At 38.0% G+C, this 143,383-nt stretch overlaps 9 protein-coding genes across 13 annotated transcripts; 2 read left to right on the top strand and 7 right to left on the bottom strand.

Moving 5' to 3' along the window:
* Window positions 1–690: 690 nt before the first annotated feature.
* On the top strand, window positions 691–10,780 carry LOC120419592 (uncharacterized). The gene is made up of 3 exons (XM_039582333.2): window positions 691–1,134; window positions 8,955–9,079; window positions 9,174–10,780. Exons 1-3 carry the CDS (start codon window positions 1,039–1,041, stop codon window positions 9,277–9,279), a joined length of 327 nt encoding a protein of 108 aa, XP_039438267.1. The 5' UTR covers window positions 691–1,038; the 3' UTR covers window positions 9,280–10,780.
* A 16,397-nt stretch (window positions 10,781–27,177) lies between these two features.
* LOC120419602 (zinc finger protein OZF-like) lies at window positions 27,178–30,417 on the bottom strand. Its single transcript, XM_039582341.2, has 3 exons — window positions 29,962–30,417; window positions 27,731–28,977; window positions 27,178–27,666 (listed from the first exon to the last, which is right to left on the bottom strand). Exons 2-3 carry the CDS (start codon window positions 28,926–28,928, stop codon window positions 27,296–27,298), a joined length of 1,569 nt encoding a protein of 522 aa, XP_039438275.1. The 5' UTR covers window positions 28,929–28,977; window positions 29,962–30,417; the 3' UTR covers window positions 27,178–27,295.
* A 3,661-nt stretch (window positions 30,418–34,078) lies between these two features.
* On the bottom strand, window positions 34,079–37,958 carry LOC120419604 (zinc finger protein 883-like). The gene is made up of 3 exons (XM_039582343.2): window positions 37,818–37,958; window positions 34,550–36,308; window positions 34,079–34,485 (listed from the first exon to the last, which is right to left on the bottom strand). Exons 2-3 carry the CDS (start codon window positions 36,276–36,278, stop codon window positions 34,115–34,117), a joined length of 2,100 nt encoding a protein of 699 aa, XP_039438277.1. The 5' UTR covers window positions 36,279–36,308; window positions 37,818–37,958; the 3' UTR covers window positions 34,079–34,114.
* Window positions 37,959–38,288: 330 nt separating this feature from the next.
* LOC120419600 (zinc finger protein 883-like) lies at window positions 38,289–41,144 on the bottom strand. 3 transcript variants are annotated; one of them, XM_052707982.1, is made up of 3 exons: window positions 41,000–41,144; window positions 38,749–40,492; window positions 38,289–38,684 (listed from the first exon to the last, which is right to left on the bottom strand). In XM_052707982.1, exons 2-3 carry the CDS (start codon window positions 40,460–40,462, stop codon window positions 38,332–38,334), a joined length of 2,067 nt encoding a protein of 688 aa, XP_052563942.1. In that variant the 5' UTR covers window positions 40,463–40,492; window positions 41,000–41,144; the 3' UTR covers window positions 38,289–38,331. The 3 variants fall into 3 exon arrangements, with proteins under 3 accessions (XP_052563942.1, XP_039438272.1, XP_039438273.1); XM_039582338.2 differs by lacking the exon at window positions 41,000–41,144 and adding an exon at window positions 40,553–40,732; XM_039582339.2 differs by lacking the exon at window positions 41,000–41,144 and having other exon boundaries at window positions 38,749–40,540.
* Window positions 41,145–41,470: 326 nt separating this feature from the next.
* On the bottom strand, window positions 41,471–43,869 carry LOC120419605 (zinc finger protein ZFP2-like). The gene is made up of 3 exons (XM_039582344.2): window positions 43,727–43,869; window positions 41,939–43,426; window positions 41,471–41,882 (listed from the first exon to the last, which is right to left on the bottom strand). The coding sequence occupies exons 2-3, from the start codon at window positions 43,413–43,415 to the stop codon at window positions 41,509–41,511; spliced, it is 1,851 nt and encodes a 616-aa protein (XP_039438278.1). The 5' UTR covers window positions 43,416–43,426; window positions 43,727–43,869; the 3' UTR covers window positions 41,471–41,508.
* A 323-nt stretch (window positions 43,870–44,192) lies between these two features.
* LOC120419607 (zinc finger protein 91-like) lies at window positions 44,193–74,554 on the bottom strand. The gene is made up of 8 exons (XM_039582347.2): window positions 74,370–74,554; window positions 66,787–68,312; window positions 66,356–66,732; window positions 51,609–51,927; window positions 50,177–50,549; window positions 48,279–48,400; window positions 44,656–46,272; window positions 44,193–44,597 (listed from the first exon to the last, which is right to left on the bottom strand). The coding sequence occupies exons 2-8, from the start codon at window positions 68,291–68,293 to the stop codon at window positions 44,236–44,238; spliced, it is 4,677 nt and encodes a 1,558-aa protein (XP_039438281.1). The 5' UTR covers window positions 68,294–68,312; window positions 74,370–74,554; the 3' UTR covers window positions 44,193–44,235.
* LOC120419610 (zinc finger protein 250-like) lies at window positions 50,100–52,285 on the bottom strand. Its single transcript, XM_039582350.2, has 3 exons — window positions 52,214–52,285; window positions 50,613–51,967; window positions 50,100–50,549 (listed from the first exon to the last, which is right to left on the bottom strand). Exons 2-3 carry the CDS (start codon window positions 51,931–51,933, stop codon window positions 50,173–50,175), a joined length of 1,698 nt encoding a protein of 565 aa, XP_039438284.1. The 5' UTR covers window positions 51,934–51,967; window positions 52,214–52,285; the 3' UTR covers window positions 50,100–50,172.
* A 136-nt stretch (window positions 74,555–74,690) lies between the features above and the next one.
* Window positions 74,691–84,408, top strand: LOC120419609 (protein HID1). Its single transcript, XM_039582349.2, has 6 exons — window positions 74,691–74,890; window positions 75,122–76,192; window positions 82,225–82,315; window positions 82,381–83,351; window positions 83,415–83,740; window positions 83,802–84,408. Exons 1-6 carry the CDS (start codon window positions 74,825–74,827, stop codon window positions 83,863–83,865), a joined length of 2,589 nt encoding a protein of 862 aa, XP_039438283.1. The 5' UTR covers window positions 74,691–74,824; the 3' UTR covers window positions 83,866–84,408.
* Window positions 84,409–93,733: 9,325 nt separating this feature from the next.
* On the bottom strand, window positions 93,734–143,094 carry LOC120419590 (uncharacterized). 3 transcript variants are annotated; one of them, XM_039582332.2, is made up of 6 exons: window positions 142,844–143,090; window positions 142,372–142,762; window positions 120,465–120,989; window positions 112,683–112,904; window positions 111,863–112,087; window positions 93,734–95,270 (listed from the first exon to the last, which is right to left on the bottom strand). In XM_039582332.2, the coding sequence occupies exons 2-6, from the start codon at window positions 142,713–142,715 to the stop codon at window positions 95,078–95,080; spliced, it is 1,509 nt and encodes a 502-aa protein (XP_039438266.1). In that variant the 5' UTR covers window positions 142,716–142,762; window positions 142,844–143,090; the 3' UTR covers window positions 93,734–95,077. The 3 variants fall into 3 exon arrangements, with proteins under 3 accessions (XP_039438266.1, XP_039438263.1, XP_039438265.1); XM_039582329.2 differs by lacking the exon at window positions 112,683–112,904 and having other exon boundaries at window positions 142,844–143,094; XM_039582331.2 differs by lacking the exon at window positions 111,863–112,087 and having other exon boundaries at window positions 142,844–143,035.
* Between the last annotated feature and the right edge of the window lie 289 nt (window positions 143,095–143,383).

The following is a 143,383-nucleotide window of genomic DNA, read 5'->3' as shown; positions in this document are numbered from 1 at the left end:
GATTCTAAACTTTCTCATCTAATCTCCCTTCATCAGTAGTTTCAGTTATGATTAGAGCTCCGTCAGACGTGTTCAACATTCTCCCTCCTCATTTGTAAACTATAACCGCTTTCTTCGTAGAATTCTCCCAGAACAAGCAGGGAAAAAGCGCCTCGTCACGACCTGGCGCTTGTTACTTAATCGTTTCATCTATTACCGGTAAAATCTTACGAAATTTTCTAGTTTCTTGCATATAGGTAGAAGGTGGAAAGCAGAAAAGCAAAAAGCCAAACTATCGGATCACATCGGATGATGTTGAAGATGCATTCTCTCCGCCTGCGTGGAAATCACCTTTTTCGTTCTCTTTTCCCCCGAGCACGTGCGTTTCGGCACGTGTTCCAACACCACTACAAACACACCAGAAGAGAGAAAAACCGGTGAAAAGCTGCGTAGAAATGCCGGGTGCGATGTTCGGAGAGTGATTGTACAGAAAAATTTCGACACTTTCTCGTCTCCGGATGCTGGGTGGGTTCATGAGGGAAGATACGAACCAAACTCGAGATTCACTCGCGAGTTCATTGGTGAGTCTTTCGCTCTTCGTTCCTTTGCTCTCTCTCTCTCTCTCCAAGTTCTGTTCGGTTTCGTGGCCGTTCGTTCGACATCGTGAGGCTCGTCCGCGCGAGAAATAAATTCTACGGCGTCGGAAGTAATAAATTCATTCACAAAACGTTCGTGGCGCAGATCGGACCAGACCAGCTCCCGAAAGTCCCGAAGCAGATCCAGAGTAGTTGTTGGACGACGATAGACGACGACGTGTCTCTTCTCTGTAAAAGCTTTCAATCTGTCCCATCGAAGACAATAATCTATCCATCGTGTAAAGGAGGAACATTTGTGAAATTCAGTGGACTTCCACTAGGAAAATAGAAAGACAACTCAGCCAGTAGTGGTAAAGTGAGGCCAAATTTGGTCCAGCAGAAGCAAACAGAGTGGTGTTCGAAGCAGTGAAGTTCTTGAAGATACTCTAGAAGCTAGAAATTGTGAACACATCTGTGCAAAACAATGGCTCGATTGGTACAATTGTGCAGTGCGGTGCTGATTGCTGTCCTGCTACTCAGCAACACCCAGGTGTCGGAACAAGCCAACATCTTCCTAAAGGTAAGTCCAGCTCAGATCCCCACAAAAAAAAAACAATAAATTTTCCACAATTTGCTCCATATTGATCCGTCTGACTCTCATCTGTTCAAGTGTCAGATTCCTCACATGTCTCCTAACTTCTCGTCACCTTCCACACAAAATGTTCCACCTTATTGTCGTCAAAGCGAACTGTCGTCTTGTTTACGATAAAGTTTAAAAAAAACAAATCCCCAACCCAATCGTTAACCCATCATCATGGTGCACTTTAATTTAATAAATATAAAAAAGATAAATATAATGCGACACTTGCGAAAAGCAGAAATATAAAGCAAAAATCCGTCTGACCTTCAAGGCGCGACCCAAATAAGAAAAAAAGTCCCGTCAAAACAAACAACCGCGGAACAGAAGTCGCCGCCGCCGCCGCCGGATCAAATTATGCAACACCGGCATTATTCAATTTAGAGGAATGCATTTTGTTTGACGGCGTCATAAGAAGATAGTTTTTCTTAACTTATTTGGTCATTATAAAATGTAAATATATTATTTATACATATAACGAATTAAAATCGATAATGTTCAATTTCCATAAATTTTTGAGTTGATTATAATCAAAATAAAATATACTTTCACAGGAATTTTTAACCATGCAATCAAATGTAGTTTTAAGATCCTTTTAAAAAAGTTTATTTAAAAAAAATAAAACTTATGTTTCTCAATTTCAACTCTTTATAACATCAATTCAGCACGGCAAACTTATGGGAAATTGGACGAGCTTTCCGGTAAAAATATTTACGAGACTGAAAAATCAAGTCTGTCATATAGAAATTGCCAAAAACCATCAAAAAACCTATTTTTTAACATTTTTATTTTTAAAACCACTGTATCTTCACAAGGATTGGGCATAGGACAATGGTCAATATGGAGACATTTATGTAAAACAAGCCTTACCCGACAAACTTCGTTCTGCCTTTTTTTTCGTTTGTTGACGTTTTTTTGATTTTTTGCTTATTCAGCCTCCTGTGCTCAAAATATGATTTTACGTAACTTTCTCCATACAATTTGCCGATGCTCCGGAATCGGTTCCAGAGTGGCCAAAGTTGTAACTTTTTGGCGACATTCCGTGTTGAATTGATTCGCGTTCGAACAAAACCGTCGAATTTTGTCTGCGGAATCGATTCCCACTATCGGTTTTGGAAAATTTTTACGTTTAGACCACTTTTCAAAAAAACAGTTTTAGTAAATTATGTTTGTATTTTTTTAAGCGAGACATACCATCCTGCATTTCCGTGAGTCTTTTTGTAACATTTCAGGCTTTTTCCTCAAAAATTTTTAAAGAAAAAAAATCGTGACATCACCTTCAAATTTAACTTTTAAACTTAAAAATTGAACAATCTCGTGGAAGTGGCGTGTATTTTTATTTCTGTGTATTTTTTTCAGAAAGCCCGTTCAATTTCCTACAAGTTTGTCTTTGACCACTTTCTGATACGATGCAACGGCTTTGAGTTACAGTAATTTTTAAATTACAAAATACAAAAATATTTATATAACTTACGCCCTTCTCAAATGTCATTTTCAAGTGCAACTGGCTCCATATACACAAAAATGGCTTATATAGGCCTAGGATAACATGTCTAAAAAGTTTCATTGAAATCGGAGAGGGTCGGGTACAAAAGTACCAGAAAAATTCCTGATTTGAGCTGGAATTGCTCGCGTATTTATTTTTTATTCGCCATAAGGGTGACCTACACCGGGCTAGGGTGGTCCCAAAAATAACAATTTTCGTTGATTTTCGCAAAAACCTCATTTTTCAAAAAATTATAAATCCGCGCCATTTTAGTTGTCTTGGACGCAAATGAAAGGTGATTAGCTGGTCTTTCAAAAAAAAATAGTTTGAAGACCAAAAAATCCAACTAGAGCGTCCAATTTCCCGTCCCGGGAAAAATTTTCCCGGGAATTCCCGGGATTTCCCGGAAAAAAATATTTCCCGTTTCCCGGGAAATTTGTAAATTTTCGCGGGAATTCCCGAAATACAAGCGGCAATATACATTTTCCTACCTTTTTGGCACCAATGTTTTGATATCAAACAAAAAAAATAATTAGAGAACCGTATTTGATTTTATTCATTTCAATCTACTGTTCATATTGAACAGTAGATCGTCTTGTCAAAAAATGCTGCTTGCTGCAAAAATGGTATGTAAATTTCATGACAAGGTATAATTCAGATAATATTTATTTCTGAAGCATTCACAACTAGCAATATTGTTTGCTTATATGTTGGGCAACAAAAACTACGCTATTATGGAATGAATATTACCCGTGATATTACCTATTTTATTTTCGAAAACCTATTTTAACGTTTTTTTTTTGTTTTATCATTTGAAAATAAGATATTCACCTTTTTTGTTTACCTTGACCCAATTGGATGAAAATTGAATTGACATAATAAAATTTTCAAAAAGGGTTGTTCGAGAAAAAATCGTTTAAAAGTATTCGAGAAATAACTGTTTGAAGCTATAAATTTTACATATGAAAAAATATCGTTTAATTTCAACCACTTTTACAATATTTTGGTGTTTTTAATCATTTAGTTTTTGGCAAAAACTAATTGATTATAAACGCCAAAATCAACACGCGGCGATAAACATCTCAAAAACTTTTACACTATGAAAACTATTTTAATCTGATTAATTTATTAGGCCATATAACCATATAACTAAAATCATACCGTTAATGGAACCATGAAAATCATAAAAAAACAACTTGGTTAAAATACTTCTCAACAAAAATAATAATAATATATTTTTTTAAATTGGAACAATTTGAAAGACAGCAAAAAAATATTTGAAAATATATAATATTTTCTCAACGTTGCATGTTTTTTTACAAGCATTCAAGCCATTAATTGATTCTCACACTCATTTTGACCAATAAAGGTGCTGTTCTATACAATTCTGTTGCAAAATATTAATCAGAAACAGGATCAGAATAATTTTCGTCAAATTTCAAATTTCCCGGGAATTCCCGGGATTTCCCGGGAAATTTGTTGAAAATTTCCCGTTTCCCGGGAATTTTGTAACCCCGGGAAATTGGACGCTCTAAATCCAACCTAACGTTTGAAAAGGGCGAATGAAACTTTAAAATGCCGTTCTGACGGTGTCTGGACCAATGAACCTATGTCTGAAAATATTTTTATCGGATTTCTTGGACAATTTCACGTAACATACCCAAAAATGGGAGGTGTTCATTAACAGGATTCCGAGATATGATTTTTTGAAAATAAAAACTGGGATTTTCGGCGCGCCTCGCTTGAATGCAGAGAATCACTAAAACGAGGAAAAATCCATAATAGACCGATTCTTAGCGAAGCTACACCAAAAAGTCACTTTTTTCAATTTTGAATGTGATTTTTTAAATGGAAAATTTCATTTTTATCTTGATTAAATAATTGCAATGTGCTTTAAATGCGTTTTCTTACATTAAAAGCCAACAATATTGACCAAATAAGGTCTGCAAGCCGTTGAATGGGAAAGGAGTTTTTTTCATAAATCTGCTCCTTTTGTTGTCCCGTCACGCAAAGAAATGGCTGTCAAACACTCAAATTTCAACCAATTCGTTTAGTTCGAGGAGCAAAAATTTCGTTTGACAATTTGTGATAATGTGTAGAAGAGCAAAAGTTTAAAAAAATCAAACTGGCAAAACTGTAGCGATTGATTTGGTGTGCCTTTTAAAAGTCCAGTTTTTTGCAACCATTCGTTTCCAAAAATATCCTATTATTAACGGTATTTTTTTTGCGAAAAGGAAACTTTTTGCGGTACTGTACATTGGAATATGAAAAAAATTTAAAATGTTTTAAACAGGTCCAAACATTGTCCAATTTTAAAGTTTGCTGAAAAATATTTTGTTTGCCCTCGGAGTTTGAAGAGAGGGGGGGGGGAGTGGTGGCGACATAAAAAAACGAAGTTGACTTGATAGCTGTCGGCCACCATTGCTAGTACCAACCACTAGTGTCTTCCTTTTATTTACATGGACTTCGCCGCCCTGGGCTCCTAAGTGTAAAGTATGGCACGGAGCGACGGCGCCAAAAACTCATATTTACACAAAGAATTTTAGAGCGCCCGCCGCGGGATTCGAACCGGCGACCTCTGGATTGTGAATCCAGTGCGCGGTCCGATTGATCCACACGGGCGGGCGACATAAACTTTAAAAAATATTTGAAAAAAAAAACAAAAAAAACTGAATTCATAATTAATCTTATTCATCATTACAGTTATGCTACTAACATCAAAATTGCAAAATATCAATATGAAAACAAAACTACCATCTAAAATTCTAAATCTGTTCAAACATATAAAAGTCTCTATTTGATTTAAAATGCATAAAAAGCGATATACAATGTATTCTAAATAATTTAAAATCTATTTTAAATGTTTTTGCAGTGAAAATATCAATCTCAATCTTATCCCAGAAAATTTGTGTGTAAGCAAGTTAAACTCATTTTATTTTTTTTAACAACCTTGAAACTTAACAAGAATCAGCGAAACTTGACCAGAATAACCCATGAAATATTTATATGAAACATTATGTTCTAAATGTGAAAAATATTCTTCCGGGTTATTCCAGATTCGAAAAGTACATAAAACCTCCTATAAAATTACATGTCCAAAAAAATTTACAGTTAAATACTGAAAAATGGCAGAGGGTTTAAAAATATTTTTGTATTTTTTTTTCGATAATAAATACGTTTTTTGAACTTTAAGTCCTCCATAAAATCGGGCATCCAATTTAACATAAATGTCTTTTTTCGAATGTTCAAAAATGAATGGGGTCAATCCGTCACGAGAAATCAATAAATGAACCTTGGATTCGTGATCAGTAGGAAGCCCAGAAAAAATGACCCCCTTCTCCACAAGCGGAAAACGGTTTTTTGGGTTATTTTAAGCATCTGTGCAAATTTTGAGCGAAATTGGATGAGATTAACCCATTGATACCCGAGCCTAAAGTTGATGAAAAAAATGTTTTTCATGCAAAAATGACTAAAAACTTATCAGGATCAAGTTTTACAGCTTTGGTATGTTCTACAAAGTTGTAGAGCATTAAATTTTCAGTAAGAATCTCACTTTTGGGAATATTTGAATGGAAGTAGCGCACCGTGCAGAACAAACCGTAAGAAAATTAGATTTTCCATACATTTTTTCGATTTTCCCATACAAACACCTCCAAGTATCAATGGGTAAATGATGACCGATTTTTCTCATTTGGCCCAGAGTCCTAAAATAGGTCAAGGAACAATATTCAGCTTGTAAAGCGAGGTTTTGAAAAAAGTCCCTTATTCCGGGCACCCTAGTGATCAGGGATCAAAATTACCCCTTAGGACAAAATTTCCCACAAATTGAAGAGGGGTCAGGGCAACTGCTGTGTGAGTTGGCAGTTAATGACCCATTTGCAAAATCCTCATTTGACAAAAAAAAAATAACGAAATATTCTTGCAAATCATATTGAAGAACTACTGTCTATTTGACCGTACTTGACTTTTTTTTGGCAAACTTATCCAAGTTGGCCTAAAAGCAACCAAAAAAAAAAGGAACCATTTAATCGCAGAACTAGATCTGAACCGGCCCGACCAAAACAAGCCAACATGTGTTGTTTACGTTCGCTGTGGAATGTGCGTATAGAGAAAGGCTAACGCACGATATTTTGCGCATTAACTTTTTTGAGTGACTTGGCAAAATATGTGTGAGATTCAGAAACAGACTCGGTCCATATGGAAGGTGTTTACAGGTGTTTTAAAGAGTGATCCACATTAAAAGTGCTTAATATTTTACAGCCGCACTGCATTAGTTATGAAATATTTTTACACATGAATTAACAGCCAACATATCAGGAAGTATGAAGATAACACCTTATCAAACATAATGAGTAAAAAGTTTAAAACCATAAAAGATTTTGACAAGTGATTTTTTAGCCTCATTAATTATTCTTATCTTACAAAGTGAAACAAATTTATCAATGAATCTCGCCCACACCAGATCTCACAATCTTGTTTACTACAAGCCACGAGCTAAATAGTAATAGTTTTTCAAGTGTTCCGAAGCACCTTCAATTCTACAAATCACCCCGCCGGTTGCGATGTCACTTCCAGCGCGTTGATGTAACGTGATGGGGCCCGGTCTACGTGACAGAACATTTGCATAATCTGGACCGCTCCCCATTCAATTTGATTATAAACTAGAGGAATGTATGCTTACAAACTGCTGCTGTCCTGGGTGGTTGGAAACGTGATTTTTGAGAAGAAAATTCTTGACCTACGCCAAGGTGGTCGGTAATAGGTCTCTCAGCAATGAACGGTTACGCTACAGTAGGGCAATTTTCATTGAAGTAGATCACTTGCAGTGACATCAGTCTTGACAGCGTTTCATCAAAGTTGTTATTTGAATAACTGAAAGAAAATGTGATGAGCGAATCATAAAAGTTGAGTAAACCATTTTGCAAACAATGGTTTAATATGGATTGCTTATTTTACATTCCTAATTTGTTTTTTGAGAGGAGATTCTTTTTTCGATTTACACAATTCAATTTAAGTTGTTGTTGTCCCTGATTTTTCAGTCTTGAAAATATTTTCACTAGAAAGCTCGTCCAATTTCCCAAAATTTTGCCTTTGACAGCTTTTTAATTGCACTCGTTTAAATATTTACGTAAGTTTATTTACTATCCATGTTTCTACCACACTGAAAAAATATTCTATTTTGAGTTATGAGCAATGTAAGTAAGCATATATCTGTAAGCTCATACATTCCATTGAAATGCTGTCAAAGGCAATCTTATGGGAAATCGGACGAGCTTTTTTTAAAACATTTCCAAGACTGAAAAATCAAGTCTGTCATATAGAAATTGCCAAAAACCACTGAAAAGGCTATTTTTTCAACATTTTTATTTTTAAACCGCTGTATCTTAACAAGGATTGGAAATAGGTAAATATGTTGACTTTTATGTAAAATTATCTAGAAAATCGATTCCCACTATCAATTTTTGAAAATTTTGACGTTTAGACTTCTTTTCAAAAAAACAGTTCTGGAGTTTTTTTTTCGAATGGGTCCTATAAACATATGAAACACAATAGCTAATAGGACTTAAAAAAAACTCTAGAGTTATAGTAAATGATTTTTGTATTTTTTTAAGAGAGAAGAAGAAAATCGTAACATCACCTTAAAATTTAACTTTTAAACTTAAAAATTTAAAAATCTCATACGGGTGGCGTGTATTTTTCTTTCAGTATATTTTTATCAGAAAGCCCGTCTAATTTCCTACAAGTTTGTCTTTAACAATTTTTGATACGATGGCTTCGGGATACAGCAATATTTAAATTACGAAATACAAAAATATTTAAATAAATAACTCCCTTCTCAAAAGTCATTTTTGAGTACAATTGGCTCCATATACACAAACATGGCTTATATAGGGCTAGGATAACATGTCTACAAAGTTCATTGAAATCTGAGAGGGTCGGGTACAAAAGTACCAGTAAAATTTCTGATTTGAGCTGGAATTGCTTTATTTGCAAAGTTTAGAATCCTTTTAGGCCGATGCAAATATTTTCAAAATTTGTGTCCCTTGGCTCTGGTCGGGGTCGAAGGGGAGGGGCAAAAACATTTAAAAAATATTAAAAATTAAATAACAAGCCATAGTCTCCACATTTGAATTAAAATGCGTTTTACACTAGTTTAGTTGTTTTGAAACCATTAATTAAAAAAAAACATTTAAGAAATCAAATTTTAAAAGTGATTAATTCCTTCCCTAAAAACAAAAAAAAATCAACAAGCCACTTCCTATTCTCTCCTTTCCAGGACTTTTCCCGGGTCGCACGGTCAGCGAACGAGAACAAGACAGAGATTTGCTCGAGCAACACGGTGTGCGGCTGGGCAATCTACAAACCCTTCACCCGACAAATCGAAAGCTTCGTGAAGAACCCGTAAGTATTTAATTATTTAGATGATATTTAGAAGCTAAAGCTAAATTATTCCCTCAATCTGATTAAACATTTTGCAATCATTTCCTTGAAACAGTTGCGAATGTCCGGAAAATACGCAGTGCGTCCGCACGAGCGAGGATCTGTCCATCAGTGCGTACGAGTACAAGTGCAACCGCATCAACGCGCCTCCCGTGCAATAATCCCGGCAAATGGGCACTCCATTGCTTGCTGCAGACACTCGTGAACTGTACACTATTCAATAAGACTACCCCTTCTTTTAAGGTTACTTTTTTTTGCTCTTTTTTCACTTTATTTAATTTATATCCCTTCATTGGCATATTTCCCCTTTCGTCTGAACTCATCATTTAGAAATAATTAAGAAAGCTAGAAAAATTCAAAAACAACCTTATTTGCATTGATTATTTTTTTACACACAATAAGCCGGATAGTTTGTCGGTTTTTTCCAGCCCATGGATAGCATAGCTGAACACAACTTTACTATTATGAACTAGTGAGTAAGGTAATCATTTGCAAGTGCAGGAAGGAGAGAGCAGCTGATCTTTTGCAAAGAAACACATAAAAACTGACAAACAGCGTAAACTCCTAGAATGTCAAACAATTCTTCGAAAAAAGTGGAGTAATAATCAATATTATTTAGCAATTATTTTGTAACAAACGTTTACAAATGGTCTACATAAGACACTAAAATTTCTTTCAAAAAGAATCCGAATAATTTATGTCCATCTATAAAATAGTCAACACACGTGCAGGAGCGACGGATTTGAGGGTGCTCAATCTGTTGCAAACATATTTCTAAAAAAAAATACAGCAACAAAAAAACATGACTTATCCCATCGAACTACATGTTTTATACTCTATATGCTACCTATTTATTCCACTGAAGTAATAATTGGCATTGTCTGGTGACTGTTTATAATGATACTTAACGAACAAGGAATTTGATAAAGCAAAAAAAAAGAATGAAATCCTAAAGCCCTTGGGACAGTACAAATGTGGCACTTTTTCTCCAATTTGCGAAGAAACGTTTCAAAACACAACAACACAAAAACAAGCCGATCGATGCTGATCAGCCTCGAAAAATAAAAAAAAATAAAAATTATCGTAATGTTAGAAACGTACTTAAAATTTGATCCACGAGCTTTTTGAATTGCCTTTTTACCCTCGGACTCGGAAAGCGCGCGTCAATTCGTCTTTTTTTTATTTCGACAACTCTTTTCAACACAATAGAATACAGTATTTTTACACGCAGACAACAGGTTGCCGGACAGATAAATCGTATTTTTTTAAACGCTCAACAACTATAGCTTTATCCGTGGACTCTCACAAACACACACGCATACCACCATTTTGTTCTACACACTCAACCCAATTCACATACACACACACACCCACACGCAAATAACATAAATCAGTATTTGATGAAAAGGAAGGAAAAAGGTTAAACGCACACACACACACACACACACACACACACACACACACACACACAACCACATCATCGTAACTGCTGTTGAAACAATCAACGACAGGAGGTGAAATAATCTTTTTTTTTTGCTGAAATAAATTGAACTAGTTAGGGTTTAAGCTTGATATTTGTAATGACTGTAATGGCAAACACACACAACAAGCATACATGTTTTATCAAAGAAAAAATGAAATAAATGTATTGGATAAAGTATAGCAGTGCGTGTATGCTTTTGATGTAGCGGATAATACCACCAAATGTCCCTGTTTTTGTGAAAGTCCTGCTTTTTCGTTACATTTTAACTTTTTTTCGCGATACCGTAATCACCGAGGTGGCTTTAAAAGAATTTCAATATATTTTTCAAATATTTTTATCCGGTAATCGAGCAATACACTGCCGTTCTACGCATAATTGTCCCATGTCATTTTTTGTCTCTTCTGACTTTTTGTCATTTTTATGTTTGATTTGATGTATACTTTTAGAAAAAAAAAGTCTGTTTGTCCCATCGTTAAACTTCTACGCATAATTGTCCCTCCAAGGTTTTTTTTATCACGAAATCATGAGTTTTACTAAGTATTGTGTCTTGTTTAGGGGAGTGTGGGGTAATTTGGACACCCTAAGGAAATTGCTCTGCCACGGGCTGTATGGATATTTTAAAGGAATGTGGATGACACCAGAGGATAAAAGAGACCATATTTGATGGAAAAATGTCATTTATTTCGATAAATTTTGATGAAAAACCCATTTTTATCGCAAAAATTAAAAGGTGTCCAAATTACCCCCACATTTTTGTGTGGGGGTAATATGAACACCCCTATGGGGTAATTTGGACAGGCCTTGTGGGGTAATTTGGACATACCTTGTGGGGTAATATGAACACCTTTTGAGGGGTAATTTGGACACATGTTGAAGAATAAGTTTAACATTTGATTTTTTGAGCATGTTTTTTATCCTTCAACCTGGTTTTGTAATTGCTTTATATTTTGAAGTGTTGTTTTGCTCACAATATTTCATCAAAGGTTTAAATAATGATTTTGTGATAGAACTTTAATTCAATAGGAAGATAACAAATAGTTCAGTGTAGTATACATAATTTAATCATTAATACTGAAATGATTTAAACATTGATTCTGGATAAGGCACAAGTATAGTTTTTAGTGATTAAGGTATCGTTTATGTTTATATAAATCAATCTTTATATAGAATTTATTAGCCTGAAAATATCATTTTTTTTTTAATTTTACATTCTGTAGCCCTTCAAATTTAAATATTATTGTATTGATCCTTGCACTGTAACTTGGATTTGGCCCGCACTTTTCTCTCTCACTTTTGACAACAAAATTTCCAAAAACTAGGCATCCAGCAGTTGTTTATTTACATTTCCAGTCGCAGTTTCCACCAAACTGGACATTCGCACTTTAAAATTGCGATTGACAGGTGAGCAACATCGGCTCGCTTTTATCATTTTTTGAGAAAAATAAAATTTCCCAAGCCGGTTTGACAAGTCGCAATAGTGCGATCGATAGCAATAATTTAGTGCGAAGTCCAAGTCAGTGAGAATTGCGCAATAAACCAGCATAGAAATTAGAAATGTCAAAGAAATTAATTAAAAGCAATCAACACTAGAGTCTTGTTGAACGCCAAATGTATTAGAGTGTAAACAACGACTGTCCTATCCCTCGACCGTTGTCGCCACTTTGACAGTTGTGCTTCCTTTCTTGCTTGCGAGCAACAACGCCTTCTGCGTTTTGCCACTTCCGTTTCTCACTCTCAAAGTTGATCTCGAACTGTAAACCTCGCGCTTAATCGAAATACACTAAATTCGTTCGTTAAACTCATTTCTCGCGTTTTGTTTCCGTTGAACTGTGCAACCCGAATAGGTTGTGGGCCCACAGTGGTGAAGATTTGAGTTTTCCGCGAGTGAAAGTCGGGAAAAGTCGTTTTTTTCTGATCGGACTTTGTGCGTCGCGTGCATCAGTGAAAAACAAGATGGCGGACGCGAAGGTGCAGGTGGAAAAGTTGAACGACGAGAATTACGTGATGTGGAAGTTCAAGATGGAACTTCTGCTCTTCAAGGAAGGCCTGACCGCAACGGTGACGGAGGACAAACCGGCCACTCCGGATGCAGCCTGGCTCAAAAAGGACGGAGATGCCAAGGTGGCGATCGGGCTGGCCGTGGAGAACGATCAACTCGTCCACATTTGTCGGAAGACGACGTCGAAAGAGATGTGGGACGCGTTGAAGGAAATCCACGGGGAGTCGAACTACAGCAACACACTGCACGTTTTGCGGAAGTTGTGTTCGTTGCGGCTCAGAGAAGGCGGCAACCTCCCGGAGCACCTCAAGGAGATGACGGCGATGGCAAACCATCTGGAGATGAACGGCGAAGGCTTGAAGGAGACAACGTTCGTGGGGCTCATCATCTCGAGCCTGCCGCCGTCGTACGGGAGCTTGATCAACGTGATCGAAAATCTCCCGAAGGCGGAGATCAAGTTGGACAACATCAAGGGCAAGCTCCGGGATGAATGGCGACGCCGTCGGGATTGCTCGGAAGACGAGCAGCTGCACGAGAAGGCGCTCAAGAGCTCGGTTGGTGGCAGTTCCAAGGCGACCGACAAGAAGAAAACGAAGAAGGCCGGTGCGTGCCACAACTGTGGGGCTGTCGGTCACTGGAAACGCGATTGCCCGAAGCTGTCCAAGGCAACGTCGGGTTCACCGAAGGCGAATATGGCAGTGGAGCGACCAGCTGGGATGGAGATGTGTCTGGCCGTAAGTGGAGAGTGTAGCCCAAACCGGTGGTACTTGGACTCCGGTGCTACTTCCCACATGACGTCCAACACATCGCTCTTGAACAACGTGGACGCCTCGAAGCAGCCGGACATTTGTCTGGCGGATGGAACCAGGATCAAATCCAGCGGCGCGGGCACTGGGAAGCTGATCTCCGTGACGGGCAGTGGAATCCGGATGTCGGTCACCCTGGCCGATGTGTACCACGTGCCGTCTCTCGCCGGGAATCTCCTCTCGGTCAGCCGGATGTGTGATTTGGGGTACGCCGTGTGTTTCGACAAAGCTGGCTGTAAAGTGATGCGGGGCGAAGAAGTTGTGCTAGTGGGGGAGAGAAGCGGCGGCTTGTACCGGCTGAAGGAATTCCCCGAGCGCGCCCTGGTCTCGAAGGCGGAGCATCCAGCGTTGTGTGAGCACATGTGGCATCGGCGCCTGGGTCACCGAGATCCCGATGCGGTGTCGAAGATTGTGCGAGAAGATCTGGGCTTCGGCCTGAAGATGGAAAAGTGCGCCGTAAAGTGTGTTTGTGAAGTGTGCCTGAAGGGGAAAATGAGTCGTGACAGTTTTCCGAAGCAGTCGCAGAGCAAATCCAGCGCCGTGGGGGATCTGATTCACACCGATGTGGGTGGCCCCATGGAGGAGGCCACGCCAAGTGGCAACAGGTTCTACGTGATTTTTGTGGACGACTACAGCTGCTACACCGTGCTGTGCCTGTTGAAGAAGAAGTCGGAAGTGGAAGCGAAGATCCGGGAGTACTGCAGCCTGATGAAAAATCAGTTCGGGTACTACCCAAAAGTGATCCGTTCGGACGGCGGAGGGGAATATTCAAGTGCAACGCTGAAGAAGTACCTGGCCGAGAACGGTGTTGTGCTGCAACAGACGGCGCCGTATTCGCCGCAACAGAACGGCAAGGCGGAGCGAAAGAACCGCTACGTGGTGGAGATGGCGCGCTGTCTGCTGGTGGAGTCGAACTTGGGGAAGAAGTACTGGGGCGAGGCGATCAGCACTGCCAACTACCTGCAGAATCGCTTGCCTACTTCGACCGTGGAGAGAACGCCTTACGAGCTGTGGCACGGAAAGAAGCCATCCTACACCCATCTGCGTGTGTTCGGTTCGGAAGCCTACGTCCACGTACCCAAGGAGAAACGCCGTAAACTGGACGCCAAGGCCGTGAAGATGACTTTCGTCGGCTACGCGGAGGGGCGTAAAGCATACCGTTTTCTGCATCCGGATGCCGACTGGATCGTCATTAGCCGCGATGCCAAGTTTCTGGAGAGCACCGGTGAGGAGGCAGTACAAGACAGCGGCGACCTGTTCGCGGACGAGGCAGAGCCTGATGCGGCCAAGAAACCGGAAACGTTTGACGTGCCGATCAGCGGTGGAGAGCAGCGCGATCCCGAGCCCGCGGTTGCTGGCCCGAGTGCAGAAACGACCGAAGACGACGTGGAGCAACTAGAGCCAGACGTGGAGCAGAATGAGCTGGACGGGGACACGACCGACGAAACAGGAAGTTCCGAACTGGAGACGTCCGTGTACGAAAACGCGTCGGAGGGAGATTTGTCTTTCCACGGGTTCCCTCTCGACGAGATTGCGCGGCGCTCGCTGCGGTCGACAAAGGGTGTGCCACCAGTCCGTTTTGACGAAGCTTTCGTGGTTGCTGCGTCCCCCACGAACGACGAAGCGGAACCAACCAGTGTGCGGGAGGCGTTGCGGTGTGACCAAAGTGTTGAGTGGAAAAGTGCCATGGAAGAAGAGCTGCAGTCACACGCCGAAAACGGAACCTGGGAGCTGGTGCCGCTGCCGCCTGGCCGCAAACCCGTCGGCTGTCGCTGGGTGTACAAGGTCAAGAGGAACGCCGCGGGCGAGGCCATCAAGTACAAAGCTCGTCTGGTAGCCCAGGGCTACTGCCAAAAGTTCGGACAGGACTACGATGAAGTGTTTGCGCCAGTTATCAAGCAAACAACGCTGCGGATGCTACTGGCCGTCGCGAGCAAACACAACTTGCAGCTGCGACACTTCGACGTCAAGACGGCGTACTTGAACGGGGTGCTGCAAGAGGAACTGTACATGAAGCAGCCCGCCGGATTCGAAGAGCAAGGCAAGGAGGACCTGGTGTGCCGTTTGAGGAGGAGCATTTACGGGCTCAAACAGTCGGCCCGTTGCTGGAACCAGCGTCTGCACACGGTCCTCGATCAGCTGGAGTTCGAGCAGAGCACCGCAGACCCCTGTCTCTACGTGAAGGTCGTCGAAGGTAAGCGCATCTACCTGTTAGTCTACGTTGACGACATCTTGGTCGGCTGCAAGTCTGGGGGCGAAATCGAGAAGATCTATTCGTTGCTCAAGAAGGAGTTCAAGATGACTGACCTTGGCCCAGCTAACTATTTCCTGGGGCTGGAGGTCAAGTGCAACGACGGGAAGTACGGCATTTCCCTCGAAGGCTATATCGACCGTATAGCTGAACGTTTCGGACTCTCGGATGCCAAAGGTGCCAAATCTCCAATGGACGAAGGATTCACCAAGACCGTAGAAGAAAGTCGTCAACTTGAGAACAGCACGGAGTACCGGAGTCTCGTCGGCGCGCTCCTCTATGTGGCGGTTTGTGCCAGACCGGACATAGCAGTAAGTGCCTCGATACTCGGACGGAGTGTCACGGCGCCCACGCAGGCGGACATGGCGGCGGCCAAACGAGTGGTCCGCTACCTCAAAGCCACGAAATCCTGGCAGCTCCGCTACGACGATCCAGACGGAGAATTGGTCGGCTACTCCGACGCGGATTGGGCCGGCGATTTGAAGACCAGAAAATCTACGACCGGATCCGTCTTCCTCTATTCCGGAGGAGCTGTTTCCTGGGCGAGCCGTCTCCAGCAGTGCGTGACTCTGTCGTCCATGGAATCGGAGTTCGTCGCTCTTTGCGACACATCCCAAGAAGCAGTCTGGCTGCTGACCCTGATGGAAGACTTCGGCGAACCGGAGCAGAAACCGTTGACCATCAAGGAGGACAACCAAAGTTGCATCAAATTTGTTGCAGCAGAAAGAACAACGCGGCGTTCCAAGCACGTAGATACCAAGCACTGCTACGTGAAGGAACTCTGTGAACGGAAGGTGCTACAGCTGGAGTACTGTCCGACCGAGGACATGATTGCGGACGTGCTCACCAAACCCGTAGGAGCCGTGAAGCACCGGAAGCTGTCTTCGCTGCTTGGACTTGCAGCGCACGGCAGTGGTCGTTGAGGAGGAGTATTAGAGTGTAAACAACGACTGTCCTATCCCTCGACCGTTGTCGACACTTTGACAGTTGTGCTTCCTTTCTTGCTTGCGAGCAACAACGCCTTCTGCGTTTTGCCACTTCCGTTTCTCACTCTCAAAGTTGATCTCGAACTGTAAACCTCGCGCTTAATCGAAATACACTAAATTCGTTCGTTAAACTCATTTCTCGCGTTTTGTTTCCGTTGAACTGTGCAACCCGAATAAAATGTACAGTAATCAGATTTTCATAAATTCCAATATTGGAATAAATTTATCTTAATTAAAAAATAGGGGTTTTGTGAAAGTTCTCATTGCTCACATTCCTTTTTGATTGTTTTGACATATTAAATCCCTCTAAATTTATCTAAATCGCTTTAAAAACTCATCCAACCATAAAAGTTACTTTTTTGTTGCCTGACAGGTAGACTTTCAGGTATGTCCAAATTACCCCACAAGCCATGTCCAAATTACCCCCATAGCATATTCTATCATAAATTGCAATTTTTGATGATAAAAATGGATAAAATGCACAATTTTTATACGTACATATCTGAGGCATCGTCCAAGCAACCCCCTTAAACAAATATTGTCCACTTTTTTGCTATATAATCCCTGCAAAACCTTATTTCCTAACCTTCAAATATTAGAATTTAAGGCAGTGCCAACCGGCCTTTGGAAACTTTTACTTATTACACCAAAACTACTTAACCTATTCCAACTTTTTTGATTTGTCCATACTCCTAGGCCATTACTAGTACTAGCCTTATCACTTAAATTGCCGTTTTCACTTTATATCCGAAGAAAACGTGATTTTTATAGGGGTGTCCAAATTACCCCCCCTGTCCATATTACCCCAAACTCCCCTACCTGTTGTTTATCAAGAGGATAACTAATAAGAGCGATACACTGCTAACTGGGATGACTAGGGAGTATAAGGTGAATAGGGACCCACGGGACAATTATGCGTAGAAACACAAAAAACGGTCGAAAAATTTCAATCGCGTTCTTCTCAGTTGCACTTTTTTGAACATGGGACAATTATGCGTAGAACGGCAGTACAGTCGAACCAAATTGTTCGCTCAACAGCATTACCTTGGCGTTCCCAGTTGTGAGATTCCAAACCTCTTTATAAACCTAAGCTCCATTTTTTTCTCCGAGATTCGAACTGACGACCATTGGATTGAGAGTCCAACTGCCGAACAGCGACTGTACCGAGACAGGGTTTGTATTCAGGTACCTAGACGACTCCTACCTCTAGGTTAGACCGGGGCCAACATGATCAGATCAATTTCTTCTCGAAAAATTCCACCTGGTCCGACTGGATGAGAGGCAACCATGCTTACCCCTATACCACCGGTCCAGGTGATGCTGGTTTTGAGAGTTTTATTTTTTAAACAAGTACTGGAGTAGCCCCTCAATGTCCATGTGCTTTTTCTCACGCCAAATATCGGCTCATTTGGTTGAAAACTGGCCTGTCCCCAGCGAAACTTTAAATGTCTATAGAAAATTTTGATTTTTTTTTATTGAAACGCTTCTATATTGCCCCTGATCGCATAAATTTCCCATATGCATTTTCATCTTTTTTGAGTTATTGATGCAGTTTGGTTCAAATGTCGCAATAGAAAACGCCAAGGAGTGCTGTATAGTGAATAATTGGTTTTTTTTTTAAATTATTCGAATTCTGCTTCTGATTAATATTTAGCATCAAAATTTGTAGGACAGCAACTTTAATGGTCCATATGAGTGTGAGGACCTTCAAGAAAAAAGAATATGTAATACAAATCGTGTAATAAATAAAAAAAAATGATAATACATAACGTCATGATTCGAATTCCCGGACGCTTCGAAACCCGGACACCTTGTTTTATCAATTATTTGGAAATCAGTTCGCATTATGAATGTAATACTGTGTTATTTGATGAATTTTCACTTCAACTTTCATTTAAAGTTTGTTTGAACGCTGTAGTTAATGCCAAAACAATTATATAAAGTTAAATTATAAGTTAACCAAAAATGTGAAACATTTCACTGAAATATTTCATAGGCGTCCGATGCACCGGGAAGGCATAGTAGAAATTTATGGTTTTGATTTTCTTAAATTCAAGCAAATTCTTATATAAAATTTAGATTGTTTTGATGTTAACAGCTTGTTTGAGACCTAAAGAATGCCATTCACTAACATTTCAGTCCAAATTTGTGCGGTTCACAAGCAAAATCGAGTGTCCGGAATTCGAATCAGCTTTTATCAGTGTCCGGGATTCGAAGCACAACAAGTCATATTAATTTTAAAATTCTGATGAAAAATTGTTAGAAAAGACATATTTTGCATGCTTTCTCTTAAAACTGACTGTTTATACTACATCCTGATGATATTTATACATTTCCAACTTGTTACATAATTTTTTGCCAGCTATAACAAAAATGATGTCCGGATTTCGAATCATGACGTTAGTTCAATATAAAAGTAGATTGGAATTGAATGAAATCAAATTAAATTCTTTCACTTTATTTTATTTTTCTGTACATTAAAAAAACACGATTGCCAAAAAGTTAAGAAAAGTATACTTCCGCTTAAATTTCGGGAATTCCCGGGACGGGAAATTGGACGCGCTAGTCCAGATACAAATCTTAGAACAATGCAAAACATAGATTATTTATTTAACAAAAAAGCTGTTTGGGTAACGCTCTACCAACTCACACGAAATCGGGAAAAGTTGCCCCGACCCCTCTTCGATTTGCGTGAAACTTTGTCCTAAGTGGTAACTTTTGTCCCTGATCACGAATCCGAAGTCCGTTTTTTGATATCTCGTGACGGAGGGGCGGTACGACCCCTATCATTTTTGAACATTCGAGAAAAGAGGTGTTTTTCAATAATTTGCAGCCTAAAACGGTGATGAGATAGAAATTTGGTGTCAAAGCGACTTTTATGTAAAATTGGACGCCCGATTTGATGGCGTACTCAAAATTCCGAAAAAACGTATTTTTCATCGAAAAAAAACACTAAAAAAGTTTTAAAAACTCTATCATTTTCCGTTACTTAACTGTAAATTTTTTTGGAACATGTCATTTAAAGGAAATTTAATTTACTTTTCGAATCTACATAAACCCAGAAGTGTCATTTTTTTCATTTAGAACAATTATTTTCATTTTAAAATTTTGTGTTTTTTCTAACTTTGCAGGGTTATTTTTTAGAGTATAACAATGTTTAACAAAAATGTAGAGTAGAAAATTTCAAAAATTTTTAATTACAAACATCAGGGGTTTGCTTATAATCATCACGAATTATGGCGATTTTACGAAAAAAAAGTTTTTTTGCAAAAAAAAATTTTTGTGGGACTGTACATTGGTATTTTATGAAAATTTAAAATGTTTTCAAAGGAGTTCAAACATGCTAAAGATGATTATAAACGCGGGAAATAGTAGTTTATGCAACAAGTTGCAAAAAGAGGATTTTTTCAGCACGAGTCGTACATTTATCCAACGAGGTCGTACATTTATTCAACGAGGAACTTTTCAGCATTTATTTTGAAAAGTTTTTGGTACAGAAAAGTAGGCTATTTCGAATGACAGGAAAAGTAAGTAGTTTCACGACGGAATTGCAAAAATGCATTTTAACTGGTTTTCAGTTGACTAAATTTTAATTTTCATAAGTTTTTCGAAAAAATATTTTTTTTCCCCCTGATTATTCAGGCCAACTTTGAAGGGAAGGGGGGGGGGTGGGGCGACATAAACTTTGAAAAATATTTGCAACGGCCTAAATTACATTTTAGAGAACAGTTCTTGAACAAGTTTCCTAAAAAATATAACCACCTCTGCTTTGTTAACACCGGCCCAAGGTTTTGCGATTTTCCTATTTTTCCACTGTTAGAAAACCACTATTTTAGAAGAAAATTAGACGGTGAGTCTGAGTCGAATGGCGTCATCAGATTTTTAATTTTAATTTGACTTAAGGGCATTATGCGTAATCGAAAGCTTTATAATATAATTTTCTCGATAAACATGCGATATAATTTAAAATTTTATCGTCACCATCAAGAATGACCTGCTTTCACTTGTAGAATTTATATAAAGTGCGATGAGCAATAAATCGTTGCAAGTTATATACACAGCAAAAAATCCGATGGTAAAATCGCATGCAAAAGCATGCACATCACCTTCGTCAAAATAAACACTTAATATTACACACTGCATGTACATTTTATGCAAAAACAAAAAAAAGTTGCAACCGACGGGATTCAAACCCAGCACCAACAGACAGGACTGGCGCCTTAGCCCACTCGGCCATCAGACCGATGAAAAGCTGTAAGGATAAACGCATATATGAGCTTGACATTTCGGTCAAGTAGGTTTCCCATACTGATGGGCTACATATTTCAGGGTGTAAAATCACATTAAATTGCATAAAATAATGCAATATTTATTTTACACCCAGACCTTTTACACGCAGCTGGATTACTACTTTTTTAGCTGTGTAGGTACTATCTCATCCTCATGTTAATTAAACAAAATCCCCTTAGTAAGAGTGAATTTCACAATTATTACGCATACTTCATGATTATTTAAAAACCTTATCAAATTGTAACGCTTATACGTCACAGACCGGAAGTTTTTACCAGGCATTCATATAAAACCAATATTTAGTAGGTATGACTGGTTTTATTTTGACATCAAATGCACGGATCTTCATGAACCTTTTTGTTTATTAAATACTATCATGCCGTTATTAGTGCGTCATCTTATAAAATGATTGACAGTAAATTAAACGTTTAATTGCAATACAATTGAATATGTATTGTATTGTATATTCAACTTTATTACTCCTCTAAAGTCGTTTTTGAGCATGTCTGTAGATTTTGGCATTTTTTTTTTTGCGCAATTTAATATTTTTTCATAACTTGGATGAAACATTGACCATTGATTCTTTTAGTATACAAATACGCCTTGGAAGCTGTCCATACAAAAATGCTATGAAAACGTTTGAAAGGGGATTTTCTGATAAATTTTAGGTATGTTCTGAAAAGTTGTAGGTTATAATTGAGACTTTTTACACTGGAGCACACTGAAAAACATCTTAATTTTTATATTATTTTTTTACTCGATTTTTTGAAAAAAAAAATGCCTCCTGCATTTTTTTTTGATTTTAAAGGGTCAAAAATGTCAACTATTAGCTATAGTAAACGACGGACGTTGTGTTTTGAAATCTGCAGATTCTTGAATATTTTTGCATCACAACAAATAACACAAAAATTTCATCATGTTATTGCTCAAGAAATTTCCTCTCACGATTTCGTCAACCAAATTCCGCCCGAGAAACCACAACCATATCAGGACCTCTCCGGTGCCCCCACCAGCACGTCGATAAGCAAATGACCCCATGGTTTATTTACTTTAAATTAATGCTAATGAGGTGTTTGCACTTTTCAGTTTTTATACAGACAATCACAACAGCACTTGTTTACGATTACGGCAAAATTTGTTGACTTGGGCAAAACATCCCAACGGAAGTGCCATTGATTTCCAATAATTATATGAAAACAAAAATGGCGCCACAAATTGCGCGCCAAAAGGCTCTCCCTCCGCTCGCCATGTTGCGTACACTTGCGTGGACTTTTGTCCGTTGATAATGACCATTTTACATTGACCTATGCCTGCCTGCCGGTCTGCGCGATCAAGACAACTTAATCCATGTAAACCACATTCACCACGCCCAGCGAGCGCGCGCGCAAAAGACGGAGAAAAAATCCATGAATGGAAGTGTAAGTCACGCTTTGCTGGTATGATTTATTCGAAAATTATCAGCTCGAGGCAGCAGCGAGCGGTGGCGGCGCGAGTAAAGTAGATCATACACATTAAAATGCGTCATTCATGAGCGCAGAGCCAGATTAGATTAGGCTTAGCCAGCCAGCCCTCCGCCGAGACGCTTGTTTGACAAAATTGTATGTAAATACACATAAATTGTAAGCACGAGTCACGTGATCGGGGAGGAACCTAATCGTTAACTTGTTGTGACGTTTCGATTAATTTAAATATTTCATCACCTTGGAACTTGATGTCTTTGTGAAGAATTTTAATCGTTCTTTCACAATATGCTGCAATCTTTTCGAACGTATTGCGTTTCACGTATTACACACGCCAACATAAATGCAATGAAATATGCCCAAGGAGCGAAGCACATTGGAGGTTCGTAGAACTATGAAATAGTTCTCAATACAAAGTTTTTTTAATTTTGGTATGTTTTTATTCAATGAAGCTATGAAAACCATTATCAATCAATGATCGCCATCTTAAAATTTAAAGATTTTAGGTCACGTTTGTTTTAGAAGAAAAAAATCTTCAGATATCCTGATTCATTTTATGCCAATATTCACACTCTGATTTAAAAAAAAAAATAAAACATATTCAAAAATACTTTTTTCGAAGGAATATGCTAATCAAAGGTAAAACAAATGTAAAACATATTTAATCACTACATGGCTATTTAACAAATGATAACAATTTACATAAGCCATCATGCGCCTCCTCCCATGGTACTTTATATGGGAAAACATTTTTTCTATAAAACTCAATTTTCACCGATAGAATATTTTGAATGAAACAAATTCTTAATCAGGAAGGTGAAACACAACTTTCTACGTATAAATCTCCCATGGGTGTTCTCGATTTATAATATATTGCTTCCTCCACACCGTGCATTATTATTATTTGTTATTGTATCAAATTTTATTTTATTTTTGTATCAAATTTTACCGACATTTGATGTTTTGATTGAAACTTAGTAAGGCCGTTGCAAATATTTTTCAAAGTTTAAGTCGTTTAAGTCAGTAACTAAAAAAATAGTTGGAATTGGCATTTTTGTTGGTTAAATGGCCGAAAAAAAAATTCTAGCTGTCGACGGCTAGCATATTGTTTCAGAAAATTAACTACAATTTTTTTGTTTTCAGCTGAAATATTGTGAAATATTCTGTAAAAAACGGGCTGGACCATATTTTTCAACTATTTTTAAAAAATGTTTTTCGTTGTTTCAACCGAAATACTTTTGCATGCAGCAAACTATTAGTGGTTTATAATAAAACATTTCTTAATTAAACATAATTTATGTAAGTGTCGATATATATTTACTATAATTAATTAACGATATAGGCTGGGTCGAATTTCTAGCTATATTTTTAACTTTAACTGTTTTACTTGAATACAGAAAAATATTCGTACATGTAGTCAATTATTAGCTGTCAGCAATATAGTTTTTGAATTTGCAGTAAATTTTATAATAATGGCTTACAAATTAATGCTGGGTATTTTATATTCTCATTTATTCTGCCTAAAATTTTAACTTTTTCTACTTTTTTTTAAATTACGTTGCATAAATCTAAAAAAATAATAAAAAAGCATATTACAAATTTTGTTAAACATATGGATACAGAATTTACACCAAAGCGAACCTTTTGTTGCAAATAGACATATGGAATTTATTAGTAATTTAATACAAAATTCTTAATTTCAGCTATAAACTGAAAAAAGGAACGTAAATAAATGTAATTATAATGAGGAAAGAAGAAATATCAATAATGCTACTAACTAAGCTTGCATTAATTTAACAACTACTTTTGGCAACACACTTTCATTGCATTTGATTCAATTTGTTCAACGTACTCCGATTCCTGAAAACAATATTTTGAGTTTTACTCACCAGTTTATTGAGCAGTCTTCTTTCAACAGCATTTTTAAAATATTAATGATCTTCTTTTGAATATCTTTTATAAATTTTATTTTTTAGACATTTCCCTTCATCTAATTTTAATTTTGATATTATGTGTACGCATTTCCATGTATTTTATGGTTGATGATTCTGAAAAAAATAATGGTTCATTAAAATTGTATCCATCTTCTGCACGAAGGTTTTTGATGATTCAGTTTTATAATTAAAATCACAATAGATAAATTGTTGTGTAAAAATAAACCCATTATTTACAGATTAACCAACATTTTGTGAAATTTGCCCGTGCAAGTTTTGTCGTGCAAGAGATCGCCCGCCTCATCCTTTCACTGCCCTTCCCTTTCCTTCAAACATTGTCATGAAGTTCCCTCGCATCAGAGGTCATTGCAAATGTCCTAGTCTTGCTCTTCATAATTTATGACCTGCAAAGAAATCATCAACAAACTTACTCACCAATTGCACCTCCACAGTTGCAACCGTGTTCACTTTGATTTGCCACTTTAACATTAGCCAAATTATGTGATTATCACCTTTTACATTCTCTCACTTCACAATTAACAACACAAACCGAATCCTGACTTCAAATGACAGACGTAATCAAACCCAAGTTCAACTTTTAAATATTCAACCAATTGGGTACTAAAGCCCTGTGTCAATTTTTATGTACAACGGTATAAAACACGATTAAAAACCATTTCTGATCACTTTTTTCATTTTAATGCAATTTTTTTTTTTTTGACAAGGCAACATTTTTTCGATGGATCAACTATGGTCCCCTTGGAACGAGCTGTCAAGTAGGAGCTTTTCTGTCAAGAAGGACCGCGAGGTTAATTTTTCAAAATTGATTTAGAAATCCATTTTAAACTCTTTGTGGTCGTACAAAGGGTCATTGTACTCAGAAAAATAAACTTTATCGCTGGAAACAATAATATCAGCAATATAAGCTTCATTTTAGGACCCAATTGTTAATTATATTCAACCAGCATAGTTTACTTACATTTTTCCCAAAATATGGTGGATTTTGATGAACACTACCTTAAATGCCAATAGTTTGAAAATTGACCCAATCTCACCCCTTAGAGGGGGTGACATTGGGTCAAATGAAAATAAAATGATGCTCAAACACAACGATATGGTAAAAACAAGTCATCCAACAGTGTTTCTTGTTCGAGGGAATCGTACACTGAAAGCCCGACCATGGTAATTTTAAGAACATTTGCTAAAAATGCCGCTTATTAAATTAACTGTGGCTCTTTGGTGGAAGTAAACGCAAATATGGTAAAATGTACGATGCTTTCACAAAATTGCATGATAGCAATTACGAAATCGTTATCATTCTTTCCATATTGGAGGGTTAAAATTACCATAACGCTCTCGACATAGTAAAACTGACTGCGTTAATCAGTCAATTCAAGCACGGAATGTTTTTAGCAAAAATACGTCGGTGCGTGTTCTCAATTTAACCCTACAATATGGTAGCAACTACCACACTGAGGAAAAAGAATGTAAGATTTTCATAAGTCTACATCTTATGTGCTGCCTGATTTGAGTATCCACTAGCCTCTCGCGATTTTCATAGACAATCTTATGACCGTCACTATAAATTCATATGGTTATAACTAAACTTTACTTATGTATTTGGTCCACTGTTGATGGACTATGGACTTCATAAGAAATTCTTATGGAATTCATCTGTAATTTTTCAATGGTTTTCGCGTATGATGCTAGTGTGAAATTTTTTGACATTTCAAGATGGCGAAAGGACGGATCGATCAGACAATTTTAAACGCTCGCTACTCCAAATCGCCCCGTAGTTCGTTCCGGTAACTACTTCACAAAGCTGCCGCCGCCGCTATGAGTTTTACCGCGACCTCCAAGACACAGGTAAGTTCTGTGGCGGGTGTTTCGTGGGTTTTAGTTCGAAGTTGAATATTTTGTTGTGGTATTTTAGGTAATATCAATGGCCGTTGGTTCCGCCGGCGGCCCTCCTCAGCATCCTCCATAAGGATCCGGAGAATAGCATCGGTGAGGACAGTTCCGAGCAGCGGTCGAAGGTTTAAGTTTGATTGACGCGGTCATGCCGAAGGGGGTGGCCATCCGGCAGAACATGCCGAATCACCAGCAAAAGACGATTAAATCGGAGGCTGCGGAAACCAACGGGACGACGAGCAGCGGAAGGAAATGAAGTTTTGGTAATATTACGATAATTTAAAAATAAATACGTTTAAAATTTAAATAAATTTTTGTTTTCATTCAATTAAAAATTAAAAAAAATAACAATGTTTATTAATATAATCTCCATGAGCATTGCCATATATTCTATACACAATTCCATCTATGAATGTCATAAGATAACTCAATGGAAATCTTAATTGACGGCTTTGCAAAATTTCCCCTCCCAGCCATAAGAAAATCTTATGACATCCGAATAAAATCCTGATGTCGAAAGGTCATAAGACGTTCTTATGGATTTTGCCAGTACTTTTTTCTGAGTGTACAAATCACTGGAAAATAGAATCGTCCCGATTATTTGAGAACCAGCGAGTTGAAATTACCGTTCCAACTTTTTAGAAGGGGTTGGAGTTGGAATGTTTTAAGAAGTTGATTTTTCGAGCGATTTTATAGCCTTTCCTCAGTGAGGTGAGAAAGGCAAAAAGGAAATGCCGTTTTGTTGGGAAAATGCTAGTGGCCATGGCTGATTTCAGATGTGGATCTCAGAACACTTATTTTGGCGAAAAGGACAATTAAATGTCAGTCAGCATGGTTTTGAATGATGAATGATTTGAAACGTGCCAAATAAAAGATTTGTAGACAAATATCTGTTTGAAATTGTGATTTTATTGAATTTTTCATCAAAACACCTTCAGAGGTTCCACTAATGGATAACATACCCAAGTTCTCACAAACAGGCTTTCAATCTTAATTTCAAATAAATCATGTTTTTTTTATTGATCTCCAAACCAGCAATCAATGCCGTGCAGACTCGCTAATTAAAAGCTTCTTCTCCCTTCGGCTGCTTATCTTTGGCGAATGCCCTCTGCAAAATTGCCACACTGGTGAAGCGCACCTCGTCCATTTGTTCGGCGCCACCTTCCGTCGATTGCACGTGCACCCGGTAGTGCTGGCGCAGATCCGTCAGCAACCGGAACCCCTCATCGCACCGATCGCACTGGTAAGGCTTGTCGAGGCCATGTCCGCGGGCCACGTGCTTGACTAGATCGTTGGTTTGGGCGTACGCTTGCGGACACAGCTGGCACTTGAATGGTTTTTCCCCGGTGTGGGTGTACATGTGGCGCTTGAGGAGACATATTAGGGAAAATTTTAGTCCACACAGCGAGCACTCGTGGGGACGATATCCTGGAAATTGAATGGAAGAATTTAGTATTGGTGGATGAAGTTGTTGTGGTGCAAGGAGCATTACCTTCATGTACACGTTTTACGTGCATCTTTAAAGATTCTTTTCTTGTGAATCGAGAGCCGCAAATTTCACAAACTGTGTTCTTGGTCTTGGTGTGCGTTAGTATGTGTTTTGCCAGCTCTACTCTTGTGTGAAAACGCATTGGACAGTGGTTGCAAGCGAACTGTTTATCGCCCAAGTGTCTCCTCATGTGAAGATCGTGCGTTGATTTCGAGATCGACATTACGTCACAAATATTGCATTTGTAAGTGGTCCTGTGGGTTATCCTATGTTTATACAGAAGAGCTCTTGTGGGAAATACTTCCTTGCATATTGAGCATTGATTAATCTTTCCCGAGCATGATCCTTGTTGTTGGTGGTTCTTCAAATCAAGTTTAGTAACGAATTTCTCACCACAATTTGAACAAGCAGGTCGCTTTCTATGCTTCATGGACTTGTGTTGAACGAACCAGGAAAGAGATCCAAACGTTTCGTGGCATATTTCGCACATGTACAGCTGATGCGTTTGCGTCATGTGATTTCTCAGCAAGGAAGGTTTGTAGAACGTTTCCGAGCATATTTTACAATTTCTCTTGATTGTATAGTCTACGCTGGTAGGTTCCTGATTTTCGGCCGAATCAGAAGCATGTTCGGCATGTTCTTCGTTATCGCTGGTATCAACCAAGTCTAATTCTTCAACTTTAATCGAACCCTCGTGTTCACCATATGGCAGAGAAGCTTCGATATTCTCGGGAATTTGCTCGGACTCCTCAGGTTCCTTTTCTTCATCATGTTTCTCTTCAGGCATTGAAGACTGTGTCTGCACTGTTGGTTCCAAAGCCCCCTCAGCATTACTCTTCAACGGATCGCCACACTCTCCACCAATCTCATCGCCCTCCAACCCTTCCCGAAGTTCCCGCTTAAGCGCCAGCAACTGCCCCAACCGCCGCTCGGTATCGATGCACATCTGGTGCAGTTTAAAGGCCGCAATGGTGGCGTTCCGACAGATGGCGCAAACCTTGGTGGGCATTCCGGGTGGACGGTCTGCTGCGTCGTTGGATTTGTCGAATACCGGTGCGCAAACGGCTCTCAGCATCCCGTGCAGGCTGGGCTGGCCGGACACGAACGAAGCGGCATCGTACAGATCGGTGCGATGACCCTCCTTGGCCGTCATGCACACCCGGCATAGCGTGGTGGTGTCCGCGATCAGATCGAGCGGCATTACTGCACCTTTTTAACTATTTTTCCGGAAGGCAAGGTGAAATTTCAGTCTAGAATTAGAGTTAGTTAAAATTTAAATCGAATCAGATAGGTAGTTGAATGTATCTAAATATCTAATAGTCCGTGTTTAACAACTAAACTCCCCAGTTAGGGAAAAAGGGTAAATTACCATGTAATATTTTCTTTGTTTTATAATCAATGCCTTTAGTATAAATAGTAACTTATTGATCATCGTTAATACAGGCAAATCATTCTCGAAAGAAGAATTGACCTACTTTTCATCGCCAAAAATAAAAGTCCTAAAATAGTAGTTTATGCAACAAGTTGCTACGAGTCGTACATTTACAAACGAGGTTCACCAAGTTGGATAAATACGACGAGTGCTGAAAAAAATCAAGTTTTGCAACGAAGTCCATACAACATTTTTAGCAATTCCGAAAAACACCCATTGATTGAAGTTTTAAGTCAAATTTTCATGTAATTTGTCAATAAATCGTTTAAATAAAAAAAAAATAAAATTGTTACTTTTCGAAACAAGTGCTGAAAAGTTCAAATTTTCAGCACCCATTTCAGTGCTGAAAAGTAGAACTTTTAGCATTAATTTTGAAAAGTGTTGCTATTCGATTCTGTTATTTTTGGTACAGAAAGGTAGGCTATTTCGTTGTTCAAGAATGACAGGAAAAATTAGTAGTTTCACGATGGAATTGCAAAAAGTATCAGCATCAATTTAAGTGCTGAAATGTTCAACTTTTTAGCACTTGTATAAAAAAAAATATTACTTTTCATGCTTGGCACTATCTTTAACATTCAGAAGGGGAAAAAAGTCTCACTGAAAAAAAATCAAAGTGTTTTCCGAAATTGTAAAAAATAAAATGTATGCAACTCGCGTGCAATCTTGATTTTTTAGCACTTGTCGCATTTAGAGCCTTGTTGAATAAATAAACGACTTGTGCTAAATAATAATCAAACTGGTTGCACTATTGTAGTTTGTAAGAATATTGTTTATTTGCGACAAGAGGCTGTTAAAAACTTACTGTAAAATCAATCTTTCCGGATCTTTAAAGAACAGCCAGCAAATCAAATGACAAGTTAATCAGATATTTGTTTATAAACATTGGATCCGACAAATAAAGCAAATAATAAATTCGAGCAGTTTTTGTACACACTTATTCGAAATAACCCTCAAATAGGCCCTTGAAGCCATTTGATACGGTCCGCGGCGGCCTCTGAAAAAGGATCAATAACTGGCCCTTGAGACCCTTTATGAAAATTATTATTTTTATTTATTGATTTTTTATAGATTTTGAGAATCCTCAAGGAGCTATTAAACTCAGGCAAACAAACTCGCACATTCTGACAGTTTGTCTGCGTTGTTTGTTCGCCAACATTTGTTTACAGAAACGTTAGCTTGCATACATTTTGTCTTGTTTGCGAGTTTGGCAAACTGTCAAACGCGAAAATGTGCGAGTTTGTTTGCCATAGTGTAATAGCTCCTTCATACTTTAGTGTTCTTTGCCACTTTTTATGTCGAGAATAAAAATTGAGAATTTATAAAAAATTACTGATGAGGCCTTCTTACTTATTTCAGCATTTTAGCAGTTTTCATGATTTTTTTTAAATTGTCGTCACGAAAAATTAAAATTAAAAAACTAGAGTATTTTTTGAAAGGTCCTATAAACATATCAAAGACAATAGTTTATAGGACCGCGCGCTCGCTTCCGGTAAACCAAATTTGGCCCGCAGGACCAAAAGGTTGGTCCATGAATATCCTGGAAATTTTTGCTGTTTGCAACTGCACTCGACTGCACTGCCGTTCTACGCATAATTGTCCCATGTTCAAAAATGTGCAACTGAGAAAAACGCGATTGAAATTTTCCGACCGATTTCTGTGTTTCTACGCATAATTGTCCCGTGGGTTCCTATTCGCCCTATGTGTCCCTAATCGCCCCAGTTAGCAGTTTATCATCCTTATTTGTGATTCTCTTGCTATACAACAGGTAAACAAGACATAATGCTTCGTAAAACTAATGATTTCGTGATAGAAAATACTTGGTGGGACAATTATGCGTAGAAGTTTAACGATGGGACAAACAGACTTGATGTGGATTTTAATGAGTTTCCGAACAAAGTACCAGATTTTATGTGTTTTTCTTAAAGTACACATCAAACTAAACTTAAAAATGTCATAAAGTCAAAATCGTCCAAAACTGACATGGGACAATTATGCGTAGAACGGCAGTGCAGTAGGTTGAAGACTTTTGAGGGCTCAGAGCGTTAGCTTGACGGTTTTAAGTAAAATTGATATTTCACGAAAACGATACATTTTTTTCAAAAAATCGTCCTGACATATAGTGGCCAAAATTCTTCTTCTTCATTCATAGCTTTAGAAATAACCCAAATTTTCTTAGGTCAAATTTGGGGAATTTTATGGGCTATAAGCCTACGGTACCGTAAACTGGGGTCAATCGGGACACATGGGGCAAGTTGGGACAGCAGTTTTAACCATGTTGGAGCACAATATTTTGATTTTTCTGGTTGGTTTCGGTTAGAAAAGACCCAGCCCAACAAAATGTGTACATCCATTTACAAATTTAAAAGCTTCAAGTGCTCTAAAAACTGCTGTCCCTATTCAGACTGTAGTCCCGATTCACCCCAGATTACGGTATTAAATTTCTGGCCAATCGCAGTTTTTCTCAAATGTTTTATACCGTTAACTTTTTCCCTAACTTATTAAAGACAACGAACTTTTTATTATATACAATCGTCCACCACAAGAGAGAGGGGAAACTTCAGAATTAAAGGAAGATGTCGTTTAGGCCGATGCAAATATTTAAAAAAGTTTTTGTCCCTCGGCCCTGGCCAAGGTCAAGGGGGGGGGGGCAAAAAAATAAAAAAAATAAAAATTTAAATAACAAGCCACAGTCTTCACATTTAAATGAAAAACGTAACTTAATCCACCTTTAGGTGGTTGGTGCCTTCCTCTCATTTATAGAGTGATTACAATCCCCTAAAGTGTCCATATGGTTTATGGATCTCCCCTAACGTGGTCGCAGAACCTAATAGGTCCAAATAAAAATAAGTGACGAGTAAAAATAACAGACTTCCTACAGACTTTTTGTCAAGATTATACAGACACCGCCTTTCAGGAAAATGGCATCCCTCTACAAGGCTTTTTTCGTGGCGATGAGACGGGACCATTTGAGGTTATGTAAATTCAGACCATTTTTTAAACTGCTTGTAATTTTAGATAGGTAAGTCAGATCATGAAAATTCTTAATCCACAAGAAAGGTCTTCTCATATGCTTTCTAAAAATATATAACATGTGAGGGTTTCATGAAAAAAACACCCTTTTTACCATAATATTAATTTAATAAGAAACAGTTTTTTTAGCATAACTGTTTAAATACATGATAAAACTGCATGAATTTAAATAGCAACTTAGGGGACGTTAAGACGGATCGATTAAAACCATTCCGGCCAAAATCGGTTGAGCCTGTGACAAGATATTCCAGTGACATTGATTTGGTACACATGTCTACATACAGCCAAACACACAGACATTTGCTCAGCTGGTGATTCTGAGTCGATATGTACAAATGAAGGTAGGTCTAGGAGGTCTAACTAAAATGTTCGTTTTTCGAGTGATTTTATAGCCTTTCCTCAGTAAAGTGAGGAAGGCAAAAAGTGTTTAAGAATGCATTTTACACTAGTTCAGTTGTTTTGCAATCATTAGTTTTCAAAAAATCTAAGATCTGACAAAAACAAAAATTGTATCGAAAAAAAAAATTTTGCATCGAAAATTTTCAAAAAATCTTAAGATTTTTTAATAAACCCAAACATGCTTAAAATGTTTTTAAACTCAGGAGAGTGTATTTTAATTTGATTTCAGCTGGTTGCACTTGAATTTTCATTGAAATTTTGAAGTTTATTTTTATTTATTTTTTTATTTTTTTTTTTTTTTGGGAGGGTGATCCAGCCGCACATCGTTGATGTCGAAACCTCTAAACTGGGCCCTCGTCCTGTCACGTCCGTCAGTAGTCTTGTCGTACATTACAACTAGAATCAGATCTGCCAATGAATTAGTACACTTCGACCAAATAAACACTGACGCTGTATGGATCTGACTCTAGAATAAATGCACAGTTGTGTGTTATTCATAAGTCCAAAATGTTCAATTATTCATATAAGTCCAAATTTTCACTGCGGATAACTACGCAACTTGAATTGAATACAAGATTTAAAGCAACCTATCCGAAAGCTACTCTTATCTCAAATCCCCGACATTTTAATTAATAGCCAAAAAACGTTTCTTTTAAAACCTGTCTGGCTTCTTAAAAAAAAAAAAAAATGAATAACAGTTCATATTTTACAAGTCGTGAATTGAAAAAGAGACGACCATTTGATCGTCAGAATTCCAGTAGATCCTCGATTCGCAACAATGGTCGATACAATCATAATCCGACAACCGTTAGTTCAACAGATCAACGAATTTAGTCCGATATCATTTCACTATTGATTGATCGAGACTCTATGGAAATTTTGACAAATCAGAATGGTTTTTATGCTACTTGAATGAAAATCACCGATTCTGATAGAATTACTAAATTCACTGTTACTAATTTTGTCCCTAAATAACTAAAGGCAAAGTATAAAAAAATGATATTTATAGTTAAAATCCTAAATTCTTCAAAACCTATTTTTTTAAAAACACGCATCCTAACCTGACACCCACATTAAGATAGGGAAAAATCACATATGTAGCGGTTCATTGTACAAATGTGATATTTCCACTATCTGAGAACCTCCTTGTCTCGATGACAGCTTACCGGCCATCGATTAAGCCCTGAGACTGCGCCAAAGTGGGTTCTCGCAGCATGAAGTGGTGTCCATGTGTAAAAATGGAAGCTTCAGCAATATACTGAACACTTCGATTTTAATTCCACATCGAATCAAATCATACTCTTTGCCAAACAAGCATCAAACCTATGACACTCATTATGACAAAGCCCAGGGAATTGAATTGAAATTTTGAAGTTTATTGTAAAAATATTTTTTTTGCCCCCTGATTTTTCGGGCCAATTTTGAAGGGGGGGGTGACAAAAACTTTAAAAAATATTTGTACCAGCCTTAACAAGAAATACTCTAAAAAATAAGATTCTATATACAAACAAATATTTTAATTATCACTACGAGCCTCTTTCGGCCTCCTCCCGCTGTCTCGCTTTAGCGAACGCCCTCTTCAGAATCGTCACACTGGTGAAGCGCACCTCCTCCATCTGGTCGGCGCCACCTTCCGTCGATTGCACGTGCACCCGATAGTGCTGGCGCAGATCCGTCATAAGCTTGAACCCCTCGTCGCACAGGTCGCAAAGGTACGGATTGCCATCGCCGTGGGCGCGGGCCACGTGCTTGACCAGATCGTTGGTCTGGGCGTACGCCTGCGGGCAAAGTTCACACTTGTTCGGTTTTTCCCCGGTATGGGTGTACATGTGGATCTGCAGTCGATGCGCGGTGGAAAACTTTAAACTGCACTGTGAGCACGGAAAGGGACGAATACCTGTAAGTTGACGGAGAAATGGATTAGAAGTGCTGTTTTAGGACTGGAAAAAGAGGTCACTTACCCTCGTGAACACGCTTGACATGTGCCTTCAACGAATATTTTTTTGTGAACCGAGACCCGCAAAGATCACAAACATGGTCCTGTTGCTTGGTGTGCGTAAGCATGTGAGCTTGAAACTCAATTTTCGTTATAAACCGCATCGGACAAACGTCACAGGCGAACGGTTTGAGGCCTATGTGTCGCTCCATGTGGGTAGTAAGAGTGTGTTTGGATGCAAACTTTTTGTCACAAACTGAGCACGTGATGGGGTCTCTGTGGATTCGTCGGTGCTTCACCAGAGCATCTTTTGAGGGCACGATTTCGTCACAAATTTTACATTGGAACGTCTTGGATTTGTGGTATTGTACGTGCAAATCAAGATATCTTTGAGTTCTAAATTCCATACTGCACATATCACAGCGAAGCATACGGTCCGGATGTGCTCGTATCATGTGACCTTTAACAGCGTAACGGTTTTTCTGTTCTTCGCCACAAATCTTACAGGTTCTGGCAGCTATCACAGATTTTGTCGGAGGTTGCGCTGAGCAGAATCCGATCCGCAAATGCATTCGCATGCTGGCAAGGTTAGCCATCGTCTGGCCACACTCGGGACATACGACGGGCTCGGAATGCACCGCGTTGCGATGCCTGAGCATGACGTCGACCGATTTGTAGACTTTATTACATATGTTACACCTTCTATCGTTATCTCCTGAGCACGTTCCGGACGCGGTATGCGTTTGTAATCTCATGTCATTTTTAAATCTACGTCCACATGAACAGTTAACTGGATTTTCATGCGTTTTTTTGTGGGTCAACAGCTCCGATGCCGTTGCGTACGATTCCGCGCATAATCTGCACGTGAAAGGTTGATCCGGATCTTTTATATTTCGATGGACAGCTGCTTTGTGTCTCTTAAGTTGCATGCCCACTTTGAACGTTTCCTCGCAATATTGACAAGAATACACCTTCCTCGATCCGCTCGAGCCTCTCTCCGGATGCTTCTTCAAGTGTCGCCGCTGATGACGAGTAAAACTTGCGCGGATTCTGAAAGATTTCGGACAAAACTCGCACATGTGCAACTGATGTTTTAGGGTCATGTGTTTTCTCAGCATGACAGCTTCACCAAACGACGTCGAGCAAATGTTACAGGTGATATTGCTCGTGTCTTCTTCGACGGAAGGTTCCATGGTCTCACCAGATTCAGAAATATCACCGTTTTCGTTGTCGTCCACGTCCATCAAATCTAATTCTTCAACCTTTATCGTATCTCCATGCTCACTATCTAAGAGTGAATCTTCCATCTCGTCTTTTGGTTGCTCCTCCTCGAGAAGATGCGTTTCTCGTTCGGTCTTAACATGACCTTCCACTTCAACGCTTAACATTTCTTCCTGCGGCGCTTCTTCACCGGCGGACTTTAGTGGATCTCCGGATTCCTCCTCACTCTTCAGATCTCGAAGCTCCCACTTTAGCGCCAGCAGCTCCATCAGCCGACGCTCACTATCGACGCACGTCTGGTGCAGCTTGAAAGCTGCGAGAATAGCATTCCGGCAGTCGGCACAAACCGTCGTAGGCATCCCGGGTGGATACTCAGCATCGGATTTATCAAATACGGTGGCGCAGATGGCTTTCAGCATTTCGTGCAAGCTAAACTGGTCGGATACTTCGTACATGTCGGTGCGATGTTCATCGCTATCCATCAAGCACACCCGACATAGCTTGGTGGTGTCCCGGACCAGGTCGAACTGCATGGTGATGGTGATAGCAGCAGTATATTAGCACTGTAAATTGGATAAGACTTTCTTTTACACCCTGCGATCACAGAGTAACCCAGAGTGAACAGTCCGAAGAAAAGTAATTTCATTTCTTGGCTGCATAAGGTTTGTTGGTAGCAGGCGTGCGATGTAGGGGCAGGGGGGGCAGAATGGACCATGGGGGCAGTACGGGCCACCCTTGGTTTTGGGCTTTAGAATGGATTTGGACCAATTGTAAGGCAAGGGTCTTATAAAGTACGTCAAATAACTTCACCATACCGAAAACGACGTTTGAATTCATTGTATTCTTCGAATTATGAGCAAAAATGTAAATTTATTAGAAAAACCACGCAATTGTTGTTTTTTTCGAGGTTTTTAAATAAGCTTTCTGAAAAGTTGGATTGTTTGAAAAAGTTTGCTCAATGCTGATAACGATACTAGATGTTACTACCAAGGTATACAAACAACAACGGAACCTTAAAATCATTTAGAGGCTTGGTGGTGGAAGTGTTAAATTAAAATCCACTTGGGGGCAGAATGGACCACCCTTATCCTGCCTTATAAAAACAATCAAAAGTTATATAATTTGGATTGAATGGATTATTTCACTCCTTGTAGCTTCACAAATCACGTTTAATGCAACATTAGTTGATTTTTTACTTGTTTTGATGCTTATTTGTAAAAATAGTGTCTTATTTCAACATTTTAACACTATTTTCAAAAATGTTTGTTTTGTTAAGTGACTATTTTTATAAAAGTTGTCTAACTTCATGGAAACTATGTTAGAAAGGTCCCTTAAGTCATTTCTTATCTCCCTTCAACGTTGTATTAGATGAAATGGCTTGTTTTCTAAGGTGGCCCATTCTGCCCCACAGGGTGGTCCATTCTGCCCCGCACCCTGGAAAAGTAGTCGAAAAAACATTTTTTTTTAAAGTGGCTCAAAAATAGTTCTAAGCTCAAAATTTTCATCAACCAAGTATAGAACATTGAAGGGAACATCCCAAAGCATAAGCCTACTACACTGAATTCATAAATTTTTATGTTTTTCTATGGTTTTTGGTGCATTTCCCTTAGGCGGTCCATTCTGCCCCCCCTGCCACAAAGTTGAACAAAAAATCAAGAGGCAGTCGTACTGGCAAAACGAGATCACTATCCACGAATCAAACTGCCTACGACAAACTGCAGATCACAAAAGGTCCAATGATCATTTCTGTTTCCTCCACGATCAAGTTCAAAGTGATCGACTCCAAACCTTCCGATTAGGTGCAGATCGGTTCTCTAGAACTCGAACCACTAGCGTGCCCAGGTCCTCAAGGAAGGTGGGGCAAAAATATTAGAGTTTTGAAAATTTCGTCGTTTATGGACACCCCCTGCCCAATTTTAGAACAAATTTCCGAGGATGGTGGGGCAACTGCCCCATGTTGCCCCACCCTGGGCACGCTAGTGACTCGAACTATACCTTCGCTACAGTTTAGCCGCAATATTTGACTTTTGAACTGAGAGGCATCGACGTCCCGATCGAGAAGTAATTCTCACCTCTGACTTGAGCTTAAGGTCACTTTTTGAAAACAGAACTATTCAATATTCAGAACAAAACAATCCTGCATTATTATTTGTTTGTTTTTGCAAGAAAGCAAAAACAACTAAAATGACAGCTAACATTTCGAACAGTTTTCTGATCTTAAATAAAGGTGATCAACTTGGCATGAACGTGTAGCAAACTGCTCGACAATAAACCCCATGAAAAAAGCGTCTTGCATTCGGCTTCCCACTCATTAAAATGTCGAGCTTTAATAAATCAGACCAATCCAGGGATGCAAATCAAGCAATAAAATCATTCTGTTGATAGTTTCCAAGGTGTTATTCTTTAATTAATTTCCACAAAAAAAAAGATCTGTTAATATTTTTTTCAACGCGATAGTCTCAGAGTAATCCTCTGAGAACGACTACTAGGCTACTAGAGAGTGGTTCTAGATGAATTTCGTTCAAACAGTAAACAACGGTAAATAACTCATTTTATCATTTTATTTTCAATTCAGGCACTATCGGGTCACATCCGTTGTTTAGCTTTAGCGAAAACCCGCTTCAGTATCGCTACACTGGTGAAGCGTACCTCCTCCATCTTTTCGGTGCCACCTTCAGTCGATTGCACGTGCACCCGATAGTGCTGGCGCAGGTCCGTCATAAGCTTGAACCCCTCGTCGCACAGGTCGCAAAGGTACGGATTGCCATCGCCGTGGGCGCGGGCCACGTGCTTGACCAGATCGTTGGTCTGGGCGTAAGCCTGCGGGCAAAGTTCACACGTGTACGGTTTTTCCCCTGTATGGGTGTACATGTGGCGCTGTAGTCGATCCGCTGTGGTAAACTTTAAACTGCACTGCGAACACGAGAAGGGCCGAACACCTGGAAGTTGGCGGAGAAATGGATTAGATGTGCTGTGTTAGGAATGGAAAAGGTGGTCACTTACCCTCGTGAACTCGCTTGATATGTACTTTCAACGAATATTTTTTTGTGAACCGAGATCCGCAAAGATCACAAACATGGTCCTGTTGCTTGGTGTGCGTTGCCATGTGACCTTGGATCTCTACTTTCGTAATAAACCGCATCGGACAAACGTCACAGGCGAACGGTTTGATGCCTATGTGTCGCTCCATGTGGGTAGTAAGAGTATGTTTGGATGCGAACTTTTTGTCACAAACTGAGCACGTGATGGGGTCTCTGTGGATTCGTCGGTGCTTTACAAGAGCATCTTTTGAGTTCACGGTTTCGTCACAAATTTTACATTTGAACGTTTTGGTTTCGTGGTATTGTATGTGCAAATCAAGATATCTTTGAGTTCTAAATTCCATACTGCACATACCACAGCGAAGCATACGGTCCGGATGTGCTCGTATCATGTGACCTTTTACAGCGTAGCGGTTTTTCTGTTCTTCGCCACAAATCTTACAGGTTCTGGCAGCTATCACAGACTTCGTCGGAGGTTGCGCGGAACAGTATCCAATCCGCAAATGCACTTTCATGCTGGCAAGGTTAGCCATCGTCTGACCACACTCGGGACATACGACGGACTCGGAATGCACCGCGTTGCGATGTCTAAGCATGAAGTCGACTGATTTGAAGACTTTATTACATATGTTACACCTTCTATCGTTATCTCCTGAGCATGTTCCGGACGCGGTATGAGCTTGTAATCTCATGTCATTTTTAAATCTACGTCCACATGAACAGTTAACTGGGTTTTCATGCGTTTTTTTGTGGGTCATCAGCTCCGTTGCTGTTGCGTACGATTCCGCGCATAATCTGCACGTAAAAGGTTGATTCGGATCTTTTACATTTCGATGGACAGCTGCTTTGTGTCTCATAAGTTGCATGCCCACTTTGAACGTTTCTTCGCAATATTGACAAGAATACACCTTCCGCGATCCGCTCGAGCCTCTCTCCGGATGCTTCTTCAAGTGTTGCCTCCGATGACGAGTAAAACTTGCGCGAATTCTGAAAGATTTCGGACAAAACTCGCACATGTGCAACTGATGCTCCAGGGCCATGTGTTTTCTCAGCATGACAACATTACCAAACGATTTCGAGCAGATGATACAGGTGGTCTTGTTCGTATCTTCTCCGGAGGAACGTTCCACGATCTCACCAGTTTCAGGAATATCACCGTTTTCGTTGTCGTCTACGTCCATCAAATCTAATTCTTCAACCTTTATCGTATTTCCATGTTCACCAGCAGAAAGTGAATCTTCCATCTCGTCTTTTGGTTGCTCCTCCTCGAGAAGATGCGTTTCTCCTTCGGTCTTAGCATGATTTTCCACTTCAACGCTCAACAATTCTTTGTTGGTGGATTTCAGTGGATCTCCGAATTCCTCTTCGATCTCCAGATCTTGAAGCTCCCACTTTAGCGCCAGCAGCTCCACCAGCCGACGCTCATTATCGATGCACGTCTGGTGCAGCTTGAAAGCCGCGAGAACAGCATTCCGGCAGTCGGCGCAAACCGTCGTAGGCATCCCGGGTGGATACTCAGCATCGGATTTATCAAATACGGTGGCGCAGATGGCTTTCAGCATTTCGTGCAAGCTAAGCTGGTCGGATACTTCGTACAGGTCGGTGCGATGTCCATCGCTATCCATCAAGCACACCCGACATAGCTTGGTGGTGTCCCGGACCAGGTCGAACTGCATGGTGGTGATGATACCAGCAGTATCTTAGCGCTGTAAGTTGAATGAAAACCGTTATGTATCAGACGAATACCAATAGTATACGGGACATACATTGAACGAAAAGTTCCCGGACAAGAGCAGTGTTGAGTTCTGACAACTGTGATCAGACCAGCGATAGCCGATAAATCAATATCAAACGAATAAAACTGACAAGCATGATCTCGATTCTCGAATTTCCAAGCCCAGCTGTCAATCATCAAGTGTACAATCCTTGATGATTTTAAGACTATAGTAATGACAGCAAATGGGTAAATTTTTTGTAGGATCGCGCAAATTGGCGACTAAACCCTACCATTACCTAAAACTTGTAATCGTTTCTGTTACATCCTGCGATCAACTGATAGTCAGGAAAAACGAGATCACTCTCCACGAATCAAACTGCCTACGACAAACTGCAAATCACAAAAGGTCCGGCTTCCTCCATGATCAGGTTCAAAGAGTTTGACTCGACTGAACTGGGATGCGTCGACCTCCCGATCATCCACATCAAATTCTCACCTCTGACTTGAGTTAAAAGGCCGCTTTTTGAGAACACTATTATTCAAAAATGTTAGGGACAAAACATTCCTGCCGTTTTGCTTGTTTATTATTATTTTGCAAGGAAGCAAAAACAACTAAAATGACAGCTTTCACTTCGAGCAGTTTTTACACATTACTTGATTTTAACAAAGCTGATTGAATCAGCGTGAACGTGTAGCAAACTGCTCGATCATACACCCCATGAAAAAAACACACTGCATTCGGCTTCCCACATAATAAAATGTCGAGCTCATTCGTCGAGTCCATTCGAGCAGTTTTTGCTGTTTTCTACTATGTATTCCTTATGAGAGATCGTTCATTTCTACTATTCGAATTCGGTAGTCCATTGTGTTATTTTTTAATTGAATATGAAAGTCTCAGAGTAATCCTCTACGCAGTCGACTACTAGGTGATTCTAGAAGAATGTCAAACAGTTAAAAAACACATAAGTTCACTATCAGAGAATTTCAAGAAACTTATTTTATTCATCAATTCAGCCCGCTATCGATTCCTAGCCGTTGTTTAGCTTTAGCGAACGCCCTCTTCAGTATCGCTACACTGGTGAAGCGCACTTCCTCCATCTGGTCGGCTCCGCCCTCCGTCGATTGCACGTGCACCCGGTAGTGCTGACGCAGATCCGTCAGCAGCCGGAACCCCTCGTCGCACAGGTCGCAAAGGTACGGATTGCCATCGCCGTGGGCGCGGGCCACGTGCTTGACCAGATCGTTGGTCTGGGCGTACGCCTGCGGGCAAAGTTCACACTTGTGGGGTTTTTCCCCAGTGTGCGTGTACATGTGGCGCTGCAGTTGGTTTGCGTGGGCAAACTTTAAACTGCACAGCGAGCACGGAAAGGGACGCTGACCTGGAAGGTAACTGGTTTTATAGGAATGTTAGGGATATACCAAGAATATCACATACCTTCGTGGACATGTATAACATGCTTCTTCAGTGAATGATTGGTCGTGAATCGGGATCCACAGAGGTCACACACGTGGTCCTGCTTCTTGGTGTGCGTTAGCATGTGACCTCTAATCTCCGCTTTCGTGAAAAATCGCATCGGACAATTGTCACAAGCGAACGGTTTGAGACCTACGTGCCGCTCCATGTGAACGGACAGTGAATAATTGGTTGCAACAACTTTTCCACAAACGTTACACGTGATGGGGGCTTTGTGGGTTCGTCGATGCTTCTTGAGAGCTTCTTTTGTGGGCAAGGTTTCGTTGCAAGTTGGGCAAAGGTACGTTTTAGGACCATGCGATACTTTGTGCAGATCCAGATATCTTTGAAGTTGAAACTCCTTACCGCAAATGTCGCAACGAAACATACGGTCCGGATGCGCAACCTTCATGTGGCCACTTACTGCGAAACGAGTTTTCTGCAATTCACCACAAACCTTGCAAGTCCTGGCAGCAAGCATAGCTTCCGTCGGGGGCTGATCTTTCTGCTTGGAACAGTATCCGACCCGCAAGTGCATCCGCAGGCTGTTGAAGTTCGCCATCGTTTTACCACACTCGGAACATACAACGGGCTCTGAATGCACCGAGTTGCGATGTCTAACCATGACGTCAACCGATTTGAAGATTTTATTACATAATTTACACTTCCTACCAATCTCTCCAGAGCACGTACCGGAAGCGGTGTGTTCATTAAATCTTTTTTCGCTTTTAAAAATTCTTCCACAGGAACATTTCACGGATTTTTTGATTGTTTTCTTGTGCTTTATGCTCATGTGCTTTCTCAGCATGGCAGTTTTATTAAAAGATTTCGAGCAAATCTTACAGGTCGTTTTGCTCGAATCTTCTTCAACGAGAGGTTCTTCGTTCTCATCACAATCAGAGGCATTATCGTTGTCATTGTCATTTTCCTCCATCAAGTTCAGCTCTTCAACTTTTATCGTACCCACATGTTCAGCTTCCGGAAGTGAATCTACCTCCTCCTCTTTTGGTTGCTCCTCCTTAAGAAGTCGCGTTTCTCCGTCCGTCTTAACACAACCCACTTCATCGCTCGTGTTCAACATTCCAACTCGCAGCATTTCCTTGCTGTTGGACCCCAACGGATCTCCAGTTCCATCGTTATGTTCCAGATCTTGAAGTTCCCTCTTGACCGCCAGCAACTCCCCCAACCGGCGATCGGTTTCGATGCACGTTTGATGCAGCTTGAAGGCCGCTAGGATAGCATTCCGACATATCGAGCAAACCTTCGTTGGCATTCCGGGACGGTGGTCTGCTTCGGTTTTCTCAAACACCGGGGCGCAGACGGCTTTAAGCATTCCGTACAGGCTGGGCTGACCGGATACTAACGACGTGGTAACGTAGAGGTCGGTACGATGACCCTCCTTGGCCGTCATACAGACTCGGCATAGTTTAGCGGTGTCTCCAGTTTGGTCGAACTGCATGGTGACTGGGTCTGAAACGATTTACACATTTTATTCTAACCAAGCAGTCATAAATCAACTCTGCAAAGCGATTTCGTTCTTCAACGAAGTGCTTGTGGATGCTGAGTGATCAACCGAAACACGAACGACATCAAACCAAACGTCAATCCGATGTTGGCCTCACCTCAACCAAACACCGGCATTCGAGCAGTTTTTAGTTTTTACTACTTTGTATTTCTTATGGGCAAAATTTCATTTCCACCACTAGAATCCAGTGACATTTTCAAAGTCTTTAACAATAATGCTAAAAATTAGATATTAGAATAACTCACCAGTAACTTGTGCTGGGAAAAATTCTTTCGGTGAGTTTCAAGCACAAAGTTGTACAATAACCGACAGTAAAATCTAAAATTTTTGAACAATCTTATTTTCTGTTTGTGTTTTGGAAAGAAGCAAAAACTCGAATGTGACAGAATACAATTCGAGCAGTTGCTACACGCTTCGCAGGAGTTATGCATGTATCCAAACAAAAAAAAGACATAGTCCTACGTCAAAAAAATAAATATGATTAACTCGACATGATCGTGCAAAATGTGCTCGACTTTGCAACCCCATAGAAAAAATGAGTTTATTGCTTCCCTCATACAAAAATGTCAAACCGACAAGTTATACTGATAAAGTACCGAATTCGAGTGGTAGAAATGACAGTACTCCCATAAGAAATACATTAAAGAAGTCGGTCAGAATATACTTAACATAATTATGATTTTATAATGCTAAATTGTCATCAAATGAATAAGTTTGATCATTTATCCTTCACATTAAACTGTATTTCTAATCATTACGCACCATTGCCTTCTTCAGCCAGCTTCTGTTTATCCCTCGCGAATATTCGCTGCAACGTAGCCATCGCGGTAAACCGCATCTCATCGATCTGTTCGCCAGCTTGAACGTGAACCCGGTAGTGGTGGCGCAGCTCCGTCATCAACCGGAACGACTCATCGCAGCGATCGCAAGGGTACGGTAGGCCGCCCCGGTGTTTGCGAGCCACGTGATTGGCCAGCTCGTCGGTCTTGACGAAGGCTTGTGTGCACAGCTCGCACTTGTAGGGCTTTTCCTTCGAATGGCCAAGCAAGTGGCGCTTCAGCTGCGTCGACGTGAACAGCTTGAAACCACAAATCTGGCACTCAAAGGGGCGAAGGCCTGCGCAAAAGAGGGAAAGGGTTATTTTATTAATTCGAAAAACAGGAAATAATCTTACCTTCATGGACAAGTTTAACGTGTCTCTTCAGCGCACTTTGCTTTGCAAACTTCGACCCACAAATATCGCAAATGTGAGTCCGTTGTTGAACGTGAGATGCCTTGTGATTGTACAAGTCCCCTTTTGTGTAAAACCGCAGCGGACACAAATCACAACAGTGTGCTTTAGTATCAGCGTGTCTCATCATGTGGACCTTGAGTGCCGCGCTGGAATGCAACGTTTTACCACAGACCGAGCAGTTGCTAGGTACGTTGTGTGTCGGTCGATGTTTCGTTAGAGCTGCTTTCGTAGGAAAGGATGCGTTGCAAGTTTTACACTTGTGCAACTTTATTTCTCTAATGGCATTCTGTTGTTTAGCGTGCAGTAACATGTGACTTTTCAGCTCCTGGTTCGTGTAAAACCGTACCGGACACAAATCGCAAGAATGGGGTTTAACATCCGAGTGTCTTATGATGTGGCCCTTGAGAGCTGCTTTAGTGAGCAACTCTTTACCACATATCGAACATTTAAAAGGCGCATTGTGGACCTGTCGATGTTTTGTTAGAGCTGATTTTGTAGGAAACGATTCCTGACATTTACTGCATTGGTTCCGCTTCCTAACAACGACCAAACCCAACTTGTTTCTGCCCGGGTGGTCCTGTTTCATATGCTCAAACAGGCGACGAACAGATTGATGAAATTTACCGCATACTCTGCAGGTTCTGATAGCAACTTCCTTATTCGTTAGCGATAAAGCTTTCAGCTTAGCACATCTCGTCCGTAAATGTTTGCGCAGCCTAGCGGTGTTTTGCAACGTTTGGCCACACTCGGAACAAAACACGGGGTCTGGATATACATTTAGATGATTTCTAGTCCTTGAATGCAGGGTTTCATGTTTCGATAGCCAGAACTGCGATCCAAACGTTTGATGGCATAAATCGCACATGTACAATTGATGCCTATTTGTCATGTGAGTGCATAGGATCGAAGTTTCAATGAATTTTTCAGAGCAAATTTCACATACTTCCATCTCATTGTCAACTTCTTCGGCCATTTCGTCTTGGTCAATACTACTAGAGTCATGACCATCGTTTCCGCTTTCATCCATAAAGTCCAGTTCTTCTACTTTAATCTTTCCTTCATTCTCACTCATTGAGCACGAGACATTGTTTTGATCATTAGGTCCGGGATGAATTACAATTTGAACGGTACCATCCCCTCCCAGTTCAACGCTCTTGTTCGCCATTTCTCCTTTCTCATTAATGGGCCTCAGCGGATCTCCGGATTCTCCACCGCCCCCAAGATCCTGGAGCTCCCACTTTAGCGCCAGCAGCTCGCCCAATCGGCGGTCGGTTTCGATGCACGTCTGGTGCAGCTTGAAGGCCGCGAGGATAGCATTCCGACAGTTGGCGCAGACCTGCGTCGGCAATCCCGTTGGATAGTCAGCATCAGATTTATCAAATACCGCCGCACAAATGGCTTTCAGCATTCCATGTAAACTCGGCTGCCCGGCTACAAGCGAAGTTCCGTCGTACAGGCCGGTGCGATGCCCATCCGTGGCCGTCATGCACACCCGGCACAGCGCCTTCGTGTCCGCGAACAAATCAAATTTCATTTTGATTGTTTGCAAGTGGCGATCTGAAATTTACGTTATTTAATAAGACCGCCAGATGTAGGGCGCTACTGTCGTGCTGGTATCAAGCAAACGCTCACTGTCGTGGAACCGAGTGTCGGTTCGACGTTGGCTAGATGTTTGGGTGATAATTTTGACAGGCAAAGCTTTGCAAGCGATTTTGCTAGATTCGGCTAGAAACTTTTATTAAGAATATACTCACAAGTTCACAAAAAGTTCAAACTGTTTTGCACATAAAATTTGAAAGATTCTTCTGTGGAAACAACCAATCTTACGAAACCGTTACATTTGGATTGAAAAAAAGGAACTACCGAAACTACTCGCAATATTTGTCAACAAAACAACTGAAACGTCAAAATGTTTTTCGAGTAGTTTGTACACGCTTATGGAAGGTATACCCTTTTTTAGATTACCCATTTAAAAAATGATTGATTTATCATGATCGTGTGGCTCACACCTTTTTTCCCACATTGAAAAATGTCGAGCCGACGAGGTTGGGGAATTTCTCATATGTTTGGCAGAAGAACCTTATAGAGCAATAGGGTCCTAAACTGCCCCTGATCGCATAAATGTCCCATATGCATTTTCATCGTTTTTGAGTTATTGATGCAGTTTGGTTCAAAATCGTGAGCTCTGGAGGAAATCCAGTTTTTTCGCAAAAACTTTACACGTAGGCTTATGTATGGGACAAACTTCAAATGCGTTTTTCTCAGCTTGCTGTTTTTGCATATGGGACATTCATGCGAACATGGGCAGTAAAGCCCTATGTAAATTTTTATGTACAGCGAAAAACACGCTTAAAAACCATGTCTGATCACTTTTTTTTATTTTAATGTAAAAAAAAAGTTGACGAGACAACATTTTTTCGATGGATCAACTATGGTCCCCTTGGAAAGAGCTGTCAAGTAGGAGCTTTTCTGTCAAGAAGGACCACGAGGTAAATTTTTCAAAATTGATTTAAAAATCATTTTTAAACTCTTTGTGGTCGTACAAAGAATCATTGTACTCAGAAAAATAAGCTTTATCGCTGTAAACAATAATATCAGCAATCTAAGCTTCATTTTAGGACCCAATTCTCTGAGATTTCGGTCATTCGATTTTTTTTTTGTATTTTTTAATCCGGCTGAAACTTTTTTGGTGCCTTCGGTATGCCCAAAGAAGCCATTTTGCATCATTAGTTTGTCCATATAATTTTCCATACAAATTTGGCAGCTGTCCATACAAAAATGATATGTAAAAATTCAAAAATCTGTATCTTTTGAAGGAATTTTTTGATCGATTTGGTGTCTTGGGCAAAGTTGTAGGTATGGATATGGACTACACTGAAAAAAAATGATACACGGTAAAAAAAAATTTGGTGATTTTTTATTTAACTTTTTGTCACTAAAACTTGATTTGCAAAAAAACACTATTTTTTTTATTTTTTTTATATGTTTTAGAGGACATCAAATGCCAACTTTTCAGAAATTTCCAGAATGGGCAAAAAATCTTTGACCGAGTTATGATTTTTTGAATCAATACAGATTTTTTCAAAAAATCGAAAAAAAATTCAACTTCATTTTTCGATGTAAAATCGAATTTGCAATCAAAAAGTACTTAGGTGAATTTTTGATAAACTGCACCGTTTTCAAGTTATAACCATTTTTAGGTAACTTTTTTGAAAATAGTCACAGTTTTTCATTTTTTTAAATTAGTGCCCATGTTTGCCCACCTTCAGGGATGGTATTTTCGCATTTCCTCGCCGATGGCCGAGGGCTTTTAGATATCGTCCCTCGCTCAAATCATCAAATTTTCGGCGTTCTCCCAAAACTGCATCAAGAGAGCGAAGCGAAAACGACGCCGATGAAATAGCGAGCAACGAACATACCGAAGCATAAGACGGAAAAAAATCTCTCACACAGCCAGTCCCCTCGCTCAAAAAGCAAGAGAAAGAGCAATCGTGAAATTCTCTCGCCCGTAAGCCCTGTAGAAATGAGTTCATTTGTGTGCGTGAGCTCCAGTGTATGTATACAGCAATTTCGTGTGCGTGTCTCTCCGGTTGGAACGATAGTTCCATCGGAGCCAGCGATAGGGTTTTTCTCGTCGATGTGATGGGCTTTCGATATTCGCGATAGCAAGCCGACCATCACTCGGCTGCGAAAGAGAAGAGAAGTTTTAAGAGACGAGGAACGCACCGAAATATGCATCAATGATAGTGCGATGGTGATGGTTTACCTACCCTGCCCACCTTTGAAAAAAATATTTTTGAAAAGCTGAGAAAATTCTCTATATTTTGCTTTTCTGAATTTTGTTGATACGGCCCTTAGTTGCTGAAATGTTGCCATGCAAAGGTTTGAAAACAGGAAAATTCTAGATTAAATTTTCAAAACAACCTATCCCTCATGGGTTTCCTATGCAGATAGGGCCTTTTGAAAATTTAATCGAGAATTCATGTTTTCTAAGTCTCACCCAAACAACCCACCATTTTCTAATGTCGATATCTCAGCAACTATAAATCCGATTCACAACGTTAAAACATGAAACATTTGTGAAATTTTCCGATCTTTCCGAAAAAAGTATTTTCTAAAATTTTAAATCGAGACTAACATTTTAAATGGGCGTAATATTGAATGTTTGGCCCGTTTGAAATGTTAGTCCTGATTTAATGAATGTATTTTTTTCGAAAAGATCGGAAAATTTCACGAATATTTCATATATTAACATTGTAAATCGGATTTATAGTTGCTGAGATATCGACATTAGAAAATGGTGGGTTGTTTGGGTGAGACTTAGAAAACATGAATTTTCCTTTTTTTTTTAACATTTGCATGGCAATATCTCAGCAACTATGGGTCGTATCAACAAAGTTCAATAAAGCAAAATATAGAAAATTTTCTCAGCTTTTCAAAAATATTTTTTTCAAAGGTGGGCAAACATGGGCACTAATTTAAAAAAATGAAAAACTGCGACTATTTTCAAAAAAGTTACCTAAAAATGGTTATAACTTGAAAACGGTGCAGTTTATCAAAAATTCACTAAAGTACTTTTTGATTGCAAATTCGATTTTACATCGAAAAATGAAGTTGAAAAATTTTGGCGACCAATATTTCGATTTTTTTTTAAATCTGTATTGATTCAAAAAATTATAACTCGGTCAAAGATTTTTTGCCCATTCTGGAAATTTCTGAAAAGTTGGCATTTTATGTCCTCTAAAACATATCAAAAAATGAAAAAAATTAAAAATAGTGTTTTTTTGCAAATCAAGTTTTAGTGACAAAAAGTTAAATTAAAAATCACCAATTTTTTTTTACCGTGTATCATTTTTTTTTCAGTGTAGTCCATATCCATACCTACAACTTTGCCGAAGACACCAAATCGATCAAAAAATTCCTTCAAAAGATACAGATTTTTGAATTTTCATACATCATTTTTGTATGGACAGCTGCCAAATTTTTATGGAAAATTATATGGACAAACTAATGATGCAAAATGGCTTCTTTGGGCATACCGAAGGCACCAAAAAAGTTTCAGCCGGATTAAAAAATACAAAAATTAAAATTAAAGAAAAAAGACCGATTCCGTAGAGAACTGTTCTATAGCTAATTTCCATTAAGCCATTTATTACTTGATTTCAGATGAAAACGATTTTTACGAGCTGTTATAGGACGCCAAAGTGCTAATATGCCAATTCACAGCCTGTAATTTCATCAGGCACCTAATGTTGGAATGTCAGCACTTTTGCCTCCTATTACAGCTTGTAAAAAGCGTTTTCATCTGAAATCAACTATCTATAGTAAAACCTGAAGCTAATTTTCATTTCAGTTTTATGTCGATTTCGACCAAGGACATGGTATATGATAAACCAATCATTTTATTTTTCAACAAATTTGACATTTTAAAATCAAAGTCATGAACTTGGCCATGAATCACTCCAATTTGTCATTTCCCTCAGCCTGCTGTTGTTTGTCTTTCGAGAACGCTCTCTGCAGAATCGCCACAGTGGTAAATCGCACCTCGTCCATCTGGTCGGCTCCACCCTCCGTCGATTGCACGTGCACCCGGTAGTGCTGTCGCAGATCCGTTAACAACCGGAAGCCCTCGTCGCACCGATCGCATTGATATGGTTTGTCAATGCCGTGCACACGAGCCGCGTGCTTGACCAGATCGTTGGTCTGGGCGTAGGCTTGGGGGCACAGCTGGCATTTATGTGGCTTTTCTTTCGTGTGAGTTAGCATGTGACGTTTGAGCTGCGATAGGATGGAGAACTTGAATCCACACACCGAACACTCGTGAGGACGTTGGCCTGCAATATGAAGAGACATGTAAGCTAATTTCTTTTGAACGAATATGTACCCACATTACTCACCCTCGTGGACGAATCTGATGTGTTTAATCATTGAATATTCCTTCGAAAACCTGCTTCCACAAATTTCACAGGTGTGATCCTTTGCCCTCGTATGCGTGAGCATGTGTTCATTTAGTTCAATTCGCATAAAAAATCGCATTGGGCACTGATCGCACGCAAATGGCTTGACCCCTGAGTGCCTGACCATATGGCCCTTCAAACCATGTTTATTCATGAAAACTTTATCACAAATTGAGCATTTATAAAAGCCTTTGTGTTTTTTACGGTGATTACCTCTAGCTGATAATGTATCAAATGTTTCTCTACAAATTGCACATTCGTACATTTTCTTCTGCGTTGTAGTTGCAGTTACCTTTGCATGCTCTGTTCTTTTGTGTTGTGTTAATACGCGTCGACCATGGAAAGGCTTGTTACATATATCACAGTAAAGTTCCGGCAGCGTTTTTATCTGCTCTGCGTGCACCATTCTGCGATGATTTACGGCACTATAAAGTGTTCGAAAAGTTTTGTTGCACAGTTTACATTCTTTTTCCTGGGCTCCCGTGCATGTTCCGGCATCAATATGTGCGTTGAAGGTTTTTTTACTCGAAAAAGAACGACCACAGGTACAAACGACTTCTCCGAGGTGCGAGACTCTGTGCAACCGCATCGGTCCGCGGAATGCAAAAGTTTCTCCGCACAAGTCACACGTGAAAGGCCCCCTCGGGTCACCTACATCAGGATGACGAAATGAGATGTGAGTGACTTTTGCACTCATCCTTGTAAACGATTGGTTGCAAATTTCGCAATGATGTAGCTTTTCTGAATTTGTTTTAACAGCTTCCCCCTCTTTGTTCTCTGCAGGATTCGGTTCATCGCAGTCTTCCTCGTTTTCATCCATCAAGTCCAGCGGTTCATCTTTAATCATGTCCAACTGTTCATTGCACGAGAGAGGGTCTTTTATCCTTTTGTCAGCCACGTTTGTTTCAATGCTATCGCATGCTTGCAGTAGATCACCTCCGTCCGGTCCCTCAAGTTCCCACCTCAATGCCAGCAACTCGCCCAATCGACGATCCGTTTCGACGCACATCTGGTGCAGGTGAAAGGCCGCTACGATGGCGTGTCGACAACTTGAACATACGTCCGTCGGCATTCCGGGTGGATCATCTGCTTCGGATTCGCCAAAAACCGGAACACAAATAATTTTAAGCATTTCGTGTAAGCTGGGCTGACCAGCAGGAAGCGAACAGGAATCGTACAGATTCGTGCAGTTTCCTTCTTTAGGCGTCATACAACCTCGGCACAGTGCCGTCGTGTCCGGAACCAAATTATTGTGCTGCATAGTGCTTTGTCCTAGTCAAGCATTCAGGTTTACGCTGAAAAGAAAAAAAAAATGCAATTTTAAGCAAAACTTAACGTAACCCCATTAAATTTAGCTGTGCCAAATTCCTACATCAGACCCACGTTCCAACTGATATCAAGCGATTGACATTGGGCAACATTGTGAACGTCTGGGCGATGTTGGCCTTACAACAAACTGACATTTTTACTGGGCTGTATCTTAGGAGCATTGAAGAGCTCTAATATGACAAATACTTGTGAAGAGGAAATAGAAAAAATACCTACAACGTACGCCCGCTAACAATAGGTCTATTCCCGTACTGCAGAATTCTGCAATTCTGCACAAAAACGGCAGCAGAGCGTTCCCGTACTTTTCTGCAACAAAAGTAACTTTTCTCTCAGGCAGAACTTCTGCAATGAGAGAGTAGAAGTTGCAGCAAAACCGTTCCCGTACTTTTCTGCAAGCCCTCTCTTCTCTTTCTTGTTGAAAAGTTACTGCAATTTGGTGTGGTGGATGTTGAGTATACGCTTACGTAAAATTTGCAAGTTGGGTGAAATCAAGCATTTTATTATTATTTGTAATAATGAATGATTTTGGGGTTGTTTTTTATGTCTGGTTTTATTGCGAACGATTTTTTTTTTATGATAACGATTTCAGGCTTAGTTCATTCAAGTAAATGATAAAGCGATTTTTTTAGTGTTAATATTTTTACCTCATAAAACTTAAGCCATAGTGTTACAGCACGGCTAGTACCCCAACAAAAAATGTACTTTAAAAACAAATAGTTTTTAAAAACTTTTATAAGACACATTTCCTTTGAGTTTAATAATTTCAAATAAATATTTGTTTAGAAATTATTTTTGATCATAAATTGATTTTGAAGATACTTAATATGTGTGTTAAAATAATAGGTAAATTTAATTGGCAAATCATAAATAGTACCTTCAACGGCGCTACCAATTTGTATTCTTATATGAACCAAAAAAAATGATGTAATTTTGTCGAAATTAAAATTCTGAAATTCTGAAACTCTGAAATTCTTCAATTTTTAAATTCTTAAATTCCTAAATTCTTAAATTATTAAATTCTTAATTTCTTCGCCATCTTGAATCATAAAAAATACACATTTTTTGGAGTCATATTGCGCGTATTCCCGAAAAAGACACGCGGCAAATCAGCCTTGAAACTAAGCGCCGCACTTTCGGCAAATGCGCGCTGTCAAATCCCATACTGCGCGTTTTGTTTTTGTTGATCTTCTTCCTCGAATCGCATGGCATTGTTGCCGGGTATGTTTTTTATTGCATCAAAAGTGTAGAAAATCGCTGGCAACAATGTCTGCGGCACATTCTGAAATGCCGCGCGGCGTGTACCTTCGAGAGAAACGGACAATATTTTAGGTTAGAAACATAAATTTAGACAATTAAGAGATTGGAAATTTTGACTGTTTCTATTTTATTTATATTTTTGTTTTAAAATTTTTGATTTTTTAATTTTACTTATTTTTGAAGTTTAATTTCTTTAATTTTCTATCTCATTATTTTTAACCATAGCTTTTGAATTTATGGTGTTCTGCACTCATAAATATTCAAACTTTTGTTTTTTACTTCGATTTTTTTTTCGACCTTTATTATATTTATTTTGAATTTTTAAAATTAAGATTTTTTGAAATTTTAAACATTTTGAAATATTTAGTTTTTAATTATTTGAATTTTTAAACTTTGAATTTGTGATTTATTATTTTTCTGATATAATTATTTGCATTTTTAAAATTCTTAAATATCTGATTTATGTTTTTTTAAAGTTATCAATTTGAAAATATCGTTTTTTTTATATTTTTAATTATGGATTTCTTAATTCCCAGATTTCTTAATCGTTTTAAAATTTTTGAGTTTGTGATTCATTTTTTTTCAATTTGCCAATTTCGCTGCGTCACCGTTGTTCTCTCATGTGACATCCAGTCATAATTTATTTATGTTATCCTGAATAATCTTTCAAACATTCTGCTATTAAAACATGTATTTTTGGTCCCTTCTATATTAAACCTTTGTTTGTCTTTTTTTAAATCATATTTATTAAACGTACCTGCCACTCTCATTTGTAAAATTGTTTACCTAATGTAAAAGTTTTGAGTTGTTTCTAATATATAATTTCTACCTAAGCATAATCAATTTCTAGTTACTTAATAAATAATACATCCTTGATTTTTTAAATAAAATGTTGTGCTGCCTAAAAAAAATATTTCCCTTTTCTAGAGGCTAACTTGTTTCAATTACTTGTTTGGCACCCATTTTTTTAAATATTTTGAAATAATTAAAAAAAACTTTAATACCGTAAACTGGGGTCAATCGGGACACATGGGGCGAATTGGGACAGCAGTTTTAACCATGTTGGAGCACAATATTTTGATTCTTCTGGTTGGTTTCGGTTAGAACAGACTCAGACCAACAAAATGTGTACATCCATTTCCAAGTTTAAAAGCTTTAAGTGCTCTAGAAACTGCTGTCCCTATTCAGACTGTAGTCCCGATTCACCCCAGATTACGGTACCCGGGTGTATCCCATTTGGCATAACGCCATTTGGCATAATGCCGTTTGGCATAACGCCGTTTGGCATAATGCCGTTTGGCATAATGGACGTTTGGCATAACGGTCATTTGGCATAATGGTCATTTGGCATAATGATGTTAAAATTTCAAAATAAATTTAATATTGGAATTGCTTTAAGAAGATCATATTAGGTTGTGATAACTGCCGGCGAAAGCTGATTTTTTCTTTCTTTAAGATTTTTTCTTGCTTAATTTAAAAACTGCTGGCTATGGGTGCCCAGAACTTGAAACGTTTGTTCAAAACGTTGCTCCACATGCTGAATATATTTCCAAGGGCTTTTTTAAGCCATTGAGCCAAATATGTTCGACATTTATACAGGTTAATATTTCCATTAAAGAAAGGAACACTTTTTAGGCTTACGACAAACTTGGTATTGCCATGGTTTTATTTTAAGGTATTCCCGCGCCCTTGGAAAATCAGATTTTGGTATTTCTGTGGTCTTCCACATACATGATTTTGGTATGATTTCATGGTATTTTACCAGCTATTACTGGGCAACCAAGGGCACATTTGGTCGCTGGTATTTGCACAAGTAATACCAAAATTTGGTATTTTCATACCATTTTTAGTGCAGCAGTTGCAGTTAGTGAAAAAACGGAAATGATCCATATGCAACAGCCAAATCTACTCACCTGATGATTCCATGTTGGTCTTAGTGATATTCTTCACCACATCAAATGCATTTCTCATTGATGAACGGCCTGTGCTTGAAGTTCTTGAAGCTTTTGAAAAATAACAAGACTGAAAAATAAGTGTTATTAAAATGAAACTGGATTGAAATTCACCGAAATTTGTCGATTGAATCGTTTTTCAAAGTATTTGGTTATCCCGACTTAGAGAAATTTCAACGATTTAAAAAAAATAACTTAATCCACCTATATGGTTGCTACCTTCCTCACTGCTTCCTAAAATTTGATCCGGAGATATTGGTTGGTTGAATATGACCTCTTTTTTGAGTAATATTACCCAAAACATTTGTAAAAATGTGAACCTGATAAATATTCATCAGAAACTGATGAATATTCACCAACTTCTGATGCAAATTTTTTTTTGACACAAAATCGGTCACCATTTCCTGATGAATATTACCATAATTTATTTTCTGTGTGCTAAAAAAAGTTGAATTTTCCTTCTAAAGCTGAATTTTCTTCATTAAACAGGGAAAAATGCGCTTCAGCTGTGGTCACAACTCAAGCGAGTTTTTCCTTCTTTTTAAAAAATATTCACCTATATCAGCAGTCAAGAGAGTTTTCCCTTCTTTAAAGAAGGAAAAATTTAACTCATGTTAGTAGTTATCTCAAGTCAAAGAAAGTTTTCACTTCTTCAAAGAAAGGTAAATTTAACTTGTGTCAGCAGTTATCACAAGTCAAGAAAATTTTCCCATCTTTAATGCAGAGAAAATTCAAACATATAGGGATAATTCAACTCGTGTTAGTAGTTATCACAAGTAAAGAGAATTTCCATTATTTAAAGAAGGGAAAAACTCACTGATCTGTGATGACTACTGACACCAGTTAAATTTTTCCTTCTTTAAATTATGGAAAATTCGCTTAACTTGTGATGGCTACGAGTTGAATTATCCCTATATGTTTGAATTTTCTCTCCAATCAAGAAAATTCTCCTCACTTGTGATAACTGCTGACACAAGTTGAATTTACCTCTCTTTGAAGAAGTGAAAACTTTCTTTGACATGAGATAACTACTAACATGGGTTGAATTTTCCCTTCTTTAAAGAAGGGAAAACTCTCTTGACTGCTGATTTCTGGCCTGATGGGTCATATATGTGTGTGTGCAACCAACCAAACGGGACCACGCGGCCGCTTCTTACAAATTGAGTTGTTTCCATGTATTTTTAGATCTACATTTTATACATGCAAATAACTCGCATAGGCATTTGGAAGGTGTTAACTCTGCCGAGCTTCGGTGACCCATTTCTACGCTGGCTAGCCGAGCGCGAGGTACTTCAGCTTTTTCGACAAGCCCCGCCCTGAAGAACGTTTGCACCAATCGGATTCAAACGTTATTAAGAACTTCCGAACCCTTGTCAAATGGACAAGGACCCAGCGCGTATATAGTAGTAACAGTATTTCTAATTCCAGTTATAGATCACCAAGTCGCGATGGCCTAGTGGTTAGCATTTTTGCTTACCGATCCAAAGGACGGGGGATCGAACCCCGACTCGAGCGACTTTGATTTTTCGTTCATGTTCAGAGTTTCAAGATTTATATTTCCTGTACTTTCTCGTTGGGAGCAGATGGGAATCGAACCCAGGACCATTCGCTTACAAAGCGAACACCGTAACCAGTCAGCCACGGCCACTCCTTAAGCCTGATGGGTCATATATATGACCCAAAAATCAAAATTTCCAAAACTACCCTATAAATTTCGTATGGTCATAAGAATCATTTCCCACCATTAACTATTTTTTTTTCAAAATTCAGGCCTGAAAGGGTTAAAGAAGAGAAAACTCTTTGACTGATGATATAGGTGAATATTTTTAAAAGAAGGGAAAACTCGCTTGAGTTGTGTCCACCGCTGAAGCGCATTATCCCCTGTTTAATGAAGAAAATTCAACTTTAGAAGAAAAAATCAACTTTTTTAAGCAGTTGTCACAAGTCTAGAAAGTGTCCCTTTCTTTAAAGGAAATATAAACCTTGAGTCAGCAGTTGAGAGTTCAGAAAAAATTACCCGCAGCTTTTTTGGGTTAGATCCAAAGCTATATGACAAAGTGGAATGCTTTACATTTCAAATAAAAATCTCACTTTTGTGTATATTTGAATGGAAGTAGCGCCACTTGCTGATAAAATTAATATTCACCTTGTAATGAGTATGTGTAGGTAGGATGTAACAAAATGGGTGAATTTTGCGGGCATTTCAGGGCAAGATCCCCTGGATGTTCTAAGCCCGAATCCCAAATATGAGCTTGATTGGTTGTGACAGGACCTGGCGCTTTGACTTTAAAATTTAAATGGGATTTAAACCCGTATAATCGGTGCGTTTTGGTTTTGAGTTTTGAGTTCCTTAATGATTTTTGAATTGTTCAACCTCACGAGCTCATAGTTCTTGATCCAGGGAACAACCAGGGAAAAGAAGAGTGCGAAAAGATTTGTCAAATATTAAGAATGTTACAGAATTTATAACATCACCGATGAAATCTTCAACTTTTTCTTTATGCTCTTCTGGCAGCACTTGCTGCTACTGCAGAAAAGATTGAGGCAGGCTACTCTCATGTAACCAACCACTTAGAATTTTGCTTGAGCCTCGACTCGATTCAGGCTCGATCTCGAACCAGATCGACTCGAGGCTCGAGCCAAAATTCTTAGTTGGCAAGCAGCTGCCAGAAGAGCTTGAAGAAAAAGTTGAAATTTCCAGCGGCGGTGTTATAAATTCTGTAACTTTAAAAAAAGCGCATCGTTTTCTAAATGTCAAGCTTTAAAATGTACTAAAAACTGCTGTCCTCATTCAAACTGTTGTGCCGATTGATCCCAGTCTATGGAATTGAAATAATTTTGAAAATTTAATATCATTATGCCAAATGACCATTATGCCAAATGGCCATTATGCCAAATGACCGTTATGCCAAACGTCCATTATGCCAAACGGCATTATGCCAAACGGCGTTATGCCAAACGGCATTATGCCAAATGGCTTTATGCCAAATGGGATACACCCACGGTACCCAATTTGAGTAAATCCACTCAACTGTGTGCAATATTGCAGAAAAAGTACTGGAACGCGCTACCCAGGCAAAAGATTTGCCGCTTCTCTCCTTGCAGAACTTCTGCAAAAGAGAGAGTTGAAGAGAGCGAGCTGAAAAGTACGGGAACGTGCTACAAAAAAGTGACTTATGCTGGCTGCAGAATTCTGCAGATCCTGCAGAAATTCTGCAATTCTGCAAGTACGGGAATAGACCTAATGTCCTAGTTGCCACACGCAAAGCCGACATTAGTCTTTTAAGACTTAAAATTAGGCTTTATCGAACCTAACCGTGTTAAGTCTTTTTAAGCCTAATGATGGGTTAGTCTTAAAAAGACTAGTTTCGTTTTAGTACGAAAAAGCCTAAATTTTAGGCTTTATGTTATCGTCAAAAAGCCTAAATTTTAGTCTTTTTCGAGAATGCGAGGGGATCAGATCGGACATAATCCAAGATGGCGGAACTTGATTAAGACTTATTTTTAGGCCTAAAAAGACTTATTTATAGGTTTAAAAGACTAATTTTTAGGCTTTTGCAGGAAATGGCAGGGGTCAATGTGGACATAATCCAAGATGGCGGAACTTAATTAAGACTTATTTTTAGGCCTAAAAAGACTTATTTATAGGTTTAAAAGACTAATTTTTAGGCTTTTGCAGGTAATGGCAGGGGTCAAAGCGGACATAATCCAAGATGGCGGAACTTGATTAAGACTTATTTTTAGGCCTAAAAAGACTTATTTATAGGTTTAAAAGACTAATTTTTAGGCTTTTGCAGGAAATGGCAGGGGTCAAAGCGGACATAATCCAAGATGGCGGAACTTGATTAAGACTTATTTTTAGGCCTAAAAAGACTTATTTATAGGTTTAAAAGACTAATTTTTAGGCTTTTGCAGGAAATGGCAGGGGTCAAAGCGGACATAATCCAAGATGGCGGAACTTGATTAAGACTTATTTTTAGGCCTAAAAAGACTTATTTATAGGTTTAAAAGACTAATTTTTAGGCTTTTGCAGGAAATGGCAGGGGTCAAAGCGGACAAAATCCAAGATGGCGGAATACTTATTTTATGCCTGAAAAGCCTAGGGGATAAAAATGGCGGGAATAAAGGGTATAAAATAAAATATTGTTATATATTATTTAAATATTTATAAAAAATGTTTTTATTCGGTAATTTGGTAGTTTCGGAAAACGACAGATTCACGGATGCGTTTAGATTTAACCTGAAAATTAAAAAAATCAATATTTTGAAGATGAGTTGTGAGAGTTTGATAGTTATTTAAAAATTGGGTGATTTCATTGAGGAGTTTATCTCAGAACTGGATTTGCGTTCGATTTTAAAGACATTTCAAGAATTTAAGAATTTAAGAATTTAAAAATTTAAAAATTTAAGAATTTAAGAATTTAAGAATTTAAGAATTTAAGAATTTAAGAATTTAAGAATTTAAGAATTTAAGAATTTAAGAATTTAAGAATTTAAGAATTTAAGAATTTAAGAATTTAAGAATTTAAGAATTTAAGAATTTAAGAATTTAAGAATTTAAGAATTTAAGAATTTAAGAATTTAAGAATTTAAGAATTTAAGAATTTAAGAATTTAAGAATTTAAGAATTTAAGAATTTAAGAATTTAAGAATTTAAGAATTTAAGAATTTAAGAATTTAAGAATTTTAGAATTTTAGAATTTTAGAATTTTAGAATTTTAGAATTTAAGAATTTAAGAATTTAAGAATTTAAGAATTTAAGAATTTAAGAATTTAAGAATTTAAGAATTTAAGAATTTAAGAATTTAAGAATTTAAGAATTTAAGAATTTAAGAATTTAAGAATTTAAGAATTTAAGAATTTAAGAATTTAAGAATTTTAGAATTTTAGAATTTAAGAATTTTAGAATTTTAGAATTTTAGAATTTTAGAATTTTAGAATTTTAGAATTTTAGAATTTTAGAATTTAAGAATTTGAGAATTTAAGAATTTAAGAATTTAAGAATTTAAGAAAAGAATTTAAGAATTTAAGAATTTAAGAATTTAAGAATTTAAGAATTTAAGAATTTAAGAATTTAAGAATTTAAGAATTTAAGAATTTAAGAATTTAAGAATTTAAGAATTTAAGAATTTAAGAATTTAAGAATTTAAGAATTTAAGAATTTAAGAATTTAAGAATTTAAGAATTTAAGAATTTAAGAATTTAAGAATTTAAGAATTTAAGAATTTAAGAATTTAAGAATTTAAGAATTTAAGAATTTAAGAATTTAAGAATTTAAGAATTTAAGAATTTAAGAAGTTAAGAATTTAAGAATTTAAGAATTTAAGAATTTAAGAATTTAAGAATTTAAGAATTTAAGAATTTAAGAATTTAAGAATTTAAGAATTTAAGAATTTAAGAATTTAAGAATTTAAGAATTTAAGAATTTAAGAATTTAAGAATTTAAGAATTTAAGAATTTAAGAATTTAAGAATTTAAGAATTTAAGAATTTAAGAATTTAAGAATTTAAGAATTTAAGAATTTAAGAATTTAAGAATTTAAGAATTTAAGAATTTAAGAATTTAAGAATTTAAGAATTTAAGAATTTAAGAATTTAAGAATTTAAGAATTTAAGAATTTAAGAATTTAAGAATTTAAGAATTTAAGAATTTAAGAATTTAAGAATTTAAGAATTTAAGAATTTTAAAATTTTAGAATTTTAGAATTTTAGAATTTTAGAATTTTAGAATTTTAGAATTTTAGAATTTTAGAATTTAAGAATTTTAGAATTTTAGAATTTTAGAATTTTAGAATTTTAGAATTTTAGAATTTTAGAATTTTAGAATTTTAGAATTTAAGAAATTTTAGAATTTTAAAATTTTAGAATTTTAGAATTTTAGAATTTTAGAATTTTAGAATTTTAGAATTTTAGAATTTTAGAATTTTAGAATTTTAGAATTTTAGAATTTTAGAATTTTAGAATTTTAGAATTTTAGAATTTTAGAATTTTAGAATTTTAGTATTTGGAATTTTAGAATTTTAGAATTTTTGAATTTTTGAATTTTAGAATTTTAGAATTTTAAAATTTTAGAATTTTAGAATTTTAGAATTTTAGAATTTTAGAATTTTAGAATTTTAGAATTTTAGAATTTTAGAATTTTAGAATTTTAGAATTTTAGCATTTTAGAATTTTAAAATTTTAGAATTTTAGAATTCTAAAATCTTTGAATTTTGAATTTTTAAATTTTTAAATATTAAATTCTTTGAATTTTGAAATTTTGAACGTTTGAATTTTTGATTTTTAAAATTTTAGAATTTTAGAATTCTAAAATCTTTGAATTTTGAAATTTTGAATTTTTAAATTTTTAAATATTAAATTCTTTGAATTTTGAAATTTTGAATGTTTGAATTTTTGATTTTTAAAATTTTAGAATTTTGGATTTTATGATTTTTAGAATTTCTGAATTTTTTAAATTTTTGAATTTTGATTTTTTGAATTTTTGAATTTTTTAAATTTTAGAATTTTTGAATTTCTGATTTTTTTAATTTTTAAATTCTTAAATTTTTGAATTTTTAGAATTTTAGATTTTTTGAATTTTTAAATGTTTTTAACACACACAAAAACACACGCAAATTTTCAAAATTGCGTCCTATTTTTTCCCACCTGCATTCCAAAACATTTACTTCGGCCGCGGCAACCTAAAAAAAAACTCTTCGAAACACCGCTTCAAACCCCCTCTAGAACTCCACCTGCATCTTTCCGCGGCCCACTCCGACGGATTTACTAACCGAAGCTCCTCCCGTCTTCCGTCAAGAACACGGCGCGATCACGTCGAGTTGAATATGCATCCCGTCCGCCTTTTCCTCTTCCACTCGCCGCTGGACCACTAACAGCATCTTCCCGCGGACCACTCCGGCGGATTGACAAACCTGTTTTCCTCCCGTCTTCCGTCATGAAAAAGGCGTCCTTTTCTACCGCACACACAAGCAATCCGAAAAAACTCCGATTCGGCATCTCACACTCCGGCCGGAACCTTCCATCAAAAAACGGCACCTCAACTTACCTAGCTGGCCAAAATCCTCCTGGCTAGGTTGCCACTTTCCGTCGTCTTTTACCGCACTCAAAATTCACCTCCTCCAGCAGGCAACGATGCGCCACGGCGGATTAAGCCGGGTGTTGAATTCAACTCCCGGGAATTCAACACCCGGCTTTTAATCCGCCTCCTCTTCCTCCTTTACTGGTGGACCGCTATCCACCGCGGAAACACTTATCCGCTAGCTCGTTTACTTGAACCGGTTCTTCCGGTAGATAAGGCACCACAACTTACCTTGCACCTGGCCAACCTGGTCGAATTTCTCTCGCACTCCAACACGCACCAACAACAACCGACCTGGATCAAAAAATTCTGATTTGACATGTCAAATCGTGAACCAAAGTTTTGTAGTACAGAAAAGCCTTAAATTTAGTCTTTTTCTAAGTTTTGCACTAAGTTCTAAAAAAAGCCTAAAATTTAGGCCCAAAAAAAGACTAATTTTTAGGCCTTTTTCTGACAATACTGACCGAACTTCAAAAAAGGCTAAAAATAAGTCTTTAAAGACTAATGCCGGTTTTCCGTGCATGTCCTGAATCTAATTTCCCGGAAAATTAAGTTTCACAAAAAAAACTTCTGTTTCGTCCGAGGTTTCGCCAACTTCACTTCTTGTTTTGGAAACCAGCAACTGTCAAAACTATTTCGAGCAGATATTACACTCAGTTGAAAAGTTGGCAAAGTTTTGATCAAATGCCAGATTCGAGCAGTTTTTGCCATTTGACCCCATAAAAAAATGTTACACTGACCTCGGTTTCTGTCCCAGTCAGAAATCTGTCCAATGCAAATGCAAAGAGCTCCAGATGCGAGCCGATCCAATCGCCGACCCGATTTTCGGGGATCCAGGGATTGGAAACTCGGGACGTGGAACTGCAGGTCTCTCAACTTCGATGGGAGCGACCGCATTCTTTCCAACGAATTGCGGGTCCGCGGTCTCGAAGTCGTGGCGCTGCAGGAGGTGTGCTGGGAGGGGAAGGACCACCGGGAGTACGGTGACTACACTATGTATTGGAGCGGCGGCAATACACGTGAGCTGGGGACAGCCTTTATAGTGCTGGGCGAAATGGCGAAGCGCGTGATTGGTTGGTGGCCAGTCAACGACAGAATGTGCCGGTTGAGAATCAAGGGCCGATTCTTCAACCTGAGCATCATCAACGTGCACAGCCCGCACATGGGAAGCGACGCCGATGACAAGGACGCTTTCTACGAGCTTCTTGACCGCGAGTACAGGAAGTGTCCAAAACACGACGTCAAGATTGTCATCGGTGACTTGAACGCTCAAGTTGGCCAGGAGGAGGAGTTTAGACCGGTTATTGGGAGGTTCAGCGCCCACCAGCAGACGAACGAGAACGGCCTACGACTCATCGACTTCGCTACCTCCCGAAACATGGCCATACGTAGTACCTTCTTCCAGCACACCCCCCTATACAAGTACACCTGGAGATCACCAAACAACACGGAGACGCAAATCGACCATGTTCTCATCGATGGTCGGCACTTCTCGGACATAATCGACGTCAGAACCTACCGTGGCGCGGACATCGACTCGGACCACTACCTGGTGGTGGCAAAGCTGCGCCAACGCCTGTCCGAGGTCAACAAGATCCGGTACCGTCGCCCGCAGCGGTATAACCTGGAGCGACTCAAGGATCCTGAGGTCGCTACCCAGTACGCGCGGGAACTCGAAGCTGCGTTGCCTGACGAGGGTGAGCTCGCCGAAGCCCCTCTGGAGGCCTGCTGGAGCCATATGGAAGCAGCCATCAACGCAGCGGCATCGAGCGCCATCGGGTACGTGGACCGAGTTCGACGGAACGGCTGGTTCGACGAGGAATGTCAGGCGATTTGGGACGAGAAGAAAGCAGCGCGGGACAAGTGGCTGCTGCACAACACCCGTGGGAACAAGGAGTCGTACAAACAGTTGCGAAGACAGCAAACCCATCTCTTTCGGGACAAGAAGCGCCGCCTGGAAGAGTTGGAGTGCCAGGACATGGAACAGCTGTATCGCTCCAACGAAACGCGTAAGTTCTACAAGAAACTTAGCCAATCCCGGACTGGCTTCATGCCGCGAGCCGAAATGTGCCGGGATAAGGACGGAGGCATCTTGACGGACGAGCGTGAGGTGATCGAAAGGTGGAAGCAGCACTTCGACGAGCACCTGAACGGCCCAGAGGCGGAGTACCAGGGCGACGGGGGAAACGACGTCAGCGGTATGTTGGACGGCGAGGACGAGCCAGCACCCACGATGAGGGAGGTTAAGGATGCCATCAAGAAGCTGAAGAACAACAAAGCAGCGGGTAAGGATGGTATCGGTGCTGAACTCATCAAGATGGGCCCGGACAAGCTGGCGGCCTGTCTACACCGGCTGATAGTCAAGGTCTGGGACACAGAACAGCTACCGGAGGAGTGGAAAGAGGGAGTAATATGCCCGATCTACAAGAAGGGGGACAAGTTGGAATGTGAGAACTATCGAGCCATCACTATTCTCAACGCGGCCTACAAAGTGCTGTCTCAGATCATCTTCTGTCGTCTGTCGGAGCGAGCAAAGGATTTCGTAGGGCCGTACCAAGCCGGTTTTGTGGAGGGGAAATCGACGACGGACCAAATCTTTTTGCTGCGCCAAATCCTCCAAAAATGTCGCGAGTACCAGATCCCGACGCACCACCTGTTCATCGATTTCAAAGCCGCGTACGACTCGGTCGATCGCGAAGAGCTATGGAAGATCATGTACGAGAACGGCTTTCCCGGGAAGCTGATCAGACTGGTGAAATCGACGATGGACGGGGCACGGTGCAGCGTGAAGATTTCGGGAGCGATGTCCGACCCGATCGAATCGCGCAAGGGACTGCGACAAGGCGACGGTATCTCCGGCCTCTGTTTCAACATTGGGCTTGAAGGTGTTATGAGGCGGGCGGGCTTCAACATGCGGGGCACGATTATCAACCGATCCAGCCAGTTCATCTGCTATGCCGACGACATGGACATTGTCGGCAGAACGTTCGAGGAGGTGGCCAGGCGGTACACCGAATTGAAGCGGGAAGCGGATAAGGTTGGATTGAAGGTGAATGTGGCGAAGACAAAGTATCTGCTGGCAGGAGGAACCGAGTCCCTCAGGACTCGCATAGGACCGAGCGTGACGATCGACGGCGACGAGTTCGAGGTTGTGGAGGAGTTTGTTTACCTCGGATCGTTGGTGACGTCGGACAACAACTGCAGCAGGGAAATTCGGAGGCGCATCATCACCGGTAGTCGTGCCTACTATGGACTCCACAAGACCCTACGGTCTGGTCATCTTTCCCGGCGTACAAAGTGCACCATGTACGAAACGCTGATAAGACCCGTCGTCCTCTACGGGCACGAGACGTGGACGATGCTCGAAGAGGACTTGCAAGCGCTTGAAGTTTTTGAACGGCGAGTGCTTAGGACGATCTTTGGCGGCGTGCGTGAGAACACCGTATGGAGGAGAAGGATGAACCACGAGCTGGCGCAACTCTACGGCAAGCCAAGTATTCGGAAGGTCGCCAAGGCTGGCCGAATCCGGTGGGCCGGACACGTCGCGAGAATGCTAGACGCGCTGGATGCGCGCCAACCGAACCAGACTATCAATCCGGTGAAGTTGGTGTTTAATTCGGAGCCGGCTGGAACGCGGCGGAGGGGGGCGCAACGTGCGAGGTGGTTAGACCAAGTGGAGGAAGATCTGAGAAGTGTGGGAGTTCCGAGTCGGAATTGGAGAGTAGCAGCCCAAGACCGAGTTCAGTGGCAGCGCATCTGGAGACAGCTCATGACCCGGAGGTTGTACGAGTAGTAAAAGTAAAGTAAAGTAAGCAAATGCAAAGTGAAAATTCAGTTGATCACATTAGTTTGAGCTTCGATTGAACTTTAAGTTGCCAAATATCCCGGATTGTGACTAAATAAACATTTATTGCCTTAGAAGCCTGATTGATTTATTTTAGAAAATAAACAAGAAACAAAACCTCGGAACAATCATTTACAAATTTTTGTCCGCAATTTCATGTATCCGCTAAAATTTGTACGTTTGACGTTTCTATTTATTGAATCTTACACGAACCACCTGCTTTAGCATGAATCCAGATTTCCACTTTCTTCAGCTCGTTGTTGCTTAATCTTGGCAAAAAGCTTGTCCATAATGGTCATGCTGTTGAACCGCACCTCTGCCATCTCACTCAAACCTTCGCCAGACTGAACGTGCACTCGGTAGTGCTCTCGCAGGCCCTCAATCAGCCGGAAGGACTCATCGCACCGGTCACAAGGGTACGGCTTACCGCTCCAGTGGGCGCGGGAAACGTGCCTCACCAGGTCGGTGGTCTGCGAGTAGGCCTGCGGGCAGAGCTTGCATTTGTAAGGCTTTTCCTTCGTGTGAGTCAGCATGTGGCAGGACAGGTGGGATTTGGTGGTGAACCTTCGAGTGCACACCGAGCACACGAAGCGTCTTATATCTGAAATGGAGTCATTGTTTCTTATTTTTGTTTAAACTTGGGATGTTTGCTTACTTTCGTGGATCTCCTTCACGTGTTTAGCTAGCGACGCTTTTGATACTACTCTTTTTCCACAGATGTCGCACACAAACGGCCGCTCTTTCTTGTGGATTCGCAAGTGGGCAGCTTTCGCTCCAGAAGTGGTAAACCGCATCGAACATAACTCACAGGCGTGCATCTTTTTTCCAGTGTGCCTCAGCATGTGCAGCTCTAGATTATACTTGCTTGATAGTTTCTTCCCACATACAGGGCAAGTCACATTTGGCTCTTTATGCTTCAGTGTATGATACCAGAGAACATGACGTGTAAGGAAAACTGCACTACATATCTCGCACAAGTACAACTGATGGCAACTTCTCATGTGAATTTTCAATTTTGCAATGTCTTCAACCGTTTCCGAGCAAACCGAGCATGTTTTCGTACCCGCCGTGACTCGTTGTGCAGCTTGCTCGTCTTCTGTTTTCACTGTTGTGTTTTCTGCAGAGTTGAAACTTCGGTTCTCATGTCCATTTTCATCCATCAGGTCCTGTGCCTCGACTTTGATCATCACCATGTTCTCACTACTCATTGAAGGACCAACAGTCACCTCATCGGCCTTCCTTTCTTCTGACGCCATCTTGTCTTCGCTGCAGAATTCTGCTTCCGGTGCCGAAATTACACTGTCAGCGTTAGAGCCATGACACTTTCTACGGTGACCTTGCAACGCGTTGGGCGTATTGAAAGCCTTGTCGCACAACCGACACGGGAACATTTTTGGATCCGTTCCTGCACAAGAGCCGGTTCGCTTGTGCCTAAAAAGGGTGTATCTCCTCGCAAATACCTTTCCGCATTGGGCACACGTTTTTGAATCTCTTATTGAGTTTGATGTTCCGTCTCCTACAAACCTCTTCTTACGTTTATTCGGGCAATACCCGCTTTGCAGGTGCTTATCTAATGTTAATTGACTATCAAATTCCCTATCGCAAACGAGGCAATTTTTAGGCAGCCTGCACTCATCAAACAGAGGATCTTTGGGATTCGTATCGTTGCTCTTTCCTGGGCACACTCCATTCCTTTGATGCCTTAGCAAGGTAAATCTCCGTGAAAATGCCTTGCCACACTCTGAGCAAGTTTTCGAAACGTCCCCCGCGTCCTCCGTTGGCATCACAACCTCGTTTACAACCACCGTAGTGGGAAAATCTTCGAGTTCCTCGTTGCTCTTTGGAAAGTCAAATTCCTTTTCAAACGTCAGTAGCTCACCCAACCGTCGATCACTTTCGATGCACTGCTGGTGCAGGTTGAAGGCCGCAATAATGGCATCCCGGCACACGTTGCAAACTCTGGTTGGCATTTCCGGCACGCCGCTCGAGTCGGAACTGGTAAATACCGGAGCGCAAATCACCTGCAGCATTTCGTGCAAGCTGATGGGCGGCTGACTGGATGGGGATTCCTCGTACAGGTTCGAGAAATGATCTTCTTCGGTGGCCATGCAAACTCGGCACAGCGTCGCCGGGTTTACTATTTCGTTGAATTCGGTCTTCATTTTATTCAGAAATTTTAGGCTACAAAGATAATTCAGCAAACGTATTGATTTCTGACGCCATACAGACATATAATATTTTTATATGTTAAATAAAGTGTGTCAATTGCATGATAAAAATAAACATTCATTTTACATTTATAAGGCTCGTACAAATATTTTTAAAAGTTTTTGTCTCCCCTTCCTTCAAAATCTGCCCGAAAAATCAGAGGGCAAAAAAAAAATTTTTCTCAAAAAAACTTCGAAATTTCAATGGAAAATTAGCTGAAAACAATTCAAAATGCATTCCCCTGCGTTTAGAATAATTTTCAACATGTTTGGGTTTATTTAAAAATCTTCAGAATTTTTAAAAACTTTCTGTGTTTATTATTGCAAAAGTTTTTGTTTCGTTGTAAGTTTTGATTTCTATTAGAGGTGGGCAAAAAAGAGCGAGCCGCTCAAAGAGCCGGTTCACTGAAAAGAACGAACGAACCGTGGCTCACAAAAAAAGAACCGCGGTTCTTTTTTAAACTTCGGTCTTTTGAAAGAACCGTTTCAAGATGGCATGATTTTTATGTTATAAATATAATTTATTGAATTTCCAAAAAATGCATATATATATAAAAAAATTTCGATGGTTTTGTTCGAACGCGAATCAGTTGAACACGGAACGTCGGATCGAGGCGCTCTTTGTTGCGTTGGGTTCGTATAAGTTCAAGGAAGGTTCTTACGCCAAAAAGTGAAAACTTTGGCCACTCTGGAACCGATTCTGAATTAGCAAACAAGTAAGAAACGTCAGGAAACCAAAAAAGGGCAAGACGAAGTTTGCCGGGAAGAGCTTGTATGTTATAAATAAAATTTATTGAATTTCAAAAAAATGCAGTATTAAATTTATTTTTGAGAATTGAAAATGCAATTTTAAATATTTCAATGCTTATAAAAATAAATTTCAAAACTAAATGATTTTCTAAACAAAATGAAAAAAACTTTTCATTGTACAACTGATTGTACATTAAAGTATTACCGGAATACAAATTTGAGCATTTCAAGTTGCAATTTTTATTATATATTTTAAAAAATCTACTGAATAATTTAGAGATTTTTGAAAGAAAAAAATATAAACGCTTTTGTCCGATCAAACTTAAGCGTTTATAGACTTTATCGATTAAATCAGAATGTAGAAAAGAGTTCACAGAATATTTTTTTCAAATAAAATATCAGCATTAGTTCAATTCTTGCAGAAATGAACACAATTTTAAAATTAAAAACATTTTTTCCAGCGATTCTATGACAATTTCCGGAATTCCATTTCCCGGAATGGTCGTTTTCCGGAATGGACATTATCCGGAATGGACGTTTTCCGGAATGGACGTTATTCGGAATGGACATTATCCGGAATGGACGTTATCCGGAATGAAATTTCCCGGAATGGACGTTTCCCGGAATGGACATTTCCCGGATTTTTTTTATATTACCTGATATGAGAATGAATGGAATCTTGCCTACTCACTTACTTGTGGTTAAGAATTATTTAGTTTGTACTCCGTTGGTTTTGACAACAATATTAATATAAATACATGAATGATAAAAAGAAAGTGAAATGTTCGGACATGAACAATAGAAGCAAGTGTTGACTATTGAAACAATACTTTATCAACCACCACGAGATGTAACAATGTAGATCGATAGATATTAGATGTTTTTTACATTCTTTCAATGTGTTGTTATGTAAGAATTTTTCCTTCTTTTGTTAATCATTTGACTTATGTGACTAAATTCTACCATATTTAACTATAAAGCAGAATGATTATTTTCAAAGAAGGGAAAACCTGAAGAAAATAAAAAGCATTTCAGAAAATCAATGTGTAATAAGTTCTGTCAAGAAAATTAATAGCTTGAGTGTATTTTTAAAGAATGAAAAACCTCAAGGAAAAATACATTATACATTGATTTTCTGAAAAGCTTTTTTTATCTTGAGATTTTCCCTTCTTTAAAAATACACGTTTTTTCATCAAAGTAATGGGATTTTATGTAAGAATATATGCGACAGTAATTAGGGGTACACTACAATAGATCAACTAAATGGTCGAAGTAGTCTTAAGTCCCACAAAAAAAATGTAAGAATTATCCCTTCTTTTGTTAATTCTACTAAATTTCAACTAGTTTTTGTTAAGGAACTCTGCACTATAAAGAAGAATGTGTGTTTTTTTTTAAAGAAGGGAAATCCTCTAAAAAAAAAAACTTTCAGAAAATCAATGCATAATGTATATTTTCTTGAGGTTTTCCCTTCTTTAAAAATACACGATCTTTAATCGATGTGATGGAATTTCGTGTAAGGAATTTCCCTTCTTGTGTTAATCGGTTGACTTTTGTGACTAAATTCTACCAAATTTTATTATAAAGCAGAATGTTTATTTTCAAAGAAGAGAAACCTCTAGCAAAATGAAAAGCTTTTCAGAAAATCATAAGCATAGGTGCCCAAAACCTATTTTTCAACATTTTGCGTCTGCCTCGGGATTCGAACCGGCGACCTCTCGATTGTGAGTCCAGTGTGCGGTCCGATTGATCCACACAGGCAGACATGAAAAGCTTTTCAGAAAATCAATGTATAATGTATATTTTCTTGAGGTTTTCCCTTCTTTAAAAATACACGATCTTTAATCGATGTGATGGAATTTCGTGTAAGAGATTTCCCTTCTTGTGTTAATCAGGTCACTATTGTGACTAAATTCTACCAAATTTTACTATAAAGCAGGGTGATTATTTTCAAAGAAGGGAAAACCCCAAGAAAATTTATAGCTTGAGTGTATTTTTAAAGAATGAAAAACCTCAAGGAAGTACACATTATAAATAGATTTTCTGAAAAGCTGTTCATTTACTAGAGGTTTTCCCTTCTTTGAAAATAAACATTCTGCTTTATAAAAAAATGGTAGAATTTAGTCACAAAAGTCAACAGATTAACACAAGAAGGGAAATCCCTTAAACGAAATTCCATCACATCGATTAAAGATCGTGTATTTTTAAAGAAGGGAAAACCTCAAGAAAATATACATTATGCATTGATTTTCTGAAAGCTTTTTTTTCTAGAAGATTTCCTTTCTTTAAAAAAAAACACATTCTTCTTTATAGTGCAGAGTTCCTTAACAAAAACTAGTTAAAATTTAGTAGAATTAACAAAAGAAGGGAAAATTCTTACATAAAATCCCATTACTTTGATGAAAGAAAGTGTATTTTTAAAGAAGGGAAAATCTCAAGATAAAAAAAACTTTTCAGAAAATCAATGTATAATGTATTTTTCCTTGAGGTTTTTCATTCTTTAAAAATACACTCAAGCTATTAATTTTCTTGACAGAACTTATTACACATTGATTTTCTGAAAAGCTTTTTATTTTCTTCAGGTTTTCCCTTCTTTGAAAATAATCATTCTGCTTTATAGTTAAATATGGTAGAATTTAGTCACATAAGTCAAATGATTAACAAAAGAAGGAAAAATTCTTACATAACAACACATTGAAAGAATGTAAAAAACATCTAATATCTATCGATCTACATTGTTATATCTCGTGGTGGTTGATAAAGTATTGTTTCAATAGTCAACACTTGCTTCTATTGTTCATGTCCGAACATTTCACTTTCTTTTTATCATTCATGTATTTATATTCCACGGCTCGTGGATGTAACTTCTGGAGGTCCTGGTCAATAACGGAGTAGCAACTGCGGGTGGGCACCTATGCTATGATTATCATTCATGTATTTATATTCATATTGTTGTCAAAACCAACGGAGTACAAACTAAATAATTCTTAACCACAAGTAGGTGAGTAGGCAAGATTCCATTCATTCTCATATCAGGTAATATAAAAATAATTCCGGGAAATGTCCATTCCGGGAAACGTCCATTCCGGGAAACGTCCATTCCGGGAAATTTCATTCCGGATAACGTCCATTCCGGATACTGTCCATTCCGGATAACGTCCATTCCGGAAAACGTCCATTCCGGATAATGTCCATTCCGGAAAACGTCCTTTCCGGGAAATGGAATTCCGGAAAATGTCATAGAATCTTTCCAGCATCTCTAGATTTGAGTTTGGATTCCATTCAATTACTAGGTTCGTGTAGAAATCCTCCTTGAAACCCATATTCAAGGGCATCTTCTCGTTTTCAGTTTTAATTTGTTTTATCAAATCATTTATAACAGTCTAATGTGAAATAACTTATAAAATCACACAATTCTTAGAAAAAAACTTTTTCATCCAAATTTTGAAAAAGAGCGAAAGAGCCGTTCAAAAGAACGGCTATTTTTAATGAGCGGCTCCTAAAAAAGAACGGTTTTGACCACCTCTAGATTTCCTCAAATCTTACATTTTTTTTAAACTAATGATTGCAAAACAACTGAACTAGTGTAAAATGCTTTTTAAAACACTTTTTTCATTCAAATGTTGAAATTATGGCTTGTTATTTAAATTTTTGTATTTTTTATAGTTAATCATCCCGGCTCGGATCTCGACTGGGATGATTTACTTTCCATTTACTTTTATCAAACAAGATTTATTTTGGACACAAAAGGGAATTCTTTTACATTAACGTAACAGTAGTTTCCACTATAAAATGTCTTAAGCATTAATGGGTCTTCCTAAAAGTTTTTATGGAAGTTAATAGGGTTGATTGCTGCTGCATTAAGCCAGTATTCGACTCTTCCATTTTTATATAGTAGAAGACAAATAGTTTGATAATTATTTAAACTCAAGCCCAAATTTCAGCCTATTTGGTTGAACACTGGCTCGCCGATTGCAGAAACAAAGATGAATGGGATTTAACCCGTAAAAAGTTATTTTTTGACAAATCGACGCAGTCGTGCTAACTTTCCCACGTGGCTTTTTGACGTTCCAAGAAAAACGCGTTTTTACGAGAACGAGAGTATGCAATGTAAACAATAACAAACTCGTTTTGTTTGGTTGACCATTCTGTGCATTGTCCTGAAGTTTGGTTGAATTTGATTGCTGGAGTCCCGAGGGCTTTTGTTAATTTGATTTGGTTAACCGCGGTGGATTTTCTTGAAATAATTCGAACTGTCAAAAATCCACCAAAACATCTACCACATTGATCACACAAAAAACTGTGGTAGAAAAATATCCACCGGTAGATCCTTTGGTGGATTTTTGACAGTTCGAAATATTTCAAGAAAATCCACCGCGGTTAACCAAATCAAATTAACAAAAGCCCTCCGGAGTTATAATTACAAATGTTTACGGTAGTCCAAATCGTACTTGTGTCAAACGCGTTCTGACCTGAATTGGGTACTAAAGCCCTATGTAAATTTTTATGTACAACGGTAAAAAACAAGATTAAAAACCATTTCTGATCACTTTTTGTCATTTTAATGCAAACAAATATATTGACAAGACAACATTTTTTCGATGGATCAACTATGGTCCCCTTGGAACGAGCTGTCAAGTAGGAGCATTTCTGTCAAGAAGGACCGCGAGGATAATTTTTCAAAATTGATTTAAAAATCCATTTTAAACACTTTGTGGTCGTACAAAGGGTCATTGTACTCAGAAAAATAAGCTTTATCGCTGTAAACAATAATATCAGCAATCTAAGCTTCATTTTAGGACCCAATTCCCTTGCCCTTTGTTGCAATTACATCAATTTTAAGGATGTATCAAGATAGCATCACAAGATTGACAATTCTTGCATACGAAAAATGACAAAAATGCACGGAGTTTTTTAGGTTTTTATTGAATATCTCAGGATTGAAATCCTATTTTGGGGATCTGTGAAAGTCAAAAGGTGAGGCATTGTGCGCTGCACAAAATGGCGTTCTTAACTCAATTTGGCCCAAAATGCACGTGCGATAAGTTAGCACGACATCGACGTCTTGGGGGTGAGATTTGCTGGTGTTGCATTCTTGGCCTACATGAGCCCGATTTTCAACCAGACACCGGACGAAATCGACCAGGCCCGGAGCTCGATGTTATTCCAATATCGATCAGACAAACAGATCAGGAAAGGAAAAATCCGAAAAAGCAATGTCACAAAAACAATAATATTTGGTTCTAGACAGGCTTTATTTTTACCTAGTAAATATTTTAGTTACCTTTGCTTTCAATTTCAGCTTTTATCGAACTGTAGATCTGGAGAACTTTTAAATCCAGCGAAAAACTTCCGGAAACTCTTGAATAACCAGTCAAAAAAATCATTCTTTTGATTGTTTTGTTTTTCACAGCCTGCTACACGTAACTTCAAAGTTTCAAAAACAACAATCGAGTAGATTTTGTACGTTCAACGAGAAAGTAGCGAAAAGGCCTAAATTTGGGCTCATTCAAATTATTTACTGAAAAAATCTTCAGATTACCGCAAACGTGCACGCAACACAACTGTCACTTTTTTTCTTCTTTGTGTGTCAGTCTGCCATCTGATGATCCGTCATCATTTGCAAACCAACTCGACTCGCGTAAAGTTTTTCCTTCTTCACGAATGTAATCGCGTAAATTTGTGGGTGTAAAAGCGTAATTCAAGCATAGATTCCGGTGCCAGCCGAACCCGGACACCATGGGCAACGCGGACACGAAGCTAAACTTCCGCAAGGCCATCGTCCAGCTGACCAGCAAGAGCCAGGTGAGAAACTTTAATTTTCAGTTTTTTTTTTCTACGTTGAAAAGTGGAGCAGTTCTTGCGGAGGGAAACTTTCCCTTCTGCGACTTGGTCGCTGCATTGTTTTTGTTAAATATAGGTCGTTCAGTGCCCTTTAACTGATGGGGAATGCAAATTTTGCGTCAACTTGGCGATGTGGCACTTGTGGGAAGACGCCATATGTTTACGGTTTTGTTTTGCTTTTTCCCCCCGCAGCCGATCGATGCCAGCGATGACGCATTTTGGGAGCAGTTTTGGTGCGAGCACAGCACCACCGTGCAGGACGTGTTTGCGCTCATTCCGTCGAACGAGGTGCGCAAGGTGCGGGACGTGATGCCCACGAACCTGGCCACGCTCTGCTACAAGGCCACGGAACGACTGGTCCGAGCCGTGGACAACAGCTGTCGGACCCAGGGCGAGCAGCAAACGGTTCTGAATTGTGTCCGCCTGCTGAACCGCGTCCTGCCGTACATCTTCGAGGACGCCCAATGGAAGGACTTTTTCTGGTCGTCGCTTCCGGCTGGGAACGAGAAGGAAGAACCTGCCGCGGCACCGCTTGCGCAAAGTCTGCTGAATGCCATCTGCGATCTGCTGTTCTGTCCGGACTTTACCGTGGTTGGTCTACGCAAGTCCGGCCCGGAAAAGGCCGAAGAACTCAACTCCATCGACAGCTGCGAGTACATCTGGGAGGCGGGCGTTGGCTTTGCCCAGTCTCCGCCCCGTAACGGCCACATGGACGCCCGTCGAACCGAACTCCTCAAGCTTCTTCTGACCTGCTTCAGCGAAACCATGTATCGCGTGCCCAACATGAGCGACGAGCCCAACAAGTGGATCGTCCACTTTACCAGCGCCGACAACCGTCACGCCCTCCCCCTCTTCACCTCCCTCCTGAACACCGTGTGCGCGTACGACCCCGTCGGAATCGGCGTCCCGTACAACCACCTCCTGTTCACCGACACGCTGGAACCCCTGGTCGAGGTCTGCCTCCAGATTCTGATCGTCACGCTGGACCACGACATCACGAGCAACACGAGCAGCAACTCGCCCACCGGCGGCGCCCAGTCGGCCCAGTCCTACTCGCACGACGACACCACCATCGCGGACAATCTGTTCATCAACTATCTGTCGCGCATCCACCGGGACGACGATTTCCAGTTTATTCTGAGGGGCATCACGCGGTTGCTGAACAATCCGCTCGTGCAGAGTTATCTGCCCAACTCGACCAAGCGGCTGCACTGTCACCAGGAGCTGCTGGTGTTTTTCTGGAAGATTTGCGATTATAACAAGGTGAGTCGTGAGGGGGGTTTGCGCCTCTGGTTGGTGTCCCAACTAAAGTGAGGTATATTGCATACTAACCAGGCGTAATTATTTTTTTGATACGCGAGGCTCTCTTCAATTACGGACTTCAAGTACCTGCTCTGCACTCCAATTCTCCAAAATTTTGAAAGGTCAGGTGACGACTTTCATACGATGTCAGCAGATTCAATAGTTTGTATGAAACTCTCCTCGATAAATCCTCGATCTTCTGTACTTTAGAGAATGGATTAAATTTAAGTAAAAATCTGAAGATTCCATTCCCTCCCGGGCGGCCGAATTGCACTGAATCGTCCTCCACAGTCCTACTACACAGAACAAATTGATCACGACTATCCAGCTGGATTGTCGAATCAGGAACCGTTCTTTATTTAAATAACAATGTTCAAAAACTCCCAAGTTTTTACCCTTCGTCATTCAATTTGGTGTCCGCGTCAGTGGAATCTCGCCACGGCTTACTAGGATCTCAAGAGTGGTTTTTAAATGATAAATTAAGGTTCGGCGACCTCCAAGATATCCGGATTTGGAATGGAAATGGGTTTGATGGGATACTTCACCGACGAATGATGTAGTGAGCATTGGTTCTCGCTTCCTCGCTGCACGGTCATTTCTGCCGATTGTGCGAATGCTTTTGGCCTGGATCAACGACCCCAACGAACCGAACGCGGCGATAGACGACGGGACTTTTCGCGCAACTGGATTGGATTGGATTAGAAATCGTTTATCTTCATAAATTATCACTACTACACAAAGTTTTAGACGAAAAACGACATCCAAAAAAAACGCGTCCGACACCGCGCGCGGCTTACTACGATCTCAATTACGGACATCCAAGGACAAATTCGATGTTCGCATCGGAGCAGGTTAGATCTCCACTACTATATTTAAAACTTTTTGGCTTCGGTTTCAAGTTCAATGTCGATTCTTTTTGGTTTCGGATGCTTTTGGAGAAGTTGTCTACTGCACCATGGTAAACTTGTTTCTGTCGATCGTCGGCTTTTTCTTTTGTAACTGTTGCTGTCAAAATATGGCTAGTTTGATGTGCATACGATTTATACTAAGTTTCGCAGATTTCCACTATTTTTCATGACATTTTACTACCTTTGAACAATACTAGGTATGCTCTAGGTCCCACGTTTCTTCTCCGGTTAATGATCAATCTGAGAGAAGCAGTTAAATTGACTTACTTCTAGATACTTGAATCGTTCGTCCGGGAGTGGGAAAGGAGGATTTAAACCTATCAGCGACATTGTATTGGTTTCACTTCTGTTTAATCAACGGTTGGCGGAAATTTAAGAATATATTTTTGCCTTCCTCACCTTACTGAGGAAAGGCTATAAAATCCATCGAAAAATGACCTTTTTAATAGACCTCCTAGATCTACCGTTATTTATACATATCGACTCAGAATCACCAGCTGAGCAAATGTCTGTGTGTTTGGAATATCTCGTCACTGACTGAGCCGATTTTGACCGTATAGAGCTTTATGACGTTTCGCGTACGCACACTTGCGCACCATTTGATTTTGCTGGCCGGACAAAATTTAACCTCACTTTTTTTCGTGTACGTACACGCAATACATGCGCACGTAAATAACTCTATTGGCCTCGTTCGAATCGTCTTGGGGTCTCATAAGTCCCTATTGAAATTTATAAGATTTAGTAAAGCACATCAAAAGTTATGCTTCAAAAACTGCTGCATATTTTTATAAATATTTTTATTAAGGTTTTGAAATGACCTTTCTTGTGGATTAAGAATTTTAAAGATCTGACTTACCTGTCCAAAATTACAAGCGGTTTAAAAAATGCTCTGAATTTACATAACCTCAATCTATTTCCCCACGGCGCTGTATGTACAATAGGGTGTAATATGGTTGTATGGAAAAAAAAAAGTTGTCCAAATTTAGCGAGCACAGCAGTTTTTCAGTTCCTTTTGGGGTCCTAAACAACTTTCCCAAAGTTTGAGAACGATTGGTTTAGTCCTCACTTTGCGCAAAGCGATTCAATTTTCTATGGGAATTTGTATGGAAAAACGCTATTTTTTGGATTTTGATATTTATGAAATTTTCTGTAAGTTTTTTTTATAGTTTTTTCTTACTCTTGCTAGTGCCTTAGTTAAAGAAATAATTGTTCCTAAATGGATTATGATGCAACACACAGCTGTAAGGAACTCCAAAACTCTGTTATGCACTTCAAAATAACTCATTGTATCTTGATTCTTCACCAATAAAACCGAATTGAATTGAAATTGATATTTATGAAATACACGTATCACGCTGTACTAAAACCTAGTCTAAAAGGTGTTTTGCCTTCCTCACCTTACTGAGGAAAGGCTATAAAATCACTTGAAAAATGAACTTCTTAATTCGACCTCGTAGACCCACCTTCACGTATACCTATCAACTCAGAATCATGTTCTGAGCAAATGTCTGTGCGTGTGTATGTCTGTAAGTCCGTGCACCGAAAAAAATGCACTCGATTATCTCCGGACTGGCTGAACCGATTTGGACCGTTCTGGTCTCATTCGAACCGTCTTGGGGTCCCACAAGACCTATATTAACTATTATGAAGTTTTGTTAAGTATTTCAAAAGTTATGCTAAAAAAACAATTCTGGGCTAAAGTTCGAAAGATTGTAAAAAGGGTGGTTTTTGTAAGAAAACTCGTCTGATCATACATTTTTAGAAAGGTATTTGAAAGACCTTTCTAATGAGCCCAAAACATTGAAGATCTGATAACCCTATCAAAAGTTATGAGCACTTTAGTGTTACTTGTACGCATTTTATAGGCCGGATCTCAAATATTTCGATGAAAAAGATGGCCGGGTCCATTATGCGACCCGTCGTTAGTTAGATAATTGAAAGACCTTTCAAATGAGCCTAAAACATCAAAGATCTGACAACCCTATCAAAAGTTATTAGCACTTAAGTGTTATTTATACACTTTTTGGAGGCCGGATCTCAGATATTCCGATGAAAGCAATATCCGAGTGCATCATGCAGTCCATCGTTAAATAGATAATTGAAAGACCTTTTCAATGAGCCTAAAACATCGAAGATCTGACCACCCTATCAAAAGTTATTAGCACTTAAGTGTTATTTATACACCTTTTGGAGGCCGGTTCTTAGATATCTCGATGAAAATTATGTCCGGGCCCATCATGCGACCCGTCTTCAGTTGGATAATTGAAAGACCTTTCAAATGAGACTATAAGATTGAAGATCTGATAATCCTAGCAATAGTATTACGCCGATAAGCCATACAGAGAAACAGTTATCCCAATTTGACCAATGGTTCCGATTTTCCGTTGATCATTTCCTACTAAACAAGTTTTTCAGTCATAGTAAAAATCAATCAAGTTGCTTCAACCAGAAACTAGCGTGCACTTTTCAACTTTATTTGAATAGAAATCTAAAATCACGACTTTCTTTATATTTTTTTCTCGGCATCTTATTATGCATTCATAATTTTCACTTCCTACAATTATGCAAATACAAGCTCCTAAACAGGATCAACATCTTCTGAAAGTCCTCTTCCGGGTTCCTATCGTTCTCGTACAAAAAATGCACCAACTGGGCCATTTTCGATCCAACCGCCGTCGGTTCCTCGCAGGCCACCTCCTCCTAAGCCTTCAGGCAATCCAGCCTGCGGATGCGGATGTTGTTCCGGCGATGGATGTAGTTCCAAACGGCGAGCTGCTGCTGCTGATCGATGCCATGATTGGAAGGTGCGGCATGAGAGTGGCGTATTGAGCATGACATTTTCTGACCGCCGCTGAAATAAACTCAAATAATTATTTTCTTTCATAATATTAACTACTTTTTGCTTACCTTTGACTCCTAAAATTCATCAGCCGGTAACTGTTTTTCGATGGTTCACAAATATGATGACAACTGACAGCAAAACAGTTTGGATCGTATTTCCAATTCGTTCACTTTCCGCCCGTTCCTGTGGATCGTATATTTGTTACACTGTTAAACGAAAGATCATTTCTTTGAAAAATGATTTATACATAATCTTACTCATTATTGGGTAACTATTGAGTTACGTAATAAAATAATTAATTTGTTATTTGTAATTTGTGCGTTTATTTACAACGTTAACCTGTTAGTTTACATCATGAAAGTAAATTTAATGAGGGTTGTACGGATTTTTTTGTTTCGTCAGAAATGAAAAAAAAAATCGTGGAATAAATGAAATTAGTGATGAGAATGAATGAGATTGGTGTACATTAGGCTTGTTAACTGTAATGTTCAGTGTAAAGAGTGTGAGTTCGTCCCTTTTTAGTTTGACTATATAAAAAAAAGTTATTTAATTGGGTACACACAAAGAAAAAATACTCTAATTTTAAAAGATCGTTCGCTGGATTAAAAATTCACGTTGGTGAATGTTAGTAGAAAGTTCAAACATTTTGCCTTCCTCACCTCAATGAGGAACCTACCTTTACGTATACCTATCGACTCAGAATCAAATTCTGAACAAATGTCTGTGCGTGTGTATGTCTGTAAGTCCGTGCACCGAAAACTATGCACACGATTATCTCCGGACTGGCTGAACCGATTTGGACCGTTTTGGTCTCATTCGATTTGATTGGATTCCTTGGGGTCCCACAAGACCCTAGTTAATATTATGAAGTTTAGAAAAGTACTTCAAAAGTTATGCTTAAAAAACGATTTTGACTAAAGTCCGGAAGATTGTAAAAAGGGTGGTTTTCGTAAGAATGCTATACATTTTTAGAAAGGTAGGTATTAAAAAGACTTTTTCAACGAGCCCAAAACGTTGAAGATCTGACAACCCTATCAAAAGTTATAACCACTTAAGTGTTATTTATACACTTTTTAGAGGCCGGAACTCGCATATTTTGATGAAAACGTGCGAAACCATGCGACCTATCGTTGGATGGGTAATCAAGAGATCTTTCCAAAGAGTCCAAAAGATTGAAAATCTGACAACCCTATCAAAAGTTATAAGTACTTTAGTGTTTTTAATACACTTTTTTTAGGCCGGATCTCAGATATTTTGATAAAAATAAGTGTTATTGATATTCTTTTTTGAGGCTGTGTAGTGTATTCACTTTATGAATGTGAGGACGGCACCAACCACCTGAAGGTGGATTAAGTAACGTTTTTGCACGAAAATCACGTTTTAGACGAGTTTTGAGGACGCTTTCAGGGGCAAGCTAGCACCAAGCTCTCTTCGGGAAAGTTGTAGAGCACCTTTTAGAGTATCCAAATATGAATCTAGTTTGAGTACAACGTGAAACGTGAATTTTATAAATATCAAAATCCCAAAAAATGGTTTTCCCATACAAATTCCCATAGAAAATTAAATCGCTTTGCGCAAAGTGAGGACTTAACCAATTGTTCCCAAACCTTGAGGAGTTGTTTAGGACCCCAAAAGGAGCCGAAACATTGCTGTGCTGGAAAATCGATTTTGATATTACACCCTAATGTACAATCTTGACAAAAAGTCTATCCAGGTTTTTAAGCGAAGATGGCGTTCGAATGTTGAACGTCCGAAATGTCAAAATCGCGCAGTAGCACCAACATTAGAAAAAAAATGCGGCTGTCATGCCATGGCACACTTTTTTCGTAATGTTGGTACCACTGCGCGACTTTGACATTTCGGGCGTTCACCATTCGAACGCCATTTTCGCTTAAAAAGCTGGATAGGCAGTCTGTTTTTTTTTTACTCATCACTTATTTTTATTAGGACCTCTTTGGTGCTGCGATCACGTTAGGGGCGATCCATAAACCATGCATGTGGACACTTTAGGGAGGTTGGAATCAGAGGAAGGCACCAACCACCTAAAGGTGGATTAAGTAACGTTTTGCCTTCCTCACCTCACTGAGGAAAGGCTATAAAATCACTCGAAAAATGAGCTTCTTGAATAGGCCTCGTAGACCCACCTTTTTTTTATAAATAATGATATTATTAGGTCTTTAGACATAAAGCTATAGAATTGTATTTCAATGTTTAATAAGATTCGTTTCTCTTTTCTTTTGCAGAAATTTCTGTATTTTGTACTTAAGAGCAGCGATGTTCTGGACATATTGGTACCCATCTTGTACCATCTCAACGACTCCAGAGCCGATCAGTGTAAGCATAAAGCAATAGTAGATCTTCCCCCACTATCTTAAATTATTCTCTCCTCCCCAAAACAGCTCGCGTCGGTCTGATGCACATTGGCGTATTTATCTTGCTGCTGCTCTCCGGTGAGCGCAACTTTGGCGTTCGACTCAACAAACCGTACACGGCCACGGTGCCGATGGACATTCCGGTGTTTACCGGAACCCACGCCGATCTGCTGATTACGGTGTTCCACAAGATCATCGCAACGGGTCATCAGCGGTTGCAGCCGTTGTTCGATTGCTTGTTGACCATTTTGGTGAACGTGTCGCCGTACTTGAAGACCCTGTCGATGGTGGCCAGCATCAAGCTGCTGCATTTGCTGGAGGCTTTCAGTACGCCGTGGTTCTTGTACTCGGCACCCTCGAATCATCATTTGGTGTTTTTCCTGCTGGAGATCTTCAACAACATTATTCAGTACCAGTTTGACGGGAATTCGAACCTGGTTTACACAATTATCCGCAAGCGGCAGGTGTTCCACGCGCTGGCCAACCTGCCAACGGACGCCGCCGGAATAGCACGGTGCATGAGCAACCGCAAGGGAGGCAAGCTGAACAATTCTAGTCATGGTTCGCGGTCCAGCGGACGAGAGCAGCTCCAGAACAAGGAGGTGCTCCCGTCGACGTCCCACGCCGAAGACGACAGCGAGGAGGACATTACCGTGCGAACCGGCCAGATCCAAATTCAGGATCGCATCTCGGACGAGGAAGAGTCCGACAGCCGGAGCGAGATCATCGAGGAATCGATGGAGGGTTCCCACCCGGCGCTGCCGGCCGAACCGGGCACGCTGAAGGTGACTCTGCTGGAAACGCCCGACATTGCCCAGATGACGGAACGCGAGTCGGCACATCCGTCGTCGGCGGATGCACTGGCCGCTGCGACGCCGTCGCCGGTCGAACCGAACGCCAAGTCGGTGGTTGGCGGCGACGGGGTAAAGTCGGGATCTTCGCCGAAGGGATCGCCCAGCAAGGAGCAACCGTCGCCGATCAAGAGGGCTGTTGCGCAGGTAGGACCAAAAAGTTTACAGATTTCACTCAGATAATGCCAACTTGTCTCTTTTTCCCCCCAGCGTGGCAGCATCCGGGTCACACCGACGGGAACGCACGGTTCCCAGGCCAAGGTTTGGCAGCCCAGCCCGGAGTGGGTCCAGTCGTGGCGCTCGAAGCTTCCGCTGCAGACCATCATGCGGCTGCTGCAGGTGCTCGTGCCCCAGGTCGAGAAGATCTGCATCGACAAGGGACTGACGGACGAGTCGGAGATACTGAAGTTTCTCCAGCATGGAACGCTCGTCGGGCTGCTGCCGGTGCCGCACCCGATTCTGATTCGAAAGTACCAGGCGAACAGTGGCACCACGGCCTGGTTCCGCACCTACATGTGGGGCGTCATCTATTTGAGGTGAGTTGCGGAAATAGTTTAGTCTCAAGCAAGTACTTAAAAAAAACCTTTTCCCTTCCAGAAACGTGGATCCCGCCATCTGGTACGACACCGAGGTCAAGCTGTTTGAAATTCAACGCGTTTAAGAGGCAAACAACTGTATCAACCTATAATGACTACTAATCTGTATTTATGAAACCGTTTCTACACAACTTTGCGAAGAAAAAAAGTGGCTTTATACACCGACAATTATGCAACAATGAAAAAAAGATTAATCCAACAACATTCCTTTTCGAGACTCCCACACTAGAAGTTTTGCTAGAAACAAAATAATCGCGCATCCACCTACAAACACACACACAGAAGACTCACGGTTCAGCTGTAATCTGCCTTCTAAAGCATGATAGATAAAAAAAACAAGACTAGGGTTTATTTTTCGTTTCCGTACTAAACATTTTATTTGCGAGGTGCAATTTCTTGACTAGATTTACACAAACTTAGCGTTATTTTTAAAATACAGTGATTATTTAAAACAGCAGACAAAACCATTCTTATTAGAGCAAAAGTTGCGCAGCTAGCTGCACCGTTGTAATGTAAGCGTGCTTCACTACTAATGTGACATAACAATACATAATTGTGGAATATAATATATATGTAATCATTCAGTGTAATAAAACAAGGAACATAAAGTTTGGTTTGTTTTATTGTGCAGAAAAGTTGAGAAAATAAAAAAAAAAACAATGTTACGTACCTATTAGGGTGGTCCAAATCCGGGCTTCCTCGGGGTTACCCCCTGAAATCAAAGATTGGCAATACGCTAAATTCCATACTAGCCCATTCTGATCACGGGAACCCCATCCTCTAATCGCTTGAAATTTGTATGGGAAAAAATCGTCACAACAAAAACCCGCAACTTTCGAGCCATAGTGAAGTATGGTAAAAAAATTTGCTGTCGAGCTGTCAAAAAATCGAAATTTTATAAATAAAATATTTTTGATCAATTTTTTATTGTAAAATTGAATTGAGTCCTAAAATTAAGCTTAAATTTGTGATATTATTGTTCATAACGATAAAGCTTATTTTTCTGAGTACATTGACCCTTTGTACGACCGCAAAGGATTTAAAATTGATTTTTAATTCAATTTTGAAAAATTAACATCGTGGCCCTTCTTGACAGAAAAAGTTCTAAGCTCGTTTTAAAAGGACCAAAGGGACCATCCATAAACCACGTGGACACTTTTTTGGAAATCTTGAACCAACACCCCCCCCCCCCCCCCGTGGACAATTGTCCATACAAAAAAACTTTTTTGTATGGCGCGTGGACAATCGCCATGCCCACCCCTCCTTATCCTTACTCCTTACTTATTTTACTTGGTTTATGGATGGTCCCATAGTTGATCCATCGAAAAAATAGGTCTATTCCCGTACCTGCAGAATTGCAGAATTTCTGCAACTTCTGCAGAATTCTGCAGCCAGCATAAGTCACTTTTTTGCAGGACGTTCCCGTACTGTTCAGTTCGCTCTCTCCCAGTCAAATCAATCCGAATTCTGAAACGGAGTCTAATTAGAATCGTACACAAATTCCGTTTCAAACGCAACAACCGGTTCGAACACGGAACCGGTTGTTGCGTTTGAAACGGAATTTGTATCCGATTCTAATTAGATTCCGTTTCAGAATTCGGATTGAATTAACTGGGCTTCATCTCTCTCTTTTGCAGAAGTTCTGCAAGGAGAGAAGCCGCAAAACTTTTGCCTGGGTAGCGCGTTCCAGTACTTTTTCTGCAATATTGTACACAGTTGAGTGGATTTACTCAAATTGGGTATTAAAGTTTTTTTTTTATTATTTAAAAAAGGGTTTGACAAAAATTATAATTGAAACAAGTTTACCTCTAGAACGGGGACTTATTTTTTTATGCAACTCAACATTTTATTTAAAAGATGCTTATGCTTAGGTAGAAACATGGGTAGAAATTATACATTAGAAACAATTCAAAACTTTTACATTAGGTAAAAAATAGAAATGAGAGTTACAGGTACGTTTAACAAAAAAAAAAAAAAAAAAATGAAAAACAAAGGTTTGGTATAGAAGGGACCATAAATACATGTTTTGATAGCAGACTATTTGAAGGATTTGTTATTCAGGATAACATAAATAAATTATGGATGTCACATGTAAGAACAACGGTGACGCAGCAAAGTTGATAAATTTTAGAAAGTAAATGAATCACAATCTCAAAAATATGGAAACACATAAATTTAGAAACTCGGAAATTAAGAAAATCATTAATAAAAATATAAAAAAACTAATATTTTTTTAATTGAGAAGCTAAAAGAAAATAAGTCTGGTATTTGAGAAATTTAAAATGCAAATATTTATCTCAGAAAAAATAAATAAATCATAAATTCAAAGCTTAAAAAAATTAAGGAATTCAAAATGTTTAAAATTAAAAAAACGCGTAATTTAAAAAAATCAAAATAAAAAAAATAGGTTGAAAATATAAAAGTTCAGATCAAGGGTCCTGATTTTCAGTTCAAAGATCAGAAATCACTCACTCATCACCGAACGAATCTTTGCCGACCGGAGCGCGCAACCATTCGCGAGCGAACACAACAGGCTGGCGGCCAGCGGCTTGCTCAATCGCTTCACTCAGCGAAACAAATACTTCGTGAATTTCTTTTCCTACTCCGTCCGTCAACCCGAGTCACAAACAAATATGCTCAGAGAGGAGAGAGCCAAAAAATACTAGCGCGGTGCTCTATTGGCCTGCACTACAACAGTTTGCCGTCAATTAGAATTTTGTATGGTGGAAATTGCTGCCAAATGTGTCTTTGATGTTGTGTAAACAACAAAACTGCAAAATTTTATTTATATCATTATTTTAAAGCAATTTCTTAAATGATCAAGGCAAAGCCGATCGCAAACTATTCCCAGTCAACTTTGAGCGACTTAACGAAATCGGTCTCTCTGACCCATTCGCTGTACTACCCGATTGGAATGAGAGGGAGAGCAAAGAGAGAGTGTTCGGTAGCGATTGGTTTGGAAGTGACAAACGGTAGAAATACATCAGAGCAGTTTTTCGTCGCTCTAGATTTGTGCTCGCGAGTGACTGATTCTTTTTGGAGCAATCAGGACCAATGGTTCAGACCTCAAAAATTCAAATATTTTGAATTCGAAATAAAAAAATCAAAATTTCGAATATTTAAGAGTTCAAAACATCAATAATTCTAAATCTACAGTTAAAAATTCAAAAAATTTATAATTTAAAAAAAGTAAAATTTAAAAAAAATGTAAATAAAAAAATTAAACACTCAATATTAATAAATAGATACAGTTTGTACTCTATTATTCGAAGACCTCTACAAAATTTCTAATCCCTAAATCCTCTGAAATATGCATTTCTAACCTAGAATATGACTCCAAAATAAGTGTATCTCTTATGATTCAAGATGGTGGCATTTAAGAATCTAAGAATTTAAGAATATAAGAATTTAAGAATTTAGGAATTCAGGAATTTAGGAATTTAGGAATTTAGGAATTAAGGAATTTAGGAATTTGAGTATTTAAGAATTTAAGAATTCAGGTATACCGTATAATTTTTTATAAAATTTATATCAATTTTAAATAATATAAAATATGATGTGTAAACAACGTAACTTATGTTTCAGCAAAAATTTTATGGTCATCAATTATATAATCAATTATATTTATTATTTGTTTGGTACAGTCTAATACCTTTTTTATGATTCCTTCATTGAAAGTTCAACAAAATACATTAAATATTTTGGTACATATAAGAATACAAATTGATAGCACCGTCACAGGTACAATTTATAATTTGCCAATAAAATTTACCTATTATTTTAACACATATATTTAGTCTGTTCAAAAACAATTTAAGATCAAAAATCAATTCTTAAACAAATATTTATCTGAAATTTATTCAACTCAAAAAAATGTGTCTGTTAAAAGTTTTTAAAAACAATTTGTTTTTATGATACAAATTGTTTGTTGGGTTGTTAGCCGTGCTGTAATAGGGGAGAGTGGGGAGACTTGATCCCCTTTTTTTGTATCGCACATAACTCTGTCAATTTCTCACAAAACTATAAACTTTTTGCATGAATTGAAAGCTTAAACATTCATCTGTGTTTGGCTAATAAGGATATTTCATCAGATGAACTCTTCGAATCATGCCAAGCGTTTTAAAAAAATATTTTAAACCGGCATTTTAAAAATGTTAGGGGTAACTTGATCCCCCTTTCAACATTTTGAAGAAATCTTAAGCAAAATGTTACTTATTCATCCAAACTTTTAATTTTCTATAAGTTACAGCAATTTCACATAAAACCTGTAACAAGTTTATTATGTTAAATATTTAAAAACTTAAAATATTATTTTTTAGACCAAAATTAAGCATGTTTACAAAAGCTGCAAATTTTTGTTTACGAAACTTTTGAAAAATGGTTCAAACTGCAGTAAGTTATGTACAACTATACTAAAGGAAACTATGTATGAAAACCCAGCTCAATTAATTAATCTTGAGGCTGATTCCAGTGACTGTAAAAATGCAGGGATCAAGTCTCCCTAAACGCACTTTTTTAAACAATTGATTGTAAAAATAGTATGACGATAAATTTAACATCAAATGCGTAAGGGTTTTGGAGTTGATAAGTTTATCAAACAATTCATGTGTAAAAAATATTCTTTTGAATAATTTTTGAGTGTTTTCTATACATATCAATACAAAGAAAAAAATATCTCTTGGATGTTTTTTGCAGCTCGTTTTAGAAAAATGTGTGTAACTGAATCTAAACATTTTTCAATTTTTTTCTTTGTTTTCTACAATGAGTTTTAGTTAATTTCGCACAACTTTCTAGAACAAAGCTAATTGTTTTACCCACATGCTGACGAGATACAGGCTTGGGATCAAGTGTCCCCGGGGATCAAGTCTCCCCACTCTCCCCTACTGGATTTACTTATAAACTTTATTAACAATAAAAAATAATAAATTCGCTATATCATTACATTAATTAACTAAGCCTGAAATCGTTAACATAAAATATAGTTCTCAATAAAACCAGACATTGAAAAATACCCCAAAATCTATCAATTCCAAATATACAAACGTCCCTTCAAAAAGACTACTTAAATTTAGTAATAATAAAGCATCAAATTTATTACAACTACATAATAAAAAAATGCTTGATTTAACCCAACTTGCAAATTTTATGTAAGCGTGTACTCACACCAACCCAGTCAAATCAATCCGAATTCTGAAACGGAATCTAATTAGAATCGTATACAAATTCCGTTTCAAACGCAACAACCGGTTCCGTGTTCGAACCGGTTGTTGCGTTTGAAACGGAATTTGTATACGATTCTAATTAGATTCCGTTTCAGAATTCGGATTGATTTGACTGGGAAAGAGAAGAGAGAGCTTGCAGAAAAGTAAGGGAACGGTTTTGCTGCAACTTCAACCTCTCTCATTGCAGAAGTTCCGCCTGAGAGAAAAGTTACTTTTGTTGCAGAAAAGTACGGGAACGCTCTGCTGCCGATTTCGTGCAGAATTGCAGAATTCTGCAGTACGGGAATAGCCCCAATGTTGTCTTGTCATTTTATTTTTTTTTGCATCAAAATACACGTATGCGACCGCCGGTAGGTTAATCGTGTTTTTACGTGTTTTTTTTTTCAAAAATCGCTATTTTTTTTTTAAATTATAAGTCAGCGGCAGAATACTTTTCTATGGCTCAAAAGTTGCGGATTTTTGTCCCCTAAAACATTTATAAAATAATCAAGAAAATCGAAAGATACGGATTTTGGGAAATTGATAATTGTGAAAAAAAGTTAATTAAAAAATCGGCAAAAACAAATGTTTCCGTGTACCTATTTTGTTAATAGTCCCCAACAATACCTACAACTTTGCCGAAGACAACAAATTGATCAGAAAATTTCTTGAAAGCTAGGCGTCATCCATAAAGTATGTCACACTCTAGGGGGGGAGGGGGGTCTGAGCAAGTGTAACATTGCATGTTATAAGTATAGGAAAAGCGTGACGAAGGGGGGGGAGGGGGGGGTAAATTTTAACTGATTTTAGCGTGACGTACTTTAAGGATGAAGCCCTACAGGTTTTCGAATATTTACCATTTTTGTATGGACAGCTGTCCAAATTGTATGGAGACTTGTATGGGTGAACCAATGAGACAAAATAGCCTCAGTTTTGCACTGCCCCGGTTTTGATTCGTTCAGCTGCCTCAAATACCCAAAATTCAGTGTTTACAATAATGATTTAGATTTTTGATACACTTGAAAAAATAAAACACCAACTTTTGAAAATACACCCAAACCCCGATGGTTTGACACCAACTGTTGTCAAACGAACGAGATCACTTTTTAGTTTGACACCCCTTTTACATGGAGTTCACATACACTACCAAACGTTCGTTTTGATAGTGTGCGTGAACGCCGTGTAAAAAGTGACAGTTCGTCACTTTTTAGTTTGACTTTGACCAACCAACGAGGTACAAACTAAAAAAGTGTCAAACGAAAAAGTGACCAACCACGGGGGGTTGAGTGTACTAAAAAATTTCACAAAACTTTTTATTTTTGAAAAATACTCAAAATTTTAGTTTTGTTTTGTTTTTTGATAAATTTTGAAAGCAATAACACAAATTCTAGAAAATACTCAAAATGTTCACAAAACTATGCATTTTCGAAAAAATACTCAAAATGTCAGTTTTTTTACAATATGACAATATTTTGATATTGTATCAAAACTGAAATTGTGAGTATTTTTTCAAAAATACGTAGTTTTGTAAAAACTTGGGTTTTTTTTATTTTTTTTTGCTATTTCTTTCGAAATGTATTAAAAATCCCGATCATTTGATACCCATATTGTACAAAACTGCAATTTTTAGATATTATTTCGAAAATACGTAGTTTTGTGATTTATTTTTCTATTTTCTAAAAATTGTGTTATAATTTTCACAATGTATGCAAAATTCCTGATCATCAAATGGGTATCAAACCCATATTGTAAAATATTGAAATTTTGAGTACTTTTTCAAAAATACTTAGTTTTGTGAAATTTTGAGTATTTTAAAAATTTTAGTTGTAGTTAAAATTTTCCTGTATTTCGAAGCCGTTGCCTCGTATCAAAAAGTGGTCAAAGATAAACTTGTAGGAAATTTGACGGGTTTTCTGAAAAGAATAATACGCCGCATTTATAAGATTTTTTGATTTTTATGTTTAAAAGTTAAATTTAAAGGTGAGCCCACGATATTTTTTCGAACAAAATTTTTGTGAAATAGCCTTAGATGTTGCAAAAAGACTCGCGAAAAATGTATGGTGGAGCAACATTAACTTTGAAAAATATTTGCAACGGCCTAAAAAAAACAGAAAAAAAATAAACTTATAGAGTATAGACAATATTTTTGAAAAGATTTTATTCCACAAAGAATAAACAACATTGTTTATTTGCTTCATTGCATTGAATAAACTTATTCAATTTCTTGACGAGTCTGAAAGGCCAGTCAATGAAAATGATAAAGAGCCGTCGCGGGTCGGATGAAATGGCATCGCGAACCAAATCTGGCCCGCGGGTCGTCTCGGAAAGGCGCCAACATTTCAAAAAGCATCATGTACACACCATCCTTTTTGAGAAAACGCATTTGAATGTAGAGCAGGGGTGCTCAAAGTTTTTGGAGGCCGGGCCAAATTTGAAGCTCAAATGAGCTTGCGGGCCAAATTTACAAAAAAAGGTTATTGAAAGAATTAAATTACGTTATTTTAATTTAAAAGATTAAATTTCTGTTATTTAAAAAATCAATTCAAAATAATAGAAACCACAAAATAACGGTTTTCTATCGGCATTGTTGATTTTATTATTTCAGGTATTTGAAAAAAAGTTTTAGCTGAATGTACTTGTGCTTTCAAAAAAAAATGTTTTGTTTTTATATTTCGAAAATGGTGACATTACATGTTGAATAATTCATCTAAAGGCGTAATTTTATCTATAAGTTAAGTGTGGCTAATGAAAAATCGTTGAGAGCCAGAATTTCAACATTTCAATGAAAAAAAAAAGTTATAAAATGTTTTATGTTTCCGTATAGTTAAACTGCAATCATTTTTTTCAAAAAAAAAGCTTCGACAAAAAAATTTAGCGAAAAAACATTTATTTCCATCCAAAATTCGCTAAAATTCAAATTATTTTTAATAAACCCAAACATGCTCAAATGATTCTAAATGCAAAGGAATGCATATTTCATTAATTCCAGCTGATTGCACTTAAATTTTATTTTTTTAAGTTTTAAAGTTTTTTGAAAATATATTTTGCTCCTGGTTTTCGAGCCATTTTTTTAATAATGGTGGAGGGGTGGGTTGATCGACGAAAGCTTTGTAAAATATTTGCAACAAACTTGATCCTCCAATTTCCACATTTTGTCTGCCTGAATCAGTTGGTAGTCAATCAGATTCGTTATTTAACTGTACACTCAAACCCCGCTGGTTTGACACCAACTGTTTTCAAACGAACGGGGTCACGTTTTAGTTTGACACCCCTTTTACACGGAGTTCACACAAACTACCAAACGTTTGTTTTGATAGTGTGCGTGAGCGCCGTGTAAAAAGTGACAGTTCTTCACTTTTTAGTTTGACTTTGACCAACCAACGGGGTACAAACTAAAAAAGTGTCAAACGAAAAAGTGACCAACCACCGGGGGTTGAGTGTAATAAGTTCGAATCCAGAAGGAAGTGAAATGTAAGTTTGAGGGTCAGTTCATAAAAAGGTCATTATGACTTGCAAATTAATAAAGAATACTTATATTTTTGCAACTATTACAAAATTCTACCTAAGTCAAACTTTAACGATTTTTTAAATATTTCTAGAAATGTTTGATGAAAGTTTTGATGATATTTACTAATTTCACTCACATTGAAACGTGTAAAATTGTTTTAATTATAAAATATTTGAACAAATTATTTGTATCCTAAAGTGGGGATCAAAATATTGATAAATCATATGTTTTTTTTATTAACAAAAATTAAAAAAGATTAGCATAAAAAAGTTTAAAATAACCATTTTTTTGAAAAAAGTATAAAATTACAAGTGGTCAACGGGCCATATTACATGATCATTCAAAATGGGTCCGCGGGCCACAAAATATCACCTCGCGGGCCACGTTTGGCCCGCGGGCCATACTTTGGTCACCCCTGATGTAGAGCATCCATTTTCAATTCCCATTTTATTATAAAAGCAAAATAAGATGTTCTAATGATAACAAACGATGAAAAACGTTGCTTTTATTGATACTTGATCATCCAAATTCAATAAAACATTATTTCTTTAATTTTATTTGAGAAAAACAAACATAACTCCTTTTGAAATCATCAACGTCGATATCACCCTGCTGTCATTGAGGGGGGGCGCTTTGTTATGATTCGTTTTTCTTCGCCGAAAGTACATGGCGCTTTGTTTATGATGCTTTTTTTTTCGTCACGAGGTTCATGTAGTCTTTTATTTGACAGGTTGACAGGGCTATATTAACAGGGACTGCTGATGGCAGAGATTTTGTTTATGTTACTTTATTTAAAATCATTATTAAACAGACTTTACTGAAGTAACTTTTGCTCATTTTTGGTGGAGAGGTAGCTTATTAGGAGTACTTTTAGAATATGCAATAACCCAGAAAGTGTCAAAATGTACATGATGCCTTTTGAAATGTTACCGTCGATTTTAGAATGATGATCAATTTGCATTGAAAATTAGTGACGGCTTCATCTAAACTGGGCTGCTTACTGTAGTTCAACTGTTCCGGAAGTATTTCTTATATGGTTTCAATAAAGTTGAATATTTCATTGAAGCTCTAATTACTTTAGATAGGGTTGCCGGATCATTGATATAATTCCTTATTGAAAAGTGTTTTCCATAGAAAATAATCTGAAAAATAACAAAAATTAAACATTTTCGCTGAAGACTCTCAGATTGTTTGAATTTGTCATCAAAAAAAAATCAAACCAAATTTCAATTATTTTATTAACTTTATTTACAAACTTGTTTTAAACAAAGCTTTGCAACGTTATTTATAGTTGTAGTTAGCGGGATGCTTTTCCCTCAAATCTTATCCTAGTTAAGACTATCAAAGTACATCGATATTCCGGCTTACGGCGTTTATTTTTTAAATTAAACACAGCTCAATTTAAAATCCGTTCTGCAGCGGCGCAAACAATCAACACAAAGCTCATTTATCATTCTCATTCATCATTATCTCATTCACATCATCGATATCACCTGTTTGTTTATTTTTTCGAGAGACTATGCTTGTTTTTAAACTATTTAAACTTATTGTTAAAAACGAATGTGCCGATGGACAGATATACCTGCGCGCGCTCTATTTACAGCCTGTACAACTAAAGTCTAACTGATTTTTTTTCCGTAAACCTACTATCTCATGTTTGCTGATTTTGATTAGTTTAGTTCGTTACACGCCGTTTTATGAGTTTCTCCTCTCTCTCTCTCGGTAAATGTGTGAGCCCTACCAGAACTTTAAAAGCCTTTTCTTAGATCCAATTTCCGCTGGTTAGTGGTAATGAGTAACATGCGTTTTATTTTTTTCTTATGACATGCGTGCTAGCTGCGTAATGCATTGTGCAAAATTTATGTGAATGTATTTTTTAAAAATAAATAGATGAGAGATGGTTCTTTTTTTTTTTTCGTTTGTGTATGTACAATGCCACTAGCTTGCGTTAAATGTCATGGAATTTGTACCATCAATCCTAGAGTGGTTGTTTTTTGCATTAGCTAACTTTTTTATCGGAAAATTTCGATTTAATTTTTCTGGATTTATCAAAGTTTTCTTTGACCGAAATGCAATTCTCTCTTTCAAACATAATCGCGTTTTCGTACATTTCTCTTTTGGTTTCGCTCTCTCACACTGCAATTCGTCGACAGAGAGAGTGTACGAAAGGGAACGAAAACGCAATTCCGCTCAGAATAATGCAGTGCTCCCAGAAAAACTGATTTTTCTCCGACAGATAGTTTGGAACTCTTGCATTTTGTATGGTTTTTAAGACACAAAACAGGTAGAAACGCTTCGCCGTAGTCGTCTCCAACAATGCTTACAAATTAATAGGAATCATTGTTTCGCAAGAGTTTCCGCGATGCCACGGGCACCATTTTTGTGCTACTAGTGTGTGTTAATATAAATAAACTTAGCCTTCTAACCAATAAATAACAGCTCATTCACGTTCTCGCTCTCGCAGTCATCTGATGTTCTAGTTGGCAACACTGTTTGCTGGGGTTTGGTTTTTCCTAAGTTCCAATAATACAATTGTAGGGGAGGTTGGCTTCCAGCGCACTGGGTTTTTTAGTACTTTCGGTTATCACGGATGTGGGCCCGCTTCCGGCGCACCTTCTTCTCGCACTTGCCCCACCAGGACGTCTTGGTGCAGACCGTTTCCGGCTTGAGCACGAAGCACTTGGACTGGACAATGTTGAAGAACAGCTTGCCCACCATGTTGGCGTCGCTCGAGTCGGCCATCTTGAGGCAGGTGCGGAATCTGTTGGGGTAAAAAAGGGGCACTAATGAGTACGGATTTTTGGTAAAATATGAGCAAAATGTATGAAAAGAACCAAAGTAGCTTGCTAAACTGAAAAAAAACTGAAAAGAAATAATTGCAGATTAATTATTTAAAATTGTGATATGTTTTCTAGCTAGTACCCGCTGACTGGCAGCGAAATTATGGTAAAGTATTATTTGTATCAGATTGGGAAAATAACATACAAAGCAAATTTTGGGTTGTCATTTCAGTAAAATAAATAACTGAATGCGATTCAGTAATCATTACATTTGCTGAAATTCGGTAATAAACAAAAACATTACTGAAAAATCAGTAACTGCATATCTGTCAAACTGAAATGTCACTTCTGACTACTTGTTTGGATGCTGCCGAGTGAAAATCCTCTTTCAAATGTATTGTTTTTCAAATTTTGTATTGTGATCTTTAGAAACAAAGGTAAGAAAAATGTTAATAACAAATTCCTCGATGCTAACCACCTGTTTTTTAGGTTTGGACGATTGATGAAATAAATGAATTAATAACAGTTATTTTTAAGACTGCTTGCAACGCGGCTCTACTTTGTACTAGCTGTTTCATTTTTCAAATAGAACTGAAACAGACCACCCGCAACGCGGAGTTGCAGTTTTATTTTTCGAGCAGTATTTTGAAACCGAAATAAAACTGCTCGACGAGTTTGTTTCAAACGTGAGACGATTTGAAACTGGAATAGAACTCAGTTTCAAAAAAAAAATCAGATATATAGAGATATCCACGTAATCTTACACACACACTATGATGCTGTGTTGATAATCATACGCACGCAATTAAAAGCATTTTTTTCGAAACAACATTTAGATCAGCGCGTTGCGAACACCGTGTTCTAGTTTCATTTCCGCCAGTTCTAAAAATTTAAAACTGCTCGCAATTTGAAACAATTATAAAACTTCGCGCTGCAGACAGTCTAATGACAAGCAAAATCTAATTTTGATAACTGAAATACCAGCAATGATTGCTAAAACTTCAGCAAATGATCTGTCAAACTGCCACAAGAAATTACTGAATTTTCAGCAAAATAATTTGACGTTTATTTTGCTGAAATTTCAGTTGTTTTGACAATTTTTTTACTGAAATTTCAGTAAATCATCTGTCAAAGTGACAAATATCAGTTGACTGAGAATTCAGTAAAATCTAAATTACTGAATCTTTCACTGAAATTTCAGTAGTTGAAAATTCAGTAAAACTTTACTGAATTTTAGGAAAAAAAAATGGTGCGTAAACTTTGAAAAATAATTGCAACAGAATTAATGATTTTTATTCCTACCTCCAAATATAAATATTTTTGTCGGGATTTAAATCAAAATCAACTTGAATTTTCTAAAATTATGATAAATAATTTAAAAAAAAACATTCAGACCTAAAATCGCTGTCAAGTTATTGAAATAACCAATTTGATCAATGAAGATTCAAGCAGTATCTGTGACCATTCCAAACGGTTCCCTCCCTTTTTACGTTGCAGATATTCGACTTGACCCTGTCGGCTGAAAAGAGCAAACAAAAAAAAAAAAAAAATACTCCAAGTGGGCCACCCTGGCTGGGACATCATTCCTGCGCGGTGCTCTGGCTGCAGTCATAAAACTGCCACTTGCAATCACCGCAATTGGACACGTCACAAGAGTGATGGCGAAAAGTTGAGCAGAAAAGATTCGCTTCTGGTTTTTCTTCTTCTCTGGTTTCTGGTGCATTGCTGGAAAAAAACTTCATTCTTTTCGAAAAGAAAAAGAGACGACGAAAAGTCGTCTTTTCTTCACAAAACTTCTCAAAGGAAATCGATTGGCGCTTAATCGCTTGCACTTCTGGTTGAACGAGTTTTAATTGAAATTATCATCGCGATTTCATCCATTCACGCGATTGAAACAAAGTGTAAATTGACGCTAAACTGGTGTTGAAGATGTTTACCCCCGCCCCGGAATATCGTCTTTACAGGAAAAGCGCAAACATCGCAATAAAAATAACACACAAACACAGAGTTTCCACTTCATGTTGGTTTTCGGTACTTCATCAACACCCCTCTGTGATGCTGTGTGAACAGCTAATGGGGCTGAGGGTGACATTTTTATTGTGCATTTAGACATCATTTTTATGGATGTCTTCTTGTGTTTGTGTTGAAATCCTCGGAAGGATCAGGAAGAAGGTGCAAGGACAAAGCCGTTTGCTACCTGTTTGTTATTAGAAGCACTTAATAAATGAGCTCTTTAAACGTGTTTGGTTAAGAATGTTAAAAAAACATCATTTAACATCAAATATGTCAGTATTTTTCCGATTGATTTATTGGGCATATTTTTTTTAATTAATTACAAGATTACAGCTGCACTGAAATGTTACGACAGAAGGAAACTTTCAACATGATTTTGAAGATCCAAATTATTTTTTAAAGAATTCAGCTTCATAAAATATTTTGGGTGCCAGCGAAATATGAGAAAGATAGTAAAAGAACTAAATGTAACTATTTGAAATCATCTGATTTGAGTTGATGATTTACATTAAAGTTATATTTACACTGGAATAATTATAATTTCCATGAATGTTTGCTCCTTACATCATATTTCAACATTACATTGAGTGAGTTTACATAAAACAGCAATTACGTGCTGTGTAAATTTACATTTTTTTCAATTTAAAATTTTTCAAGAGTAAAAAAAATCATTGTAGAAACTTTCCGATCTTCAGAATAAAAATATTTTTAAAATTTTCAAATCAACCCTAACATTTGAAAATGGTCGTAAATAAGTGTTTTTGAGCATTTTAAGGCTGATTTGGAAACTTTGAAAATATTTTTATTCAAAAGATCGGAAAATAAATATCTCGATACTTATGAGTAAAAGTCACGTTATCATCGCAAAATAAATTTAAGGTGGGTATAACTAGAATACAGTGCCCAATAAAAAAAATGGTTTACGTTTTACAAAATCATGATTTCTTAAAAAAAATGGAAAACAACGAAATGAATTACGACCAACTTATGTCATAGGTCATAGGCACAGTGTTGGGATTTGAGCGAGAAGATGGAAAGTTTTTCTCACTCGCGAGCGAGGGCTAGAACTTTTAGTCCTTTCCTATCCTCGCTCGCCTTTTTGCTTGCGTTCTCGATGCGTTTTGGATGCGAACGACGCGTTGGTAAAGAGGTGCAACTTCAATAGTCGTGTTGTTTTTTTGTCGTTGCCAACTCGTTTTACTTCTCGCTCGCGGGCAATTCTTCTCGCGAGCTGGCACGTTTGTGAACGGAGGAGAGAACAGGCAATCGAGTAGCTCTCGGTAGCTCGGAACTCGCGGCGAGAACACGAGAGAGAGAAATATTTCTCGCGAGAGTGCCAGGATGCCAACACTGGTCATAGCTAAAAAGATGGCATTTTTGTCATCTAAAAAATATCCAGAAATGTCCACCAAAAATGGGTAATTTTTATAGAGTGTATTTTCTTTCTGAAGACACCAAATCGATTAGAAAATTCGTTGTTAATATACAGATTTTTAAATATTTAAAAAGCCTATTCGTATAAACGGTTGCCAACATTGCACAGTGCGAAAAATCGAGCCAAAAAACGGACTTAATTGATGCCGGGCAATTAGAACTTTCAACCGAGACTTTTCTTATGAGAAAAATTCCGAGGAATCGATTGATGATGATGAGGACCCGCGGAAATTTGCTTAATGCACGTTTAAAGCTGATTTATCCTGTTTTTATTAGTTTCAAATATGTTGCTGAAATGTTCCTTGCTTTGACATAAATTTTTCTTTTGTCTTCTCTAGTCTATCGCAATGAGTTTCAGATACATTTTGCGGGTTCTCATCATTACCAATCGATTCCTCGGAATTTTTCAAGTAAGGCAGAGATTGACATAACTTTGCATTGGACATTGGACATTTCAGCAACATATTTAAAACTGATAAAAACAGCAAAAAATAGGATACATCGGCCTTTTCCGCGGGTTCTCACTATCATCAATCAATTCCTCGGTATTTTTACTCAAGAAAAAGTTTTGTCAAAATATTGAACATTTCAGCAACATATTTAAAATTAATAAAAAACAGTAATAAAAAACAGGGTAAATCGGCCTTAAACGGGCCTCACACAAATTTCTGTGGATTCTCACCATCACCAATCGATTCTTTGGAATTTTTCACATAAGAAAAGTTTTGGTTGAAAGTTCTAATTGAACGGCATAAATTAGGTCAATTTTTGCCTCGATTTTTCCCACTGTGCATTGTATGGAGGCTTAGTTCGTGCAAAATGCCTTCATTTGTCGTAGAAAAAGTACACACAGAGTTTCATCGAAATCAAAAAAACACAAACAAAAATTTACATTTATTCGCACATTCTATGAAAACAATTTTTTGGGAAAAAATTGTTCAAGTTGAAGTATAGAAAAAATATTCTAACTCCGGTAACTTACATTTGGCCACACTTAACCCTCTACAACCCAACCCCGCCTTTAGACGGGCTTCGATTTAAAAAATCGCCGAAAATCCATTTTTCAACCAATCTTTGATCTTTAAAAAGCATTGGGAAGAAGAACTCTTAAAATTTCAGAAAATGTATGGGTTGGAAGTTTTACTTGTTTTATGTGACTTTGCCAAGTTTTTAAAAATGTAATTTTTTTAAAGGTCATCTTTAGCAGTGTTTTTTACTAACATTTCTTATATTTTAAGTAGAAAGAAGTATGCATTAATTTTTCTAGTGCCCCAGACTATGCCTCTACGCATTTATTTACAGTTTAAATGATAATGGTGCCATTTTATAGCAGAAAATGTGAAAAACATGCAAAAATTTAAAAAAATACGGTTTTTTCGATAAATTCTCTTACCACGAAATGAAATAAATGCGTTACAGTTTTTGTACACAGTAAAAAAAAATCATGGTAATATTACATCTGGGAAGGAGTACATCTTTTATGTTAGAAAAAATGTGTAATTTTACCTCTGAAAATGTGTAATTTTACCACTTTTCTGGTGTAATGTCACTTTTTCAGTCTAAATTGAGGTAAAATTACATCATAGTAATATTCAACCTTCCAAAATTACAGCTTTTAAATTTGCACAATTTTTTACTGTGTATCTAAATAAATATTCATCATGGCCTAAAACTCACCAAATCAATAATAAGATAATATTCAACCTTCCAAAATCACAGCTTCCAAATTTACACAATTTTTTACTGTGTATCTGAATAAATATTCATCATGGCCTAAAATTCACCAAATCAATAATAAGATACAGGTTTTCGAATATTTTCATGTCATTCATATATTAACCAACGATGTAAAATGGCTGTTTTGGTAAAAGGGAGAAATCTAATAAAGTTTCAACCAAATTTTAAAATATATTTAAAAAATTTGACTGATTTTTGGGAGAATTGTTTACATTTATCAATTTGAACAATTTTCCGAAAAAAATATGTAATGTTTTGTTCCATGAAAAATGTATCAATTTTCTTGAAGGCGAAAATTGTAGCAAAATATTCAAAATTTTCCATTTAAAGTCTTAGCAATTTGCAAGAAGTTTACAAAACGAAATCAATTATTGATTAGAATCTAATGGTTTACAAAAAGTGATGTGACCAAAACCTGCATTTTTATTTTTTTTATTTTTGAGATTGAACTTGTAGAGCATTGAGCACAAAAACAAGTTCTATGCACGAAACCTATTCTTAAAGTTTAGATCTCCATTTCCCAAGAATATCAAATAATCTCAAACAATTACGCCTGATGACCACGTGGAATGTTGCGCATGGCTTAGTATTACATCGCCGAGAATTAGTACCAATTTGTCAGCTCGTTTACTCTCTATCTCTCTCTTGAATGCTTCTTATCAAGATAGAATCATCTTTCTCCAAGCCACCAGAACGCCAGACGGGAAGAAAAAGAAAACAAGCCAGAATTAATTACGAGAAGAAAAGGTCATCTGTCAAAACGCAACGCAACGCGTCCTAACGATATTGAGACTTGAGACGACCAGGCAAGATATCTCTTCTCGTTGCTTGATTTGTGGGAATTTCAGACCACCTCCGTTGTGGTGTGCAACAATTGCATGAATTCCTTTTGGAAAAGAAAGGAAATTGGATCCCGCTCGGGTGCTGCCAACGACTGGTTCTCAATGGACCAGATTTTATCACCAATCTCGCCTCTGCGAAGAATCTGGCCATTGAAGCTTGCGGAGTGTCTCAATTTGGCACGGTTCTCGGTGCGTTTGATGGCCGTAAAATATGGGTCTTCTCTGTTTTGATTGAGTGGTTTATGCAGAATTGCACTTATCTCTCTTTTTTTTGGTGTCGATTTTCCCGTTGTACTTTTCAGGGAGAATCAATTGAAATTTGTGGTGTACACATCTGCTTCTGATCCAGATTGGTTCCATGGAGAAATTGGCTCAGGCTTTCACCTCGAAGAGAGATTAATTTTGCAGATAATTTCGGTGACAAGCGAAACGATGAGCTTCGGAGGGATCAACTTTTCTTTGGCGATAATTGAATTTGATCGGTTGAGTGAACTTGATGGGAAATTGCAACAATTGTGTAAAATTGAAAAGTTTCTCGTGTTGTAGGGTCACAAGGATTATATCTAGAAAGTACTGCGAATCGTGCATAAATATTGTAGAACCTGTCAAAGTTAAAAATATGGAATTTTAGAAAGATCAAATGAAATAAAACAAAGGATTAATTACTTCTCATTAAAGATTCAAGTATCTTCACGCATGATTTCTCATCAATTGAAGCATAACCACGTGGTCACCACCATGAAACTGGGATCGATTTCCACAACGAAAAAAAAATCAACACAAACGCAACAATTGATGGCGCAGCATTTATCCCAAAAAAAGGGTTCTATTTCTTCTTCTCACCAAAACCAAACCACAATCAGTCAAAAAGTCAAAGAAATTCCCCTCAAATTGAAGGTGGATTCCCATCGTCTCAATAGCGCCAGGGTTGCCACGGCGGGACAGATCCATGTCCACAGAGACCTGTGGCCGCGGTACACGTTTACGACCCCCTCTAATCCTATCCCGAGTCAAGCTCTCGTGGTTCTTGGGTAATTTATGGCCAGTAATCAGCTCGGGACGAAGGCGATGAGTTTTCCCCGTTGTTTTACGACATCAGTATACGATCCTCGTGGCCCCTGAGGCTTCAACCTGTAGTTGGACTGAAGGTACAGCATGAGTTAAACTGTTGACGGTTTTTTTTCATGCTTTCTTATTCCACGTGCGTTTATCTTGTTATTACTATTCGACGACGTCGTCGTCGGCGCTGTTTAGTTATAATTAATATCGACTGTTTTATTGATTGCAAGAGATATTTTTCTGACCATTTTTCAAGATACGAGCGTAAGATTGGAAGTTACATGGTCTTTTTTTTGCTAAACTGTAATCCTGTGCGCTAAACAGTTCATAGGCACAATAAAGTCTTGAAAGCAATTTCATCGGTAAAATAAATTAAACGGCTGATTTTTTTTTAAATGCTTAAAAAAATTATTATTCCTAAATTCTTGCAAAATATTTGATTTTTTAAACTGAAGTTTTAACCTTTCTGGTGCTTTGATCAGGCCCTCAAAGATCAGCATTTTTTATTAAGCAATGTCCCATTACTACAGCTTTCGTAGAACAAGTTATGCTAAAATGATTAAAAATCGGGACAGATTTGGGAATAAGGTTTGATATTATTTATTTTTCGAGTAAGAAAGCTTTAAAAATAATCTTTTCAAAACGTTTTTTTGGGTATATTTAAGAGTTTTTTTTTGATGCATTGTTTAAATCTGATTAGATAGATTGTGTTAGATTAAATTAGATTACTTTGAATTTAATTTAAAAAATTTAAATTGTTCCAAAATCAAATTGTTCAAAATGGTTACCCCGTTAAAAAGATTAAATTTAGAATGCTTAAAATTGTTTAACATGGTTGAAAAATTTTCAAAATCGTTTTCAAATGTTCAAAACTGTTGCAAAATACTAATAAACAGAGTAGTGAAAAATTCAAAATTGTACAAAAAATCAAAACTGTTTGAACTTTTTAATTTGTTTGCAATTGTTTGTTTGTTAGTTTATTTGTTTAAACATTGCTCATATTGTTCAATATTGTTTTAAATTGTTTAATACTGTTTGAATTGTATAAAATTGTTTAGAATTGCTTAGATTTTTTGTTAATTTGTCATAGTTTGTTGGTCATAGTTTAGGCTGGTACAAATTTTATCTAATGTTGTTGTCACCCTCCCCTTCAAAGTTGGTCCGAAAAATTGTAAAACAATTTTTTTTTTTCAAAAAACTTCTAAATTTCAATGGAAATTTAAGTGCAATCGCAAAACGTTTTTTTTCGCTAAAATTTTTGTTTGAAAACTTATGATTGCAAAACAACTGAACTAGTGTAAAATGCATTTTAAACCACTTTTTGCATTCAAATATTGAGACTATGGCTTGTTATTTACATTTCTATATATTTTTGTTTTTTGCCTTCCTCGACTCCGGCCAGAGCCAAGGGACAAAAACTTTGACAAATATTTGCACCGGCTTTCAAATGATTTAAAATAGTTTGAAATAGTTTGACAATTGTTTAAACATTATTCAAAAATTGCTTAATTTTTTTTTAATTGATTATTTTTTTCTAATTTTGAAAAATACTAAATAAAAAATCGTTAAAAAATGATTAAAAACTGTTTAAAAATTGATAAAAAAAAATGTTAAAAAAACTGTTTAAAAACTGTTTAAAAATTGTTTAAAAATTGTTTAAAAATTGTTAAAAAATTGCTAAAAAACTGTTTAAAAATTGTAAAAAAATTGTTAAAAAATTGTTTAAAAAATTGTTAAAAAATATTAAAAATATTGTTAATTTTTTTTAATAAATTGTTTGAATTCTTTTAAAATTGTTAACAAATTGTTTGAAAATTGTTTAAAAAATGTTTAAAAACTATTTAAAAAAAATTGAAAAATTGTTTTAAAATTGTTAAAACATTGTTTAAAAAGTTGTTTGAAAAGTTGTTTAAAAATTGTTTAGATGTTTAAAAACTATTAAAAAAAATTGAAAAATTGTTAAAACATTGTTTAAAAAGTTGTTTGAAAAGTTGATTAAAAATTGTTTAAAAATTGCTTAAAAAATGTTTAAAAGCGTTTAAATTGTTTTGAAATTGTTTAAAATTGTTTAAAATTGTTTAAAATTGTTTAAAATTGCTTAAAATTGTTTAAAATTGTTTAAAATTGTTTAAAATTGTTTAAAATTGTTTAAAATTGTTTAAAATTGTTTAAAATTGTTTAAAATTGTTTAAAATTGTTTAAAATTGTTTAAAATTGTTTAAAATTGTTTAAAATTGTTTAAAATTGTTTAAAATTGTTTAAAATTGTTTAAAATTGTTTAAAATTGTTTAAAATTGTTTAAATTGTTTAAAATTGTTTAAAATTGTTTAAAATTGTTTAAAATTGTTTAAAATTGTTTAGAATTGTTTAAATTGTTTAAAATTGTTTAAAATTGTTTAAAATTGTTTAAAATTGTTTAAAATTGTTTAAAATTGTTTAAAATTGTTTAAAATTGTTTAAAATTGTTTAAAATTGTTTAAAATTGTTTAAAATTGTTTAAAATTGTTTAAAATTGCTTAAAATTGTTTAAAATTGTTTAAAATTGTTTAAAATTGTTTAGAATTGTTTAAAATTATTTAAATTGTTTAAAATTGTTTAAAGTTGTTTAAAATTGTTTAAAATTGTTTAAAACTGTTTAACATTGTTTGAAATTGTTTAAAATTGTTCAAAATTGTTTAAAATTGTTTAAAATTGTTTAAAATTGTTTGAAATCAATTAAAATTGTTTAAAAGTGTAAAAAATTGTTTAAAAATAATTAAAATTTGTTTAAAATTGTTTGAAATTGCTTAATATTGTTTAAAATTGTTTAAAATTGCTTAAAATTGTTTAAAATTGTTGAAAATTGTTAAAAATTGTTTAAAATTGTTCAAAATTATTTAAAATTGTTTGAAGTTGTTTAAAATTGTTTGAAACTGTTAAAAATGTTAAAAAATTATTAAATTTTTTGAAAATTGTAAAAAAATATTTAAAATGGTTTTAAATTATTTAACACCGTTTCAATTTTTTTTAAATTATTTAAAAATGTTTAGAATTGCATAAAATTTTATTATATTGCATAAAATTGTATACAATTGTATGAAACTGTATGAAATTGTATGAAATTGTATAAAATTTTATAAAATTGATAAAATTATTTAAAACTGTTTAAAATTGTTTAAAGTTGTATCAGAATGTTTTAAACTGATGAGTTTTTTGAAAATTGTAAATTTATTTTACCCGTTGAATTAAAAAAATATAACTGATTGAAATTGTTTAAAATATAAAAACCTGTTTAATATTCCGTAAATTTGTTTGAAATGGTGAACACAAGTTTAAAATTGAATTAAAATTTTTCAAACTCGTAATTTTGATCAAATATTTTGATCAAATTGTTTAAAATCATTTGCTATTTTATTGTAAAAACTGTTTAAAATTGTTTATTCATAAAAATTGCTCAAAATTGTTTGAAAATGTTAATAACTGTTAAAAATGTTGTTGTTTAAAAATCCAAGTTATGAGTTTAGGTATTTTATTAAAAATGACTATTCCAGATGGGACACCTTTGCGCTCATCCCCTCTAAACACCGTGAGAATGCTTTGCTAAAACGCATTTGCAACTCATTCCACCATATCAAAGGGAGAGAAGAAAAAAAAAAACAACGCCACAGTCATTAACGTCGGATTGTGGTCAATTAGTTACAGGTTATTGTGGGTGCGGGGGTTGATGGGTTAGCGCTTCGGCCAAAGGGCCCGGCCTCGTGCGCCAATTAATGAGCCATCAAAGGCCAAGATTTTTGCGGCCCACCACCAACACGCAACGCCGACTAGCGTCAAGATCAAGCAGGATGGATGCTGCGTTTGATTCCTGAAAATGGGGAATTTCTCAAGCAGGATGAGAGGCATCTGCAGGCAAGCGTAACTAATCTGGCATCGTTCCACCAGATTTTTTCCAAGAAGCCAGCCCCCGACAAAAATCGGAGGCAGAGGCGTGTAAATATAATAACGTAAATTATCACCTCCTGAGCGAGAGTGTGAGCTTGGACCAGCAGAGAGGTGTTTGTGCGTTACGGGGCAGGGGATCCTTTAAACGTCCTTTTTCTGGCCTTTTTTCTGTTGTTTCGTCATTTCTTATGGTTCGTTAGAAGGGCCCTCTCCAGTCGGAGGTCGGACGAGGAGAACAAACGAAAGCTGACCGGCAATCGGCAGTCCAAGATTGTGTGCAGACAGGACGGCATGTGGACCACTTGAGAATTGTTCTTTGAAATAGGCTGAACGGTTAGGGTGGTTAGGGTGATTTCTAGACAAAACTTAAACATTTAAACTGAATTTTAAAGTTTTGCAATAGTTAAGAAGACAACATCTTTTAACAACATGAAAAAGTATTCAGGTAAATAATTTTACAGCAAAATTTGATTTTTTTTAAACCAAAAATGAAGAAATTTCAGTTTTTTTTTCCATTCAACTTAAACTAGCTGTTCTTTAAAAATTTTAAATGTGCAAATATAGAGAAGCTTAAATTTAACAACTCTAAAGTTCTATAAAAATTTAGATGAACTACCCTAATCTTTCAGAAGTGCGAGAATCAGTCAAAGCCTGCACGTTATGGACACTTATATCGCTTATCGGACGAAGAAACGTTTCGGAAATCTCGATCTCGATACCGAATTCAATTGCCGAAGAGAACCCTCGGTGGAGGCTGGAAATAATCCTAGAATTAACCCTGGCTGGCCTCGCTCTCCACTTGCTGTAGGCCACTGTGGTCGGTCGTTGGCGCCATATAATTTACCGCACTGAAATCAAGCTCAGCTCACGGGATGACTTGTCATTTGAATGTGATTGTGATGGATCACGTTACTCGAGAAGAGACTTGAGGATGCTCGAAGATGTTATCGCAGCAGGAGCTGCTGGTTTGAATCGTTTTTATTCAAATAAAAGTGAATTTCGAGAAGAGTCATGTAGGAAGTAGGATGGACAGGCTTTCAAAGAAAGTGAAACTATTTAATTGTTCTAATTGTATAGGTATGATTTAAGTAACGATAATTGAGTGCTTTTAAGAAAAAGATCGGTATTGATAAAGTAATTACCTTCTCTCAAGAATTAATTATAAGTTGTGAATGAACCTTTTTACAGAAGTTTGATACACCAATATTTATTTCAAGAACCTGATAGAATTAACTTATGTTGAATCTTTAAAGTGCAGAATTTGCTTCAAAATACACTTCTCTCAAACAGATTGATGAGGCATTAAATACCACTAATGTTCACAGGGTGGGGCAACATCCTCATAAATTTGTTCAAAATTTGGCCAGGGGGTGTCCATAAATGACGTAATTTTCAAAAAAAAAAGTCCATATGATTGCCCCACCTTCCTCAATGAGCTGGGTACGCTAGGGCACTAGCGTTCACAGGGTGGGGCAACATGGGGCAACTGCCCCACCATCCTCAGAAATTTGTTCTAATTTTAGTCAGGGGGCGTCCATAAACGACGAAATTTTCTAAACGTCCATATGATTGCCCCACCTTCCTCGAGGAGCTGGGCACGCTACTGATAAAACTTTAAGATAACTGTTAAAAAATCAATATTTATGTTAGAAATCAATTCAAAGAAGCAGCTTGATAAGAAAGGTTAGAGCAACTACACTGAAATAAACCATAATCTAACATCTAAATATTTTGCCTGTCAAGTGTCAACGTTTACTGCTTCGCGATGATAAGTTGGTTTATAAATAGATTATTTTTAAATGACAATTGGTTGATAGTGAAACTATTTAAAAATTAAGTCATTTGAATTAAAATAATAAAGAGTAACTTAGTAATTTGTTCATATCGAGTTTCCAAATGTTTAACTTTTCAACCTGATGCAGTCCAGACCCGATTATCCGAAGGCCTTGACAAAATATCATTTCTGATAATTGAGTTAATTATAATGTTTGGTTGTCTTATTTTTTACTGTCGAGCTAAAGTATGACCCCTAAACTACGATAAAGTGATTTAGAATTTTGCATTCAAGATGGCGGCCAAAATGGCGATGATAAAATATTGAAAAAATGCATTTTGTAATTTAATTGGCAATCAACTATTCAAATTTGACTAAGTTGAGGTCGCAGAACTCAAATTTAATGTTAAAAGTACAAAAATAATAAAAAAAACAAAAAAAAAAACAATGTTCGTGATTCGATTATCCGAAGTCATATACAAACCTTCGGATGAACAAAACTTCGGATAATCGAGACCTAACTGTACCGTCAAGATCAAGAAAATCATACATTTAATAGCTCTGAGGCCGCAACTTGTTAACCTAAAGACTTTTTTAACCGTTGAATCTGAATAAAAAAAATTAAAATTGATAATATTTGCTATCGTGAAAATAATATCTTCAAGGTTATGAATATTTTGAAGAATATGCTAAAACGAACGAACTCAAAGACGAATATTGTATCTGTTGAAGTTGAAAAATGGCAATCACTTTTTTCTAGTTGACTACAACTACTGTTCTATATGTCCTTTAGGTAAACTCAACCAAACTGGAAAAAATCATTATATATTTGTTCAAATAATTTTGCTCCGACCCTCCGCGTAAGCACGAGAGCAAGCAGCAGTCAAGTGCTCAGTGCTCCATCGTTTTTCGATTTTTTTTCGCCGTAAATTACCGTGATTACCCGCGAGTTTGCTCCTGCAGCATGCCAAAGGCCGGCCGTGGCCGTGGCAGTTCGAGTGCGGCCTCGAAAAACCCGCGAAAAGTTCGTCTACCGGCCGTGTGCAAAAAGGTAAACAAACCAACGCCGTGTCGACCGCCATCGCGCAGGGGAGCGTGAGCGCAGAAGGCATCGACAAAAAGTTGCTACATCCCGGATATGTTCCGAGATCACCAGTGCGAACCCGTTCCGGTACCTCCGGTGCCCCAACCAGTGGCACATCAACATCCGCCAACATCCCCATCAGGAACGAGTTCCAGATGCTGAGCGACGACGAAGAAAACAACAACACCGACGGTAGCAGCACTACCGACGACGACGACGACGATCGTCGTGCACGGAAAAAAGTGCCGACGCCAAAAACGAACAATTCTCCAAAGGAACGTAGACCACCTCCAATTTTTGTTTTGGACACGTTGGTGGACGATATTGACGAGTTGCTGGAAGGCCTCGGATATTGTCTGAAAATCGGTAAGTCGTCAGTGCAAGTCTACACATTTGACAACAAGAACTTCGACCTGGTTGTGGAGAAATTGAAGGGTAAAAACTTCAAGTTCTACACATTCGACCCCGTGCAGAAGACAGCCGTTAAGGTCGTCTTGCAGGGGTACCAAGACCGCCCGATCTCCGACCTCAAGAAGGACCTCTCGGGTGCTGGAATTACGCCGCGTGACATAAAAGTCCTCTCGCGGAAGACAACGGTCACAGGTACACACACACTGTACCTGTTGTACTTCGACCGCGGCACCGTCAAGATTCAAGACCTGCGGCGAACTAAGGCGTTGGACGGGTTTTGGGTAAACTGGCGGTTCTACTCAAAGAACCCGTCGGACGCAGCACAATGCCACCGTTGCCAGAAATTCGGCCACGGCTCGCGGAACTGCAACCTCCCGCCCCACTGTGTGAAGTGCGGTGAAACACACCTCTCTGAGGCGTGTGCACTGCCGTGCAAGGCGGACCTGGGGGACAAGGCAGAGCAAACCAAGGCGCGCATCAAGTGCGCCAACTGTGGCGCCAACCATACCAGCAACTACCGTGGATGCAGTGCACGAAAAAATTACCTCGAGGAGCAGGAAAAGAGAAAGAAGAAAGCAGCAGCGTCCCACCCTCCTCAGCGAAGTACGAGCGTAACCGTGCCGGCTGCTGGGCAGCGTACGGTTCCAGCGGACAACTCAGCATTCCCCCCTGGCTGGGGGCGATCGTTTGCCAGCGTGGTTGCTGCCGGTAGCGGCAATGCGGCCCAGCAAGAAGTCACCGGGGAAGATCTCTTCACCCTGCCAGAGTTCTTTGCTCTCGCGGGGGAGATGATGTCGAGGTTTCGGACCTGCCGTAACAAGGCGGAGCAATTTCTAGCCCTTGGGGAATTAATGATCAAGCACATCTACAGAGGATAAAATACTGTGATTTAGTTGTAAGCTTTTTCTCTTTCTTTCCCTTTTCCTTTGTAATTTTAGCAAGTTTTTTTTTTAATTTTTCTTGCTCTTGTTAGTGCCATAGTTATAGAAATAATTGTTCCAAAATGGATTATGATGCAACACACAGCTGAAAGGAACTCCAAAACTCTGTTATGAACTGCAAAAGAACTGATTGTATCTTGATTATTCACCAATAAAGCCGAATTGAAAATTGAATAATTTTGCTAGACATATTGAAAAAGAACAAAGTGTTCAATTTGATGTTTAAATATATGATACCGTTTGTTTAAAAATCAATAAAAAATTAAATATTTTCCTACAAAGCTTAAGCAAATTTTAAATGCTTTTGCTCAAAAACAAAATTTGTATTAATTGATAGGTTGATTTGTTCTCATTTTAACTAACTTTAAAATGTCTGTCGTTAGTAAAAAGTCTAAAAGTCTAAACCAGCTGATTGCAGATAATTATTTATTATTTTTTGTAAGATATTTTTTACGACTACACTAAAATAAATAAAAATCAAATTTTTGTTTAGCCTAACAAAGATAAAATTGTATTTTCGCACAATAAAGTTCAAAAATGTCTGTTAAAAAATCGAGTAGAAAAATAAGCTGATTTAATAAAATTAAGGTGAGATTTACAGCACTGAAATTAATTTAAACCACAATTCTTTTTGCCTGACCTAATATAATAAAAAAGCTGATTGTTTGTCAGACAATCATTTGCTTATTCAAAACGATTTTGAACAAAAATAGAAGAAAATGAATTTGAGGTTAGGTCAACAGCACTGAAACAAATAATCATAAAATGTTATGCAAAATAACAATGGAGTTAATTGATCGATATATTTGTTTTTTTCTGCAACTATTCAGTTGGATGCCAATCGACAATGAACAGGAGATAAATCAACAGTTTCAAAGAAATTGGGGTGATGAACCACACTGAGAAAAATACAATTCTAATTGCTTTGCTTGATGAAATTCAATTGAATGATTGGGAAACACTGAAATAAATCGAAACCCACTCTCTAACTGTTTCGCATAACAAAACCCGAACAAATGAATTTTAGTATCCCTCAAATGAGAACGTCAATCACCGTGATTGAAACAGTTCTCTCTCACCATTCAAAATGCAACGATTTACACCTTCTCGATGATCTATCTATTGTGATGCCATCAAATATCGGGCCCCGATATCGATCGAAATTATTGATTGTGCTAATGGTTTCCAAATTTGAACCGCGTGCTCAATTCGGAAGCATTCCAACGATTCCCATTGATTGATAGACCCCGTTATAAACTTCAAACCTCCACAATAAAAAAAATGTGGGTGACTTTCAGACATCAATCAAAGTTGGCTATGCACCTTAAGGGGTGGGTTACGTAACGGCAAGATTTACCTCTCATCGCAGCTGCAGTGCATCAGCGTGTTGACGCGCCAGTTGAACACTTGGTACTTGGTCTCGAAGCCCAGGATCCAGAACGGGCAGGACAGATCGTGCTGGCGGCAGCACCGGTCCGCCTTCGAGAGGCCGCCCATCTCGACGTAGTTGCGGGCGCTCCAGCCCTTGCCGCACCACTTGGTCCCGGGGACGCGCAGCATGCTGGACAGATCCCGGCGCTGTCTGTTAGGGTGTTCCCGACGACGACCCGTAAAAAAGGTGTTGTTTTGATGACTTTTCAAGTGTGTTCGTGTTTTGATTAAGGATCACCGGGGAGATTAAGGATTTACAACGCACTACTGGGAAGGACATCGGGACTACAACACAGAGGTTCAGGTAGCAAACGACGAAAGCCGTGTTAAAACAAAGACAACAAGAGCTGCCCCTTAAGTGTTTGGGAAACACATAAATCTTGCTTCATCGAGGGTGTCGGACCCTCGATTTGGGATTCAACTCCTTCACTTTCACACTAATGCGCGCACGTCACCGTTCTTGCTGCTTACCTTTGCCGTCAGAAGGCCGCCGGAAGTTGTAGATTGTTAAGCTAACTTTGGTTCTTTCATCGTAATTGTAACCCTCTTTTCGAGTCGAGGCACGAACTCCAAAAAAAGGATTCCGTACAAATTCATGCAACAGATCAGCAACCTACGCGACATGACTAACGCCGCAACGCTCAATCTGACAGTTGGGCGCCATCTTGCAAACGCTAGTCCCGCTCGTCCGCTTACTAACCCGTTACATGATTTGCACTCCGCCCGAAACCCAACCAAAAACTAACCTTTGATCGCAGCTGCAGTGGCTGATCGTGTACGGCCGGTAATTGAACAGGTCCCACTTGGTGGTCATCCCGGGGATATTGAGCTTGCAGTAGTCGTGCTGCCGGCAGCACATGTCCGCGCGCGAGGCCCCGCCCAGGTGGTGGTACCGCTCGGCGGAGTGACCCCGGCCGCACCACTTGGTGTTGGGCGAGAGGAACCAGTCGGCGATGGCGCGTTTGTGCCTTTTTTTTGGTAGTATTTTTTCGCGCGCGCGGAATTCAACGATAAAATTACGGCAATGGTGGACGGGAGCGAGAGAGAGAAAAAACGAAAGAGAGGAGAAAAAATAATATAAATTATAAGGAAAATATCTTTTGAACAAATTGAATAATGGAGGGAAATTAATTACAAAAAATGGAGAGAAAAACAAACAAACCAAAAAGGAACCAAATCATACACAAATCAACCAAAAAATAAAATAAAGGGTGCCACTATAACTTGTTGAATAATGATGTTTTTGGAGTTGAAGGTGGGTGCCGTTTAGAGTGGAGAGATGGAATTATTTCTTTGTCTAATTAATTGATATTTTTTTCAAATTCATTTAAATAAGCTGTGATTATACTAATTTTCAGTCAGATTTGGAGTTATCAACGTTTTTCAGGGTTGTTAACGATAAAATTATCGATGTTCAGGGCCGTATCTAAGGGGGGTGTTATGGGTGTTCAACACCCCCCATGGAAAAAAATGGCTTACACCCCTAACGCCCCGACAAAAACAAGGCCCGAAGGGCCGCCATTATTTATGATTATCAAAATTTAGTCATCCAGGAAAAAAACTTCACTCTCACTAGATACGCCATCAAGTGAAAAACTCAACTCTCAGTAAATACGTCCTCATAAAAAGATTTGATGCTAAGAAAAAAACTCCACTTTCAAAAAACACGCCCTTCTAAAAATATTCAAAAATTACCATGTTCGTTGACGCCTAGAAAAAAACTACACTCTCGCTAAATACGCCTTTCTAACGCCCCTTTGATCGTTGACGTCTAGAGAAAAACTGAACTGTTACTAAATACGCCCTCATAAAAATATTTGAAAAAAAAAGTTGATCGTTGACGCCCAGAGAAACCTCAACTCTCACTCGATACGCCCTCACATTAAAAAAAAATTAAAATAAACTTTGACCGTTGACGCCTAGAAAAAAATATCTCACTAAATACGCCCTTCTGAAAAGATTTAAAAAATCGTTGACGCCAAAAAATAAACTCAACACTCACTAAATACGCCCTCCGAAAAATAATTTAAACAAATTTGATCGTTGACGCCAACAGAAAACTCAACTCTCACTAAATACGCCCTCATAAAAATATTAAAAAAAAAACTTCGATCGTTGACGCCTAGAGAAAAACTAAACTCTTACTAAATACGCCCTCATAATTTTTTTTGCAAAAAAACTGAATGTTGACGCCTTGAAAAAACCCAACTTTCAATAAATACGCCCTCAGGAAAATATTTAAAAAAAACTTTGATCGCTGACGCCTCGAAAAAACTCCACATTCACTAAATACGACCTCAAGAAAATATTAAAAAAAAAACTTTGATCGTTGACGCCTTGAAAATAACTCAACTTGCACTAAATACGCCTTCATAAAATCATTAAAAAAAAATACTTTGATCGTTGACGCCTTGAAAAAACAAAACTTTCACTAAATATGCCCTCAAGAAAATATTGAAAAAAAACTTTGATCGTTGACGCCTTGAAAAAAAAAAATAAACTCTCGCTTCATAAAAATAATTCAAAAAAACTTTGATCGTTGACGCCTTGACTAAAACTTAATTCCCACTAGATACGCCTTAATAAAATAAAAAAAAATACTTTCATCGTTGACGCCAAGAGAAAAACTTAACATTTACTAAATACTTTGGTCATTGACACCAAGAGAAAAACTTTATTCTCACTAAATGCGCCTCATACAAATATTGAAAATTGATTGGCCAGTATCTAAGTAAAATAGTTACTTAGATCTTTATCGGCCAGATCCAAATCCAAATTTGGCGAAACTGTTTATCATTATACTGCCCCAAAGTTTTACGATTTGCGCCAATTAAAAAAAAACTTTGTCAAATATTGTGGAAACAAAAAATGATAGAGCAATATTCGACTGCTATTTATAAAAGAAATTTGACGCTGATTCAATTCATCGTCATCATTTTGATTAAAATCAAACATGGCAGCATTTTGAGCAATTAAAAAAAATGTTGCATGGATCGATGTAGGTAAATTCTGCTACTGCAAGCTTATACGTTTGAAATTCACATGAGATTTCATTTTGCCCTAACAAGTAAAGTTTGATTCGAATCAAAAATTTGATGACGCAATATAATTCAGCGTTTCTTAAAAAAGCAGTCGAGTTTTGCTCTATTATTTTTTGTATCCAAGATATAACCATTTGAAAACTAAATAAAAAAAATAGGTGAAAATCGTAAAACTAAAAGGGAAAAAAGAAGGGATTTTTGTATGTTTCGATAGCATAAACAGCTCCACTAAATTTTAAGCATGTTCTGAAAAAGTCGATTTCGAGTGGTGTTCCGCTTCGTGAAATGGCCTCGTAAGCAATTATATGGGCAGCTGTCAAACTTCTATGGAAAGTTGCACGGACAAATCAATGTTTTTTTATTTATGAAGCTTTCACAACTAGGAATATTGTTTGCTTATATGTTGGGCAACAAAAATTATTTTTGTCTAATAAATTTAAATATTAGGCCATATAACCATATAACTAAAATCAAACCATAAATGGAACCATTAAAAATCATTAAAAATACAACTTTGTATCATATGAAATTCACCCAAAGAATGCAACCATTTTTCAAAAACTCACTTCAAATATTGCAAAACTTTGAGTTGTGATTTCATGAAATAGTGTTTCAAGTTAAATAACGTTAGAAATTAGATTTTTGACGCAAATTCAATGTTTATCTATTTATTCACAAGTTGAAAATACTAATTTGCCATGAAAAACATTATTTCTGCTTGATATATTTTTTTCATTTCAACTTTGTGGCCACTGAGACAAATTTAAAAGCAATTTTATTGTTGTGGAGCATAGATTTTCACTGTCCAAACACTTTACTTCTCAACAAAAAATCCTAATAATATTTTTTTTTTTTTTTTGATTTGGTACGAACAAATATCGCTGATGTCTTCGGCAAACTTGTTCCTTAAAACACGAACTATAAGCTCATGATATTTAAGAAAAATAAAAAAAAACGACGAAAGCCAAAACGCATAGATCTTACGAGTTGATTTCCATTTTAAATTGATTTGGTCTGGGATGGCTCAAGTTTTTTTTTTTGAAATTAAATATGTCTTTATTGAACATTCTTATAATAATTACATTTCTTTTACATGATAAGTGGTATGGCCTAATGCTCTTCATCTTTGTTGTATTTTTCGTTTTAATATTAACTGATCACATTTATTTATTTGCTTCAAATTGTTTTACATTATTGCATTGAATTGAATACATTTGGGTAAAAAAGAAAAAAAATCACTTTAACAACTAATCCTAACCTAAAACTAAACAAATAAATCCATTGAAATATTCAAAATCACTAGAACGAGTAAACTACGAACTGTATTTTAAGATGAATGCTCCAAGAGTTCTTACTTGTTCCTGGCGAGTTTTGCACCCACGCAGAGTTGTTGTCATCTCGATGAAAATGTTCAAAAGTTCTTGTGGTGAAAACAGGTCACTACTGCCTTCACCCGTTGATGTTGGTTGGTTTTCCCTCGGTTGCTGACTGAAGCCTGGAGGTGTTGTATTCTCTGCAACTCTTTGCCGCTGATTCAACGGCAATGGCTGCAGATTTGGAACCACTCGAGTAGATCCTGCTCCTGGTGACGCCAAAGCAGGAAAATCCACGTCCGTGTATGCTGGTGGTGTTTTGCGACGATTTGGTTGGTGCCTCGTCGTCGCTTGCTGCCGAATTTTCACAAACTCAGCACGTTTTGGGCAGCTTCGATTCTTGGTAGAATGGTCGCCGCCGCAATTGAAGCATTTCGCTTCGATGTTCTCGTTGATTGTTTCGCAAGCTTGAGTTTTGTGCTCACCTCCGCAGGTTGCACAACGACTCTTGATGAAACAGTTCCTTCCACCATGTCCAAACTGCAAGCAGTTCGAACATTGCGTCACGTCACGGTGCACTGGACGATAACGTTCCCAAGTCACGATGATGTTGAAAATTGCCCGAACTGCCTTCAGCTCAGACGGCGTTGTCGATCCTTTCTCGAGATGAACCAGGTACAGTTGATCACGATACTTGATGTCCTTGTTGTGTCTCGTCATCTTGAAGACTTCGATCACGTTCAACTTAAGAGTTTTGAGCTCTTCTTTCAGCACACTCACATCCATGTCGTACAGGCCTCGGAGGACCTGTTTCATGGGGCGTTTACCTGGATCGTCATGGCTGTAGTATTCAATCTTTGTGTTGTTCAGGAAATCCCGAACGTAGTTGTAATCCTTTCTGGTAGGTAGCAGAATTTTGAGTCCATCAGCACACAAGCGAATGGAAGCTCGTAAAGCACCAGATTTGATAAATCCGGTCAGCCACTTTCGCACCGAATCCGATGACGATGTTTTCACAAAAATGGGTGGCAACTTTTCCCGTCGTTCAAATTCTTCCTTCTCGCTCACGTCCACAGGGAGGGTAGCGAACTGGTTTCCAGACGAATTTTGAGCGTCCTTGCTCAAACTGCCTGGCTTTGCAGGTAGCGCTTCGGCATTCTTTAGCTTCTTCAAATCTGCCGATCCTGCTGGTGAGGACCGCCTCTTTTTCTTGCCGTGAGGCATTTTTGCACTTTTTAAGCACTTTTTTGGTTTGTGAGGGACGCACGTCTGACTCGCTTCTCTGCTGATCGCAGACTCGGATGGCTCAAGTTGTGTACTGGTAAAAAAGGCTCTCCTTTAAAATTTTCCCGAAAAATTTGGGGGCAAAAAAAATTACTGATGATAAAAAAAATTAATTGAAAAAAAAAACAATCTAAACTATTAAGGATGCAATAACGTTATTTCAATATTTTCAATCACATATATCACATCAATAATATATGCACGAATAACAATATTTTCATGAACTTATTGATGTTTAGATATTTTTTTAAGCATTACTGTTACAATATATAAAGCAAATTTCACGTTTTTTGATACTCATTTGTTGACTATATACGCCTTTCCTATAACACACATACACCCCTAACGCCTTATGGGAGGAAACACCCCCCATTGAAGAATCCTGGATACGGGCCTGTCGATGTTCGATAACGATAGTTTTAGTCGAAAAGATAACGATAATCTATCACTTTCGTAATTTCAATAATTATTTCAGGGATAATCTTATCGACGATGACGGACGGTAACTCATTTTAAAATCTTTTTATAATTGAAATTTAAATTGAAATGCTTTTACTAAGAAAATATTATTTAAAATGAATAAATATCACTAAATACCGTATTTTTTCGACAATACTAAAATGTTTCATAGTTTGCTATATGAGTAATAAACTAAGCAAAATTGTGTATGCTTTTCACTTTTTCAGAGTTGTTTTTTTTGTAAAATACCGTATTTTTCAAAAAATACTCAAATTTTCATAATTGGCAATATGGGTTTCAAACGAAGTGAAATTGTTTCATGCTCTTCCACTTTTACTAGAGTTTTTTTTTGTAAAATACTATGACTTTAACAAAATACCTTATTTTTTCGAAAATATTAAAAAATTTCTTAATTTTCGATATGGGTAACAACCTAAGCAAAAAATTGTATGCTTTTTTACTTTTATTAGAGTTTTTTAAATGGGATACTAAATTTTTTACAAAATAACGTATTTTTAGTTCTAAAACCTAAAACGATTCGAAATTTGGCATGTATTTCCACTGTTTTCAATTTTTTGGAATCAAATACTAAAATTTTCACAAAATGATTTTTTTTAAAGTACTCAAATTTTCATAATTTGCAATATAGTTCTCAAAGGATTTTAAATTTGCATGCAATTTCATTTAGCCCATTCAGCATAATTCTGCACAATTTTGGTGAATGATCTAGCAACATTTTACACCGTTTGATATGAATATTGCAAATTATAAAAAATAGTATTTTCTAAAAAATACTTTTTTTTTATTTTAGTGTATATTCCAAAAACTAGAAACAGTGGAAATGCATTCGAATGCATTTAGTATTTTCGAAAAATACGGTATTTTGTGAAAATTTTAGTATTTAACAAAAAAATCTAATAAAAGTGGAAGAGAATACAAAAGTTTCGCTTAATTGGTCCATATTGCATATAATGCAAATTTGAACATTTTTGAAAAATATGGTATTTGTGAAATTTGCAAAAAAAAACTCTAATAAAAGTGTAAGACCATACAAAGTTATCGTCCCGATGCTAACGTTAACCATTATCGCTATCGTTAGATGCTAATATTATCGACGACAATTCTACGATTAACATCCTTGGTTTTTATTTCAATCTACAAATCATTTATAAAAACAGCAAGTTTCTATAATTCATGAAATAAAACTGATTTAAACAACTTGGAAATAAAAAATCCAATTTATTCAATCATTTTAAAACAATAATTTAAAAAAGTTTCAAATCTATAATAAAATCAAAAACAAATACTAAGGCATTCATTTTGAATTGATCGTGTTCAAAGAAAATTTTAAAAAGATTTTCTAAATTTTTAAATGTTTGCCTTTGAATTTAAGAGTTATTGAATTTTGAAGTTTGAAGGTTTTAAATGAACCACACTTTTCAATAGAAGTTATTTTAATTATTCCAATTAATAATTTTTTCTATAAAATTTGAAGCGAATTGTGTCTTTAAAATCCTTCAAAACAAATTATTTTTAATCATGGAACCTTTAAAATTTCGGGAATTTAAAAAAAAATTATGTATAACTAAAAATACTTGCAATGAAGTTAAAAGTTTATTTCCAAGTGTTTTCTTTCACAATATCCGTTCTCAGATAAAATCTTGAGAAGGCATGCAGAAAAGGAAATAAACGTACGGCACCAATTTCATGTAGATATCGCAAATTAACGCAAGATATGATAGCAAACGAAACCCCTTCGACAGCCTATAAACTCGTGCGGATTGCACCAACATTTCCCACAACCAGTTTCGCGTGCAACGCAACGCTTGCTTCGTTTGAAAATCCCCATGCAACGTGCGACATCGTTCCACTCGTGTCGCGCAACACTTTTCAACGTCACGCCGTCGCATCTGCGCCCCACTTCTGCGCACAACTCGCAACAAGCAACTGCTCGCGGAGAGCACGCGCGCCCCCAAAAAACAAGAAAGGAGGAATTGATACATATTTACAAATTGGCCACTCCGGTGTCCAAGTACATACGGGGAGCCTCCTCACCGGCAGTGCTGGTGAATTATGTTGAGGTTAGAGTTCAACGACAGAGTGTGGAGGCAGCGCGGCCGGATGTGTTGCGACATGACCAGCCCCAGCGACTTCGAGGGGATGATAAGCGACGAAACTCGCGATTTCTGGCGCGGATGAGAGAAATTGTGCGTGCATTGGTGGTGTGTGCAAGAAGGGTGTGCAAGTGAAGGGTGCAGGTGCAATTTGCATGCTCGCGTGTTCGACAGTTCTCGTAATCTTTGTGGTTACAACACGGTTGCGGCGAAAGGGTCAGGACAAGGGTTAGTACAAAGACGGGATGACGGGATCTACGGATTAGTACGGGTACATGTACAGATAGAGAAAACAAACAAGCTCTAGCTCAATATACCTTTGCAACGTTTCTCCCGCCGTCTGCTGTTCCTGGGGATCGCTGCTCTCCAGACCGTGGGCAAGATCGCGCATCTGCGCGTGCCGCTGATCGCACTGGTGCTTCAGCCGCCTGTAGTTCAACTGCTCGCGCAGATCTTCCGGGACGTCTCCGTCACTCTCCAACCGAACGTACGTCAAATTTCGCAGTCCAAAGGCATCCTGCTGCCACGCCGCCGACTGCCCGTCCTGGAACTCCTGCACGCTGTACTGCAGATCTTCCATTTCCGGTGTCGCCACCCCGTTGTCCAGGTACTCCCGGAAGTCGTGCTCCGATACCAGCGAGTGGTGGTTCAGCGGGACGCTCAGCGGCGAGGTGAAGTTACGTGCCCGGGCCACCTCGATTTCGGCGTAAAATCGGCTCAGAAAATCAGCCACTAGCTTCTTCTGGCGCAGGTACTCGCAGTCCATCAGCTGACCGTCGCTGGTGTAAATCATCTGGATGAAGCTCCGCCCGTCCGACAACTGCCACAGGCTGAGTGATTTGCTGGAAAGAAGAGAGATAAAAAGGTTGCTGATTAGTCGAATGTTTATTGAGTGGCGCCACGCAGCATTTTTTTTGCGTCTTATCAACGCTGACGAGTAAACAGTAGATAAAGATGCAGAAGGTGACGGAAATTTCGCGAATCGAACCCACTTTGTAGGTCAAGTTTAGCGACTTGCGTGAGCTCATTGACTTAAAGCGAATGAAGGAAGTGCGTTCGGGTGAACGTAACCTGTTTGTGGTAGCTGACATCTGTGACGCACCCTTTCTCTTCTATATATCTTGAATATAGAAGAAGATATAATTCAAAATTTTGGGTTAGATTTATTGAGGAGAGCAATAAGCAATGAGTTTTTGTTTTTTTTTTGTGTTTTAATATTATCCTTGGCAAGATATTTTAACATTCTGCGGTTCTAGAGAGCGTCAGTCTGGCTACTGCGCAAAGTGCGGCGGTCTGTTCTGAACTGTAGGTTGGCTGCGACTATAAAGCGCACTTTGATTAGCGCAACGCATTTCACGACCACGTGTCACTTCAGGATACCAAAAACCAGCATGGCTTTCCGAGCATGCTCTGCTTATTTCAGATTTTTTGCAACCACGTGACTTATTCAGATATGAAATGAAGCATGTTGATCGAGCATGCCAACAATTGAGCCTACTAAGGGACCTCTGCGATTTCCGCAACGGCGGGATACGATCGCAGCGGAATGATAATTAATCCTGACACCCGCAATATGATTTGATTCCTCAGATTTTCTGTAAAAATGTTATTTTTTAAATGTTAATCCATACTTGCTAAAATTCAAACCTGTCGAATTATATTTTATACAAGATTGAAGCTTTTTAGAAAGACCATAATTTATACCTTAATTTTCATAACAATTGCAACCCTATTAAAATTTAGCATTAATTGAATTTTCTGGGGTTTTAAGTTTTCACTGAACTTTAATTCCATATTTTCAGAAGTTATTTAGGGATCTTGCAGATTACATTGCGGATTGCTAAAATAACATAAAAAAATTTCCCACCTATAGGCGGGCTTTGACCTAAAAAAAATTCAAAGAACATTTTCCAAGCAATTTTTGATCTTTAAAAAAAGCATTGAAAGTGCTCTTAAAATTTTTAAAAGTTTAGAGTTGGAAATTTGACATGTTTTATGTAATTTTGCCAATGTTTTTAAATCTGTAATTTTTTTCTGGGGTTAACTTCGGCATAACATACATAAATGTTAATGTTTAAAAAATAAGTATTCAGTATTTTTTAATGTCCCAGACTATGACGCATTTTTTCACAATTTAAATTATCACGGTATCATTCTAAAGTAGAAAACATGACGAAAATAAAAAAAAATAAGTTGAAAAAGTTACTACCAAAAAAAATAAAAAAATAACAAGGCAAAATTTTGAAATGTTTTAAAAGTTGGATATCTATAATTGAGAAAATGATGATGAATAGCATTATTTTAATCTTCTCAAAGTGTCATGATTATCTCAATGTACATGATTTTGAATGCATTTTCTGATTCTTTGGACAATTTTCCACTAGGAAAAGGTAAAATAACTTTGTAAATAATACATATTATGTGTATTTGAAACATAATTTAAAAAAAAACTCAAATTTTCAGGCATTTTAAGTAAAACTAATTTCATGTAAAATGTGAAAACTTGTGATTCCTGCTTCGAATTCAGTTTAAAATGCAATATAAATCGAAAATTTTATAAACAAAACTAGTTTTAACGAATTTCAGGCAAAATTCATACATTTCAATAATTTTACCTAAAATTTTTGTGTTTTTTGTTTGAAGTTTTTTTTTAACAAGAAAAACTATGACTATCAAAGCCACCCCGGAATTTCAACTAAGTGTTTTGGATGATTTGAATCTTGAGGAAAACTTTACCAGATGGAAAATATTCCAATCTTTCAATGTCACACCAGTTTACGGTTATGTCAAAAACATTACCTAACCAAGATAAAAGTGAATTAAAAATTCTAGAAATTGAACGAAAAAAAATAAAACAAGAGAAGTAAAGTTATTCGCATAACAAAAGTTGCTCAAACCTTCTTAACACAGGAAAAATAAAACATTTTGAACAACAATTGTGGGTTAAAGTGTTTTTATAAGAGGGGTAAAAAAGAGTTGCTAAAAAAGTTTTATGAAAGCATTATTTCAAAACTTAGACATCTAATTATATTAATTTGCAGTATTTAAATTATTTTTTTAAATTCCAGAGTTAATATTCATTTTTTATTGTGTACACATCGATTGTTGTTGTTGATTTTTTTAGCTGACTGGGTAGACCTAAATTTTTTAAAAAGATTATAAATTTCTGATTAGATCTGACTGGAAACGTCAAGACGATTAGCACATTAAATTATTCAAATGTTTAAGAAGTTGATATAAGCATCTAACCGACTTAAAATTTGGGCGATACCAGTTAAACCATCTGTTAGTGTGACAAAGTTGTTATTTTTGTTCTTGGAAGAACTGGTTCTTACATTTAATTCTTATATAATTATATGCTAAACTCGAACAACCTTGAATCAGGTATTATATTCTTCGCACCAAATCAAGCTTTTATTCCACCATCTTCGGATCGTAACAAACGTAACGCGATCTTCGCAGCTGCTTCTGGAATTTTGCCACACAAAACGAAACCCAACCAAACCTAACTCAGCTCAAACATAATATTTGATGTCAACAACTTGGGCCGGTTCTCGGTCGCTTCAGTGGCGTGTTTAATTACCCAATAATCTCGAATTTCCCAACCCCAGGACCGCGCGAGTTGAAAGTCGCCCGAGCCGACCATTATCAACTATACTATTCACACCACAGAGTAAGACAGAGTCACTACTGCCATTTGATTTTTGGTTCCACTTTGTGGTACATCGCAGGTACATCGCACGCCTGCTACCAGCAAACCTTATGGAGCCAAAAAATAAAATGACATTTCTTCGGACTGCTCGCTCTGTGTTACTCTGTGTTCACACCATATAATAAATTGGCGAATTAAGTTCGGAGTTTTCGCTTTTTATGCCGCCTCGTCAGCGCAAAGTAGGCTGTGCGATCATTCGGGTATTAAAAGCGCACGCTTGGACGTGAAATGTTTAGACGTGCCCGGCTCCCAAAACTCTAAACCGTCAGCTCGGATGATTATGTCGCATAAATATTGGTCTGACAAATGACGCCGATCGTCAGAATACGACCACCGCTCGCGTGACTGTCGACGATCTGCTGTCACGCAGTTTTAACTGCTCGTGAAATGCAAAAGTGCGTAAATTTGACGCGCGGACCTGTTGCATTCGCGTCACGTGATTTATGACGCGGCCCCCAAACTTTGACGCGAGCACGTAACCCATTAAATCCTTAATCGTGGCATGCTGCCGGGGAATTTGGCACTGCCTACTTGATGTGGGGTGGCTCTCCATCAAATTTGACAGCCATTGAATCGAATTGGATGCACTGTGCCCCCCTTCTCTTTGACAGCTGAGTTGGCGAAATTTTCGGCGGCTATAAATAGATCTTGATTGAGGGTTTGACGGGTGGGACAAGTGGGGGCAAAGCGGAAGCCAGGTAATAGCTGGGTCTACACACTGTCTACTCGGCAATCAACGCGCGGTTAAGGAGAAGCCCCCCTTCGGGCGGCTTCGCAGTCCGTCACGGCTGCATTGCTTTTATTTTGATTCTGCTTTGGGCCCCATTTTCGGCAGGCAGCGATCGTACGATATTCCGTGACGTCACGGTCTGCTTTACCCCTTTCACCACCACCGCACACTTCAGTCAGTTTCTAAGAGTTTCGCTACCGTTGCGTTGAGCGCCGCGCCACCACAGAGAGCGTGATCGCGATCGTACGATGTTGGAATGCCCCTCTTTTTTCATTATTTTTTGTTCGTTTTGTTATTTTTATACTTTCGACATTCTTCCTTCTCCCTCGTGACGGGGGTATTCGTTCTCCTCCGTTGGCAACTGTCGCGGTTTTGCATGATATCTTACGGACGGACACCGACTTGATCTTGTGCCGAAATTTTCGCCAATCTAGACGACGAGGAACATGGTGGGAAATGTCAGGGAAGGTTCTAGATTAACTCCAACTGAGGTTTACTGAAATTTCAGCAGAAATGTTCATTATTGTTGACATAACAATTGACGAAAAAGGGAAAACAAAAACACACAAGCGACGCGTCAAAAATGGAGATGTGTTAGTGACACGTCTTAGCTCCACGTGACTGCTCGCCTGCTTTGTTCATGTATTGGTAGTTCTCACGCTCATTTCAAGTCATGTGACATTTTTTGCTTACAGTTTCTTGTTTGGGTGTAGCAGTTAATAACTTTAACAGCGGTCAAAAAATTTTGATACACCAGACTGAATAAAATTTATTCGAAATACACGTTCAAGGAAACCCCAAAAATCGAAACGTTGTCCACAGAAATTTAATCAACCAGAAACGAATAGTTCTAAAAGTCAACAACACAAGCCAAAGCAAACAAAAAAAAACTTGCATCAAACGTTGAACTCGGGTTCCGCCAAAAACGGCCAAACTAACAGAGTTGTAGCAGCGAGAGCAAAAAAAAGGTTCAAGGTAACAAAATGCTGTTTCACCAAGCGATTCTCGCGTGAGAGTGTGCGTGTGCTAAACCGCACCGATTTTGGCACTTTCCGAACTCTTTCCTACTTTGCGGTCGAATTTGAATTTTTTTTTTTCTGCGAACCTCTTTCTATTGAAGCATATGTTTTGGTGTTTTGGTAGACGCCAACGGTGTTGAATGTGTGTGAGAGCTTAGAAATAAGGAAAACCGCAAGAAGTATCCCTAAATTGATTCGGTGATAACGAGCGGCAGAGGTTCCCCATTTCAAAAAAGGGAAAAAAGCTAAAATTTGTTTATGGTTTACGCCGAGATTCGAACCGTAGCTCTCTGGTTGAGAGCCTAGCTCTTAACCAATGCGCTGCGTGGAGAGGAGCGGAGAGAGGAGGCAGAACGCAATCACGCTCTCAGTCGTTGCACTCCCTTTTGTATATCTCTCTGGTAAAGCTGTATTGGTGACGCGGTGGACCGTATTTGCAAACTGTCAAACTGCAACGATGACGAGAACATTTGGCTATTTGTTGGCTAAAGATCTCACAACGGATGTCAGTAGCTAGGTATTCTCTGCAAGTCAGCGGAGTTTTGTTTGGGTGCAGTTACTTAAACTTGAATTTACTTAATTTTATGATTTTTAATCATTCTTTTATAGAAATTCGATTTTTTTTCCCATACTTGTTGGAATATTGTGTGAATAAATAAAATCTGAGAATCACTGCTCAGCATCTCTCTTTTTCGGAATAGGTCACCGACTGTTGTCTCTGCACTATTCCAGGAAGAGGTTCCGCCGTCCGCTGGCAAAATCTAAAATGTAAAAAGGGCCAACCTAATCGGCTTTTCTTCTAAGTTGCTTCCCGGCACTATACTCTGCGGTTTGCTGGCCACAGCGTCCAAATAAACAACCCAGCCGGGACTATACTGTTGCTTGAACATCAACATGTGGGGAACTCTCTTCCTGATGCAAATGTTAGAACCGTTGAGAGGGGTTATAAGCTTGCTAATACACTGAATTAGGGAACAATTGATTTGCTTTTAAAGCGTGGCAGCCGTCCCTTAACTTGTGAACTTTCACCCTTCAGTCAACAAGTTTAAGATTTTTCGCGTTGGTCAGCAAATTGCTACGGTTGAACCAATTTCGCAACGCTGCTCGAATCGAACATCAAGGCAGGGAAGCGATTTAAGACGATTGATTTTTGTACCTCTTCCCCCCAAAAAAGGGCACGAACTTCCAACGCACAAACGAGCTCGTCGCGAACGTGCTTACGTTGGCGAAACTGGTCCGAAAATCGCCTTACTTTCCAACCTGTGTGGGGGTCCAGCTTGGTGGAATGCACGTGACCCGAACGTCGACAACCGCAACCGATGGCCATAAAACAAAAATTGTAACTGCACGAGATCAATCAATTAAACGAAGGCTGGAATGGGCTTCGGAAAATCAAAGCCTACGGGGCGACGACATCTCGAAGAAGCCCATAAATATGTCCGACACTAAATTGCGCCTTCAGCGACGATGTTCCGAACCCGCGCGCCGGAAAATTTGAATATCCGAAAGTTTCAGTCTTGTCGCGGCTTTTGTGGGGTCATAAATTACGCTAGTTTATAGAGGAGTCCAAGTCCTCGTTACAGCAAGTGATGCAACCGTGTGCAACTACGCCGGTTGTCGTCAACACGGGGTGCCCGAACTTCTTCACAAAGTTCGTCTAACGGAGTCGGAGTGACCTACCTCCCCATCAATTTATCATACTCTCAGCTCGTATTTTATCGAGCGAGCCCTTATCGGGCAGCGATCGCTGATAAATTGTCTGAAGAGTCGTCGATCGATAGATCTCTCGAAACAGGTCAACGGGCGATCAAAAATGAGTCGGGAATGCACCTTGTTAAGATAACTGCATATTCTTCGCGCGTGATCCACTTTGATGGGATCCGGATGTGGGCGAAATAAGGCTCAACCACCGGCGGACTCGTCGGCAGCGTTACATAACATAAAGAACGGGCTTAATAGGGTAACAAATAGGTATTTGGTTTCTGGTGAACGCTTATAAAGTGGGACGATTATCGGCGATAAAAATGATGAGAATAGAGACTAATTTTATTAGCGTTTCTTCTTTGGTGCATTGAGGCGCGGTCTCCTACAGGAGTCGGGGGCTTTGAGGCGATCAAGACATTGTTGATGAGATTGATCAGCCTGTAAGAAATAGGACAAATTAAAATGCTTGTTGGTTCGAGCCTTCCCGAATAACAACAAGATGTCGTTAGGCGTTGGTAGCCGATACGGCTTGATACTGTCCCAGATTCAACCCATGAGATTCTACATGTCTTCATTTTTAGTCTGACCTAGTATGTGAAGAGAGCAATACGCGACATGACTTGAAGTCAGTCAGAAGTTGATTATTTTTTTCTTAAAGCCCTCAAGTATACAGGACTTGAATCCAACATGTTGACTCTTAATTGTTTAAATTATCTTCAAGTTCTCAAGTCCTAACTTTTTGGAGCACTTGTTTAGCCAAGTCTTTAGCTTTAAATATTCAGTCTGTCAATTCTACTTGTCTACAAACCTTCAAGTCATCAAGTCAATCCTCGCAGTCTTTTAATATCAGAGCAGATCCAAAGGAAATCAGATCAAGTGGAAATTCAAATCTTTAAGTCTTGTTATTTAGTTATCACACAATGTTTTGGTATTTTTGATAGATTTCGGTTAGAACAGACCCAGAATAACTAAATAATCTCATTGATGTCCAAATTTTAAGGCCTCAAAATTGCTCTTCTGATTCAGACCGTAATTTTGAATCGTCCCAATAGGGTGCTAAAGCCTTATGTAAATTTTGATGTACAACGATTAAAACACGCTAAAAACCGATCTCTGATCACTTTTTTTTATTTTAATGCAAAAAAAAGTTGACAAGACAACCGTTTTTCGATGAATCAACTATGGTCCCCTTGGAAAGAGCTGTCAAGTAGAACCTTTTCTGTCAAGAAGGACCAAGAGGTTAATTTTTTAAAATTGATTCAAAAATTCATTTTATACTCTTTGTGGTCGTACAAAGGGTCATTGTACTCAGAAAAATAAGCTATATTGCTGTAAATAATACTATCAGCAATCTAAGCTTCATTTTAGGACCCAATTGACGATATCGACAAAGAAAAAATATTCCTGTAAATTTACATTATTTATCATGTATCAAAAGGTTTCATGATAAATTATGTATATTTACATTAGATTCATTGGAAATGTTCATTAGTTTTGTTGGAATAATTCAAATTAACTAATTTTGATTGGCAAATGGGAATGAAAAGCTCGACTTGGATTGCAGTAGGAAAAGGGTGTGGCCTATGTTCTATTTTAAAATTATTGAAGCGGTAGGGAGGGGAGGATGTTCGGTGTTGTTTCTGCTACCCGTTGCCGACTGAGCCATCTTCGCATTTTGAAACGAGCGGCTACAGCATTAACTTGTTCAGGTCGAGGCTCAGGAAGTGAGCCAGCGAAGTATGAGAGCGATAGAAAGAGAGCCAAATACAACTATTTTTAGTTCGGGTATTTTTGGAGCCAATGTTTGGCAGAAATAGATTGGATATACGATTTACATAAAATGAGAATTTACAGGAAGCCGAACACGGGTAAAATATCAAATTTCCAAATTTTCAATCCAGACTCGACTATCCGAAGGCTTAGGAAAAAAATCACTTCGGATAATCGAATCACAAAAAAAGCTCAGTATGACCCCTAAACTACGCTAAAGTAATTAAGAAATTTTAAATCCAAGATGGCGGCCAAAATGGCGATGATGAAATATTGAAATAGTAGTTTATGCAACAAGTTGCAAAAAGAGGATTTTTTCAGCACGAGTCGTACATTTATCCAACGAGGTTCACCGAGTTGGATAAATACGACGAGTGCTGAAAAAATCAAGTTTTGCAACGAGTTCCATACAACAGTTTTTGCAATTCCGAAAAACACCCATTGAGTGAAATTTTAAGTCAAATTTTCATGTATTTGTCAATAAATCGTTTAAATCAAAACAATGTTGAAAAGTGTTACTTTTCGAAACAAGTACTGAAAAGTTCAACTTTTCAGCACCCATTTCAGTGCTGAAAAGTAGAACTTTTCAGCATTTTTTTGAAAAGTGTTGCTATTCGATTCTGTTATTTTTGGTACAGAAAAGTAGGCTATTTCGTCGTTCAAGAATGACAGGAAAAGTAAGTAGTTTCACGACGGAATTGCAAAAAATGCATTTTTGTAATAAATCAACTATTGAAATTTGACTGAAATTGGGACGCAGAACTCGAATTTGATGTGAACTTAAGAGATTGCTTTTTTTTAAATGGTTCATGGTTCAAGTCCCATACAAACCTTAGGATAATCGAACTTTGGATAGTTCAAACTTCGGATAATCTAGTCTGGATTGTACTCAAGCTGTAAAATCCTCGGGTCCTCATTTGCTTAAATTTTCAAATTTTCATGTATTCAAGTCTCTCTAAGATGGCCGAGTTTTCGTGGCCGTGAGGTTACGGGTTTCGCCTTGTAAGCGGAAGCTGATGGGTTCGATTCCTGTCTGGCTCGCAAAGTTAGATCCCTTAAAAGAGTTAATATGCTCACTGGGAATACTGACCGGTAGAGGATGGGTTTCGACTAGCGGCGTGCTGAGTTTCCAATCCAGAGGTCGTTAGTTCGATTCTCGTACCGGGATGATGAAGTTTTTTTAAGTCTCCAAATCTTTATGTCTTCATGTGCTGAAGTCTTCCAGTAACCAATTCTTCGGATCATCTAGTATACTACTCTTAAATCCTCAAGTCTTCAAATCTGATCATCAACTCGTCAAGTAGTTCGATTATTCCAAACAACCTCTTAATTTTTCCCGACAATCTCCAATGACCTGGATACTTCAAACTTCAAGGAAAACTAAATCATCCCAAATTTCGCAACGTCGACTCTCTTTGATCGGTCCATACACCAAAGCTAGCACCAACTCCCGCACGCTCTTCCCCAAAATGCACCAGACACCACCACTAAATTATCGATGTTTGGGAAAAGAACGTGCTCGCCAGCATCCAGCATCCAAGGTATTCCAACGAAAAACAACAACTTCATCAGCACGCTAGGAGAAAAGCTATGCCGTGGCATCATTTACATAATGATCTCCAATTGGCCGCCACAAACCGCGCCGAAAGTGAAAAAATAAAGAGTTTGGGTTCGTTTGTTTGAGAAGAGTTCTATAAATTGACGTGCTGCTGCTGCAGCAGCAGCGTTTGATCTTGTTTCATCTCTTGAAGGTTGATCTTGAACGGAGTGAAGCGGGCGGTCCCCGCCCGATCGATGATTTAATTAATTGACTCAGGCCCCCATAGCTTAGCAGCGCGCTGGGACACCAGCTCGAGGTAATTGTTTCAGCTTTCACGATCGAACCGGCAGCAACCTATGTTGATTCTAGAAGCAGTTCCCCGATCAACTTGATTAAATAATAAACAAGATTCCTCCGTCTGTACGACATCGTCGATGTTGTGTCTTCTACCACGCGGACTCTTGGAATATCTGTTTGTTTATGGTCGAGAAGAAAGGAAGCAACGGCTTAGGCCCATCGGGGGGAAGATCACTTGTTATTGATACCGACACGGCGCGGTCAAAGAACACCGATCATCGAGTGCACTTCAAATAAGCAGTCGAGTGGTCAACATCAAAAGATCATCCCCGCGCGGCATGTTTGCACAGTTGCAGCGCACCGCAAGGCGTTGGGAAAATTTGTCCCAGGTCAGGGTTGATTTTTTCCCCTTGCGTCGAGGGATTATCGAAAGTGATTCACCAAACAACTCAATTCCCGAGACGCTCACTAGAGTTGCAGCTGGAGTCCCCCGCAGAAAAAGAGCAAAATTTACCCGATGTCAGTTTAATTATTTCAAATCAAATTAAGTGTAAATATGTCTAATCTGCGTTCCATTGAATGTAAGAGCAGCAGCACTTTGTGGCGCACTCACCAAGCATATCACATATCAAATTGCAAACAAAAGGAGCGAAAATTTCGTGTGCAAAAGAAGGGGGATGAAAATCAGCAAAGAGGAAACGCGAAAATCTCACCCTCATCAGGGGTGAGGAATAGCATTGTTGTACCCACTCTGCTGCTACCGACTTGTTGAGAGTTGTTGTTGTTCTGGCGCACGGGTATGAATACAAAGTCGCCGAATGGAAATTGCCAGCATAGAATTGCAAACCGTGGGGTAGGTGGAGTTGAGAAAAAGAGCGTTTATTTTTTTCAACATACATTTTTTTGAAATACAAAATTTGGTGTAAATTTGAGAAAGATGTCTTACTCTAAATGCTTGATATTTAGTATGGTGCTCCAAGTCTGGGCTACCTCGGAGCTACCCCCTGTAATCATAGATTGACCTATCTTTAGGTTGAATTCCAAATTAATAAATTTAAAAAAATTAAAAAATATAAAAATTGAAATTACAAGACATGGTCTCAACATTTGAATGAAAAAAAAAGTGTTTTAAAGTGCTTTTTTCACCTGCTCAGTTGTTTTGCAATCATTAGTTTTCAAAATAACCTAATAATGAAGAGATTTTTTTTCGCCGAAAAAAAAACCTTTTTGCGGTGCTGTACATTGGAATTCCACAAAAAGTGAAAATATTTTTGATCGATCACAGTAATGCTAAATATGATTTTAAACACAGGAAAATGCATTTCGAATTGTTTTCAGTAGGTTAGATTTCTATTTCCATTAAAATTTTGAAGTTTTTGAAAAGATATTTGTTTTGCCCCCTGATTTTTCGAACCGATTTTGAAAAAAAAGGGGCGACATAAATTTTGGAAAATATTTGCAACGGCCTAACTGACTTGAAATAATGTTTAAAAAAAAATGTTGTAATTTTCTATATTGATGCAGATAAGAAGACACAAGAAACATCTTTGAATTATATCTATTCAGGTTATTTTTTTAACTTCAATTCAAACTTATTTTATAAATAAATCAAATTTCTTTTCAAAGTTGAAAAAAACGTTTGGTTCTGTAAATAAAATAAAAACCTAAAAAGATTGGGGCACAACAAAAATTGATAAAACAAAGATTAGTTTAAAACTATTTTAAATACTGTTCATTTTTTACCCTCAATTTTTATATTTTTTCGACTGTTTGTCTAAAAAAAAGAAAGAATAAAAAATGGAAAAAATAATTTGAAAAATAAATAATTTATAAGGTTTTAAAATTTGTAGTACAGTCCAGACTCGATTATTCGAAGGCTTCTGAATAAATCACTTCGGATAATTAAATCTTTGAATAATTGAATCACACAAAAAAACATTTGTTTTTTGTTGGTTTTTTAATTTGGATTTTTTGACTAAAACAATTTGTAATTTGTAAATCCAAGATGGCGGCAATGAAATATTGGAAAAGTGCATTTAGTAATTTAATAGGCAATCAACTATTCAAATTTGACTTAACTCGACTTAACTTAATTTAACTTGACTTGAATATTTTTCCAAAAAAAGCAAAATTTCAATGGAAATTGAAGTATAATCAGCTGAAAAAAAATTAAATGGATTTTCCTGCGTTAATAATCGCGTTTGTGCTCTTTTAAAAAAAAATTAATTGTTTATATCGCAAAAAAAAATTCCAGAAATAATAAAAATTCCGGTAAAACTTTGATATTATGAAAACTAATGATTGCTAAACATCTAGAATTGTGTATGAAGCATTCTAAAACACATTTTTTATCCAAATTTCGAAAGTATTGCCTTTTTATTTTTTTCTTATTTGCCCCCTCCCTCTCGACTTTATTATGAGTCGAGGGACATAAATTTCAAAAAAAAATTGCCATACTGAAATGGGATTTTTTTTTGAGATTGTCTGAGATATTTGAATTTTGTTAACAATTTTGTGTACGGTCTTACAAAAAAAACTATTAAAAACGATGTTTGTACTGTCTACATGATAATAACTAAGCAGAACAAAATTATTGTAATATTCATTTAACAAAATAGGCATTTATTGTATAGATAAATTATTAACACACATTAACAAAATTTGCCACAAATTAACAAAATTTGCCTACTTATTGTTGTAAAATGAAAAATAGTGAACTTTATTACCGAACTTCTATTAAATTAGTAGTTCAGAATTTGATAAAAAAAAATCTGAGTGTGTTTCTTTGAACAAAACAAAACAAACAAACTTTTTTCCATAACCTCATTTTCACCTCATGAACAATGAACTCGAATACATGCAAAAATACACATAACATGAACAGACACTAAAATACGCAACTTCTTTGAGAAAAAAAGAGATCGAAATGAATATTTTTCTCTCAAATCTACACCCAAAGTTAAATAACGAGGGGAAAGTCCTCCCGAAAAGAAACGTGAGGAAAGTACTATTTTGCGTGAGTAAAGACCTCTCGCGTGTTCATTCGTTCATTGACGAGTTCATCCTATTGAGTGGCTTATATGGACAAATGACCGCCACTTAGTCACCGAACCATGGTGGCCCATACGGCAAAGGCACGGTTCAATATACCGAAGGTCTTGGGTTCGAGTCTCGGTACAGGCACTTTTTTTTTTCGATAGATGAACTTTTTTGGAAAATGAACCCATGAGTAAAGTACTCACGGCAATTTCGGGATTTATCCTCTCCGTCCGCACACAGTACCATTTTACTACCGAATCGTGCTCTTTATCCTCTCGTATGCCGATGCCCAGTTCTGGGTGTATATCTAATGTAATCAAAAAAATAGCTAAATTTTTGCCAGTATTGTACAAAAGATAAACATTTAAACCTACCAATCAAAACGAGAATATCAAGCTAATTCTTTGTTTTAGGTGAAAACACACTCTTAAACATGTTTAAAATGAAAATTAAATTAAAATTACAGCATACTCTTAGACAACCCATTTCACCCTCCCGTCATTTGCTCTCTTTATGCCGGCATCTTTCAGCAAATTATTATTTCCCCGCGTAATGTTCCCATTTCCGAGAGCTCGTTCTCGCCTGCCGTGGTAGTCCTTTGAGGTATGCACTCGGCGCGATGTCCTCAAAAGAACAACAGTTTATGCTTGTCGTCGTTTGCGAGGGGAATCTGCGAAACAATTATCATAGACAAGCAGATTCCACTTTGTTTTCATTCCGGTTCATTAATGTAGGAGAGTGTTGTTTGAATTTGGAACGCCAACAGATGTGCGAATCGATTTTTCTGGTTTTCAATCACATCTTGATAGGCCACTGGAATCCTGGGGAGATCTCTTCCCCTGTAGAGAGGTAGAATCCTAGCCAAGTTCAAGTGCTTGCATCACCTGACTGAGACAGCAGGTTCTCCCCCCGTATGCTTGATGATGATGAAGATATGACGTGATGACTGGCATTGCAGGAATTTGCCTCCAGCATTCTCCCACATGAGTCAAACATATTTATATGCGGTGTTGTCCCTTCCACTTGTCAACCGGGGGGCGACAACACAACACTCTTGAAGAGCTGGGGGGGGTCACAGCCGTAAAATTTATGAAAAGAGAGTTTACTCTTCCACTTGATGTGCAGCAGCCCTAACAATAGGGCCTCCCCTTAACGTGTCTGTTTATGGCCGACATTCGGGATGTAGGCCTGCCAACTTGTTGGCAAAAGGATGGCAGCTTGTTTTCCACTCAGGGTTTTTTTTTAGTTTAAAGAGGTTGGAATAATTGTTTGCACACGATGACGACTCCTCTGACGTCTGTTCACGCCAAGATGATGGTCCGGTTTCGGAAGCACTGTTTTTTGCCGCTTCCAGCACGGTTTTATGAAGTGCTGAATGGAATTTTGTTTGATGTCCGCACTTTAGAACTTAATTACCCTGCTTTCGCTCCGCTCAAGACGTCAAGTCAAGATGGGTTGAAAAGGCAAACAATTTGTTGCGCATTTTTAGCAGCAGGAAAACAAATAGCTGAAACGCGATTCCGAATCCGGAATAATACCAAAAGCAGACATGCATTGGCGCTGCACGCGGTTAGCACGCGTGCTATTTTAACGGATAGCACTGCGCTTTCAATCATAGCACTCGCCCTGGCACTCGAATACAAATGGTAACTAGGTTGTTTTTTCATCATTGTCTAGAATGTTATGAAACTAACAACAACCACATTTATCTGTGAATTTGGTGCAGTGCTAGTGTTCAAGGAAAGTAAGCAAAAGATCCATGGTTCTGATCCTTTCAAGGTAAACTTTTTTTTTTTGCTTTTAGCATAAAATGTAACTTTTTTTTTAATCACAGCAGAGTATTGTCCTGGAATCAAAATAATAAAATTTGCATAGAATAATGAAGTTAATCGGTATGAAGCACCCAAAAATCAGTTCCAGGTGACCTGGAGACTTCATAGGACGTGGTCTGGCTGGCACTTGAATGGGCACAGGATTTGAATTTTAATTCTCTGAAGATTTTGCGGGCCCTGAGATAAAATATTTATGGAAGAATCTGGAAAAAGGTATGTTGCAGTTGTTATAGATTCCCGTTAGCCGATGATCGAATTAGCTTGAGAACTTTGATTAAAAAGACTCTTTTCCTAAAAAGGAAAAAAAAAATCCTATGAGTGCTAAGTGGGAGTGCTAAATATTAGCACTAGCACTGGGCTGGAGTTGTATGCTTTGAACTTGATGTGAGTGCTAAATTGGAAGTGCCAGTGCAGAGCGTGCCAATGCACGTCTGACCAAAAGATAACCAAATTCTTTGATAGGTTATGGTATCAACGGGAGACGCCCGTCGCAACGCCGATAAGCACGTGTCGCGGGACTTAAATTGTGAAGCGGGAGCGCGTGGCGTCCCCGCCGATAAAGATTCACGCGTTAACGGCCGTTGAACAATTAACGACCTCGAGCAGAAAGTCAGACGGCACGTGACACCAATTGAGTAGCCTACCTCATAGCATCGCTGCTCGCAAGGCACGCTGACGAACAGAGTTCGAAGAATTGAAACAACAAAAATACCAAACTTCGTCAGAAAATTCCCAAACTCACAGGTACTTCACATTCTCCCCCCCTTGAAAAAAAAGCCACCACAAATCAGGTGATGCAACTCTCCACGTAATAGATCGTCCGCAATCATGTACAGCCCCGCGACTCTTATCAGCATCGTCCGATTCTCACCTGCGCTACTGCAGTCCGTATACCTTAAGGTGCAGCTCGCATTAAGGCCAAGTTCCCCAAACGCAACATCGTACGATACGGTACGCCATCGTCGCCGGAAATTTTGTAAACAACCATCTGGTCTATCACCCCCACACGAGTCGAGTCTAATCAACGTTTTTTTTACGTGCAAAAAAAAACTACAACAATAAATTCGCAGTACGACTAATAAAAAACACACACCAGATGGCGAGATGGTGACGGACTTGGTTGAATGTGTGCAGGTTATGTCACACTCAGGCCGGGGTTAATTTTAGCTTGCGCCGCAAAGCAGCGTGGTCCTATTTTTATCGTGTCATTTTCAGTTAAGTCGCACTGTGAGTACGGTAAATGCCGGTTCTACTGTACGTATAGTGCAAAAAAAAGCTACCTCCTAATTTTTGCGTTGATTTATGCGTCACATTCGCGCAGAAACCTAACCTTCAAAAACGGTTTGGACTCGTTCTCCCAAGCAACGACCCAGACCCACGTCAACAAACTGACAAATGTTTTGCAAGCGCTTTTTGTTTGTTTGTTTGAACACTTTAGCTGATTCGTCATCGCATCAGATCGGAACCATCAGTCAGGAAGTTGTCAACAAGTTCCGAAAATCGATCAACTTGACTTCAAGTGATCGACCCCTCGAAATCAATCAAGCAACCTACACGTATTGCAATGGTCAACGGGTTACCCAATCGGAAGACGTGCATCGCCGCACTAATACCGCGTGATTATGGATTCACTGTGAGGGTGGTTTTTGGCCGTCTACAACACAGTTGTGCAAAGATAAAAATCACACTGGAAATGTTGAAAAAGGTCGAATTCCAGTTAGTCACAGCAGATGAAGGAGGTGGCGCTATGACGACTTGCTACTGTGAATTTTAAAATCGAAAAATTTCCCCATGAAAATGAGCGGAAAACGAATGATGATTTTGTTTCTTTGAACTTTATCACTTTTCTTTGGAAGTACATTGATATGAGTGAGTTTGATATTAACATTTTTGTGATATCAAATTTGTATGTTGCTGTTTATGGAATTATTGTTAATACAATTTTTTTTATTAGTTTATGATTTCAAATTAATTGGCTTCTTTAAATCTGTTAACGAAACTAAACTAAATACAGTCCAGACTCGATTATCCGTAGCAACCGTAAAAAATACTTCAAAGATTCGAATCACAAATTCGTTTTTTGTTGTTGTCTTAAATGATCGGAGATGGTGGCACTTTAAACCCTCGAATTTTAAACATTTTGTCCCCTCTTAAATCAAATGTAATCTTAAAAATAATAAGTAAGAAAAAAAATATTAATGTTTTCCCGTGATTCGATTATCCAAAGCTTGTATACTGCCCATGTTTGCATAAATGTCCCATATGCAAACACAGCAAGCTGAGAAAAACGCAAAACAAGTTTGTCCCACACATAAGGTTACGTGTTAAGTTTTCACGAAAATACTGGATTTCCTCCTGATTTCTAGAACAAACTACTGGATGTTATAGGCTTTTCTGAAAGATCACACGATTCTGAACAAAACTGCATCAATAGCTCAAAAACGATGAAAATGCATATGGGACATTTATGCGATCAGGGGCAGTATAGGACTTCGGATAATCGAAACTTTAGATAGTCAAGTCTGGACTGTATTGTCATTAAACACAAATTTGGTGCAATCTAATCAGCTGGAACTATTTCGCAAATTCCGAGACAAAAAGTAACTTTTTCACAAAACTCGAAATGTACAGCAATAGCTGGCCTCCACGGCTAACTTTTAACAGTGCTGGTTTTGTTAAATAATCACCTGTTTTCTCGAAATATGCAAAATAGTCCTAGCTGTCAAAATGTTTCTGCGCCCTTTTCAAATGTTGCTCCAGAATTAGTATAGCAAATGATTTGAAATAATATAAAAGTCAAATTACCTTTTAATGTTTTTAAAGGATTTTTGGTTCGGAATCACTGGCGGTATTAGGAAGAGGGGCTAGATTTGTCCGGAGTCATTCTCATATATCTTGACCAAAAATTCTGTCAGAGCTTGGTCACGCCACTGTCCGGAATTAAGAAAAAATGTCAATCTTTTTTTTTCAAAATCAGAAAAGATTAACACACGACTGAAAAAAAGACGAATCTTAGCAAATCATTAGTTTTTTTTTAGAAACTCGGCGGAAGAAGACAGTTTACTTGTGGAAACTTGGAATTTTTCTGCCGAAATGATTTGCCATGCTTCAAAATGGCATATTTTCATCATGACGTTTCATTTTTTAAAGTTTTGTTGTTTAAAAATCACTTAGGATAACCAAATCTTCGGATAATTAATCCTTCGGATAACCGTACCACAAAAAAATCATTGTATTATTTTTGATTGTTGAACTTGAGTATAACTCCTCAACTACGCTAATTTATAATGTTTAAATCCAAGATGGCGGCCAAAATGGCGGTGAAGAAACATTGAAAAATTAAATATTGATGTTAAAAGTTAGAAAACTACAGAAACACAAAAAGATTTATTTTATCCATGATTCGACTATTCGAAGTCCCTTACAAATCTTCGGATAATCAAACTTCGGATAATCAAAACATCGGATAATCGAGGCTTCGGACAATCAAGTTTCGACTGTATTGAACAATCTTGAAAATTTGCTGAATAGCAAAGTATAAAGTATCAAACACTTCAAAACTCTCATTCTATGTTTTCCAATATATATGGTCACTATATTTTTTTGTTATAATTTTCTCATTACAGGTGACCTTCAGACATGCATCGGCACTAAGAGCTCTTCTTAACGGCACTCAACTTGATTGAGATGGCATTTTTGTTTAATGTAGTGCTATGCTTGTTTCCCATTACAAACGTCTTGTTTTTAACAAAAAAAAATGTGTAGAGAGCAGGTTCATCAGAAAAACCGAGTTAAGCTATATTTTCACGTGACTGTGCTCATAAGCTCTCAAGAAGAACTTCTTAAAAGCTCTTTGAGTGCATTTAAATCTTGCCCTATACCTCACCTGGTTTTCAATATAATCTCTTCGGGTCTTCGGGAGCTTTAAAGACAAGCATAATTAGTATACTCTGAGAACCATTTCCGCGAAATGCCAAACAAGTTCTTCTAAAAGAGGAGTTAGAGCGGATGCATGTCTGGTTACCTTACCTACAAATTACATTGCTTACAAATACATTTCATTGAAGTTTAATCTATTTAAAAAATGTGTTTATAGTCATTTTTTCGATTTTATTTCTAATATTCAAAATTATATCAACATTTGAAAAAAAGAAATATAAACGTAACAAAAAATGTTCTTGCCAAATTCCCATAAAATTACCATTTATTAGGAACATAAAAAAATAATAAGCACAAGTTTAAGTTTTAATCTGAACAAAGAATTTTTTTATTGAAAATCTCAATTTAAAATGGCCTCATTCAGAGTGAAATTACCATTTCCCAACCCTGACGCCGACGCGCGTTAAATTAAGCGATCGTCTGATCGGAGATCGAACGGTTATAATTGACCACGGTAATTGACATTTTGTCGTCGATGGTGGCGGCCTGCGTACCCGCGACGGCAGTCAGTCAGAGTGCGCAAGATCGGCCAAGATCACCAATTTGTCGTATGATCTCGCGGCTACTTCAGTTGGCGAACTGCAGTGGTGTGATTTTGGGGTGATTGAACCATTTTTTTCTTTGAAGTTTGGATTTTTTTTAAATTTTGGTTATTTTAATTAAATTAAACATAACTTGAAAGAAAATTTATATTCTTGGACTTACCACAATTCAAGCTTCAAACCCTTCCCATTTTAGGTCATCTTTGGCACAATTTTCTACCCTCCCTCCTGAACGTTACCCAACTTCATATGTATACCACAACAATTAGCAAATGGCTCACAAACTTTGCACCAACTTAAAAACTGCCCGAGCTCTCAATTTGCACCACACACACACATTAGAAAACTTCACTGCACTGCCAAACTTGAGCAACACCCACCACCCCCGATAGGGCCTCGATTTCTCAAGAGCAATTTTCACCCCGGACCGGAAAACACCATTTAAATGGTCCGAGAAAAGTCTGCAGCGGGCCCGGTCGTCCTTGCCCGGCACTTATCTCAATTTCCTGCCCAAGGGAGATTTTATGATTAGCACACAACACCACACATCAGCTCAAGATTGAAAACTCTCTCGCAAAACACTTAGCACCTATTTTAGAGCTCGTTCGGTTTGGGTTAGATTTCAGATTTTCGAGTCGAATGTCACCTCTTGGTTCAGAGTTTACGATAAACGAAGAGTTGTCTCATACGATAAAATAGTTGACAACTATTAGTTGTCTCTCTTTTTTAAAAGATACCCCTAAGGCAGCGTAACACCCATTCGAGTGGAAAAAGCCTTCAGACTGAGAGTAAAAAGTTACAGTGAATGAATAGAGAGCGTCAAGAACAAGATGGTTGAGAGTATTTTACTCTCAGGTTAATTCTCAAAAATGTTTGGGAATCGATTGTTTGGAATATTAAATTTCCTATAAAAAGTAAACTTTTTGCAATGTGTGAACTCGAAACAGTGCAATGTGAGAACTCCCATACTAAACCCTGGGTGCAGAATAGTCGTCGGCAAAACGGCCTCAATTTAGAACTGTCAAAGCGGAACCAATTTACTGTTCGCAAAATGATAGCAAGGAGTGGCAAGTATTGTGTTCGATCTGTAATTTATTTTGAGGAATAAAAAAAGTCGATGGAGTCGAGCTTTTGAGGTATTCAAAGTCAACATATTTTAAGAAGATGGTTGAAATAAAGATTGGCATAATTCGTCGCTAACATTTCAATAAGCGCTATGTTTCACGCAACTCCTATGTTAATGACGCGTTTTGAAATGTAATCGACGAATTATAATAACTATGAATGGCATCTGCCAAATACTATTGAATAATCTTACTCCGATATTATCACTATCATTAAAAGATACATAATCTTGGAACTTCTATTCGGTTGCTCTTTTGATATACAAAATTCCACCCAATTCTGACATAATTTTTCATCTTGTGGAAAACAAAAAGGCCGTTTTTGGCCTAAACGATGGGCGGTCTATACAAACAAAAAAGTGCAAAGCACTTAATTTTTCAGCGAAAACTTTTACACTAACAGATCCAAAACGTTTCAAAACAATTCACTTCAGTAGCAAAAAAATATGTCACGCTTGGGCTTGAACATAGCCTTCTACTTTGTTTATGTTTACAGCTGTAGTGCAGTTATATTAGTGGGGAGCAATGGGGAGCTTTCGAAAATCACGTTACGCATTCTGTCTATTCAGCACCCAGACTAAACCCATACTTGTGTTTATTTGGAACAATTTATTGTGAAGATTTTACTAAACTATAAACAAACTTAAGAGATTAACCAAATTACTAGTTTTCTATGCATGAACTACTTTGAATACTGTTTCACAACAATGAAAGGTATTTATCAAATTGATTTGAATTCAACAAAATAATACTGTCTTTAAAGAAGATTCTACCAATAAACTTGAAAAATACCAACTTCCAACTTCGGACAATCATGCGTTAAACGTCAAACAATTAGTCCATCTCCACCCATCCGGAACTGTGGCCGACCATCCGCTCAAGAAATCAGTCGTAATTTCAATGCCATCAAACCGCCCTCCCCGTGCGTTCCGAAAAAAACGGAAGCAATCAATAAAACCCGAGTCCGGGGACTTACCTAGTGTCACCGATGCTGGTCTCCTTGCCGGCCAGCCCGTTCCAGCTGACCCTCCGTTCCCGCTCGCCATCGCTCAGATAGTCTATCAGGATAAAGTTGTTGTCGTTATCCTTCTGGAACTGGTGCTGCTGCTGCTGCCGCTGGACCGGACTCGGGTGGTGCCGATGGTTGTGACGCGTCGGAGAGCTGTTGAACTCGTCCAGGTCCAGAAAGTTGCCGGCGGACGAGGACGACGTTCCGGCGGCCAGATTCAGCACCGCCGTCACGATCGTCAGCAGGAACAGATTTCGGATCTCGATCTTCATGCTGGGGAAATTCTTGACTTTCACTTTCAGCACAAACATTTGGCGAAACCTCCACGAAACTTGGCACTTGTTCACGGCTGAGCGATCTGAAAGAGGGACGCAGAAGCAGAAGATCAACCGTTAAAAGTTGCGATCTCAAGTCACTCCAGTATCAGCGCTATTCCTACTTCTCACTGGGTGGCACAATTGCACTCTCGAATTCCGAGCCTCAAGCTGCGAATTTCACAACCAAAAAAAAAAAACTCGAAAAGGCAATCACGCACGCACTTCCGAAAAACCTTGCGCAAAATTTGCACCACTTTCGACGAACCAGCGAACCTCTCTCGCGCACTCTCCGAGTACAAGTAACGAAGGCCTGCGCGAATCGCAACGGTTTTATATAGACTTTGGCGCGCAAAAGAGTAACGCGAGGCGCCGGCCACCGGATTCGCGAATGATTGGCTCGCGAGAGAGTGACTGATGAGAGAAACTTTATTCGCGACTCTTTAGCACCTGAAGGCGCAGAGTGCGAGCGTACCGGTCGAAAGTGATAAAAAAATTCGAGCGTGGTTCGGAAGACGAGTTGCGTTTCTTGGGAAAGAAAAGAGGTGTGATGATTATTGTTTGTTGAAAATGGTTAAAAACAATATGAGTCATCGTTGATTCATTCTACCTTGATGATTGTTAAAGATTAATCAGTGTTAGAGGAAACACACCAGCAATACGTA

Source organism: Culex pipiens, chromosome 2, assembly GCF_016801865.2.
Source record: "Culex pipiens pallens isolate TS chromosome 2, TS_CPP_V2, whole genome shotgun sequence".
In the NCBI taxonomy this organism is placed as follows: Eukaryota; Metazoa; Arthropoda; class Insecta; order Diptera; family Culicidae; genus Culex; species Culex pipiens.
The sequence above is the reverse complement of the archived record's forward strand: the minus strand, read 5'-3'. Positions and strand labels throughout refer to the sequence as shown.

Coding starts and splice junctions, on each gene's coding strand:
- LOC120419592 (XM_039582333.2), top strand. CDS start 1,039: ATGGCTCGATTGGTACAATTGTGCAGTGCGGTGCTGATTGCTGTCCTG. Junction 1,135..8,954: donor AAGCCAACATCTTCCTAAAG/GTAAGTCCAGCT, acceptor TCTCCTTTCCAG/GACTTTTCCCGGGTCGCACG. Junction 9,080..9,173: donor GAAAGCTTCGTGAAGAACCC/GTAAGTATTTAA, acceptor TCCTTGAAACAG/TTGCGAATGTCCGGAAAATA.
- LOC120419600 (XM_052707982.1), bottom strand. CDS start 40,462: ATGCAGTTCGACCTGGTCCGGGACACCACCAAGCTATGTCGGGTGTGC. Junction 38,685..38,748: donor TATCAAGCGAGTTCACGAGG/GTAAGTGACCAC, acceptor GCCAACTTCCAG/GTGTTCGGCCCTTCTCGTGT.
- LOC120419590 (XM_039582332.2), bottom strand. CDS start 142,715: ATGTTTGTGCTGAAAGTGAAAGTCAAGAATTTCCCCAGCATGAAGATC. Junction 112,905..120,464: donor GCGGGAGAAACGTTGCAAAG/GTATATTGAGCT, acceptor ACCAAAAAAAAG/GCACAAACGCGCCATCGCCG. Junction 112,088..112,682: donor CACTGCAGCTGCGATCAAAG/GTTAGTTTTTGG, acceptor ACACCCTAACAG/ACAGCGCCGGGATCTGTCCA.
- LOC120419605 (XM_039582344.2), bottom strand. CDS start 43,415: ATGCAGTTCGACCAAACTGGAGACACCGCTAAACTATGCCGAGTCTGT. Junction 41,883..41,938: donor TGTTATACATGTCCACGAAG/GTATGTGATATT, acceptor GTTACCTTCCAG/GTCAGCGTCCCTTTCCGTGC.
- LOC120419604 (XM_039582343.2), bottom strand. CDS start 36,278: ATGCAGTTCGACCTGGTCCGGGACACCACCAAGCTATGTCGGGTGTGC. Junction 34,486..34,549: donor TGTCAAGCGTGTTCACGAGG/GTAAGTGACCTC, acceptor GTCAACTTACAG/GTATTCGTCCCTTTCCGTGC.
- LOC120419609 (XM_039582349.2), top strand. CDS start 74,825: ATGGGCAACGCGGACACGAAGCTAAACTTCCGCAAGGCCATCGTCCAG. Junction 74,891..75,121: donor AGCTGACCAGCAAGAGCCAG/GTGAGAAACTTT, acceptor TTCCCCCCGCAG/CCGATCGATGCCAGCGATGA. Junction 76,193..82,224: donor AGATTTGCGATTATAACAAG/GTGAGTCGTGAG, acceptor TTTCTTTTGCAG/AAATTTCTGTATTTTGTACT.
- LOC120419607 (XM_039582347.2), bottom strand. CDS start 68,293: ATGAAGACCGAATTCAACGAAATAGTAAACCCGGCGACGCTGTGCCGA. Junction 50,550..51,608: donor ACTTGAGGGACCGGACGGAG/GTGATCTACTGC, acceptor TTCATATTGCAG/GCCAACGTCCTCACGAGTGT. Junction 46,273..48,278: donor GACACGCACACGAAATTGCT/GTATACATACAC, acceptor CGTAAATTTCAG/ATCGCCACTTGCAAACAATC.
- LOC120419610 (XM_039582350.2), bottom strand. CDS start 51,933: ATGCAGCACAATAATTTGGTTCCGGACACGACGGCACTGTGCCGAGGT. Junction 50,550..50,612: donor CATCAGATTCGTCCACGAGG/GTGAGTAATGTG, acceptor TTCATATTGCAG/GCCAACGTCCTCACGAGTGT.
- LOC120419602 (XM_039582341.2), bottom strand. CDS start 28,928: ATGCCGCTCGATCTGATCGCGGACACCACCACGCTATGCCGGGTGTGC. Junction 27,667..27,730: donor CGTAAAACGTGTACATGAAG/GTAATGCTCCTT, acceptor TTCAATTTCCAG/GATATCGTCCCCACGAGTGC.